Raw genomic sequence first — 144,179 nt, forward strand, 5'->3', positions numbered from 1 at the left:
AAGAGTGCTACATCTAAGTATATCCCCAAATATTTAACCTTACTTGTATTTTGAATCTGCAACGTTTTTGACAGCTCTTCCTTTTGTGTTGCTGGGATATTCTTCGTCATGATCTTTGTTTTATCTTTGTTTATTTTCAAGCCTGCTACTTCTCCGTATTCCTCTATTCTTTCCAGCAATTTGGATGCTGTTTCTAATGAATAAAAACTAAGTCATCTGCAAACACTTGTAATTTATACTCTTCTCTCTTAATTTTCATTCCTCTTATTTCTTCTTCTTCTCTGATCTTTCTGTTTAAGACCTCTAGTGTTAGGACAAAGAGTAGTGATAGTGGGCAGCCTTGTCTCGTACCTCTCTTTATTTCAATCGGATCTCTTAGTTCTCCATTTACCATTATCTTTGCTGCTTGTTTCTGGTATATCATTCGTATAGTTTGAGTGAATTTCTTGCCAAAATTCATCTGCTCCAGTTGCAAAAACATAAATTGCCAATTCACATTGTCAAAGGCCTTCTGCGCATCGAGGAACATCAGTGCCATTTGTTTTTCAGGATGGGCCTCATAGTATTCCAAGGTATTCAAAATCATTCTCATATTGTCTTTAATTTGTCTTTTAGGTAGAAAGCCATTTTGATCTGAGTGGATGAAGCCATTTAAATATTTTTTAAGTCTCTCAGCTAGTATAGATGCAAATAGCTTGTAATCTGAATTTAATAAAGAGATTAGTCTATAATTCTTGATTTGTGTTAGATCAGTCTCTTCCTTGGGTAGTAGTGTGATATACGCTTCTGACCATGACTTCGGTATTTTGCTCTCAGACATCACTTCATTCATGACTTGTAGGAGTGGGAGGGTCAATGTTTCTTCAAATGTTCTGTAGAATTCCACAGGTAGTCCATCTGGTCCTGAAGCTTTCCCATTGTTTTGTTTTTTAAGTGCCTCTGTTAGCTCCATCATTGTTATTTTACTTTCTAACATTGTTCTAGTTTCGTCTGGTACCTGGGGGAGATTGGCATCTTGTAGGTACTTTTTAACTCGTCCCTCCTCCACCTTCTCTTGTTCATAGAGTTAAGCATAATAGTCTTGTATAATATTTTTTTCTCAGTGTTTCCATACTGAATTTCTCTTTGTTTATCTCTTAGTTGAAGTATTTTCTTTGTTTCTCTCTCTTTTTTCATCTTATATGCCAACCACCTGCCTGGCTTATTCGCATTTTCAAAATAATTCTGTTTGGCACCTCTAATTTTTTGTGCCAGTTCTTCCTTTTCTAATAGGTCCATTTTGTGTTTAATTATGTCCATTTTTATTTTGACATCTTTTTTTTGTGGTGCTCTCTGTAGTTCTCTTTCAAGTATTTTATAGTCGTTATCTAGAGCTTTATGAATTTGTCTTTTCTTTAAGTTTCTCTTCCTTGTGTAGTCTATTGTCAAACCTCTGATAACAGCCTTCATTGTATCCCAAAGATTCTGCAACGACGTATCTTCTTTCCTATTTTCTTTATGGAAAAGGACTAGCTCTTTTTCCATTTTTTGTACAAACTCTTTTTCTTTCAATATAGTGTTATTTAGTGTCCATCTAGGTCTTGCCCTTTGGCCTTTCCATTTAGTTAAAATTGGATTGTGGTCCGCCCAGGTACTTGCTCCAATCTCAATTTCTTATATGTTGGAGCTCAACTCCGCTGAGACCCATATCATATCTATTCTAGAGAATGAAGAATGTCTGTTTGAGTAGAAAGTGTATTGTTCTTTTTTAGCATTTCTTTCTCTCCATATATCTTTTAGATTTACTTCATCTGTCATCCTAAAAAAGGATTTCGGCAGAGGCTTCCTATTTAATTTTTTTGTTTTATGTGTTTTATAGTCCATATTTTGATTCACAATGCCATTAAAGTCTCCCATCATACAAATATCAGCATAGTCTAGTTCCAAAACTTTTTTGTGTAGTTTTTTGTAAAATTCATCTTGTTTTTCATTGGGGGCGTAGATTCCAATTAGGAGTGTCTTTTTGGTATCCATAATTTCCACCATCAAAATTCTTCCCTCTTCCTCTGCATAGACTACTTTTGCTGGGATGTTGCCTTTAATATAAAAGACCACTCCTCTTTTCTTGCAATTCGCCAATGATGAAAACATTTTCCCAAGCTTTGGTTGAGTTAATAAATGTTCATATTTCTTTTGGATATGTACTTCTTGCAGGCAAATTATGTCAAGTTGTAATTTCTCTAGTTTATAAAATATTTTTTTTCTTTTAATTACCGAATTAAGTCCATTAATATTAATTGTAATCATTTTTCTTTCTTCCATGTTTATACTTTATATACAGGATTTATCGTTCTAGTAGATCTAGGTTCTCGTTTTTCTTTACGGCTTCCATTCCCTGTCACCCCTTCTTTCTCACTTCCACCTACTGCTCCTTCTATTTTTTCGGTCGTGGTTGCAGATGATTCCAGTATTTGTACCGCTGAGTTGTCTTTCCCAGCTTTCTCAGCCATTTCTCTAAAGTATTCTTCGTAGAAAGCTTCTGCCTTCTCAATTGTATCTATCCTGTGTCTTTGTCCTTGCCATGTACATAGTAAACCTTCCGGTATGAGCCATCTGTAATTAACACCTTTTTTAATCAATATTTTAGTCAGAAATTGATATTCTCTTTTCCTCTCTCTCACCTCTCTTGGAATTTGTTTGAGAACTACAATCTCCTTACCTTTATATTCTAATTTTCTATCTCTCAATTTCTGTAAAATTTGTGATTTAATTGTTTTCTTAGTAAATCTTACATGCACTTCCCTTGGGAGAGCATTTCTCATTGCATATCTTGTGTATACTCTAAAACTCTCGTCTATATTTTCTATTATTTTGTCCTGGGACATCTCCAGAACCTCTATCAAAATATTTGAAATTATCTGAACTAAGTCCTCTCCTTTTTCTTCTTCTATGTTTTGAAAGCTTAAGAAGAATTCAGACCTATCCATCTTCCATCTTAATATTCCACTGCTCTGTCTTTCTACATCACTTAGTCTAGTCTCTAGCTTCTCGGTTTTCTTCTCTCCTTCTTGGATTTTGTTTTCAATTTTTTGAATCCTGTCTTCGTATTTCAGCATCCAGTTGTGCATGCTTTCAACTTTCCCTTCCATTTTATCAACTTTTTGCACTATGCTTTGATTTTGTTGTTCCATTACCTCCATTTTTTTTATAAGGGTGTCTAACTTGCTATCTTTACTGTCAATTCCTGCTTGCATTTTCTGCATCATTTGCATAAGTGTTTCAAAATTTGCTTCCTTCTCTTTTTCATGCTGGGACATTGTCTGTGTTGTCCTCTGGCCTCCCGCAGGTGAGGAGGCGGAGGTTGATGTAGAGCCAAAAGCAACTGCTTTTCTACTCATAGCCAATTAGTATTAGAGGGTGGAAGGTTATAAGTACAATGGATGAAGTACGTAGAGTACACAGGGGAGAGGAGGGAGAGATGGGGAAAAGGGGGGAGAGAGAAAGGAAAAGAAAGAAGGTAGAGAAAAGGAAAGTAAAAAAAGGAGTTCTTCCAACTATTTTGTTCAAAATTTGAATTGGATCATCTGTTGATGTCCCAATTTCTTCAGAAAAGAAAGAAATACAGTGAGAATACAAAAGAAGATATATATATATATGTATATATATATATATATATATATATATATATATATATATATATATATATATATATATATATATATATATATATATATAGAGAGAGAGAGAGAGAGAGAGAGAGAGAGAGAGAGAAACACCCCCCCCTCCAAAAAGAAAAGGAGAGGTGCTTCGGCTACAAGTGGGAAAAGAAAAAAAAGTAAATAGTCAAAGGGTCAAAAAGAATGATCCAAAGGTTAAAAAGAATAATCAAAACAGAAAAAAAGTGTAAAAGATCAAAAAGTCAGTAAGGATGGTCAAAACAGAAAAAATCAATGTCAATATCTCCGCAGCAGATGGTGTGAGAATGGTATTGAGAGATGAAAGAATGCCAACAAGCTAAAACAGATGGTTTTTTCGGACTCTTTCCCCCCCCCCTAAGATAAAAGTCTTTCCAAGGTCACTCTCAGCTCTGCTGTTTTGTCTAGCAAGATTCCAGCTGCGTAAATACGTAAATCAAATGCATTACAGGAGGGATTTTAATAACAAAGTTCAAGTCCACTAGATGGCAGTGTTAGCTTGTGATTTGTAGTTTATAGCTTGCTTTAGCTTGTTGTTCCATAGTGTTTGTTAATTACTAATTGTTAAAATACAACCAAAAGGCTAAAAGAAAAACAAAAAGCAGATCTTCAAAGCACTTTAGGTTTAAATTCAATGTCCCCATTAGGTTCAAAGTTAAAAATATCGACAACAAAAAGGAGGAACACAAGAGGCCGATTTAAATTACAAAAGAGTCCAGCCCGACTTCCAAAGATTAAAAAAAGGAACAGAAAAATAAACTTTCAAACGGCAACATTTATCCCCGCCGCTTTTCTCACTAGTCAGCCTTATTTTAAACTAAGTTTCCAAATTTAGAGTGTTCTCTTTCCAACAAGAAAAAAAGATTTAAAACTCACACCAAACGACATGCTTATATCCACTCTCTCTCTGGGCTTTTGCAGTTATAGTCAGCATCGGCTGATCCGGAAATCACTGGATTAGGAGGGCTTTCCTTAGGTTCCCAGAGATTTTGCGAACATCTCTGGGACCACTGGAGTTCCCTCTACCTTCACTGTCTCTCTGGGACAGCTTAGATCCGAAACGAATTGTCCAGATGACCCGGTTTAGATGGTCTCTCAGGAACTGCCTGAAAGTCCGTCTTCTCACTGCTAAGCCCCAAAACTTTCTTTATCATAACCCTTGCAACAGGGTTTGTTGCATTCTGGTGGCAGGGGTCTTGTGTCAGAGCATTTGATGCTGGCTTTTGCTGTTGTTTTAAAAACATCTTTGGAATCACAGGTTGCCATCTTCAAGAGACTGCTGAAGGCAAACTAACCAGCTCTTGTAATGACAAGTACGCCTTGCGCATGCCCAGAATCACAGGGGAGGGGGGTGGATGGAGCGGGTATGGCATGTCCGGACATGCCCCACACATGTCTCTTGCGCATGCTCAGAATTACAGGGGAGTGGGGTGGGTGGGCAAGTAAGGCTTGTCCGGACATATCCCAGGCATGCATGAACAGGCTTATCCACTGCATGCAACCTGGCGGGGTTGCCTATTATGAACATTTTAATTCCTGTTAGTATCCCTTGTCTTTTCCTGTTGGTGGGCTTCAATCTACCAAGAAATAAATACCTTTTAGAGAAAAAATGGTTAAATGCAGACCCCATGTCTCAACAAAAATTAAAACCAACATTGCCTAGAAATAAATACCTTCTAGGGAAAAAAGTTTAAGTTTAAGTTAAGTTTTATTTTATTTATATGCCGCCCTATTCCCTAAAAGGGACTCAGGGCGGCGAACAACTTAAACGGGAAGGGGAAACATACAAGTACAAAATAGACATTTAAAATGACCAACAACCACACCTGTCGAGAGGGGAAGGGAGCTCATCAACCCCAGGCCTGCCGACACAGCCAGGTTTTAACGGCTTTTCGGAAAGCAGGGAGAGAGGTGAGGGTCTGAATCTCCGCGGGGAGTTCGTTCCAAAGGGCCGGAGCTGCAACAGAGAAGGCCCTCCCCCGGGTCGTAGCCAGATGGCATTGGCTGGTGGATGGAACCCGGAGGAGGTCAACCCTGTGTGATCTAATGGGTCTTTGGGAGGTAATTGGCAGCAGGCGGTCTCTCAAGTACCCAGGTCCAATACCATGAAGGGCTTTATAAGTAATAACTAGCACCTTGAAGCGTATCCGGAGACCGATTGGAAGCCAGTGCAGCTCGCGGAGGATAGGTGTAACGTGGGTGTATCAAGGTACACCCACGATCGCTCGTGCGGCCGCATTCTGGACCAGTTGAAGTCTTCGAATGCTCTTCAAGGGCTGCCCCATGTAGAGCGCATTGCAGTAGCCCAGTCTTGAGGTAACGAGGGCATGAGTGACTGTTGCGAATGCCTCCCGGTTCAAGTAGGGACGCAACTGGTGCACCAGGCGAACCTGGGCAAATGCTCCCCTGGTGACAGCCAACAAATGATGTTCTAAAGTCAGCTGTGGGTCCAGGAGGACTCCCAAGTTGCGAGCCCTGTCTGAGGGGCGTAAAATTTCACCCCCTAGCCTGAGTGATGGAATACTAACCAAATTTTTGGGAGGGAAACACAACAGCCACTCGGTCTTGTCTGGATTGAGCACAAGCTTGTTAACCCCCATCCAGACCCTGATAGCCTCCAGGCACTGGCACATCACGTCGACCACTTCACTGAGTTGGCACGGGGCGGACAGATACAACTGAGTGTCGTCCGCATAATGATGGTATTTTATCCTGTGCCGTCGAATGATCTCACCCAGTGGCTTCATGTAGATGTTAAACAGGAGGGGGGAGAGGACAGAACCCTGAGGAACCCCATATTTCATGGGCCTAGGGGTCGACCTCTGCCCCCCGACCAACACCAACTGCGACCTGTCCGAGAGGTAGGAGAACCATCGAAAAACGGTGCCTCCCACCCCCACCTCTCACAACCGTCGCAGAAGGATACCATGGTCGATGGTATCGAAGGCCGCTGAGAGGTCAAGGAGCACTAGGATGGAGGGATGACCTCCATCCCTGGCTCTCCAGAGATCATCGGTCAGTGCGACCAAAGCAGTTTCCGTGCTGTAGCCAGGCCTGAACCAGACTGAAAGGAGTCCAGATAATCGGCTTCATCCATGGACTGTCGGAGTTGAGAGGCCACCACTTTCTCAACAACCTTCCCAATAAAGGGAAGGTTGAAGACTGGACAATAGTTGTTCAAAATGGTTGGATCCAGCGATGGCTTCTTCAGGAGGGGTCTCACCACTGCAGTCTTCAATGCCGGTGGGAAGAAGCCCTCCTGAAGAGAGGCATTCACCATCGCCTGGATCCAGCTCCGTGTCACTTCCTTGCTGTTCGCGACCAGCCAGGAGGGGCACGGGTCCAGTATACATGTGGCAGCACTCACCGCTCCCATGGCCTTGTCCACTTCATCAGGGGCAACAGGTTGAAAGTCAGTCCAGAGATGTCGTTCAAGACCTTCCCCTGGTACCCCGGCTGGCTCTGCGCAATTGGAGTCCAGGTCCATCTGAAGCCAAGCAACTTTGTCTGCGAGGAACTGGACATATTCCTCTGCTCTACCCTGTAAAGGGTTATCCACAACCCTTGTGTTTAGGAGGGAGTGGGATTAAACGCAGCCTTTAGAAGATTGATTACAAATAAAAAACATTTTTTATTTCACAACCCCTCTCCCACCACCCTTGAATGTCCATAGAATTAATCTAGGGTTAAACTAATCATGTACACAGTGTCTTGGCATCTTTTTTGATGGGGTAAGTTTCAACACGTTGTTGAAATAAATGTCCTTCTGGGTTCAGCTCCAAGTGGGGAAGAAGACACTGGAGACATGGAGGCTGCTTGGAAAGATGGTTTATTGTTGGACAGGGCCACATGGCTTGAGCCCTGACCAGAAAAGGTGATCACATGCTTTGATGTAGGTGGAGAAGAAGAGAAGGGCTGAGGAAGGGGCTTGCTAGGCTTTTTATACCCTGTTTAGTCCCACCGCTCTGTTTCCTGTTCCTGTGTAAGAAATGTATTCTGATTGGTTGTCAGACTCCCATGGGGCCATGCAGGGGCTACTCTCTAGGCTGTTTTGAATCCATAGATGAGTTCTCAGATGCCATGTGGAGAGTTGAGTAACATCCCTTCCCCCTACAGCTGCAGTGGGGAAGTCTTTATTATGTAAAGTGGGCTAGCCTGGCCTTCTCAATGGCCTATTGACAAAGTGTGGATGGGCAGGAAGCTACAGGCAACTATTCTGTCTTTTAAAGCATGTTTCTTTCTTTTCACATCCAGAGAAATATTCTGCCTTTTCAATATTTCCTAGGATATTTCATTTTTCTGGGAGAGGGCTGGATGATAACTTCCCACAACGTCTTATCTGAAAAAAAATAGGGCTAGGATATTGCACAACACCTTATCTGTTAGGGCTACTCATCATGATGGGCTTAGGCCATTACAACATATCCAGCTAGGGTTATGATCTTGTGAAACCTGTACCACGTGGGGTCAATTATGCACATCCCAGCCAGAGAGGAGGGGTATGCACGTCACATCCGGAGGGTGGGGGCTGTGCACGTCACTTCCGCTTTAGGTTCCACCACAAAACCACGTTCAACTAAAGGGCGCTCGACAAAACCGCGTAGCTGACGTCATCACAGCGCGACAACAGCGCGGAGAAAAAAGCACGCTGTAAACGCTAAACCTAAAATTAACACCTAAACCTAAACCTAACCCCCCTAAACCTAATCCTAAACCTAACCCTAACCCTTAACCTAACCCTAAACCTAACCCTAACCCTTAACCTAACACTAAACCTAATCCTAACCCTTAACCTAACCCTAACCCTTAACCTAACCCTAACCCTAACCCTTAACCTAACCCTAACCCTAACCCTTAACCTAACCCTAAACCTAACCCTAAACCTAACCCTTACCTTAACTTGAATCGGCTTGCTTTTAAAGCGCTATTTAAAGCGCCCTTCTTTCTCCGCGCTCACTGTTGTCGCCCTGTAGATGACGTCAGCGACGCGGTTTAATCGGGCGTGCTTTAGTCGAGCACGCTTTTGTCGTGCCACGCCACTTTAGGGGCATGATCTGGTGACGTAATCAGCACATGAATTTGTTTACTTTGATGACATCACTGATCAAAAGTACTGATAATTTTCATTAAAAAAAGGTATTTACTATGTCTACTGAGACCCAACAGTACTTGAACTTCAAAGTTTGTTCTTTATAGCCTACACACACATACACAAATGTTTGATTTTAGAAATGTAGAATTCAGAATTTGCAAGAAAGGCACTTGTAAAAACAGGGGAAAATAAATGAATTGGCATGTTTAAAAAGAGGAATATCCTTTCTTATTTACAGAAAGCAAAGCTATAGTCTTATGCTATACTCAGGTGGGAACCAATTACTACATCTAGAATATAAAAATCTGGGCAATCATTAGTTGACAGTGAAAAAAAATACAGGACACAAAATTTCTTAACTGCTAATTAGTGATTGTTTAGATTTTTGTATTTTACATCTGCTATCCCTATTTGATAAGATCTTCCTGTCAAAGCTCACCTGTCAAAACTCCTTGGCTTATTACATTGTGCAAACCTAGCTGTCTGTGTTTGAGAAACATGATTTATGCTTTAGAATTATAAATCCAGTTAATCCTAGTTCTTCAACATTACTCAAACTTCTTGTGCAATACTGGCCACCATAGCCTGTAGAAAAAGATTTTATTAGTAGACTCGTAGAGACAAGTTGATCATTCCTGAAACATTTCATTAATAGTCCTTGAATCATTTTGCAAAATCCACTTGCAATTCAAAGAGCAGAAATGGAAATTAAATGGACTCCTCCCGTCCCAGTGATGATATCAGGCTAGTGTTGCAAGAAGTTAGGCAATTTGGTTTTTAACTATACATTTTGGAGGGAGAAAGAAGCACAAAATGTGCCAGGTAGGAAAACTGGCATTAAGATTCAGGGCGATTTTCTGATAATACATTTGATAGGAGATCGAAGTCCTCGTGCTTTCTGCTAGGGAAGGAGAGAGTTACGGGAAGAAGAGATTTACGTCGTTACAGTGACCTAAAATTCGTTACGAATAAACAGGTTCCCTAGTTCTCATCGCTGCAGTCGTAGCACCCACAGCAACAACCCCCGAAATCGTTTGGACGACCTGCCTCGTCTCCCCTCCCGATTGTCTCCGGCTGAACCGTCCTGTCAGCCGCAACCCAGTTTCTATCACATGACGACGGCCGCCCTTTCAATCTAAGCGCTGTCGGATAACATAAGAGGTGGGCGGGGACCGGGGCAACAAATGAGAGCTTGGGTGCGCATCGCTGCCGGAATCTAAAGGAGGCGCGAGGCAGTTTGCACTGGGCAAGAACGCGGCTGCAAGAGCGACGGGATTTTCTGCCTCTTTGAAGCATCATGGATCGCGGGGACGAGGCCGTCGTTTTCGTTGCTGCTGCAAGGACCCCTGTCGGTGAGTAGAAGCTATTCCTGGGGCCTTTTCCTGCCTCGATCTGGTATTGCTCTGAAAGGGACGTTTTCATGGACTGACATCCCCGCTTTACTCCCAACCTTGAACGGTCCATTCATTCTGATGCCTGCGGGAAATTTGCCTTCGCCCGTTCCCCCCCCCCTCCTTTTATGCTGCCGGGTATGGGAGGAAATCCTGTACTTTTTCTGACAGAAAGGTAAGAAAATGAACCGAGCTGGATTGTGGTAGGCAAGCTTGGAATTGGTCTGCGAGAAGGGGGTGGAGAACTGTAGAACTGCGAGGGCGGGAGGATATAGGGCTTGTTAACTGCTTAGGTAATCATTAAGACTATTCGGATAACAGATTGGAAACGGTCTGTATTTCTGGGAGTCTGATGGAATTTAACAAGTTTTAATTTCAGCTTGCCGTGTGCAAAAGAGCAGGCTAAATCGTTCTTTTATCGTATTTTCTTACCCTTCCACACCACACCGACATACCTTCTTCAACCTGTCCTCCCCAAAGCTCAAGCCGACTTGGCACCTTCGCTCCCTTTGTCTTCAGAGCAACCATCGAGATACATTAGGAGAGCAGTTTGACACACGGGAAATTATTAGCAAAGAGGCTATCTAGACTTCGTCACTCTTAAGCTCCAGGTAAACGTTGGGTGAAATCCCTCCCGCCGCCCTGGTTCTTTTATTTATCAAATTCATTCACACACCCTACCCCACCTAAGTGCCTCAAGACGGCTTGCAATTAAAAAAAATGGGTTGATGCTAATACGGTAGAAGAAACGTATTTCTTCTACGGGGGGTGGGGGGTGGGGGGAATGGATCCCCGCTTTCTTCCCCGCCCATCTGTTGGCTTATTCACAGGAGTTGCTTTGTTTGTTTGTCTTTTTGCGTAATCCCCGAAGCTCCTCCCTCGCCTGTACTTTTCTCTCAATGATTGGCCAATGCGTTATAGAGCCACCGCCTGAAGATGCGCTGTGATTGCTTCGCGGCTCTTGCTGAGGAATCCCTCTTGCTCTGATTGGCGCTTGGCCGGTAGAACCAGAACGGTCTGGTCGCTGGCTCTTCTTTCCTCCCATGAGTAGAACCCAACTCCTAGTCTTCCATCTATCATTTATTTATTTATTTTGTCAAACACGTAGGAGATAACAGGTATAGCAAATCAAACATGTACAAGTATACATAGGACACAGTACAAGGACATAGCAAGTGTAAACATGGACATGAATGAAAGAAATGAATACAAATAAAAGGGGACAGTAGGACAGGGACGGTAGGCATACTGATGCGCTTATGCTTGCCCCCTTTATGGACCTCTTAGGAATGGGGTAGACAGTTTAAGGTTGAAGCTGTGGGGGTTTGAGGATATAACGACAGAGTCAGGTAGTGCATTCCAGGCGTTGACTATTATGTTGCTGAAGTCGTATTTTCTGCAAACTTCTGAGTTTGGGGCAGTTTACTTTGAGTTTGTATCTATTGTTTGCCTGAGTATTATTGAGATTGAAGCGGAAGTAGTCATTGACAGGTAGGACGTTGTAGCGACAATTTTGTGTACTGTGCTTAGGTCAGACTGTAGGCAACGTAGCTTCAGGTCGTCCAAGCCAATCTAGAAGAGAATCTAAACAACCTTGGAGACTTGGCTTCCAAACACAGTATTGCATCTTAGTTTGGGATGGTTGTTTCCCATCCTCTTTGATCCTTTCCCCTTCTGATTAGTTATTCCACATGGTTTTATGTATTTATTATATTTATTAATCCATCCATCCATCTCACTGTCAAGTGATCATGGATGACTTACACTATCAAAACGATAATACAAAACAATGAGAATGTTAAAAAAAATTAAGGGTTAAAAATGAGCACGTTGCAAGTTAACAAAACTGGATAAAAGGGATGGCTATGTAAATGGCATGGGGTGGGATCTACTCTTAATTTACTAAACAATTCCAGAGTGGGATGTCCCCATTGGGGCCCCCAGCCAGTTGGCAGGGCCAGGTTTCCAGGACCTTTCAGAAGGCCAAGATGGAGGGGCAGACTGCACCTTGAGTGGCACAATATTTCAAAGGCTGAAAGTCACAGCAAAATAAAACACTTTTCCTGGACTCCGCCAGGTAGAATTCCTCATCTGATGGGGTTTACAGCTTGCCTTCCTGAAGGAGCAAGTACAGTTGATCAGTCCCATTTTTCCTAGAGTTTTGTATGATAAGATTTTTTTTAAAAACTTCTTAAATCAGTTTCTTAAACATCCATGTAAGACATTATAGTTAGAGACATGAATAATTCGTGAGTATATTTAACAAGAAATTAATGGAGACTCTTGTACATATAATCAAAAATTAGATTATCCAGGTTTTTCTAATTAAAAGAACTGTAAATAAAATGTATTTGTTCAAATAGTTCTATTTAGCATAAGGAGGAAAAAATAGATACACAAAATTGTTTGTTGAGGTTTACTAGGTATAACAAATTGAATATTGCTTTCCCTTATAAAATCTTGTACTGTACTATAGGATGTTATCTGATTCATAAATGAATCTAGTGATTGTTTAATTTTGGTAATACAGAGAACTGACCAAGAAAATGCTACTATATTTGAAGAATCAGATCTCAAATTGTTTGACCAGATAATAAAACAAAATGCCAGACTTTCAATGAATAATATACATATATCTTAATTCCCAAGTATACCCATGATAATATATTTGTTTATTTTCCTAGAATTGTAATCTTTATATGTTACCTAGAATGCTTAAAAGAAGAATAGAATGAAAGGAAAGAGGGAATAGAGTAGAAATAAAACACACCTATTTCTTATTTTTATATTTTATCTAGGATCCTTCAATGGTGCCTTGTCAACCCTGCATGCCCATGAATTGGCTTCAGTAGTCATTAAAGAATTGTTGGAGAGGACAAAAATTGATCCTAAAGAAGTATCTGAAGTTATACTTGGACAAGTATTGACTGCAGGTAAGAACTTGATCAAGCATTTATCCAGAATTTTGAGCTGGATTCCATTTATGGTCTCTTTTCTTGCGTTTATGTAATGCGGAAACTGCACACACATAGAGAGAAAGAGAATGAATTATAGTTCTTTAGTTTTACTTATTTTGAAATTGTACTTTCTTTCTTCCCATATGTTTAAGGTTTCAATCTCCCAAACTAGCAATTTGTGTAGAAATGTCTAATGTTCCTGGAAATAGCAAATGAAACAACTTTGACATCTCCTTCTTATTCTTGCATAGATTTTCCTTCTGCCATTCCTTTACTTGTTGCAACAGAAGGGCTTCCAAGTATGAACGCATAAATCAGAGAGAAGAGTGGGTGGTGGCAAACAAGGACAGGAATGTCATGAAGAAGTCATGGTCCTTTTTTTTCCTACAATTCCGGGTGTGTTAAATCACCCACGTGACAGTCTGTTCTAACTTCCTGCACTGTTGCCCATACTTTACTGCTTCAGATCTCCTTCTAGTATTTTCCCCTTCTAATTTAGCCTTCTCCAGTTTCATGACCTGCATATGTGTTTCTCTATGAAAGTCAGTATGGTGTAGTGATTAAGGTATTGCACTAAGAGTGAGGAGATTCACCTGACCTATTTCTCAGTTAGAAACAGAAACTATTTGGGTTATTTTGATCCTATAAATGCAGACCAACCTTAAAACAAACATTTACATTATGATGGTTAAAAACAAAAATAGAACCATACACTGCCTTCGCCTATCCACAGCAGTGTTGAATATAGCCCAAAGACCATGAAGGTCATCCTAAGAAAATTGAGAATTAAATAACTTGAACAATTAAGACATGGGCATTGAAATTAAGAGTGAAACATTCATTTTTACAAAGCAGCACCTGGAAACAAGAGGTGGGCTATCAATTTGAAACTAAAACTGGTTATGAGTAATTTACAGGCAAATAACATGGGCACCCATCTGTCTGTCACTAAGAAGTGATGTAGGAGAATGAACTTTTATATTCATTTTAGTATAGTCGTTCCTGTGTGTTTATTTCTGTAGGTGCTGGCCAGAATCCTGCTCGACAAGCCAGTGTTGGGGCAGGGATTCCATATGAGATACCAGCTTGGAGTTGTCAAATGATATGCGGATCAGGCCTGAAAGCCGTATGGCTCGGGGCTCAGTCTATTATGACAGGAGATTCCAGTATTGTGGTGGCTGGTGGTATGGAAAACATGAGCAAGGTAAGGCTGCTTGATGTTCAGAGGGGTAAGGCTTGCTGCTCCTAAGACGCTTATGCTGAAAAGGCATGGAAGTGTGATTCCCATAGGAGAATTAATTGTATTCAAGAGTACACAAGCTGTACATTGAGCCTTTAGAAAGAGTGACTTCTTTCTCACAAGTTACATCTGCAACCCTAACAGCTTGGGCTTCAGTGGGCTGAGGCTTGACATAACTTCAAAGTCCCTTCCAATCCCATTATTCTATACTTGCACCGTGTCCAGCCCAATTTGAGATGCTTATTGGCACACAAGCTTAAGCAGAGTTATTAAACCACAGTTTGTTAAACAAGACATGACTCGATGCCATAACAAATCATATATGAACACCAATATCTAAAACTTTGAGTGATTGAATTGAGTGGCTCCATACAACACTAGGAGATCAAGTAATCATGCTTTCCTAGATTACTTCCTGATTCATGCAAAGTACAAAACCAAATAAATCAGGAATTTTTTGCATTAAGATAGAATGGCATATTTTTGTGGGTATATAAAGTTTCTTGAAGTTTAAAAAGTTTATAAAGCATGGTTCAGTTTTTTAAAAATACCCTCACACACAACCATGTCATTTCTTCAGAAGAATTAGCACTTTGTGCTAAGAAATTGCTTAACACTTTATGCTCAGCCAAACCCAAGTAAGAACTCCTAGGGCTTTGGGTTAGCAGCTACTAATGCAAGAATGTCCCCAAAAAACCTGTAGGACAGGAGTAACAATTTTACAGGAAAAATGGGTTATTGCTATTCTCTTGAAGAGAAACGAAGTTGAAATAGAACCAAGTAGTCATTTCTGGGGGAGTAAGGGCGATTGTACAGCTGTGGTTTAAATGACCCTGGATAACTAATATGTAGCTTTTTTTCTAGGGTTTTTCTGTTTCTTTTTTTAAACCTGAGTTATTCCAACCATGATTTATCATGAATTAAACTTACTCACTCTTTCCTTTGAATCTCTAGTATATATGAGTAGAAGTAGTAAGGAATTAGTTGGGCAAAGAGAAATATAGCTAGAAAGAATTTGTTTATTGTAAGTGTGTGAGAGTACATAGGGTTAGATTTGTTACATATTTATCATTGCATGTGTCTATACATACATACATACATACATACATACATACATACAGGGAGAGAGAGAGAGAGAGAGACTTACATGATGGACATATACACAATCAAGAAAGAAAAAATGCCATTGTTGAAGTTTCCTTCATGCTGATGGCATTTGGACATTGGCCTGACATGTCATATTTGAATGACACAATTTCTTCTGAAACTTCCATGGCAGAGGCCAAACAGTTCTTCTGATCCTTTTGTCTTACTGTTGATTCTGATAAAAAATACCAAGGAGATTATTGTGCATATAGTGGATGTCTATACTTCTTTGAGCTACATATGCCTCTAGTCTTAAAGTGAAATATTCTTTAGCTTATTTCAAGCCTTCACCTTCCTCCCAACTAGAATTCAGGAGGAAACAATATGGAAACTTCTTTTTTCTTACAGTCTTTCTCAGTCGTACATACCATGTGATTCTTCTAATGGGAAATATCAGGAATTGAAGCTGAGACCTAATGCATACAAAGCATGTACTCTACAACTGAGTTGGGATACCTTCTATATATTAGATTTACATATGACCAATGAATGGAAGGATCATTCAGTGAGAGTGGGCGCCTCAGAGGTTATTTACATTCACTTCTAAAGAAAGTTGCTTTCTATGTCCTAAATGTGCTAAAATATTTTTCCCCAGGCTCCTCATGTCATTCATTTGCGTAATGGGGTGAAGATGGGGGAAGCCTCTTTGCAAGACACTATTATCGTAGATGGCTTGACAGATGCCTTCTACTGTTATCACATGGGTATTACAGGTAAGCCACATGAAAATAGCATTGACAAGAAGATTGGATGAAAGTATGTCCTGGCTTTATTTGACAGAAAAAGGAAGAGTGGAGAGAAAGCAAGAATTATAAGGATGGGAAGAAAAATATTGAGCAATGTCCAACTTCAATGTAGGCTTGCCAGGTGTAATTGCAATGAATCCCTGTCCCCACACACTACAAAGGAATAGAAATACCTACTTAAGATCCGTGGTGGCACAGTGCTGCAGACTACTTCTGCTGATTGCCAGATTCCAACAGGTCAGCAGTTCGATTCTTATGGGCTCAAGGTTGACTTAGCCTTCCATTCTTCCGAGCTCGGTAAAATGAAGAGCCAGATTGTTGTGGGCAAGATGCTGACTCTGTAAACTGCTTAGAGAGAAGGTTGTAAAGCACTGTGAAGCGGTATATGGTGTCTAAGTGCTATTGCATGTATGATCTAGGAAGAAAAGGTAAAGATAAAGAAACCCTATTTAGGGTTACATTCCCCAAGCAAAGAGCCTCTCCCAGGTCATCATTGTACACACTGAAAGCCAAATTGGCATAATGGTTACTATGTTGCACTAGATGTAGAAGGCCCAGGTTCTAATCTATCCTCTGCCAGGAAAATTCACTGTACTTCAGGCCAGTCTCTCTCTCTCTCTCTCTCTCTCAGTCCCACCTATCAAAATAGGAGGAAGGAGTGCTATATGTAATATCTGGAGCTCTTGCCAAAAGGTGTGATATAAATAATAAAATAGTAATAAATAGCTACAGTTTATTCTATAATCAGTATAATTGCATTTATTGTATATTTCTACTTATGTTTAATGTATATTACATATGCAATAAATATAATAAGTATATAGTAGCTAAATTCTGATGATTGTGATTAGAGTGTCTACTGTATTTTTTAATTGTTTCAGCTGAAAATGTGGCCAAACAGTGGAAGGTTACTCGAAAAGAACAAGACCAACAGGCTGTAATGTCACAGAACAAGGCTGAAAATGCCCAGAAGGGTGGATATTTTGATAAAGAGATTGTACCTGTGGTTGTCCCTTCTAGAAGAGGTCAGTGAGCAGTTTGACATACTGGACAAGGGGCCAGGACCTGTTTCTTACTATAATGATTCATCTTTGTATTCATTTTTATTTGCTTCGATTCTTCCTCCCTCATGTGTTAGAATAGTTGGTGTATTGGGAAGGCAGAGACAGTTAGTAACCTCAGGCATAATTAGTTAGTTTTTACTGCTAGATGAAAATAAAATTGTGAATTTAACCCTTGTGTGCTGCCAGTTATAAACATCTAGACTTGGAAAAGAGAAGAATAATTACAGATCTAGAAAGAATGTCACCTATCATTACTGTTTCCACAATGTCAGTTTGAACTGGTTCATAGGTTAAACCAAAGTTTCTTCCCGTTTCAGTAACATGTATTTTTTTTAAAAAAATTGTATTAATTTAATAGTAATTTAAAGAATATCCCAATTTTAAAATTTCTCATGAGTTAATTTCAAGAGTTACTAAATCAATTTTTGGCACCTTATTAGGAGTTTAATATATTTATCTCTGCTATAGTTTGGTTAATAGTGATCTATTGAATAAATCACAGCAGGTGGGCTTTACTTCTTACGTTAATACAAAATCAACCAAGCAACATAGATTGGGTTCATACTGTACCTAAACCCCAATGTAGAATTCTATGGGTTAATATATGAACTCAGTTTATCACTCCTATGCTTGAATACATATAATTAAAGAGTGTAGGAAATCATAAAACAGTTGTGATTGTCAAATGTCAAAATCAAAGTTTCATTTGTCTTGGTTTCAAGGAAAAAATACAAAAGTGGTTTCAAAGTAGAAACAAAGTCCTTTCTTTGATCAAAATGTTTATTCATCTCTGCCAACTCCATTCATTTCACCATCAGTTCTTCCTTTGCCGGTATCCATATGTCCTTCCATCCCTGTGGCATAAACAAAAGTCTTGCTATGTTATCATAAATAAAAGCAGGCCAATTTTTTTCAAGAAATGTATCCATCAAGCCTAAAAGAGAAATATCTGGTTTCAATTCTGCATTCCAAGAATTCTCTGAATCAAGGTACATATCTGATCCCAGTATTTCTTAGCCTTTATCCAACATATGTTTGACATATTCGTATACATTTTTGACAGGTAAAATACCATCAGTAAGGGGAGTGTGTATCTTTAATGAAAAAGAATGAGAAGTAGAATTACTAATAGGAAAATTCCCGCCTTTCCTTTTTTGTAGCAAGTATAAAACGGCTGCTACTGAAATACTTGTTTTTGACAGGCCCCACGGAAGTGAAAGCTGATGAACATCCTCGCCATGGGTGCAACCTAGAAACAGTGGCAAAGTTGAAACCTTGCTTCATAACCGATGGGACAGGCACCGTGACTGCAGCAAATGCCTCAGGTTGGTTTGTTGAGCAATTTAAAGATAAGCTATAAAATTGGATCTTTTCCAGTTGCAGCAATCTGATTTGATTAAGGATGAAGAATAAAGGAAGGGGGGACATTTTTCTAATTCAACTGGTACAATTTGGATTTAGTGAAAAAAAAAATGAATTATTGGAGTGTAGCCTGTGAGTAAGGTCTTGGATGAAGAATGCAAAGGACCAGATAGAAAGTACATTAAATTAAAGAAAAACAAACAAAAAATTCAAAATTGTACCTAATGCTAAGTCTGGCTCCCTCAAAATGGCAAAAAGAAGAAGAAACCATGCTACTGCTCATTAACTACAACTGCAAACGTTTTGATTTTGGTACTACAGGTAATCCTCGAGTCGTGAATGTAATGGACCTTGCCCATTCCATTCGTACCTCGAGAATTCGTGAGAGTGAATCTCGTAACTTGAATGAGATGACTCCATGCTTTTGCCAAGGCATTCGCTAATTTGGGATTTGCTCAGTTTTTAAAGGCCTCCTAGACATCTATGGGGCATTTCAAAATGAAGCAAATCCCTCTGATTTCAAAGGCCTCATACCAGGGGTGGGTTCCTGCCAGTTCTAATCTCTTCTATAGAAGAGGTTCCACAAATCTACAGTGCCGTTTAGAACCGGTTCCAGCTCCCTCCCCCCACCCGTCCGCACATCATCAAGATAAAGAGAGGAGGATTTTTGGAGTTGACGTCCACAAGCCTTAAAGCTGTCAAGTTTGAACACCCCTGGGTTTTTGTTCTAATGGGTTAGGGGTGCAAGGGTCTTGTAACTTGACAGCTTTAAGACTTGCGTGCTTCAAATGCCAGAGTTTCTGAGCCAACATTTTGGTTGCTAAGCAAGAGCATTGTTAAGTTAGTTTCACCACATTTTACAAGTTGGCCACGCCCACCCAGTCACATGGCTGGCAAGCCACTCCTACCCAGTCACATGGCCGGCAAGCCACTCCCACAAAGCAGACCACACCTACAGAAAGGTTCTAAAAAATTTTGAAACCTACCACTGCCTCATAGGTGCCTATGGGATGTTTCAAAATGCAGGGATTTGCTACATTTTCCCTGGCCTCATAGCCATCTATGGGGCATTTCAAAACAAAGCAAATCCCTCTGATTTCAAATCCCTCTGATATTGTGTGATATCAGGCACCCAGGAACTTCCATCAATTCTCCTTTTGCTCAAAAGCAAAGTAACCGCAGCAGAGAGGAGACAGATCTTGTAAAGTAAGTTATTCCTTGCTCGTAAACACTAGGGGGTGCTAATCTTGTAACTTCAAATGGGCTTTAAATGAACGCTTGTACCCTGAGATTACTGTAATTTTCAGAGTATAAGACGCAGCAAGGTTTTGAGGAGGAAAATTTTAAAAAAAGTTTTTGCACTATGCAAACCTCCCAAAAACAGCCCGTTTTTTTCAAACAAAGGCACAAATAGCCCTTAGGGGGCTTGTATGGCGCTCCTGTGTGGTGGGGCCAAAAACAAGGAAAAAAGACATGGATAGCCTTTAGGAAGCTTCTAAGAGTGCTTCGGGGAGCGGGGGAACGGCCCATTTTTCGCTCATTTCTGCCCTCCCCAGCCAGCTCTCTGAAAGCCTTCTAAAAGCTATTTTGGTGAAGGGATGAAGTTTTGGGAGGCAAAAAAATGCTGTAATCAATGTGTAAGACGCACCTAGATTTTCAGCCTCATTTTTGAGAGAAAAAGGTGCGTCTTATACTCCGAAAAATACGGTAGGTGTATGTACTCTTCAATTAAATATGAACTTTCCTTTTTTTAAAAAAGCATCTATATATGTAACCTAAAAAGTTAAGAGTTGTTTCAGAGATAAAAACCATGTCAGCTTAAGAGAGCAGATCTTAGATTTTTTCCAGGAGAAATTTCTTTTTCTTTCATTTCTCATCCTGGCCAAATTGAAAAAAATCCACTGGAAATTACTGCTTTATGACGGAAATATCCATGAAGATAAAACTGGGCAAAACTGCTGTATCTATCAAGCTTTGTTAGATACTTTAAAGCTAGGTTTAGTTGTTTTTCTCTTCAGGTATAAATGATGGTGCCGCTGCTGTTATTCTTATGAAAAAATCAGAAGCAATTAAACGAAATCTCATTCCTTTGGCACGGATCGTGTCTTCGGCTCAAGTTGGTATTGATCCTTCAGTTATGGGAATAGCACCCATCACAGCAATAAGAAAAGCTGTAAGTAGGGAACGGGGTCCATTACATTGAATTAATATTCTGAAAAACCCAACTGTTTTTTAAGCATAGTATATTCATATCGTAATACGTATAGCCCATCTGTATCCTAATGAATTATGGTAGCTTTGTTAATAAATGTTTCATTTATTCTCAGTATTAGTGAATTTTTCCAGGTATTTTTTCTGGGTATTAAATGTGTGTTTGTTTATGCACTTGTGCATGTGGACACATGTTTTTGTGGAAAGAAAACAAGTGCATTGGTCATTAGTGAAGATTGAAGAGTTAATTGAATTTTGCATTTTTATCATAGCTATTGGAGGGGATAAGTCCAGTATCAGTGCCAACATTGGAGTTGTATGCATTTGTGGCCCTTATTTGTTTAAATTCCAGATTAGAGTTTATTAAGATACAAATCAGTATTTTAAATATTTTAAATTTAAATTTAATATTTTAAATTTAAATTTAATATTTTAAATTTAAATTTAATATTTTAAATTTAAATATTTTAAATTTAAATTTAAGTATTTTAAATGATTTGAGCATTGAACAGTATTTGAAACCAGTCTCATTTATCTCAAATTATTACAAATTTGGGGAAAAAATAGAACACATGGTTTTTAACAGAATTCAGCCACGATTTTTAACCATGTTAACTGAATGAGCTTGTTGATCTTTTGCAGGTGGAAAAAGCTGGTTGGACATTGGATCAAGTGGATCTATATGAAATTAATGAAGCTTTTGCTGCATTAGGTGTTGCAATAACAAAAGAACTAAAACTCAAGCCAGAAAAGGTATGTTTAAAATTGCGAAAAAAAACAATACCTCAAATATTGCAGATTAGTTATAGCATGGAATGCATATGCTGCTCCAGATAAATAGAGTAATGAAATATATTTTTGTCTGATGCAAACATGCAATAATGCTAGGTGGGATGGAAAGGGTAACATTCAAACTAGTTTTGTCATCTGAAATAATTTGCAGGACATCAATTTGGGGAAACTTGATAAAACTATATAGATGGGGGATTCCTTCTAATGTAAATTGGTATTCAGTGATTAAAAGCTTACGGTATCTTTCTCTGTGTTGTGATCCTGAACCTTTCAGAATCTTGTTCACTTTTTAAAAATCTGCTTGATAAATGTAAAGACATATTAGAATTCCTTTTTGGCCAAGAGCAATTAGATTGACAGACAAGAAATTTGTTTGGACACACAAGGAATTATTGAACATCAGATAGAATTTGGCATTCCGTGATGCTAGTATTCAAATAAAATGTCATTGATTTTTGGAAAGAAAGCTTATGTTGAACTGTAGAGTTCTAGTAGCACTTCCAAAGGAACATATCTAGGCAATGCAATGCAAAGCAAAAAGAACGACCATTGACTTACCTGAACGGTCCTTCTATGTGTGCTGCGAGGGGAATCCAAGCATGGGTTAACTTTGTCCATTAGCCTAGAGACTGAGTTATGTAAATGTTGATCACGCCCCCTCTGACTGGATGGGTCAGTTTTGTACGAAGTCAGCCAGTTAACAACGTGTAGCAATGTCAATGATGGCCGTAGCCAAACAAGTCTCAATAGTCACGTCCAGAGTAAAGTCAAGTCAGTAAACAGGTAAGTCATCGAGTCAGAGTCATGCGCTAGCCCTGGCCAGCCGAAGCTGCGGGCAGGTTTGGATTCCCCTCGCAGCACACATAGAAGGACCGTTCAGGTAAGTCAATGGTCGTTCTCCTGTGTGCTGCTTGGGGAATCCAAGCATGGGACATGCCAAAGCAATTAAGAGTCAGGGTGGGAGCTAGGCTGGTCAGGGTGCCTCAGTCGAGGCAAACACGTCAACCTTGTAATGTTGAATAAATGGTGATGGCGACGACCAGGTAGCCGCCCTGCAAATCTCCTCCACCGAGGCTTGCGTAGCCCAGGCCGCTGTGGTATCTGCACTTCTGGTAGAATGAGGCGTAATGCGCCTAGGGACTGGTCGGGATTGGCTGTCATAAGCAAGAGCGATGCACACCTTTAACCATCGGCTGATGGTATGGAAAGACACCTTCTGCCCCATGGATGATGGTTGAAAGGATACAAAAAGTTCTTCTGACCGTCTGAGGGACGCAGTGTGTTTCACATAGCGACGAAGAGTTCTGAGCACATCCAGGTGGTGTCACTGGCGTTCCTGCGGATGGGAAGGGTGGGGGCAGAAATCCGGGAGGATGAGTTCCTGAGCTCTGTGGAACAACGTGTTGATTTTTGGTAGGAAGGCTGGGTCCAAACGAAGAACGACTCTGTTGGGCTGGAATATGCAGAGGTCCACTAGAACTGACAGCGCTGCCAATTCGGACACCCTCCTGGCCGATGTAATAGCTACCAAAAACACAGTCAGTAACCGAAGGCTGATGGATGTAATAGGCTCGAATGGAGAGGCCATAAGAGCCCTGAGTACTAATGTCAAGTGCCAGGTAGGGTAACGGTGCACGGTCTGAGGTCTGAGATTGGCTGCACCTTTCAAAAAGGATTTGACCTGTGAGTGTTGAGATAATGAACGGCCCTGGCCGCCCCCAATTACTATGGCTAAGGCCACGACCTGCCTACGAAGCGTGTTGGGTGCTAAACCCTTGTCAAGTCCTGTTTGCAAAAAGTCCAATACTTGGGGCACCGAAGCCTTGAGGGGGTCAGAAGGCCTGCCAGGTGGCCTCGTATATACGAGTAGTAGATGGACGACGGGCCGCTTGAATAGTATCAATGACCTTCCTTGAGTAGTGTAGCCCGTTAGAATAGCCCGCTCACGTGCCACACGGCTAACTGTAACAGCTGGGGGTTCGGGTGGATGAGAGCCACCCGAACCCCCAGCTGGTTGAGCTGGATCTGGTCATCTGGAATCCTCCATGGGCGTGAGATCGATAGGTGTACGAGGTCTGCGTACCAGGGATGCCGGGACCACATCGGAGCACCAACAAGACCTCCGCTTGCTCTGTCAACATCTTTTGTATGACCAGCGGAAGGATCGGCAGAGGCGGGAAGGCGTAGAGGAGGCCGGCCGGCATGGGCTGTGCAGGGGATCCACTCTCTCCGCCCTGGGTGTCGCGTAACTGGTGTAAAATCGCGGCAGTTGCGTGTTGGAAGGTTGCGCGAACAGGTCCACCTCTGGATGACTGAACCGGCGAGAGAGCTCCTGGAAGAGATCGGGGTGGAGTTGCCACTCCGCTTGTTCCCAGTGGCTCTGCTCAGCCAATCCGCCTGTGTGTTGCAATTGCCCGATATGTGTTCTGCCCGAAGGGACAGCAGTCTGGTCTCCGCCCAGTGATGTAATTTCTCCGCCTCCAGCATCAGGGCCTTGGAGTGGGTGCCCCCTTGGCGATCGACATGAGCCTTGGAGGCCACATTGTCAGTCAAGACCAATATGTGGTTGTGAGATACAATGTCCTGGAACTCTCGGAGGGCTAGCGGGATGGCCCAGAGCTCCAGCCAATTGATACTGTTGTTCAGCTCTTGACTCGACCAGCAGCCCTGTGCAACTCAGTCCAGGGCATGCCCCCCCCCCCAAATAGACTGGCATCCGTCGTAACTTGGATGCGGTCCGGCTCCTTGAACGGGCACCCTTTGAGGAGTTTGGAGGACGTCCACCACCGAAGGGACCTGAGAGGTTTGGGTGGGAGTCGAACCTTGAGCTGGGAATGGTTGGTGTGTGCCCTCTGAAAGGGAAGCAGGAACCATTGCAGTGGGCGTGCATGGAACCTGGCCCAGGGGACAATGTTGATGCAGGAAATCATTTTCCCAAGTAGTTGGGAAAGAGTAGCCAAAGGTAAGAGTCTCTGAGACAACACCTGGGCTGCCAGGTGTGGGATGCTCTGTCGCCCCTCCAGGGACAGGGAGACCTCGCATGTGATGGAATTGATGATGGTCCCCAGGTGGAGCAATGACGTGGTTGCCTGCAGGTGACTCTTGGGGAGGTTCAGGACGAACCCATATCTCCGCAGTGAGTCCATTGTTACCTGTAGATCCCATAGGGCCTGGTCCCGAGATGGCAGGTAACAATTCACTCTCACCGGGACTGAACGAAGCGACGCTGCCACAACTACCAAGAGTTTGGTAAAAGTTCGAGGGGCCGATGACAGGCCGAAAGGCAAGGCCCAGTATTGAAAATGTCGGCCCGCGAAGTGAAAGCGCAGAAATCTCCGACGTGCGGGATGGATGGGCACGTGGCAGTACGCCTCTTTGATGTCGACTGATATCATGTCGCCCTGGCGGATGGATGCCAAGATGCTTTTTAGGGATTGCAACTTGAACCTATGATACTTGATGTACAGGTTGAGTCTTTTCAAATCTGGAATGGCCCGCCATCCCCCCCCCCCCCGAGTTCTTGGGTACTAGGAACAAGATTGAATAAAATCCTAACCCTTCCTGGCCTTTTGGAACCTGTTCTATGGCATTGATGGAGATGAGATGTTGTATTTCGGCGTCCATGAGATGCCGTTTTATCGAACACCTGGGCATAGGACACCTGATGAACCGCCTCAGAGGGATGGAGAGAAATTTTAGAGTGAGGCCCAGCCTCACAACCTGAAGAGCCCAGGCATCGGACGTGGTCTCCGCCCACTGATGAGCGAAGGCCAGGAGACGCCCGCCCACGGGATCTTCCCTTCGGAAGTCACCGGTACCTCCAAAAGGACTGGTTGTCAGCCCCACGAAATGGCCTTCTGTTCTGGGATTACGCCTGGTTCTGCTGGCGGCCCCTATCCCTGGCCCCTGCACGGTCCTGACCGCGGTCCTGTGGTTGGGTAAAGGCCCTGTTGTAGTGGGGAACGTAGGGGGCAGCAGTGAATCCAGAATCACCGGCCCAAAATGGCTGGCGTCTACTGTAATGCTGCTGTCTTCTATTGGCGCGCCACCCAGTGGAGGGGAGGACCTTGCGTTTATCCCTCGTCTCTATGAGAAGTGGGTCGAGCACAGAACCAAACAATGCCCCACCTTTGAAAGGTGTGGAAGCCAGGCGCCACTTGGATTTAACATCGGCCTGCCAATGGCGGAGCCACAGCAGACGCCGGGATGCCACATTCGACACCACAGATCAGGAGGCAAATTTTGCAGCATTAAGTGTGGCATCTGCCAAAAATTCCAGGGCTGCCATGATTTTGGTAACGTCTTGGTGTAGACGCACGTCATCAGGAGCAAGTCTATCCTGCAACTGCTTGAGCCAGAGCATGGAGGTTCTATTAAAGAAGGACGCTGCAGTGGCAGCGCTCAGGGCCCAGGCCGCAACCTATGGGTCTTACTAATGACTGTTTCGGCCTTACGGTCCTCAGCCTTCAGGCCTTCAGAAATTTCTGATGGGGGATTAGGGCTGGGGAAGCAAGAGCAGCCACGGGCGGATCCACAGTTGGGAATTGCAGGATGCCCTCCAGGTCAGGAGTGGAAGTGTATAATTTCCTGTCCCCATTGCTGGGTGGGGCAACCACAGTCGGTTGGTCCCATTGCTTTTGGACAAGGTCTAGAAAAAGCTTGGGAGAAGGAATAACCTCCTGCTCAGCAAAAAGCCATTCAGTTGCATCCAGGCCAACAGCAGTGCTATCCTTAGAGGCCGTCTCACCCATGTGAGTAGTAGTCTTAACTTTATATAATAAGGACTTAAACAGTGTGGGGCGAAATAATCCAGAGGAATTAGGTTGATCGAAAATCAAACCTTCATCATCCGAGAAATCCCTGTCTATCACCTCCCCTTCTTCCACCAAGGCCGAATCCTCGCTATAGAGTGAGGGGAGAGGTGAGGAAGGGCCTGCCTGGAGATCTGGGAGATCCACTTGTGGGGCCTGGGGAATAGGCCCACCATGGGCGCTGGTAACCCTAGGAGCCTGATTTCTACGATGCATTTCAGCATCCACACCCCTGGATATTGCTGCAGAAATCATCTGGTAGAGGTCTGGCGGAAGGCCCAGGTGCTGGCTTCAGGCCTGCAGCAGTAGGGGTAAAGTGGCAGAAGGCCCAGCACGCGATATTGCATGGGCTGAGACCGCATGGGCCTCCCAAAGGAGCGGAGGAAACTGGGTCCCCAAAACCCCCTCCCCAGGATCAGAAGCTTCGGGCAAGGGACGATCTGGTGACCAGCCTTGATTCCCTGCTGGCTGCAGTACTGGGGCCGGTGAAGCACGTTGAGGCAGCAATATGGGGGGGGGATTGCTACCCTCCCCAGCAGCCTTACTTGCTGCCTTGGCCTTTTCCTTCTGCCTGTGGGCCTATCCGGAGCTCTGGATGTGTCCCTAGGCCTTTGGCTGGGAGCTCTGCCGGGCCTCAAGTTAACCCCCATCTGGGCAGGGGGTTGGGAATCGGTAGAGGGCTCTACAATACCTCCTGAGGTGGATTGATCAGCCATTCTACAGAAAGAATTGAAAAAACTCAACCACACTGTATCAGAAGTTTTTTGTAGCAACTGAAACGGGCCACGTGGCAAGCAGGAGCTGCAAGGGCGATCCTTTCACTAAGGTAGCCAAGCTGAAGTGAGGGAAGTGGGAGGCCCGATGACGCAGTCGCTCCCTTTGGGCGTGAAGACTCGCAACGCCCTCTTTCGGCTGCTCTAATCGCACCCATGAACGGTCCCAAAATGGCGACCGCAATTGAGGCGCTAAAATTTGAATATGGCTGCAGCCGACGTCGCTTACAGGCTCTCCGCTCTGCCGATGCCTTCAGCGGAACCCATACTCCGCACAAGAGAGCGGTGGACAGTCAAATATCCAGAAAACGGCACTCTGCTCAGGGCGAGTCATTTTAAAGGCAGGCAGCGCGGGCGGAGAAACGAGCCCAAGGCACGAACGGCAGGGACAGCAAATGGCGGCAAAGCGAACTCGCATCGGCAACAGCGGTCACTGAGCTCTGATTGCAACAGCCCCCAAGGCAGTAAATACCTAGCCCGGGTGTTGTAAGAGCTCCGGAAGGTCTGGGCAGGCAGCGAACTGCTGCCTGTCCCTTTAATCCTGCAATAACCTGTTTTGAATCGTTCCCAGCAACTTGTTGAATCCAAGAATAGGTAGAATTTTGTCAATTAGTCTGGAGAAAATTGGAATACGTCTCTTCTGGCTGGACTGAGTTAAAAAACTGACCCATCCAGTCAGAGGAGGCATGGTCAACATTTACATAACTCAGTCTCTAGGCTAATGGACAAAGTGAACCCATGCTTGGATTCCCCACGCAGCACACAGGAGAACAAAAAAACTAAAGTCCAGAGATCAAAGTTCTACATGGAACGATTGAAGGAATTGGATATATTTAGGCTGTGGAAGAGAAGCTTAAAGCGGTGTATGGTAAAAATCTTACCTAAAGGGTTGTCCTACCAAGGATTGGATTTTTTCTCCATTTCCGCAGGGGGTGGAATCAGAATGAATGGGTTTTAATTGCTGGTTAACATTCGGGCTGGCTATCAAGAGTAATTTTTTTGACAATAAAAACTTATAGAAGTTATGATCACCATTTTATGCTAGCTCCAGGACTACATAGGTGAGCAGTAACATTGGTGGTCATTGCAGAACATTCCTTCCACAAATTTAGTGGTTGGGAATAAAAATTGAATAGCCAAATATCAGGCATTAGTTTAAAAAATATTAAGAAAATTAAGAGATAGGTTTGAATAAAAACAGGCAAGTGTGTTGTGTAAGTAATGGCTCAGAGACACTTTCCTCTGATCTCAGCATGAAAATGAGTCTTGCCCACTTCACTATAAAATCTATTGTCAGAGGTTTCAATTCTTGTTCTAAATATTAGGTTCCAAGTAGGAAAGGAAAACTTCTACATTTGATTTAACATGTTTCTGATGTTTTCTTTTTCTTTCTTTTGCAGGTAAACATTGAAGGTGGGGCTGTTGCTCTTGGCCACGCCCTTGGAGCATCTGGTTGTCGAATCCTAGTTACACTTCTGCACTCACTAGAACGAACAGGTGGAAAACGAGGAGTTGCAGCTTTATGTATAGGAGGAGGAATGGGCATAGCTATGTGTATAGAAAGATAAAGGAAACTTTTCTTTGATTTTATATCAATTTGTAACACAACTTATCTTTATTAGTAAGTAATAAACAATATTAGCCAATACCTATATATTGATACTAGGTAAGATCTAAGCATCCTGCTGTCAGTTTAAGTAGAACTTTCTTCAACAATCTACTTGGTGTCTTGCCTCAGATTTCTAATGAAGACAAGGGATCACTGAATCTTTTAGAAGGCGGCAGCCTATACACCTACTATTCACACCCACCCCAATAACCTCTAGCGATAACTTCATCCTACCTTTGAGAAAAATAGCCATTACATTATAACTTTTCCCCCTTTCTCCAATACTAGCATAAGCTACGACCAGTTTATGTGTACACAAGGGAGGGGTTTTTATATTCAGCTGCATTATTCCCAGTAGCAAAATACTTACAAGAAATGCACCAAAAGCTATGTGTTTGGCTGTAACTTGACTTTATTAGTGCTGAAGCCCTCAGGTTTTCTCCAACATCTTCCCCTTTACAATCTGCATTATACTACTGATACAAATACAAAATATGGCCATATTTCATTTATTTGCTAGTTATGCAGAAGTCTGACAGCTTGCTTTCATCAACATACTAGTTAATACAGACTTGAGAAAATTTCACAGGAATAGGCAAATAAAAATTCATTTAGTCTTCAATTGCTCCAGATTGAACTGCATCTTCATAGCATCCTCCTTTTTCACCTTTACTTTCAGGGTGCAACTTAATAAGATCATCAATTCGAAGAATAGTAATTGCTGCTTCTGTTGCAAACTTTAAACTCTTTGTTTTGACTACAGTAGGCTCATATACACCAGCTTGTTTATTGTCACGTGGTTTCCCATTGATTAAATCAAGACCGATCCTTAAAAAAAGAAAAAGAAATAGTGTTTTAAACTGGAATGTACATTTCAAATGTCTTCAGTATTCTCAAAACCTGAACCTGAAACAACTTCAAATTTTTCAGCATCAAATGCAACATAAATCAAATAGTACTTAATAAAGGTAAAGGTTCCCCTCACACATATATGCTAGTCATTCGAATCTAGGGGGTGGTGCTCATCTGTTTCAAAGCTAAAGAGCCAGTGCTGTTTGAAAACATCTCCAGGGTCATGTGGCTGACATGACTAAATGCCAAAGGTGCACGGAACACTTACCTTCCCACCAAAGTGGTCCCTACTTTTCTACTTGCATTTTTACATGCTTTTGAACTGCTAGGTTGGCAGAAGCTGGGACAAGTAATAGGGGGCTCACTGTTATGCAGTGCTAGGGATTCAAACTGCCAACCTTTCTGATCAACAAGTTCACATTGCATTTTGGGGATACAGGTGCGCACTTTGGGCACTCGGTACCAAAAAGGTTAACCATCACTGATATAGGGTAAATAGATAATGTGTAGCATAAAAAAATCCAAATATTCCAAATAACAATGGCAATTTCCGGTCAGGGCATGCTGATTCTGCTAAGGTTCATACGTTTTCCAGAAGTTAATACTCCAAATTAAAACGTTTGTGAAGTCCCAAGGAAAGTTTGTTTCAAGCTCACAGCCCGGAGCCTCCTCTCTAACTGTCCAGCGGTGCGGGACTCCTGTTAGTGCAGCAAGACCAGCTTGTGCAAAGGTAAAAAGTTAAAAAGGCAGCAGTACAGAGACTCGAGGGAGAGAGGTGGGAGGAATCACAAGTAGGAAAAAACACGAACTAAAACCTTAAGGCAAAAACCTCTGAAGCCAAGCCGAGAGTCAGAAAAGTACTCTTTCTGGGCCAAAGACTGAGGTTAATCTGCGGGGAGTCAGGCGGAGGAGTGGCCTCAAATTCTACCTCAATCTCTAGATTTTGCACACCCAAATACACATACCACTCCATTTCTTCTGATAAATATCAAGAACACTCCACATTATATAAGACCAAACACCAACACTTTCTTTAAACTGTATGCTAGCATCTTAAAACTAGAAATCATTTTGACCTTGGATGCCCAATTCGGATTCAACAAGATTAAGCAAACATGCATAAAGCAAATCAATATTCTCATGTCGCCATCAATTCTATGCACACTTACCACTTCAAATTTTTGCGATCTGGATTCACTTGTGCTTCATTGTGAAATGCTCTGAGCTTTGCAACAAGATCTATAGCATCTTGAGCAGCATTAACTGCTAACGTATTTGGAATAACTAGAAGAGATCTTGCAAATTCTGCTATAGCAAGCTGTTCCCGTGACCCCTAATTTGAAGAAAAATTCTATTAATATTTAAGTTAATATATGATGAAATAATACAGAGAGGTAATGAAGCTATACTTGCTGGATGTGCTGAAATGAAGACTGGATAGCCACTATAAATAAAGCTTTAATATGGTCTGCACCAAGCAGGATATAGGACTTGATAGTTAAATGGCCCCCTCCAGTCCCAGTTCTATAAACTTTTCAGATATAGATAGGACTGAATATTAATAGAAGTCTGATTTCCTAAGAAAAACTTAATTTAAACTTTAACTAAATACTTACCATGCTGGTTGCATAATTTTCTAGATAAATGGAAAGTGCTGCTTCAACTGCACCCCCTCCTGGTACAACAGACTTTGACTCTAATATTCTTTTGACTACACAAAGAGCATCATGCAAAGACCTCTCCATTTCATCACACATGAAGTCATTTGCTCCTCGTAATATAATAGCAGCTGAGGTCCGTGCTTTAGTACTGTTTCAGAAAGAGAAAAAAATTCCTTGTGAAATAATTATCTAACCTTGAGGGTAGGGAAATGGTAGAATTGAGTGTGTCCAAGTCCATCAACGAAGTCAAGACATTTACTGTCTCAACATTATAGGGGGACTAAAATCAATCTATCCCACGCGTATAACTGCTCATACAATTTGAAAATAGCATGGCAGCAATTAAATGGGAAATATTTTCAAGGGTTACAACAAAATGCATTCATTACAAATTATATAAGGTAGGTATTTCCTTACTTTTTAATTAAAATCAATTCGTCATCACAAATTCGTTCTTGAACCACCTCTTCTGCTTGTCCCAGCATTGATACTTCAAAAGTTTCTTCACCTTCCAGATTTGCCAGAGTAGAACAAACAGTGGCTAACACAAAGTAAAAAAGATTTGATAAAATCACAATTGTATTTATCTACTAGTCTGAAGGAACATTAGTAATCTTCTACATCAGCAATCCTAACCTTTCTGGTTCTATGAACAGACAGCAGCAGGGTGGGCTTTGATTTGTTTTGCACATGTGCACCTGTTGCACAAATGTAGCTTTATACGCTTGTGCACCCATCCATTGCTTGTGCAACCCATTTCCCAACAGGCTATGGACTTAGGGGTTGGGTCCCCCTGTTCTACATAATTAAGCTCTGTATTGACAAGACATGTAAACTGTGATCATATTTAGAGATGCCTGTAATTACCTCCAGAAGCCTTAGCAATGTGTTTAAGGTCTCTTTTTAGAACTCTGCGCACTGCCATAGCACCAGCATCCCCAAAGTATTTCAGACACATATCATCAATGCCTCCAGTGGTCAAAATAACATTTGCTCCTGTAACCAAGATCTTCTGAATTTTTTCTTTAGTGATGTCAGCCTCTCTGCATAAGAAAGTGCACACCGATTAAACTATGAACTTAAATTCAAGAGAATCACAAAAGTTTTTAAATAAAATTGTTGGAAGTGTGTCAAAATAATACTTTAACTATGCCTCCCTCAAAAATCAAGTATAGATGAAATCTATTTCTCCATTATTACATTGGATCTTTTGGTTAATTTTTAACACTAATTCAAGGGAGATATTTCAGGATACTATCAATAAATAAAAGGCATTACTAACTTTTAAAAAACTAGGTACAGGAATGATAAATTAAACTTAACCAGATCTTGCAAATTACAGATTAATGTAGCTATTGGATATAGAAAGAATGTTTGACAGAATACTGTCACATTCTTAGTCAAACTTTGGATTTAAGATGCCATTCTCTTACTAAGTGGGACAAATGATAGAAATATACAGATTGATTTATTTTTCCTATTTCAAAGCTGCCAATCAGCATCATTTCAGTTTAAAAAGCTGTGTCTATAGAATACCTCTGTCTAATCTGTTCCAGTTTTTCTGGGTCTGTGATTAGCACCTGAACACCAAGCTTCATTTTAGTTTTCTGTAGGCTGAAATCAAGGCATGCAATTTTGGCATTAACTATTCTCTTAGGCATACCTAAAAGAAAAAGAAAAATGCTCTTAAGATTCTATATAAAACTTTAATGCATCTAAAACACAGTGATAACTTCTTTTCACAGTTATCCCTCAGTTTACATCTATTCACTTTTATAAGCATTATAAAAATTGACTTGTATATGCTTTCCGAAACGGAAAAGGTCCCACTTCATTATAAATAGTGAGGTTAGATCAGTGATGAACATTTTTTGGCTCTCGTGCCATGGGGGGGAAGAGCGCAGGGAGGTCGTGTGTGGATGTGCCGCACCCATAATGCAACGTTCGACTCCCCCCAGTGTGCATGCGCTCATGAGAGACCGCCCCATTTTTCCATGCTTTTTTCGCCCTCCCCAGGCTTCAGAGGCTTTATAGGAGCCTGGGGAGGGTGAAAACAGCCTTCCCTGCCCCCCCCCCCTCCGGAGGCTTCAGAGACCTTCAGGAGGCTTCCCTGAAGCCTCCAGAGGACTACAAAGGACCCTACGAGCAAACTGGAAGTCACTTCCGGTTTGCTTGGAGGGTTGGTTTAAGCCCCCCCCGAGGCTTCAGGAACCTTCAGGTGGTTTCCTTGAAGCCTCCGTAGGACTAAAAAGGACCCTACCAGCAAACAGGAAGTGAGGCTTCAGGGACCTTCAGGAGCCTCTGGAAGGCTTAAGCTGACCCTCCGAGCAAACCGGAAGTCTGTTTCCAAACTTCCTGTTTGCCCATAAGGCCAGTTTTTTTGCGCTCTGGAGGCTTCAGGGAAGCTCCTGAAGCCTCCGGGGGGGCTCTTTTCGCCCTGCCCGGGCTCCTATAAAGCCTCTGGAGCCTGGGCAAAAAATGGCTTTAAAAAAGGCTGAACTCAGACTTCCTGGGCGGGACTTACTGATGGAAGCAGCTAAACATAGCTGCTCCCGAATTACCAGTCGTGTTATCTGTTTAGATGATCATCTATCAGACATCTGACAGACACCTTACTCTTCGGGCAAGAAGGGAAGGAGAGAAGTTTTGTCGAGCAAATGCCTTTCTGATCTTTGCAGCTTCGGTGTCTGCGAAGAGAGGGGGGCCAGCTGAAGGCAGAACTGTTCCGTGCTGGAAATCTCCAGCTGCTTTGCAGCACAAAGTAAGCGTCCCTCCCACTCAGAACAAAGACTGAATTACTGTATATACTCGAGTATAAGCCTAGTTTTTCAGCCCACTTTTTGGGCTGAAAAAAGCCGCCTCGGCTTATACTCGAGTCAGTGAAAAATTTGCCCGAAATGGAGGAGAAAAAGGGGCGGGGCCATGCCGCTGGGTGACACTCGTGAATGGCCCAGTGCCCCTGTGAGTTTCCCCTCCCTCTGTCAGTTTGCCGCGCAGCGCGCACCGCACCATCCCCCCTCCTCACGTTCTAATGTAATGCAGGGCTGTCTTACGATTCCCCTTCCTCCCCCTCCTGCCGCTCTGCAACGATGTCCCACCTCCTCCTTGTTATGGCAAGCAGCCACATAGCGATGTCCCACCTCCTCTGGTACAGTGATCCAATGATAGGAATCACTGTGCCGTGTGTCATAGGAGGTGGGACATCGCTCCCGCGGCTGCACGGGACATCATCATCACAGCGGGACATCAGCATCATGAGGTGAGTGAAGTATTTCATTGAATACACCGCTAGTTTACTGTTTTTCTTTGAAATAAATATTCAAAAACATTATTGGTATCTATTTTTATTTTTGAAATTTACCGGTAGCTGCTGTATTTCCCACCCTAGGCTTATACTCGAGTCAATAACTTTTCCAGTTTTTTGTGGTAAAATTAGGTGCCTCGGCTTATATTCGGGTCGGCCTATACTCGAGTATATACGGTACTTGATTTCAAAACGAGCGGAACTCGTATGCGAGAGCATTAATTGTTTATTTAAATCCTAGCTTCTTTTTTACAAGATCCTCGTCCGTTATTTTATCTATTTAAAGAGGCACTTAAAATGGCGACGAGCCAGTTGAATTGCTGAGTAACAATGTTTATCTAGTTATACGGAGTTTCAAAACTTCAAAGGAAGGGAGTGATTTATTATTTTGCGTCACAGCCGGCCAACAGATCTTTACTAATTAGTTTCACTTTTAAAAGACTCTTTGCTAATATAGAGACATTCAAAACGGTGATGAATATGCTGAACTGTTTCGTTACAATGCTTATTTTTTGAAACCTTCTGCAAAGTCCTACGAAGTTTTTTTTAAAAAAAAAACCTCAAAATAAAGGGGTGATTTAGTACCTCTTTCCACAACTGTATAGCGGGCCAGTAGAGTTTTCCTAATTGCTTGAAGATAAAACTTGGAATGGTCTCAAAACCAAATCCTAATCTGAAACCCCTTCCTTCAGCCCCCAGAAGCACATTGCCAATACTTGGTACAAAGTCGCAGCCACCGCCCTCTATGCCCCCTACTGGAGAGTTACTAACGACAGAACTCTTCCTGAGAGAACTGAGTGAAGCTCATAACATGCTGACAATTAAAGTGGAAAACAAACTGAAAGATTTTAAAGAGGAGATAAAAGAGGAGATAAAAGAACTTAAGGAGGACTTGTATGATAAAATTGATGCCAGGGTTGCTAAAATTAAAGATGATATGCTGGGGTTTGTAACTGTACTGACAGAACATGTTTCAGGAGTTGAAGATAGTTTAGAGGATCTTAATCAAGCTAATACTAATTTGACATCGAAAACAGAGGCGGTGCAACAAAAAGTTGAAAATGCTGAAAAAGAAATTATTATGATACAGTACAGACAAATGGAACTCGCATTAAGAGTAAGGGGGTTGCGTGAAGAAAAACAGGAAAACCGGAAACAGATTCTTTCAGAAGCTTTTGATAATCTGGTGGGAAGACCGGGGGCTCAGTTTGACTGGCAAATCGACAAAGTTTATCGCGTTAACTCTTGGGTGGCAAAGCAGAAGCAGCTTCCTCGAGACATTGTTATATATTTCACTACAAGAGAGCTCAGAAACACGATATTACAAGAGTCTTATAAAACTAAGCTCCAGATTGGGGGTCAAGATCTGACAGTTCTGAAAAAGATACCACCTCAAATGCTAAGAGCCAGGAGAGATTATGCCTTTTTAGTTGAAGAACTTAGAAATCGTCAGATACAGTACAGATGGGACGCGCCATTTGGCATCATACTTACACTGGACAGGCAAAGATATCGTCTCAACTCCGTATGGAAAGCCTGAGATTTCTACCATAATATTTTGAAGGTTGGACATTCTGCACCTTCTGGACCCAGAGAAAGATCACAAGAAAGACAAGACAGACAGCAAATCAAACAACTACCAGATAAGATGGATCATCTCTCTCCTCTAGAAGCGCAAGGTGTTAAGGAACAGAGACCTAGCCGTATGATTACCAGACGAATGGAGCAACAACCTCAGAAGCCGTGGGAGGAGCTAGGCCAAAGGTTAAACAGGCCATGCAGGAGGCTCTAAAAAAGCTTCAGCTAACCAAAGATGACAACTAAGATTTTAACATGGAATGTCAACAGATTTAATTCTCCACAGAAGAGAAGGAAAATATTTCACTATCTTAAACAGTTCAAGAATGATATAATTTGTTTACAAGAAACTCATATTAAATCAACCGATCAAAAATATCTGGGTAACCCAAGATTCGGTGAACATTTTGTAGCTTCTGCTATGGAAAAGAAAAATGGTATAGTTGTATACTTAAGAAAAAATATGAAAGCTGAATTAATTGAAGCAGATCCCTATGGAAGGTACATTGCATTAGATCTAATCCTAGAATGGAAAAAGACATTGTTTTGGGGAATTTATTCTCCTAATCAACAGCAAGACAGTTTCTATAGAAATCTTCACGCTAAATTAGTACAGTGGGATTATAGGTCTTGTATATTAGTGGGTGACTGGAATGGTGTTATAGATACCAAGAGAGATAAGAAGATTTCTCGCCCAAACACTAAGATACAAGCAAAACTACCTAAATCCTTTTTTGACATGATGGATGACTTTGAACTGAGAGATATCTGGCGAGAAAGAAATGCAGAGGAATATGATTTTACCTTTTTTTCTGATAGGCATCAATCCTTTTCCAGGATTGATTTCATATTAACCACTAATGATTTGCTTTCTAGGGTGAAGAAGACAAAGATTGCGGCTAGGGTCCTTTCGGATCATAACCCAGTCTGGATGGAATTGGGAGGGGTGGTACAAGCAAGAAGGTCTTGGAGATTGAATGAAAACTTATTTAGATATGAAAAGTATATCAATGATTGTAAAAAATTGCTAACTGAATACTTTGTTTTTAACATGAATAAGGATACACCTATGGAATTTGTATGGGATGCAAGCAAAGAGTATATGAGGAGTATTGATAAATATAAATAAATCACAGACATAAACAAGGGGTAAAACGAACAGAGTTAAGAGGAGGAAATTAAGAGGAAAGAGTTGGAGTTAACAATGAATCCAGCCGATACAAAGGTCAAGGAAGCAATCACCATATTAAAATCCCAATTTGATATGTTGATCTCCGACCAGGTAGCCACCAGTTTATTATACGCAAAACACAATACTTTTTGTAATGCAAATAAACCTGGCAGGTGGTTAGCTTATCAGATTAGGAAAAAAAAGAAAATTCAAAATATATCTAAATTGACCTACAAAGGGAAGGAGGTATTTCAACAGGATGAGATTCAAAAGGCATTCCGGGAATTTTTTACAAAGTTGTATAAGGGGGATAAAATTAATGGTTTAGATATAGACAAATACTTAGATAAAGAAAAAATACCCTTAGTTAAAGAACAACACAGGCAAAAATCGAATCAACCAATAACCTCGGGGGAAATTTTACAGGTAATTAAACAGTTAAAGTCAGGGAAGGCTCCAGGCACAGATGGCTTGACAGCGGCTTATTATAAAAACTTACAGTTGGAAATGGTAGAACCTCTTAGAGAATTATTTAATAAGATTCAAATGGAAGGTAAGGTACCTCCTTCATGGAAGACAGCCTTTATATCTTTGATACGGAAAGATCAAGATACTACTCAACCAAAAAACTACAGACCTATTTCATTACTTAATGTATACAAAAATTTTACTAAAATACTAGCAAATAGGTTGATGCTGGTTATCCAACAATTGATACACGCTGATCAAACAGGTTTTATGCAAGGGAGACAGATGAAAAGTAATGTTAGATTAATTATTAATGCATTAGAATACTTGGGAAAGAACAATCAAATCCCTGCTGCGTTCATATTTCATATCTTGGAGTTAATATTGCAATCTCAAATGGGAAATTATACAAGTATAATTATGAACCACTCTGGCATAGTATAAAGATAGAGATGAAAAAATGGGAGAAGTTATCCTTATCTTTGCTGGGAAGAATCGCGGCAGTGAAAATGAATATCTTACCAAAATTTTTATTTCTTTTCCAAATGTTACCTATACTTAAAAAAGATGCGAATCTTTTAGAATGGCAGAAGGGTATCAATAAATTTGTATGGGCAGGAAAGAAGCCGAGAGTAAAGCTGAAAATAATGCAAGATATACGCGAGAGGGGAGGCTTGAAACTACCCAATTTAAAACTATATTATGATGCAGTGTTGTTGTCCGTAATTAGTGATTGGATCAATTTAACTAATGATAGGATACTGAACCTTGAGGGATATGATCTGGTATATGGTTGGCATGCTTACTTGTTATTTAATAAAAAACTGGACAAAAACTTTAAAAGTCATATCTTAAGAAATGCTTTACTGCGGGTTTGGAAAAAATTAAATGATAAGATACCTAATTCCTAGACATGCAATTGAAAATATAAATATGGCACAAAAACAGGATAGAATTACTTATAGACAGCTTCTTATTTTGGAAGGAGGGGCACTACAATTAAAATCCTTAGAGGTATTAAAAGAGGAGAAGGCAGTTCAAACATGGTTCCAGTATGGGCAATTACAGGCCAGGTGGAAAATAGATCAAAAAATTGGTTTTGTCCAAATTGAGGACAACTTATTTAAACAAATAAGAGATCAAAGTTTAATGCATATAGAGGATATACAATGTATTAGTACAGATAGATTCGGAAACAGAGTTAGTTAAAGATTGTGTGGTAAGGTCGGCTCAAAATATTGAAGAACCAATAACGTTGGATACATGGGAAAAAATTTGGGTAAGAAATGTGAAATTTACACAAGCTCAAAACCTGAGAGAAAATTTTTATAAGATGTTCTATAAATGGCATTTAGATCCTAAAAAGCTGGCTTCTATGTATCCGAATTTACAACCCAAATGTTGGAGATGTGGTTCTCTCAATGCTACCTATTTCCATATATGGTGGACTTGCCAAACGGTTAAGGCATTTTGGATAAAAATATGGTGGATTATGCAAAATATCTTTAAAAGGATAAATTTACTCCTCAGTTATTTTTGCTAGGTATAAGTACTGACTTTACAGCGGTAGAGACTAACTTGATCCTGCATTTAATAACGGCAGCAAGACTGTTGGTGGCGCAATAGTGGAAGAAGGAAGACCTGCCTACAACTCAAGAATGGACATTGAAAGTTACAAATTTAGCCGAGATGGCTAAAATATCGGCATATCTTAAAGATCACTCAAATGAGAGATATAAACGAGACTGGAAAAAATGGATTGACTATATACAAAATAAATACAGGACCAAGAAATTCCAATTAGCCTATGCTTAAGATCAGGAATGATTTAAATTGTTTAAAGTTAGCTTAACAAGAAGAAGCTAAGATCAATGTAGAGATGTTATTAATTTCTTTATTTCTTTTTTCTCAATAGATTTTAGACTGTGTTTGTTAAAAATCTATACCGTGTACGGGTTCTGGGAATTCAGGGGGGGGGAGGAGGAGGGAGGGATACATATTAGGCTAGACACGATGTGTTAGATCTCAATGCAATGTGACTTCACATGTATGCTGTTTTTCTATATTTTTTTCTTTAAAAATAGGATAAGCCAAGTACATTAACATATAGTGGAAATACATACACCAAGGGAAGGAGGAGTAGGAAAGAAGAAAGATGGGTAGAGAGGGATGGGAGAGAGGGTGGGGAGGAAGGCAAAAAGGAAGGGGGGGAGCGGATCTGGAGAGAGGAGTGGTAGAGGGCGAGGGGAAGTAGGGTAGAGGGAGATGATGGAGGGAAGATAGAAAGTTGGAGGGTGGTGGAAGAAAGAGGTGTATGGAGAATGGAAGAGGTATATTGGGCTTTTATTTTGGGGGGCATTGTTGACAAGAGAAATTGATGCAATTATTGTTTAATACTGTATGGTGTATACATGTGAGTGTATGAAAATGAAAATAAAATGTACTAAAAAAAAAAAGGCTGAACTCAGCTGACAGGGCAATGCCTCGTGTGCCCTGACAAATGGTTCCGCGTGCCACCTTTGCTTCCAAGATTTTGAAGGCATATCATTGCATACATCAAGTGAATTATATTTCTGCTTAATTACTACTGAAATACAAAGCTAAATGTTCGGAGATCACCTTGCACAATCATCAATTTATCAGAAAATTTTCTTCCCTAAGAGATGTATAAAAACAATTACTTTTCTTGTGGAAACAAAAAGTTTCCCGATGTCTTCTGTTCACCATAGGAGAATATATTTATAACGAAGAATTTCTGTGTTCCATTATGAATCCTATCACTTTTCTCAGTCTTTGAACTATCACTTTCTGCCCTGGTCAAATGCTTTCAGACAATTTATGGGGGGAAAGTTAAACTGAGTATTAAATTTAAACTTATAATCATACCTAACTAATACCTTACCCTGATAGGGAAAGTACAAACCTGATTTAGAAAAGTCATCTCCATTCAACCAAAGTGGATGATCATATATCTGAAAATACTTGCCTCAACTCTATTACAAATGTGTAAAATAATTTCAACCTCTATGTTGTTATATTATTTCTTCTAGCTAGCCAACATCAGTCAAAAATACCATTTCTAAAAACTTGTTTATATGCAAATATAAAACTGTGATTACTTTTAAAATTATGTCTATTTACTGCTTTATAGGGTGGGATGATCTTACCTTGGGAGCCCACAACACAATTTAATGCATACCCATTTACAAGAATACTCTCTTTCTGACTGCGACCATGTGCCTTCAAAACATTGATAGAGCTGATAGGATAATGTGGTTGTCCCTTTTGATCTGTATATTTTACTGCAAGTACAGCATCTACTACCATGTTGGCAAAGAAGTCACTGTCACTACAAGAATACTGTTAAGGTTAACATAATCTAATACATGAAATGTAAATCCTATATGTCTCACAACACTGAGAATTACAAATGCTAATAAAAATGCCATTTTTCTTCAGAAGTTAAATACTTCAGTCAGTATTTGATTTCTACACAATACCCGTTCCTAAGTTTTCTCTGTGAAAGGATACACTCCTATGATTTTGGATGACATTGATGTTTTTGCTGCATTAATAAGACAGTCTTTGCCCAACTCATCTGAATTAATAACCAAATTTTCATTGATGTAGCGAACTGCCTCTCTGTTGGGGAAAAGAAACTCAGAAACTCAGTATTTTCACAGAATCATCAGAATTCAAACTGAAAGCTTTCAATTTAAAAATGTTGATTAAAATACATATAATAGGAGTGTGCAAAACTTACTACTTCAGGGATCATTGTAAGTTCTATTTTCTTCCAGACTATACAATTGTGGCCATTCTGGTGAGTGGACCAACTATTTACTTCTGGAGTTTTCCAGAAGAAAAGAGAACCAGAATGTTCTGTCCCCCAAACAGTAAATTGGCCCTGCATTTTCTTGCTTTCTAATATTTTAAAACGTATCATTAAACATTTAAAAATGCATATCTAGTTTTTAAACAAAGCATATCATATCTATAGTGCACTTAATCATTAAACATAAAAGCTTCAAACAATTTAAAGATTTCATGGGAAATATAGGTCAATTCTATATTCTAGCAAAATCCCTATTATGCTATCAAGATTGAGATATGCTGCCATCATGACAGATACATTAGCAGAACAGCTAGATCAGTTTTATTAAATTTATATGCCACCCATCTAATTGACAAATGACTCTGGGCACTTTATAAATATCATAAACACAGGTATAAAATATTAAAACATTAAATACGAAGTGAACCAACTTAAAAGCCAGGACCAAAATACTATGGGGTAGAGTTATAGACTGATTTATATAAAGATAAATATACATTTGGCCAAAGACCAAAGGATAAAATGGGAACAAAGTGTTCCCTGTCAATGAAAGTCAGACTATTGTTGACCAACTTGCCCCTAAACCCTTATGCTTTATTACAACTTGGTATAGGTAGCACAATGAATTCTAACAAATCTAAAATTGTACTATAACCCTCAAACATTAAGACAGTAACAACAATCCTTTCTTTCCATTGGTGAAATCCGTTCTGACAAAGTTTATCTTTTACATGCTCACTCATAAACACCTGCTTGCATCTATGTTCAAAACTAGCTTTCCAGTTGATTGTTATTGCGGGCAGATAACAGCACTCCAGCATCATAGAACCCTCAGTGAAAGGGCTCTATCTATTTGTCAGTTACCTCATCATTGATAGGAAGTCATCAATATTTGAAAAAGAGTTATGTGGACCATCGATATTTGAAAAATGCTATATTGATATTAAAAAATGCATTAGCTGAAACTTTGAAACTTAATTGTAAAATTTTCCCATTATATTTTATACAATTTCTCATTTAAGTGTATTAGTAGGTCTTACTTGCAAGCAAGACGATAGCCACTAATGACAGAAGTCGGATGAATTTTCTGTTTCACCAATTCATCTGCATTTTTCAAAAGTTCTGCAGCAACAATTACCTATGAAAGAGAACATTTTATTTAAAACTACTGTGAAAAAGTTATGCCCTTGATGCAAAGAAATCAAAAATAAAAAACGCACATAAATTTTATTTCATCTTGAAAAACTCATAAGGTGTATTTGTTTCGGGAAGCAGAGCTATTCAATTTACTCTAACACACGGTCCAAGTTACAGGTGTATAGAACTTTTTCTTTTGAATACTATTGAGCCTGAAGTTGTGCAGAACATCTAATTTTCTTGGAAATTTTCAACATTGAAAGAGCTATATTATATTCCCTACGATCATGGAATATAATCACAAATTAATGAGAAGCCATGGAGGTAGAATGAACCAGCCAGGACAAAAAATAATCTGAAAATAATTTTGCCACATTGAAGGCAAGGAAGTGCACAGGCCTTTAGCTGACATTTTAGATGCTGTTGACCGTAACTAAAAGACTGACCTAGAATAGTCAAGATCATTGGCATGTACTTGTAAAAATATCCCAAGGGAAGGCTACCCTAGAGTTATCTTGGGAGCCTAAGAACGTTTTCTGGATTTAAATTCTTGTATTACAAACTATTTAATCCATCATTAGAGTTTAAAATGATTAGTTGTCCTCAAGTTTTTGCATTTCTTTTAGTAGGTTGGCAAGATAATAAGCAAGCTCTGGCTATAGACAAGAAATTAAAATCTGTTAGTTGCTCACATTTGTCACAATTAAATTGTGATGTTGATCACATCACAATTAAATACATGCCTTCTTTTTCTGAAAGTAGCCCTTCATTAGCTATATAATTGGGACCAGCAACACCGTCACTAAGTGATGTGGTCATAAAAGCACATTTGCACATCAATTTACAAAGCCATTTCCAGCTGCAGTTGTTAGTAATCTCATGCAATTGTAGCATCATAGTCCCATGATTACCATTTACGATCTCCTGCTGACTTCTCCATTGACTGTGCTTGTTGGAAGCCAGTAGTGAGGACCATAAATGGTAATCATGTAACCCCAGAACCCTGTGATCATTGTAATTGTGGATCGGTTTCCAAGGACACAAATTGTGATCACATGATCGCAGAGGACACTGTGACCATCACAACTTGAAAAACTGTCCATAACTCTCCTTGTTCAGCATAATTGTATCTTCAACAGTCACTGAACAAATATTTGAGGACTACCTGCATAGAATTAAAATTATTCTATAATATGTTCTGCCACTTCATATAGGAAAAAGATATCGTTAGTCTTCTCCTTCAGACTTTGGCAGTTATTCCTTTATCCCATAAGCATAGCCATTTATTATGTAGAGGAAATAAATGGTAGTTAAATGGGAATGTTTTTGTTTCATCTTTTAGAGGCAAATTTAACTAGCCCTAAAAATGGATTTAGAATTGTAGCGTCTGTGAAGACACATCATGCTAATTCTTCATATCCATGTGAAACTGTATTTTAACTGAAGACAGTGCCAGAGCTAGTGCTGTTTTGGTGCTATAAATTATTAAAAGGGACAGAGGTTAATTTCACATACTTGCATTAAAAAATGTAAGTTTTAAATATGATTAATGCTACTTCAATGTTGATATGGTCATGAGAGAATATAATATAACCATACATACCACAGAAGTAGTCCCATCTCCAACTTCTCTGTCTTGCAATTCTGCTAGTTCACACAATACTTTTGCAGCAGGATGTTCTACCTCCAACAATTTCAGGATAGTTGCACCATCATTAGTAATGGTCACATCCTAATATTCCAAATACACAAAAATCATTCATGAAGCTTAATATCGATTGGATCACAGAATATAATAAATAGTTGCCTTTCAATTAGTGATGTATTCAGTTATGTAACCATCATATAGCTAACAATCCAACAGTAGGTACTGCTAAATAATAGCTGCTTTCTTTGCATAATCTATCCTCTAAAAATCATGATTTTGTCAATGAGCCTGGTGACTATAAATGGAAACAGACCCAATCAAGTGGCTGATTTGATTGTGTTGTTGATGCCATGGGGAATGGCAGTGGAGAGGGTTATATGGTGGGTTTTTTAAATTTTGTAAGCCACCCAGATCCACCTATGTGTGAGGTGTGGCTATATAAATGTATTAAATGTGTAAGAATATGCTACTGTCCTTATTAAGTTCTAGAATTACTATTTAGTTTCATCCCACCCGTATTTTTTTACAACCTAATTGTCCTTCCTCTTCCTATTTTCCATACAACCACTACCTCATGAAGTGGGTTGGGCTGACTGTGAGTGATTCAAAATATATTCCTGATATGGAAAATATTTTCCTGATATGGAAACATCAGTGTGAAAGTACCTCTATCAAATTAAAGCTAAAGAAGCAAAGAAAAAGAAACAGAGGAGCTTGAATGCCATCGTTGGCTAATGCCAGGAATACTATTGGCCATTTTTTAAATTCTATTTATCCTGTTTTTGTTTATTCTGTTTCTATTTCTTTTTTATTTTAGAAATATAGTACAAAGTTAAAAATAAATGTTGACTTAGTGAGGCAGTCCAAAAACTGCTACCAAGGTGTTTTTGTGTTTTTTTTGGCTATTCCAGAGCAAAAGAAGAAGCGATTAGTTTGGCTATTTATGATAGATTTCTGAGTATTCTAGACGTTTTTGACACCTGTGGGAAAACTACATACATACAGAGGTAGAGGTAAAGGATTTTTTTCTTCTTTTTCAGATCAGGGAGACGGAAAGAATGCTGGGGTGGAGGAAAAACCCTCCCACCATATTAATGGCTACCTTGAATAAAATGATTACTCAGCTTCCTACTTTTAAAATTAAGACACATTATTTTCTACTGGTAGTTTCAAAAAAGGAAGATCTACTTACACCAATGTCATCCACCAGCATTTTATCCAAGCCAACTGGACCCAGTGAACTCTTTACAATATTAGCAATTGAAGCAGCAGCTGTAACTGTTTCAACAAAAGATTGTTTTTTTCATAAGCAGAATTGTTTCCTAAAAATTTAACTGATGCAATGCAAGTGCTAAATACATGCTTTTAAATATTTTAAAAATAGCAAATAGATTTGGGCAATAAAACTGGCAATTACTATTTTGTTTAGGATTTAACTACTGTCTCATTTACACACAAACGTATTTTGTAGTTGAATTTGAAAACAGACTCTGCTGTAACTTATACAAAGCAGGAGCTTTATACACAGGGCATAGTTTGTGATCCAACCATTCAGCTTATCATAAGCAAAATTTAAGACATGAAGACTTTTATGCATAATTATCTTCAGGATTTTTGCATCTACCAACAAAGGAACAACATGATTCAGTCTTAGAAATACTGTACTTGTCTTTGTAATGCTTTGTTCTGCCATTTCATATATATAAAGAAGCTAATATTCATTCTTCTCCATCAGACTATGACAGACATTTATTTATCCCATAAGGATTATCTCTTATTTTGTAGTGCAAATAAGAGGCAGTACAATGGGACATTGTCTAACACCTAGCAATTTCTTCTGGAATTATTTTAACAAGGAAAATTAATGTATGACAATCCAGACCAGTGTTTTTCAACCTTTTTTGTGCAAAGGCACACTTTTTTCATGAAAAAAATCACGAGGCACACCACCATTAGAAAATGTTAAAAAAATTTAACTCTGTGCCTATATTGACTATATATAAAGTAATTTTCCCACGGCACACCTTACACTATGTCACGGCACACTAGTGTGCCGCGGCACAGTGGTTGAAAAACACTGATCCAGACAATCCAAATATAAGAGCATCCCTTTTTTTAAAAAAAATCTCATATATACTTGGATAATCAAACACTATTTTTACATTGTCTCCTAACACTGAAACAAGAGATGCATAAATGCATAATGCCACAGGATCCAGAGTAAAAGAGACAGCATTTACAGAAGTTTTCTTCTCTAACATGTAAATAATTAAAGTAGTCCCATAGTTCAGCTGGGCTTCTGGTAACCACATGGAAACATGCTGTTTACTTAACAACACAAAAGTGGTTTGTCACTGTCTTTGTCCTCCTAAACTTTGGAACTTTAACTGTAACACAATACTGATATTTAATAATCAAAATGAACCCAGTCCAGTTATTTTCTACAATAGCCTGCTTTGCACATTATTTCTTGCAGGAGCAGAAAGCTAGATACTGGTATTTAAATAGAAACTGTGGCAAACCACTTTACAAGACTGTATGTCTCTGAAATGAGACATTTAATTTAAACACCTCTAACTTCAACAGAAGTAATGACATAGAACTTCAACAGAAGTTCATGACATATTTTAATAGGACATAAAGGAGTATTTGACTCTGAAAAAAATATGGTGTAAAAAGGACTAAAATGCTTCGACTATCAAGCTTACTTTTAAACTGCTGAATATATTCACTATGGTTTTAAAACTCTTACAGCCCACTGATAATTTATCTTCCCTCCCAAAGAGATTCTGCATCCAAGTGGGATTAACAAACTTTTTCTCAACTGCCAGTGTATTACAGGCAGTCCTCCACTTACCACAATTGACCCCCAAATTTGTTGCTAAGTGAGAAATTTGTCAACTGAGCTCTGCCCCATTTTATGACTTTTCCTGCCACACTAGTTAAATGTTAAAAACTGCAGTTGTTAAATTAGTAACTTGGTTGTTAAGTGAATCTGGCTCCCCACCCTTGGCTTTGCTTGTCAGAAGATCGCAAATAGGGATCACATAATCCCAGGACACTGCAACTGTCACAAATCTTGAGTCACTTTGCCAAGCATCCAAATGCAAACCTCGTGAACATTCGGGTGCTGCAACGTTTCATAGATGTGAAAAATGGTCACAAGTCACTTTTTTCAGTGCCGTTGCAACTAAACCCTAATACTCATTCATACGGGGCGTGACTCAAATTCTCCCACGTGGGAATCAGGGATAACTGTATGTCAGTTGCAGAGCGGGCAGATCTAAATGGAGCCCAGGCAGAACTGAACCGGGGGGGGGGGGAGGACCGTAAGGTTACTGTAATGCGGCCCCTTCTTCCTAATCCTTTCCGGACACTTAACGAGACGCCGCCAATCTTTCTTCCCTTTCGGGTTAATCAAGTACACGTGCTTCAGTGGGGCCGACTTCGCACCCAGAGCCTACGCCATCCTGCTCGAGACCACGAGTTCAGACAGCCCGGCCGGCCTCGTTGGATGCCCGCGCCCACGCCCAACTTTCCACGCGCCAGAGACGAACGGCGAAGGAACCGTTAACTCTCCGGTGGCCCGAGCCTGTAGCGGCTTAAGGCCCGAGAGCTTTCGAGAATTTTACCGTTTTGTGTCCTGACGTTGTCGCCGGTGCTCCGCTCCCCAAAAACCGCCAAAGCCCCCTCCAGCGCCATTTTCCCGGACAAAGAGACAGAGGCAGCAACAGCGCACAAGCCTGCAGGGATTGAGGACGGCTAGGCGAGGCCTTATGGGAAGCTCCGCCCCCACGATCGCGACCTATAAGCCTATCGGTGGATGAGACGCGAATCGGCCGCCCGGGAGTGTCGTAAAACTAGCATGAGTTGAAGCGAACTCCCCTGCTCGGCCTTTTGGGTCCTGGAAGACGATTGGTGAATCGGGCAAAAATGTCCCGCCCCTTTGTTCCGCGGAACAACCAATGGGAACAGACGGGTGGGATCAATGTGTTCTAGAAGATTCTAGCGAAGGTCAGAGTAGTCGCGAGGTTGAGCGCTGCTTCTACCTGGCGGGCTCGCTAAATGAAAACGAATGGTCAATAAAAAAGAACGGTCCATGTCTTCTTTGTTTCTTATAAGAGCTGATCAAACTTTCCGCAAAGGCATCTTAAAACGGAAATTAAACACGGTACATAACGTGTTAAAAATGCGCAATCACGTGGTCTGTCTCCAAATCAAGGTTGCACCGGATATGACTTGTTTCCTTTCAACGGAGATAGGAGAAAAAAAGGAAAAGCGGCATTCCAAATGTTACATGCAGTACTCAGAAATCCGCAAGAATTTATTTAGTCTGATATTTGGATGCTTGTAATTTCAGCTGTAAAGGTTCTCCTGGCATATATGTGCTAGTCATTCCTGACTCTAGGGGGTGGCGCTCATCTATTTCAAAGCTGAAGAGCCAGCGCTGTCCTAAAATGTCTCTGGTCAGCATGACTAAACACCAAAGGCGCAGTGCTGTTACCTTCCCACCAAAGTGGTCCCTATTTTTCTACTTGCATTTTTACATGCTTTCGAACTGCTAGGTTTGCAGAAGCTGGGACAAGTACCGGGAGCTTACCGTTATGGGGTGCTAGGGATTCCAACTGCAGAACTGCTGACCTTTCTGATCGACAAGCTCAGTATCTTAGCCACTGAGCCACCACAACCCTTCAAATCCCTAGCGTCAAGTAACAGAGTGAGCTCCGGTTACTTGTCTCAGCTTCGAAAGCATATAAAAATGCAAATAGAAAAATAGGGACCACTTTGGTGGGGAGGTAACAGTATTCCCTGCACCTTCGGCATTTAGTCATGTCAGCCACATGACCACAGAGATATCTTAGGACAGCGCTGGCTCTTTGGCTTTGAAACAGAGATGAGCACCGCCCCCTAGAGTTGGGAACGACTAGCACACATGTGTGAGGGGAACCTTTACCTTTAATTTCAGCTGACACGGTTATTCTTGGAGACCTTGCAAGATCATATAGACTATGTCTCTACCCTCCTATACAGGTGGTCTCACTCACCAGGACCACAGAGCCAGCCTTTTCTGACTCAGCATTTCTGCCCAATTAAGAGAACACTTGATGGCTTTCTTAAGATTGAGGGGAAAAAAGTAATGCTCACTATGTCTCAGCAGAATCAGTCCCTCAATATTGCAGATTAAGGGAGGTGAAATTGAAACATTTAAATGCTTTACATCTTCATTATGATTATTGAAAACCAGGTCTGTTTAGTAGTTTAAGGCATCAGGCTTAAAAAGCAATGAGTTGTGGTCCTGCCTTAGGCAGAAAGCCAGCAGGGAGAATTTGGGCCAATAAAACATACATATTCTGCAAGAGGTTATTATTACATTGGATCATCTCCATTGTACCTGAAGGCAGGACAAGATATAGCTAATAGACTTGATACTAACAAATTTATCCACATTTTGATGCAAGAGCTGTCTTGTTCTCACTTAATTTTACTTCTTTTAAGAAGCTTCTATATACCTATAAAACTTGCTGTTGAATAGCATCCATAAATCTAGCTATGTTCATGAGAATATGTCGATTTTAAAAATATTTCTTTAAACTACCACTTGCATAAAACAAAAGCATTAATTACAAACCCAAAGTTCTTTTTTTCAAGAGGCACCTGGACTTTCTTGTTTTTTCTTTGAAGATGTTTTAGATCTGAGGAAGCTTCTTGGATGAGAAGCGAAAGGTCTTCAAAGAAAATCCAGTAACTGGATGTTTCTCTTCTCATCCAAGAAGCTTCTTCAGCTCTGAAATGTCTTCAAAGAAAAACCAGAAACTCCAGTTGCCTCTTGAAAAAGTAAACATGAGACAACCATGACCTAGGTGACTGAGACACTAATTAGAAAAGAACATTTTAAAAGATATCTCCATTGATTTCCTAAGGCAAGGAATTTTGGTGCACAGAACAGAGGCAATAGGATAGTAAAACATTGTTATAGAGGAATGGAAAAGTTACCGATTTAAAAAACAGAATTTTTTCCATTCCTCTATAGCAATGTTTTTCAAACATGCCGGCTGAGCAATTCTAAGAATTAAAGTCCTCGTATCTTAAAAATCACCAAATTTGAAAAACGTTGCTCTACAGTTACAAATCTATAGACACGTTCATCCGCATGTCATTGGCTTATACAACAATTCTGGAGGAAATGAAGGGATTAATATGAGGTTGACCAATCAGGCTTTCAATTTCTTTCTCTCTCTTTGTTTTTAGGAGAACGGAAAGAGACCATGGGAAAAACACGTTAGTTCAACAGAGGAAAAGGTGGCGCCCCCCAGCTTCTTGTAGGTCCGGCTAGGTCCCTTCCTGTTAGTTTTCTTAGGCGTGATGGCGTTCCGGAGGTTGGCTCCGACGCTGAATAGGGCGGCCAGGACATTCGGGGAACCAGACCACGGTAAGGGAGTCGTCGAGATTCAGATTTTTGATGGAGAGCCATCGGTGTCTTTAATATGACATTCAGAAAGACGCGGAAGGAGACTGAACGGTTAAGCCCGCGAGAGTTTTCTCTTTTCTAACTCTTTTTTGCATGGGTCTTTTTGATACAGTAATGTTTGGGTTTCTTCGAGGTTAAATAAACCTTCCCTTTTGGAAGTCTGCATAAGAAGTCTGCGATTTTCAAAATATTTTGACAGACGGCCATCCTTAGCTGCTTACTCTCCAGATGGTTTTAACTTGAATTGCAGGCAAAACACTGATTAAAATTATGATACTTGCACTTCGGGGAGAATTAAGGAATACGGATTTGTTTTGCTGTAGATGATGGGGATTATACTCTATAGCCAATCTCGAAATAAACATTTTGCAGTTAAATAAACATTTAAAGGGCATCTCTGCAACCTGTCTAAACCACAGATTAGAAATAATGATGTGCCAAGTATTTTTTTAATAAATGGAAATACAAAATATATTATTACTTTAATGAGATTCAGCTTGCTTAAATTAGCAATATCAAGCATTTTTACCTGTTTTCCTTATTCCCATTTCACAATCAGCTGATGACTCTAGTACATTTTCATTTATACATTATACTGATGATCTTTTTTGTATTCTTAGTTGTTTTCTAAGACCTTTAAGCATACATTTGTTTTTCTTTATTTTCTTGTAGGAGTTAAATTTAATTCTTCTGTTCCCAATCCCATATCTCTTCCTGATGAAGTGGATACAAGAGAAAATGAGATTGTTGCTCCTGAGTTCACAAATAGGAACCCACTTAATTTGGAAAGATTGGCTATAGCAAGAAAGGATCTAGGTTGGAAAACCTCATGGCCAAAACGGGATTATTGGTACAGGTAAATTAGAAAAAATGCAAAATGGCCTATATTCAATAATATAGAACTTAACTTAATTTTGAAGAATACTTTTTATCAAATATTTATTCTATTCTGCAGAGGGCAAATATGTGGTCAGTGATAGTGATGTTGTCAGCCTCTCGATCTTTTCTATCTTACTGTTCATATGAATCTGCAGCAATTCCAGTTTGCTTTTTGATTGATTCCAAATTCCCAATATTGATACTTGAGATTTTTTGACTACTAGTTATAGATCCCTTTTCATTATTATTATCTACATTTATATTGGGCCCAATGCCCAGTGATCATGGATGGTTTACAATTGATTTAAAACATGAAGAGGATGACAATAAAAACAACAAAAATGAGAAAAGAGTAGAGATGGCAGAATAACAAACAAGCTGGAAACAAAACCAAAAGTAAACAGCCTAGGATAACAGGAGATTACCAAAGACTGCGATAAAGAGCCTGGTCCCTTGGAAACACCAGCAGGATGGGGAACATTCCAATCTCGGAGGTAATCTCAGGGTAAAGGTGCTGTGACAAAGAAAGTGCACTTCCAGAGTATTAATGGATGGCATTGTTTAATTGAAGGAATTGGAGCATGCAAACCATGCCAGATCGAATAAGCTGTCTAGATGTTATGGGAGACAGATGAACCTTCAAATAACCAGGTCCTATGCTATGTAGGGCTTTATAGGTAACAAATTGCACTTGGATAGCACCTGGAAGCAAACTGGCCCCCAACACAGCTGATGAAGCAGAGTTATTATATGGGCATGCTGAGATATGCTCACCATTGTTTGTGTTACTGCATTCCATTAGTTGAAGCTTCTAAATGGTCTTCAAGGACACCCCCATATAGAGCATATTGCAGTAGTCAAGCCATGAAATGACCAGAGCACAAGTGACTGTCTGAAGAGCTATTGTATTCTGTTCCTCTATCAGTTTAAACAGTTCCCTAATCTTTTCTGCCTATTGACGGCAATGCCTTGTCTGAATATAGCAAGTTATAGAGAAACTCACATAGGAAACCAATATACTGAATTCTTGCCATATTTGTTAAGTGAAACGTTGCAGCAGTTATGTTGGTAACACAGTTGTTAAGTGAATCTGGCTTCCTCGTTGACTTTGCTTGCCAGAAGGTCGCAAAAGGCGATTGCATAACTCTGGCACACTACAACAGTCATAAATAAGCACCAGTTGCCAAGCATTCAAATTTAGATCACATGACCATGGGGATGCTGCAATGGTCATACGTATGAAAAATAGGCATGTCACTTTTTTCAGTGCCATGGTCATGGTCTGAATAGTCATTAAACAAACACGTAAGTTGAGGACTACCTGTATTCTTGTTTCATTATAGTGTACATTTGTAAACAAAATTCAAGACTGTACATAGTTTGTTTAAAGTCAATTTGTTGGTTCTTGAGATTTCTGTCAGGAGACAGAACATACAGCCTGTAATAGTCCATATGTTATTTCAGCCACAATGTTTCAAAGTTATATTTACAGGTATTTTCTTGAATCTTTCTTTTGAGTTCTCTTTCTGATTATGCCCTCTTTGTAGATGCGCTAATGGGATATCTATGGTTGGAAAATATAGTTTAGGGCAGGGGTCACCAACCTTTTGGATCTCAGGGACCACTAAATCCATAATTTTAAATCCCATGGACCACTAATATGATTTTTAAAAAATAAATAAATATTACTTAGTGCAATTTAAAAATGCAAATAATTTTTCTGTGGACCACCAACATTTTCTCGGGGACCACCAGTTGGTGACCGCTGGTTTAGGGGAAAGATTATTGCACTAAAAATGGAGTTTAAAAATAAAGGTTTGTTGTTGGGGGGGGATCTACAAGAGCAAAGAGACTTAGAGCTCACTTGAGGATTTACCATCACAGAAGTTTCCGCAGGAAATCCTATACTTAGCGGGGAATGATCCTATACTTTCCAGAGGAATAATTCTGTTTTCATCAGTGTAGCATGTGTGCATGTTAATTCATTTGTAAAGGCTTTTGTGCCACTTAGATGCTAAACCTTTTAAGTAGCTTACATCCATCAATACATAGAATTAAAATCAATAAAGCAAAATGAGCAAGTATTACAGAAATAAACATTTGATATGCTATCAGCAAGGGATACATTAGTATTCAAATTCCTCAAATGTTATGTGGAAAAGCCATATATGTTTTACCCTATGAAAGCCCAACAGAGGGATTGTGGTCCAGGTATCCAGAGACAGGCTGTTCCACAGAATGGGGGCCATCATTGAGAAAATTCAAGTATGGGGATTATGCAGATTGTATTTTCTCAGAGACAAACCTTTCACTCAGGATAACATCGTTCACCTCCTATTACAAACTTTTCCTGTTTATAATTAATGTTTGAAAAGGGAGAGAGAAAGAAGTTAGTATACAAATAATCTGAGATATGTAGAATTTCAAATATGAGACATAAAATTTACAAGTACAGAACTATAGGAATTTTTGTTATCGCAAATGTATTCCTCTGATAATAAAAGAAAACAGTAACATTTTGTTTTTCATATTTAACAATCCAGGTTACGATTTGAAAAAACCCAAAAACATGTGGAAGGCTACATTGAACATTGCAGCGGTCATATTGTAGTCTCTGCTTCCACTCGCGAGTGGGCTATTAAGAAGCATCTTTATAAAACAACTGGTGTGGCAGCCTGTGAGAATGTGGGGCGTGTATTAGCACAACGTTGTCTCGAAGCTGGAATCAACTTTGTGGATGACAAGGTTATAATTCCATGTGAAAAACACGGCGAAGGGGCAAGTTGATTTTGTTTTTCTTACTTTGGTTGCTACTTACCGTATTTTTCAGAGTGTAAGATGCACTCCCCCCGCCCCCCCAAAAAAGAGGGTGAAAATTTTGGTGCGTCTTATACACAGAATACTTGCCGGCCCCCACCTGCCGGCCTCTGCCTCCCAGCAATTTTATTCCTTGCAGCAGCCTGTTTCAGTTTCAGTTTCAGCACAGTCTGATTAGCACAAGCAGTTGATTGTCGGTTGGATCGGCCTGACCATCAGCTGTTTCAGGCTGCAGGAATTGCCATTGCTTATTCCCGCCTCCACGCACATCCCATTTTCCGCCCATTCCGATCCCTGCCGCCCGGAACGGGTGGAAAATGTAGTGTGTGCAGAAGCTCAAAATGAGATGCGGAAGCCAAAAACGGGGACGCAGGGGCGGCAATAGGCTATGGCAATCCCTGTAGCTTGAAACGGCTGATCCTTGGGAGGCAGATCCAACCAACAATCAGCTGCTTGTGCTAATCAGGCTAAATTAAAACTGAAGCAGGCTGTTTGCTGCAAGGAGGTAAATTGCTGGAAGGCAAAGGCAGATTTTTTTTCTTGTGCTAATTAGGCTAAACTGAAACTGAACCTGGCTGTTTGCTGCAAGGAGGTAAATTGCTGAGAGGCAGAGGCAGATTTATTTGTGCTAATCAGGCTAAATTGAAATAGACTTTTGTTGTTTTCTGTAAGGAGGTAAATTGCTGGAAGGCAGATTTTTTTCCCCTCCCCAAAAGCTAGGTGCGTCTTATACTTTGGAGCGTCTTATACTCTGAAAAGTACAGTATCCTACATTTTATATTCTTGACCACAATATTGTACAGTTTACTTATAGCATGGCTTTATGACCAAAGCATTAAAATGTGTAAATATCAACGAAGGCTTAGTGCAGAGTTGGCATATACTCTTAACATGAGAATTGCATTGTTTGGGGAGAGAAAGGAATTGAAAGAACTGTAATTCACTGTGTATGCTGAAAGTACTAATGGAACTGACAAAATTAATAGTTGTGTCTTTCTTTTTAAATGCAAATAGCTGAAACGTTTCAAACAGGCTGTGACGGAAGGTGGTGTTGAACTGAAAGAACTTGAAAGAATTTATGATAAATATGGTAATAAGAAGCTGCCAAAGGAAGTACAGACTTAGAAGCCTGCAATTCCATCCTTGGAAAACATTTGATCACACACTGCTCTTAATACCTATCTTTTTATATTAAATAAAAATCCAACAGGTGTACAAATGCTGGTGACAGTTTTTTGTTTGCTTATTAACTGTTTTCATAAAATATTACAACAGCATAAAACAATAACCTGCTACAGGTGGTTCCCTAGCCAATGTATCTATATCTCTTTTTAAAAAATAAATTAAAAAACCAGCCAATATTATTTCTCTTTAAAAATAATTGGTAGGTCTGGTGTGCACTCACCTGCAGTAACAAAAGGCTCTTTTATTTCCTTTTGCTTTTTAAAATAAACCACTTGACTGTGATGTGTGATTTCTAATGGTGGAAACAATCATTTTGTTTCAAATATGCATATATCAGATTTCTTTTGACAGTGTTTAAACTTTTGTTAGTCAACAAAAGTGATTAATATATTATGATTTACTTAATGGGAAATGCTGGAAGTTGATATTCCAATATTCATTCTGGACCTTGAGCCATGTGGGATTAATTAAATTCTAGCAGAGTTTGGCACATTTTCAGCTGAGTCTGGAAGTATAATAGGTTTCATCTCTGTAACAGAAATTTGATTAGGACTATCAATGGGCCTGCTTTGCAGTATCTTCATTTGTCTCTTTTTGAACAAATATTTCCCTTATAAAACAAAGGATAAGAGATACTTAGCATAAAGAATAGAGATTTTATTTGCATTATACCACCATATCAAACTACTCTTATCTTGCTCTTTAGGGGAAAAAAATCTCAACTATTTGCCTAGATTGGTCATCATTATTACTATGGCTTTCTGTTCTACTCAGAAGATACCATTTAAGAGGCCTTCTTGACCATTGATGCAACTAGAGAAATTGGTTAAAGAAAAGTCTGTAGAGGACTTTTGACCCTGAGGACACAGATAAACTTCGAAGTGCTTCAAGGACCCTCTAAAACAGGGGTGTCAAATTCACAACATTGTCACATGACATATTGCAACTCCCCCCCCTTTGCTAAAACGGATGGGCGTGGCCACATCTAGCCCACAGACTGCGAGTTTCAACACCCCTGCTCTAAAAGGAAGCAAATGACCAGCTGTCTGCAAGGAGTATAAATCCTTCCATTCCCCACTATCCTGTCGGAGCTGAAGAAGCTTCTTGGATGAGAAGCAAAATGTCTTCAGAGAAAAAGCAGGAAAGTCCAGTTGATTCCTGAAAAAGCACCTTTGCTTAAAGAAAACAAAATACATATGACTACCCCATTTTCAATGACTGCGTGGACACTATATTCAGCAAGATATATTAAGGCAGTGCAGTTTTTATTTTCAGTAAGGTAATTAAGCAGCCCATAATTGATCTTACAGTACCATTTAAATCCATACCTATTATGAGCACAAAAGGAGAAAAAACCCTGCAAGAACACAGGTAGTCCTTGACTTACGACTGCAATTGAGCCCACAATTTATGTTGCTAAGTGAGAAGTGTGTTGTGAGCTTTGCCCCGTTTTATGACTTTCCTTGCACCAGTTAAGTGAATCATTGCGGTTGTTAAATTAGTAACAGAAATAGTGAAACAGAAACAGAATAACAGTTGGAAGGGACCTTGGAGGTCTTCTAGTGATCTAGTCCAACCCTGTTTAGGCAGGAAACCCTACACCACTTCAGACAAATGGTTATCCAATAACTTCTTAAAAACTTCCAGTGTTGGAGCATTCACAACTTCGGGAGGCAAGTTGTTCAATCTGATTTTTGAATCTGGCTTCCCTATTGACTTTGCTTGTCAAGTGGTTGCAAAAGAGGATCACATGACCCCAAGACACTGTAATGGGCATAAGTATGAAACAGTTGCCAGGTATCTGAATTTTGATCATATGATCATGCAAAGGTTGTAATTGTGAAAAATAGCTATAACTCACTTTTTTCAGTGCCGTTGTAACTTCAAATGGTCACTAAGTGAACTGTTGTAAGTTTGGGACTACCTGTATACAAATATATATTAACGATCCAGAGTCGCTGAGAGTCATGTGGCATAGAAATTCAATCAATGTTAACCTTAGTCTTAATCCACACTTAAATGCTACTTCCAAGGCAAAAACAACCTTTATCGATTTATACAAGTGGGTTAATTTCTAAATAGCCAATCTGAATTTTAGCCAATAAACGTTTGTTCAAGTCGTTCCTCAGCCCCTTATACCATCGACCGAGCCTAGGCGTTCTAATCCTTCCCCATTAGGGTTGCTTTCCCAGACGGACAACGAAAAGGACCAATGACCTGATTCGGACCATCGTTTCCAGCGATCGGGGAACGCGGGTGCTTAGGAGAAGAGTGTTTAAATGCGGAGGGAGGGCGGAGTAGCAAATGAGGCTAGTCCCGCCCCTTTCAGCCTCCGAGGAGAAGCGGGAAGTTCACCGAACCGCAAAGGCAGGAGTTGGCGGGCGCCGCGGAGAGAAAGCAGCCGGGGCGGGATGGATGTGGGGGCCGCGCAGTTTCCAGAAATGTTGCCTCGGTTAGAGGAGCTTGTCCTGGGCTGCGACTTCGTTGGTGAGGCAGGGGTGTGATATGGAGGGCGAAATCTTCCCCATCTTTTTTAATAAGCTAACTACGAAAGAGTTCTGTGGTTCACACACCTCCACCCTCATTTATGCGTGCAAACTTTGGTCTCGGCTGGCGCGTTCCTCCTTAAACTTTGGGATATATCTTAAACGGAGAAAGCTTAAATGGAGAATGTTATTGATCCCAAGGAAATCGTTGGATCTACTTCAGGGGCTTACCAGGATCTGCTTACTGTAGATGGGGGACTGGATCATTGATTGGATTCCCATTTGGCCCTTTGGATGACTCACCGACTGGGTTAGGGAGCCAAAAGATGATATATAGAAAATAAATAGAACACAAAACACTCACCCATCCAGTGTAATTGATACACCATGGTTATGTAAAATCATACAACTATGGCTGGTTAAATAGCTGATGGAGCAAACCATGGTTTAGTGATCTATCACAATCATTATCTCAACTTTACAGAGTTGTTGTAAGAAGGATATAAGGAGAATCGTACTCGTAGGCAAATTTTATGAAAATAGGTATCCATATGTTGCTATATAGATTATGCCTTCTGATTTTGGAAATAATTTGTAATTCTCAAGAAATTGCATAGCTCTTTTATTTCCATCCTAGCCAACATGGGATTTTGAGAGTTGTAGCAAGATCAGTACAGTGTTTCCTTAACAGACCTTTAAGTATTTAATTCTAAGAACGCTTCCAGGGTTATGCTAAGTGAGTACAGTGATACTTTGTGCAAGAGGAGCAAAAATACCTTGTTTTGTGATTTAAAAATAAGTTATTTGCCAGGGCAAATGTATTCCTCCATATTTGTAAAATCTGCAGTTCCTATTCCCCAGTAAAATAAATCCTTTAGTCATATTTTTCTATAGTGTGATTATTTGAAGAGCTTGAATCTGGTATCCTTCCTCCTTTATGGTATTCCATATCTGAATCTTATAGTTTATAGTAGAAATGTTGCTAATGTTTAAAATTGATAAAGACAAGAATTTTGCTCCAACTGATAAAAAAATATAAAGCACATTGAAGAGTGTAATAAATGCATTAGTAGAATATGATAAGGTGAGAAGATACTGTTAATGATGGACAAAAATCTGTGTGGTGCATTAAAATATAACTGAAACCACTTTATTGAACAATCATAAATGTTTACATCTCAAGTTTGTAAAAATCAGATCTATTTCATAATTTGGAACAAGTGAGAAGGCTGCTATGGATAGTCTTGGCTTTTCACTTTCTTTTAGAACCTCTTTCAACTTTACTTAGATTTTATACTCACAGGGTAATGAGAAAATTATTGAAATGGGGGAAGCTAAAAAAATCTTACTATCTCAAAAACTTTAGGATTACAGCTGTAAGCATCTTGAAATTCAAATTCAATGGTGAAAAAAGTAAGATTCTACATTTAGGCAAGAAAAACAAAACACACAGATACAGTATATGTGGTACCTTGTTCAATAGTAGTAACTATGAGTGGGATCTTTGAGTCCTAGTGGACAACCATTAGATATGAGCCAACACTGTGCAGCAGCTGCCAAAAAAGCCAACACAGTTTTAAGCTGCATAAACAGATAGAATCAAGATCACGTGAAGTGTTAATGCTACTTTATAATGCCTTGGAAAGGCCACACTTGGAATATTGCAAGTTTTGGTCCCCACAATGTAAAAAAGATATTGAGACTCCAGAAAGAGTGCAGAGAAGAGCAACAAAGATGATTAGGGGACGAGACTAAAACATATAAAGAATGATTGCTGGAACTGGATATGTCTAGTTTAATGGAAAGAAGGACTAGGAGTGACATGATAGCAGTGTTCCAATATCTCAGGGGCTGCCACAAAGAAGAGGGAGTCAAGCTATTCTCGAAGCACCTGAGAGCAGGACAAGAAGCAATGGGTGGAAACTCATTAGGAGAGAAGCAACAGAACTAAGGAAAAATTTCCTGGCAGTTTGAACAATTAATCAGTGGAACAACTTACCTCCAGATGTTGTAAATGCTCCAACACTGGATATCCATTTGTCTGAAGTGGTGTAGGGTTTCCTGCCTAAGGGGGTTGGACTAGAAGACCTCCAAGGTCCCTTCCAACTCTGTTATCCTATTCTCTTCTAGTACAATAGATCATGAAGAAATCTCAATCCTTATTTTAAAATTTAGGAGCATGTTACTACTACATACATATTTTATATTAATACATAACTCATTAATATATTCAATATGAATTATTATGAATCCTACATATGTAAGATTGTGATATACGAATTAAATAAAGCTTTGTATCCATCCTTTAATAATAGTGGAAGGGACATGTTCTGTCTTTTGCAGGCCTTGATTTGGAATTCACAGGTTTGCATTCTGACAGTCAGCCTAGGTAAGCATGTTGAAATAAATATATTTCTAGTGGTGTCCCCATAGAAATTAGAAACATGATGAACAACATGGAAATCCTTCATATCTTTCTTTTCCCCAGTCTCTTTGATTTACCTGATGAGTGGTATCGGAAAGGCAGACTGAGTGTTCAGCGGTTTACAGTGAATCAACTTGGTGAGGTCTTCTAGTTTCTAAAAGATAGTTTAAAAAGTGGCAATCAAAAGTTAGAAATAGTATCTGAATAGTATCTCGGTCATATTAATTTCTCCCCCCCCCCCAAAAAAAAATTGTTTTTATCTTAAAAGAATACATGCTCTCCTCTTTCCCAAATGTATTTTGAGATATATCTATTAAGGAACTGGGGTGGGTGGATTTTGCTACATACAGTATTAGACTGTAGTGAATGAGCGATCCCTGTGAAGGCTCATGGTAGAAACACTACCCCCACATTTACCCAAGATGTTGATTCACAAGTCTCTTACACATAAGACTCAACACATTACCTCCCAAATAGGACATATCTGATGATAGAGCCGAGGTAGCACAGTGGTTAGAGTGTAGTACTGCAGGCTACTTCATCTGACTGCTAGCTGCAGTTCAGCAGTTCAAAACTCACCAGGCTCAAGGTTGACTCAGCCTTCCATCCTTCCAAGGTCGGTAAAATTGTTGGGAGCAATATGCTGACTCTGTAAACCTCTTACAGAAGGCTGTAAAAAGCACTATGAAGCGGTATACAAGTGCTATTGCTATTGCTGTAACAAAGGAAATTGATCCACAATGCATCCCTGAAGATGTTAGTTAACACAGAAGTTGAAAAAAAAACCCAAAGGAGACCCTGTAGTCAGCATATTGCTGTGTAATGAATTGCATTTTTTTTTCTTTTAGGTTTGTCCATATTTTATAAGGGGGTGTCAAATGAGTAAGTAAATTGTTTTATTGTCAATTATATTTACCTGATGATAATTTTTGGGTCTTCCCTGCCAGTTAGCTAACCTTAATTATTTTTGTTAATTTTTATAGTTATATCGCACATTCATACAACTTCTTCCTATTCCCTGCCACATTTGGCCAAATGGATTCCGAGTTCTCCTGCCAAACATCTAGTATTCAATTCCTGTCTCATTATGACTTTGACTATAATAAGGTATATTTTATGTTATTTAATGGAGTAGAAAGAATTTAAGTAAGGAAGAAACTAGATTTGGACTTTGCCTTTCAAATGCTGTTGAAATTCAGTATAATGAAATATATTTTCAATATTTAATTTCCAGTTGAATGATATAGAGAGTTAATTTTTATCACTGTCAATATTCCAGGGCCCCTTGAATTGCTCCATTCTTTCTCTGAGGTCAGAACAGGGCTCTTGTCTCAGGAGGGAGAAGATCCGATATTTGATCAAGACTCCTCAGTAGGTTTGTTAACTCACCAGTTCTGGAAGTTGAGTTGTGGCAACTGAACTTTTTTTTTTTGTTTGTTTGAAATGTGTCACTGCTTATCCAAGTGGCTTCTTCTTCAAACTGATGAAGCTATTTGGATAAGCAATGAAACATTTCAAACTAAAAAAGGAAAGTCCATTTGCCATGACTTAACTTCCAGAAACTACCTGGATGACTGAGAATCTTCATCGACATTTCCCCCCAAAAGACTATAGTGAATGTAGAGTGTGGGATGAAAAGGTTACTATGAAAAGTAAGAGATTTTAAGGTTTCTAATCATACTAATTCTCGATCATTCTATCTAAGTAGAATAATTTAGACCAGCGTTATATATATTCAATTTTATGCCATTGTGAGCTATAGGAGTAAATGGTTCCTCCATCCTTTTTGTCAACAGCTTGCAATTTTTTAGAGTTTATCAGATTACTTGAAGATAGGATGAATTGTCCTTATCACCAGAGTAGAAGTGGTTGATAAATATTTCAATGTTTTGTTTTTTGTTTTAATCTTGAATTTGTAACGAATACCTTATGGTTTAATATATGAATATGTCCATGTCATTATTAGAAGCCAAGCTGAGAGAACCTTTACTTTTTTTTTTACTTACTCCAGTACTGTAGATGATTTTATCTTAAGTCAGGAGAAAATGATCTTGATGCCTGAATTCTATACTATGTAGCATTATCTATTTGTCTTTAGTTTCTTAAAGATGGAATTCCTTATATGAATGAAACACAAGAGAAGAAGCTTCAGCATCTGTTATCTGGTAATTGGATGGTCCAAAGGTAACCCTCTTCCACACTATTGTTTCTATACTAATGTGGGGTTTTTTTCTCCTGTGTTTGTTTATGCACTTAAGTAACTGGAGTGACAGGATCCTGTTCTTAGAACAATGGCTGTCAACCAATGGCACTCTATAAGAACTGAAATTCAGAAATCGTCTAAGTGAGACTTCAGTTGTCATTTAAAGTCTTTAAAACTTTGTGGATAATTAACATAACAAAAGGCCTCTAAACATACAGAAATCCTTTGTTTAAAAAGTTTTGTTAATATTGTATGATATTCAGATTCTTTGATAGGTTTATTGGTAGGCCTTAGGATAAATTAAAAAGCAATTCCCTGATAGCCTTAATTTCAGACACTCTCTCCTCGCAGTCTTTCTCTAACTGTCCGCCATTCTTCCTGAATATTTATCTGTGCTCCTTCTCACATCTCTGTAGCCATTTTGCTTTTCTAGTCTTGTGAGCTACTATCCTTTATTTAACTTCAAATTCACAGCATCTGTTCTTTCTCATCGTCAGTATATATTTTATTCTGCATTAGGCAGCTTACTATTCATATATTTTCCACTTCTATCTATAGGCTACCTGCTCTGTCCTTCTCCTTTTTGTTACAATTTTTCTAGGAATGGATTCAGTCTTATTCATTACAGATGCATAACATTTTTTTTAATTGTTTACATCAAGAAAAGTAATAGAACTACTAATAAAAATTGTGAAGCATTGTAAAGGCATCGTGTTGTATTTGTATTTACTCACAATTCTATCCAGAGGTGGTATTCAACAGATTCTGACCAGTTTGGGAGAACCGGTAAAAGAAATTTTGAGTAGTTTGGAGAACTGGTAAATACCACCTCTGACTGGCCTCGCACTCATCTATTCTCTGCCTCCCGAGTCCCAGCTGATGGAAATTTAGCAACCTTCCCCTGGAGTGGGGAGGAAATGTGGTTCTGGAGAACTGGTAGCAGAAATTTTGAGTAGTTCAGAGAACCGGTAAATACCACCTCTGACTGACCTCGCACCCATCTATTCTCTGCCTCCCGAGTCCCAGCTGATGGGAATTTAGCAATCTTCCCCTGGAGTGGGGAGGGAATGCAGATTTTACAGTGTCCCTCCTCTGCCCACCAAACCACACCCACCAAGCCAGGCCACACCCACCAACCATGCCCACAAAGCCAGTAGTAAATTTTTTTGAATCCCACCACTGATTCAATCCGACCACTAAAGGCTTCTGTGGGGAAAATGGGAGGCAGGAGAATGAGATATGTTTGCTGCCGAATACATCGACAGAGACAGATATGAAACTTTTGGGATGATACAAAAATCATTGAGCATCTAAGTTATTATTTGCTTTGTCCTTTGGAAGGCATTTTCTTGAAAAGCTAGGTCTTTTTAGAGATTTATTATTGAGAAATAGTGTTAATTTTCTGAGACCCTGAAGGTACTGGAAAGGTTGGGTTGGACAATAGTGTCATTCAATTGTCTTACTCTGCTTACTGTAGTTTTGATAAAGACAAGTTGAAAGAAGTGATTGATCAAGTAACTTGCTGGATATTCTCAGCAGAAGAGGAAGATTCTATGGTTCTGCATGAGATATATGGTATGGATTAATTAAGCTTCTTTCATTTTTAAAATTCTTGTTTATTGGTGCCTTGAAAATATTTTTATATTGTTCTTGGGTTTAGGGAGCAGTATTCATTATAAAGGGGATAATTATAGTTTCAAATCATTTGAACAACATGTAATAAAGACTTTTGCAGATTTGCTTGCTTTATGGTACGTGTTGCAAAGATAATAATCTTGTCATAAGCATCCTCCCAATCAAAAGTGTGTCATTATAATTCTTGATAGCATCTTTATAATTCTTCTGCCACTTTTCAGGAGCTGCCTTGGCTTCCGACCCAACTTTGGACGGTGAAACAGATGTATTTCAGAGATAAAAATTAAAAAGTTTAATTTATATCTTTAAAACCACTTTGTGGTCATAGAGCATACCAATGTGCTAAAGGATTCAGTCTTTTCCCATATCCCGCATTAGGAATTAGACCATAAGAGGGAAACAAAATCTATATTTTTTTACATGAAGGAAAGATAAAATGTAAACATAATTTAAAGTTATTTTTTTTAAATAGAAATTTATGGAAACAAAAAAGTTCCCTAAAAGAAATACAATATTCTGGGTAGTCCCACTAGTTTACTTGGGTCTGGAATAAGCAAAGAGAGTATTGTAGTTCCCAAGGATAGTCTACAGGCAAACAATTTGGTCTCTAGACCCCTTTGCATTCTTAAAAATGATTGAGGAGTCCAGAGAGTTTTGGTTTATTTATGTTAGATCTATCTATATTTACTGTGTTAAAAATTAAGTCTGAGAATTTTAACAGGGACGTGCAGTCACTGGAGGCAGGGGAGGCGGAGCCTCACCAGTCCCATGAGGAAAAGGAAAGAATTTTTAAAATAATTAAAAAGGCCAAGGTAGTTGCTGCCAGACTCCAAGTCACAGTGACTTTGAGTCTGCTTAGTGTTAACTGTAGGGGGAGGCGAAAGAACTATGGGTCTCCTTTGCATAAGGAATTTTTCGCCTTTTAAGAGTTAAGCAAGGGTTAAAAGGCAAAAAATTCCATATGCAAAGGAGGCACATGATTCTCCCTCCTCCTGATCTGGGAGCAGCAAATCATGCCTTGCAGTTGAGCGACTGTGGAAAAAGAAATCGTTTGTTGGTCAAGAGGAGCCATGAGGAAAGCACGCTTACATTGGGTGGGTTATTTCGGAGGGCGCAGAAGGAGCACCTCAATGGTAACAGCCTCCGTACGGAGTGCCCAAGTGAGCCTGCTGGCTCTCCCCAAATTTAGTCCTCCGGCTGAGGATCTCATAGGAGCAGTCATCCCACGGCAGCCAGACATGCTCAGTGAGGAAGAATTATTTGGCAGGCAGCAGCAGAAAGGAGGAGAAGGGATCCTATTCACAGCCTCAATCCCCCTCTCCATTTCTGAGCTGGGGGGGGGGGGCTCGGAGCAGCTCTGACCCGGGCTGGGAGGCGTGTGGGGTGGGAAGTAAGGAGGCTGGAAGTTTGAGGTCGGTGTGTGGCACAGAGGGGGAGCTGAGGAGTATGCCATCGCCTGGTTGAGGGATGAGAGCTGGGGGAGGCGGTCGCCGGCGGAGGTCCCGTTCAGCCCATCCGATCAGTCCTGGTGGGGGACATCAAAGGGCGGGAAAGGTCACCACGCAGCCAACCGCGCTTGGGGTGCAAGGCACCGGATTTCCCTTGCTCTAAGCAGCACGCCGCTAGCTCCCCTGGTGGCGGGGGCTCCCTGAGGCCCCGGCTCGCAACATCTGAGCCTCAAGGCAAGGCACAGCTTTCTCTACTACCCAGCCGAGCCCCGCTCCTCTCCTTCTCCCCCCACCCTGCTGGACAAGCAAGCCAGCCAGCCGAAGAGCGCAACGCGCTTCGGGGCTCGGCACGGCTCAACTTTCCTAAGGGCGAGCCTTTCGCTTCCTGACCTCTTCTGTCTACCCTGGAGCCGGAGCAGGCAAAGCTGCCGCTGAAAAAGAGCCCAAAGCACAGCCGAGGAAAACAAAACGAGACACCCTTTGCCTGCAATCAAAGGCTCGGATCGGAAGGCAGCAGGGGAATGGGAGAGGGGGGTATGGCAGAGGAGCTGCTTTCAAGCCATTGGAAAATATATCCAATCCAACTTCTGTGTTTGTGTTTGTTTGAGAGTGAGTGAGAGAGGGATCCAACTTCTCTGTGCGCATGTGTCTGTTTGAGAGAGGGGGGAGGGAGGAAGGGGGGGAGGGAGAAGAAAAAGAATGGCAAAATTTATTTTGCAAGGGGGAAAAATGCTGTTGCTTTAAATCGGAACTGAGCATGCCTGGCTGTGGAATTCTGGAAGTTGAAATCCACAAGTCTAAAAAAATTGCTGCCTCACCAGCCGTAAAGCTCACCACACGTCACTGAATTTTAAATTATTTATTTAATTATTTGACTTTGCAGACCACCTGAAAGGTCTTGTAAAAGGGTCTTAGAAAGGGTCTTAGGGAATCCCCAGTGATCTTCAGACCACACTTTGAGAAGTATTAGCCTGGAGAAAGCAAGGTTTTATTTTGAACATGCCTTCAGAATGCATAAATATAGGCATTATTTTAAGAGAAGTATAGAGAAATAAAAATGACTTTAGCACAACAAAGGAATCAGTGGTGGGTTCCTACTGGTTCGGACCTGTTCAACTGAACTGGTAGTGGTTTGGTGACCTGGGTCACTGGAACTGGCCTGCCACGCCCCTAAACAGGTTCTCCTACTGTGGCGCCATCTTGATTTTTGGTTCTGCACATGCGCAGAAAAATTTTCATTGCGCAAATTTAATTTTCATTTTTAAAGTTTTGCGCATGCACTGACCTATATATGAGCAAGTGCGTTTGGCGTGTGTGCAAGTGAAGTGAGACAGTGCGGACAAAATTTTTGCATGCACCGAACCGGCAATAATGCCTGGAGCAACCCACCTCTGAAAGGAACATAAGTCAAGAATGTGGTATAGATTCCTGGCTAAAGCATATTAACAGTTTCTCCAGAAACAAAATCCCCTTTTATCTTGAATTCTGCTTTTCTTTGCTTCCAAATTTGAAACAGGCTCTGGGGGAATTGCAAACTTTCTCGTCTTTCCCAGCCTTGCTTCAGTCATATTTTTTGATATTTTGTCCCATTTCTCTTTCAAAACTTCAAAACTTTTTTTCTTCTCCAGGTTGTAGGGGGGCAGGATTGTCTTAATATGCATAATTTTTCTCCTTCATGGGTGTGGGTATTGATAGTATGGTATGAGTGACTCTATTTCAGGAAGCTGTAGGTATTAATATGTGTGTAAGGTGGCTCAGTGGCTAAGACGCTGAGCCGCATAACGGAGTGAGCTCCCGTTGTTTGTCCCAGCTTCTGCCAACCTAGCAGTTCGAAAGCATGTAAAATGCAAGTAGAAAAATAGAGACCACTGGTGGGATGGTAACAGCGTTCCGTGCGCCTTCGCTGTTTAGTCATGCTGGCCACATGACCACGGAGACATCTTCGGACAGCCCTGGCTCTTCAGCTTGTAAACAGAGATGAGCATACCCCTCCCCAGAGTCAGGAACGACTAGCACATATGTGCGAGGAGAACCTTTACTTAGTATACATAGCTATATGAAGTAGTTCATAAACTGTATAACTCCATTCATGAGTACAATCTTTTAACAAAAGGGTCAGTGTTATTGATATGGAAATTTCCCCTCAAACTCTGTTTTGAAATGGTGCAGGGTTTTTGCATTGGGGAGAGGCTATAGTTTTTAAAGTATATTTGTTTGCTATATATAGTTTCTTTTAGTGATTAAAAGTGTTGGACTAGCAACTAGGAGCTGATAAGTTCTAGTCTTGCCTTAGGCATGAAAGCCAACTGGTTAACTTTGGGCCATTTACTCTGTTGAACCTACCTCACAGGGTTGTTGGGAAAATAGGAGGCAGGAGAATTAGATATGTTTGCTACCTAGTACTGCCATAGGGATAGATAGATATGAAACTTTTGGGATGATAGAAATATATAAATACATACATAAAAAGGTGGGATAACAATATAATAAGACTGGATTTGACATTTTTATCCACCTCTTGAGTCCTTCCCTGTCCCAGATCCTTGGGAAGGACTTGATAGGTAGTTAAAAATGCCAACTTTAAACATCTGGCTAGCTATGCAACCAACCATAAAAATTACAGAGCATAAAGATCTGCAAATAGAAATAGAGCAACTATGGCAAAAGCAAAAATATTCAATAGTAATAGACACCTTGGGTGCAATCCAAACATCTGGAGCTCCACTTAAATAATCTCCACCAGTCAATTGCAAAAGGAAGCTTTATTTGGAACGGTTTATGACAGTATCTGTGATGATATCTTTAGCCCCATCAAAACATTGATTGTTGTTGATTGTGCGACCAACCATAATAATAATAATATATTGAATAAAGGATAAGAAAATGTGTATGAATCTCATTTCTATTGGTGTGTGTGTTTCTTATCGTCTTACTTGTGTTTCTTATGTTCTGTTAACATTTTTATTTGGTGTGTTCACATCTCTCAATTGCATAACAGTGTGATGAATTTCTCACTTAAATGCTTTAATGCAAGGCTGAAGAAGCTTTTTAGTCACAGAAAAATATGTTGAGATTATGCTATTTTCAACTGTTCATTATGGTATTTACACTTTGTCTTACAGGCTTTCAAGTGATTGAACTACAACTCATTCTAAGAAAAGCTTTTCCAGATATTTGGACTATTCCTTTGGAAGATGAAAAAGTGAGTTTAATATTGTAGAATATTAGATAAGATTGGTATCCTCAAAGTCAATCTATCCCTGCCATTGAACAGGTTCCCAAGTTTGTAACAAAGATTTCTGACAAAGGTAGTTGTTAAATTAGGCTTTCCATATCACTAGGCACAGAACAAAATTGGCTTATGATATAGCCTTGCGAATTTCTTCTCTATTAGCAGCTTACTTCTTGCTACATTAACGGTTTATGCTATATTTCTCTATTAGCAGTTTATGCTATATGTAAGGCATGGGCATACAGGGAGCTTCATTTAGATCCCGCCTAATTATTAAGGAATAATACTTTTAAGGAAATGTCTGCTTATGAATAATTCTAGAAATTGTATTAGGAGGTTTTTTTTAAAATAAATACAGTATTATGGAATGTTAAATTAATATGTGTTGGAAAATTACTGTATTTTTCGGAGTATAAGACACACCTTTTTTCCTCAGAAAAGAGGCTGAAAATCTGGGTGCGTCTTATACACTGAATACAGCATTTTTTGCCTTCCGAAGCGCCGCCACTTCACCAAAATGGCCGTGCATACCCTTATGCAGGCTTTCAGAGAGCTCCTGGGGGCTGGGGAGGGCAGAAATGAGCAAAAATGGACCTTTTATGCTCCCCCCATTTCCCAGCAGCACTTTATAAGCATTCATAAGGCTATGCATGCAATTTTTTTGACAAAAAACGAGCCCGTTTTTGTGAAAAACTGGCCATTTTTTGCTCATTTTTAGGCCTCTAAAGCACTCTGCAAGCTATTCATGCCTTTTTTTTAACAAAATGGGCCCATTTTTGTGAAAAACAGGCCATTTTGGGGAGGTTTGCAGAGTGCAAAAACTTTTTTTTTCTCTTTGGAAAGCTCTTTAACTGATTGATGAGAATTACATTGATTAAGTGCTGTGTCAGCAGAAACACCTACTTATCTATTGTATGTCTCTCTATCTCTATTTCTCTCTTTCTATCCCTCTACCTACCTACCTACACACACTTTCTCTCCCTACCTACCTACTGTATTTCTCTCTCTCTATCCCTCTACCTACCTACCTATCTCTCTCCCTACCTATCTACTGTATTTCTCTTTCTTTCTATCCCTCTCCATCCCTCTATCTGCCTATCTACTTTTTTTTTATTTGCCTCTTCAAAACCTTGGTGCGTCTTATACTCTGGTGTGTCTTATACTCCAAAAAATAGAGTAAGTGAAAACACTGAATTCTGAAATAATCAACTCTTTGAAATATACTAGAATAATAAAGGTAGTGATTGTCTTAAGGAAAAATTCACAGTATAATTTTAGGAAGAATTTTTGGGACTCATGTCATTGGGCAACTAGAACTTGATTAAACCGTGAAACCAGCTAGCATGAAATGAAAACATAATTAGAACAGGGGGAAAAGTATTGAAGAAGAGTAGAAAGTAATAAAATTTGGCACAGAGATATTCTTTTCACTGAACAGGCAACAATAACAGTTGAATTATTTTGTGACTGATTCCGTAGAAACTCTAGAGTCCATCTATATATGCTCTGATACTCTGTTTCTTGAGAGTTATAATAAAAATACAGAAGACTAAGCATTTGTGTGCTACAAATTTTATTAATGCATTTCTAAATGGAACGAAATTATATAGATATAACTATGCATATACATTTGGTTAAATAGTCTTTCATTTTTCTTTAGAAATCTTCCTTTTTATCTTTATTTTGCCCAAAGGAAACGCACATACCTGTAGATGATGCAGGGGGAAAAACTGATGCAGTTGAAACAGAAAATGCTTATGTCTAGAACAAAAAATCTTTCCCTGCCCCCACCTCCGCAAATCAGTGGTTTATTGCCTAGATTTTTCTGCAGTCACTGTAGACTGAAAAATTCTCTCTGTTAAATATTATATAATAAATGTACCATCAGTTTGAACAGACAAATATGTTTTGACAGTTAAAAAGGCTGAGTATATTAAACATTTACCCAAGCAGATGTAACAAAAGAGAATCAGTTACTGACAACTACTGTTCTTATCTCTTAGTTGATGGTGAAAAAGGTGAATCCACAATACCGCTGGGTCCTGGAGAACACTGCTTTTGATCCATGTCAAAGAGAACAAATTCTTTATTCCGCAAGGGGCTTCACCAATATTTTCCAGACACTTGTGAAAGCTAAGAAGGTGAAGCCCAATTTTCTGTTAGAAAGTTCATTCATGATATAAACCTGAGCTACAAAATGCTTATTTATTATTAAATTTATTTTTCATCTATTTTGCCCTGGGGATACTCTAGGTCAGGGCGTATCAAACTGGTGGATCGTGGGCTAGATGTGTCATATGCAGGCCACAAATAGGAAAAATGTCATAAAATGTCACGTGACGTTTGATACACGTGCTTTAGGTGGCTTACAACAATGAAAAGAAAAAAATTAAGAGTGACAACAACACCGAAATAATAGAACAATATGTGTGGGGAACAGAGAGCAAGGGGGCGGGAGGTGGAGTCTGCTATCAATCCAGCAGTTACCTGCAGCCTGGAACTCTCCCATTGGGACTCCAGGCCATCTGGCAGAGCCAGGTCTTCAAGCTCTTGCAGAAGGATAGGAGAGAGAGGGGCAGAATTTACCCTAAAACAGCAGCCCCTGCCCTTTTGAGCACTAGGGGCCAGTTTTGTGGAGAGAGGTTTTTCTCGTAGACCAGAGGGGGCGTGGTTTCCCATGCTGCTTGCATCCCACAGATGGGGTTTTGCTTGTTTGAGTGGTCTGGTTTCTGGTTGACTGCGGCCTGGAGCTGGACCAAAGACCGGGAGTTGGGGACCCCTGCCCTAGAAAGTAGCATGTTTCAAAGAGTGGGTTCTGCGGCAGCGAAGGTTGTTCTTCTGGATCCTGATAGTCAAAGAGTTTTTTAACCAATGGGATCCGTAGTAAGCCTTCTCTGCCAGCATGAATAGGATGGGTTTGTCCTAGCAGGAACTACATTCACATACTTTATGTAGGAGATATACATTCTACATGATTTAGAATAATCTTGAAATCTTGTTTGTGAAATCGCGGGATCCCATGTTCTGATTGTGGAAATTAATTTTCACTTTGGATATATTGTTAAATATTTTATTCTCTAGTGACAATGTTTCCACGATGTTCAAAAATATTGCTTTTATGTAAAACTATAACAGGAGTGGACAAGCTTTCATGGCTAAGACCTACAGTTGACCTTTAAATAGTATTCCAAAGGTCACATTCTACAAAGGGTGGACAAAAGTTAAAGTTCATTTTATTTGCATTTAAAATCCATTTAAATTCTGTGTGCCTATAAATCTGTTTTTGTAGAATTGTTTTCCCTTCTATCAGATTAAAATTTGGTAGTAACTTTTAAAGTCATTCCAAAAGACAAGTGTAAGGCTTAAGATAGGAGTCTACCTGATTTGAAATGCAAATTCCAAGGTCAAAGCTGCTTGCAAAAGGAAAACTAAACTAGGAGCTTTTTGTATCCAGTAGAATTGTACATAGGATGTCTCCTACAAACTTGCTAAGTATTCCAAGGGAAAGGAATGCTTTCCTATAATGTATTCTGTTGCATTTGAATTGGTGCTTTTTTTTTGTTTTTAGAAAAAAAAAATAAAGTTAACACTAACATATAATCAATCACTCTGTCCCTGGGTTTGGAAGGTTCCCTTCTGCAAAGCATAGCCCTAGCAAGCAAATTGCACTTAGTGATTTTAAAGGAGCAATGCAGGACCACAATGATATGCCTACAATCTTACCAAGTTTTGTTTTGTTTTGTTTTTATTTCCATACTCTGTAGCCCCTGGTGGGACACAATATGCTGATGGATCTTCTGTATCTGCACGAGAAATTTTACAAACCCCTTCCTGGTAAAGTCATTTCGAATAGCAGTTGTATAGAACGTATCCCTCTTTCAGCTCTTAAGCAATTGCTCTTGATCTTTGCTATTAGAAAAGAACTGGCAGTTTTGGTCTCTTGCAAGTTTAATGGCATTAGGTTAATAAATTTACAAGCAAGCATTATGGGTAGTCCTCAACTTGCAACCATAATGGTCCTAAGTCTTGATGGTCATAAAGCAGGTCACCCACATGACCAATCCAATTTTACAATCCTTTTTTATGGTGGTCACTAAACAAATCACAGTTGTTAAGTCAACCCATTGTTCTCTATGGCAGTATTCTGACCTAGGCTTCCTGAGACAGTAAAAAGCACACGCTTAGTTCCAAAAACCCTCTTTTTATTTCAATTTAGTTCATTCACAGCCCATAATGAGTCACAAATAGTTTGTAAAGAGTCCGACAGGCTTTCAAAATAAGGCTGATAAGCACCCACCTTTATCTCCCTTGAAATGCTGCCAAAGACCTAATTTCCAATTAGCTTTGCAAGGCCAAACGGAGCACAGATTCAAAACTGAGTTTCAGAGTTTAAACTGACCAGAATGAACAAAGTTAGTTCCTGTAAAGGCTCACGTGCCTTTGCTCCTCCTTTATGTCTTATGGGAGGAGCCAATCATCTCCAAGCCTTACTCCCTTTCGTTTTAACTGTTCTTGCCTTCTGGCAGCTCTGTGCATGTGTGCACTGGGAACAGGCTCCCCCTGTTCCTCTGCCTTGCTGATGTCAGGCTACGGAGGCAGCACATAACTCCCAGATGGCCCTGGCCCCTCTCTGCTCTTGTCCGAGCCTTCCCCAGACTCCAGGACTGGCCAATGTTCCTCCCTAACCTCCTCACTCCACAGGACACTGGCAGACCACAACAGGCAGCAGCACCCAATGTTTTGGGCGCCAGGGATGGTTCCATGGAGGGCAGTTTTTCCATGACTGGCCGGGGGGGGAGGGGGCATTGTTTTGCTTGCTGATTGGATCTTGCATGTGGGTGGATGGCCCTTTGTTCACTTATGTAGACCAGTTCCTGGAGGGCCATGCACTAGTGCTGGTCACCAACCTGGGGGTTGGGTAGCCTTGTCCTACGGGACATTTTTACTGAAAACTAGGAGTAAATTCAGGCTGATTGCTGATCATGTGACTATTTGACTATGGAGAGGGCAGCCTATGGAACTTCAGAAGCAAGTCATAAGTACTTTTAGCGGGAGCTCCTTTGTAACTATGAACAGTCATTAATAAACCGGTTGTAAGTCAGTAATTTGTTCTCACTCCTTTTCCCTTTTTTTTACTTACAATTTTCAGAAAAGTATGAGGAATTCAAAGATAACATTCACTTCCTGTTTCCTGTTCTTTTGGATACGAAGAACATCGCCAAAGCCACGTGGAAGGTCATTTTCATTCTCTACCACAATTAAAAATGTCCCAGCTTGTTTTCATCTGCAATTCTTTCTTCCTCACAAAGTGAGGGACTGTAGTTCAGTTCTTACTTTAAAAAAAAAAGTATGCTTGATGTCCCAGACTAAATAGCTGAAGTATCTCAGTTTGTGACTGAAAGAAAAAACACTTGCGTGAGGCAATAAAGTGCCATTGACGTAAAGTGATTGGTTCTGGACTGTTAGACTTATCAAGCTCTGTCACTTTTATACTTCATTTTCTTTCAAATTAACTATTTTAATTCATTCAAATAAATGAGCACATAGTCATTTTCCGCTTTTAGTAAAGATTAAGAAAGCCTACTATTTGCTTTTCATTGTTCAATACTTCTTAGAAGAGCAGTGATCCCAGAGTTAAGTAGAAGTGACTTGCCAACTTCTGATCTACTTTATCATACGTCCCAGGCTTATGAAGCCAGTGCTGCAAGAACTGGAAGAAAGTGTTGATAGGTTCCTGGGGAACCTGAGTATTGCATTTATTAAAAGTTTTACACTTTAAGGCTGAGCAAATAGGAACTTCTATTTTTGAACTTACAAAAAAAATGATTTGGAAGCATGTAACAACTGGTTCAGCTCAGTGCTGATATCCTTGTTTGAGGGCTGCATTGTAAGTTCTACACACTGATCTCAACAGTGCAGGCTGCTAAGAACATTGCTAATACTTATCCTCATTTAAGGAACGGGCTGGCCTTCCTTGAGTTTCAGCATAGGATCCTATTCCCCAGGCTTCCTGTTTTTGGGAGGGATAGCTGATGAAGTTGAGATGTGTTTTCAGAGGAGCTAGAATAAAAATACGTTTAATCAGTTCTGGTGCATGTAAATTCCAGGCTTATTTAAGGGTGTTTTGTTTATAGCATAGAAAATTTAATAGTGAAATGGATAATAATCTCATTTTCCTCATAGGAAAACAAAGGTGAGAGTGGAAGACCCAGAGGCCAGTGTTATAAAAAAACATTCAGAAGCACAATGGGTTTCACACTTTCCTTGTGACTTCCATGCTCTTACTGTCTTTTTATGGTTTGCCAATTGATTCATGTCCATGGCACCTAAAAACATTTGGTTTCTTTTTTTTTCTCCATCTTCAATACAGGAATTCCAGTTTCCTCAGGTTTCTTATCTATTGGAGTTGTATGAAATGCTGTGCAGGTCAGCCACATGTCTCTTCACTCTTCTCTGTTCAATCACTAAATATCTGATTAGTAATCTTAATAACTATTTCATTTCACTGACTGTTTATTCCATTAAAAACTCTCAGAAATTGAATGGTGTTTTAGTTCTGTATTCTGTCTTCAATATTTCCTTTATTTAAACGGCACGTTTCTCAGTTTCACATTTGAAAGAGGAATAAGCAACCAATGTTTTGCACAAAAGTTTTGTCGTTCTCAGTACAGTAGTCTTCTCAAGCAACAGATTTTAAGATACCATATTTTTCAGAGTATGAGATGCACCTTTTTCCCTCAAAAAAGAGGCTGAAAATCTGGGTGCATCTTATACACTGAATACAGCATTTTTTGCCTCCCAAAACTCTGCCCCCTTCACTAAAATGGCCGTGCATAGCTTGTAGGAAGCTTTTAGAGAGCTCCTGGGGGATGGAGAGGGCAAAAATAAGTAAAAAACAGTCCGCTTTGTGCGCAATTTTACCCCACCCCCCCCCCCCAGGAGCACTCTGCAAGCCCCCTAAAGGCTATTTATGCCTGTTTTGGGGAGAAAAGCAGGCCCATTTTTGCGAAAGACGGACCATTTTTGGGAGGTTTGCGGAGTGCAAAAACTTTTTTTAAAATTTGCCTCTTCAAAACCTTGCTGCATCTTATACTCTGGTGTGTCTTATACTCTGAAAAATACAGTAACATTAGTCAATCCATCTGCAGAATTTGCTGATGTCATGGTCATAAATTTGCAATTCTGTAGACAGTCAATAGGATGACCTTGATAGAGATAAAGGTTGCAAAATCCCAGATTTGGGGGCTAGGAGCAAAAATGTCTCAGATAGGCATACACACACACCAAAATAGGATTGAGTAGAATATGTTCATACTTGCAAGATTGTGTTACTATAGCCAATTTTACTAAAAGTAGTTTTAGGATGTGCATTGTGCTTGTTTCTTGTTCTGGTCTGCTTTAAAGGATTGTCATATGCATAGTTTCTGATAAATTAGGGAGTTTATATAAATGGTGTGGTTGAGAAGTTACAAGAAAGTATATATAAAACAGCGGTATGAGGCCTTTGCAGCTGACCTCTGGAGGCCTATTCAAGAAATTCTAGTCCCACTCAATTTCTCTGTTTCAAAGGAGCCAAATGAGTGAATAGGAAGGGTAAGGGAGAGAAGGGATACAACCCCTTCATGAAAAGAAAAGCAGCAGCAATAGAATTTCACTGGGGGGAGAGATGACTTCCCCAAAGCCCTACTTAAAATTTTGTCCCAACTACTGGTAGTTGGAGTTAGGAGGTGGAATCATTAGGTCTGATTCTGTTTCTTACCCCTACAATAAAATGCTAGCAGAATGGATACGCCTATACTATACATTCACTCATTCAACTGGCTTTTCTTGCTTTATTTTTTAAAAGTCCTAGTTTTTTCAAGAAGGGCCAGACAATGAAGATTATTAGTACTATCAAAAAGAAACATGCAAGGACTAAAAAGGATTTCTGCCTCTTAACAGTGTTGTGAATCCAACAGACCAGCTTTGTCCAGAGATTTTTCACTCGGATGATTGTCTCAGATATGGTACGTCTGGTTCGGAATGAAACTCTTACCATGAAACCATTATCACTGGTAAATCTAAAAAATGTCTTTTGTTTAGTTTGAAGAGATTTTTCATACTTGAAGAAAAAAATCACATTAATATGCATACTTTTGAGAACTATCACACAGTTCAGTTGCCTTCATTGCAGGAAACACTCAGCTTTGCTTTGAAAGGGAGTATCAGCTACCCCACTGCTCTTCACAGAGTTACCTGTTCTATTGCTGTCTTATTCCTTATCTACAAGAGAAAGGTCAACTTAATAGAATATGACTATTATCTACCTTCTCTTTTTTAAATAATAATTTTATTAAAGATTAAAATTATAAAAGTAAAATAACTAAAGAAAGTAGAAGAATGAAAACTGGAGTTCACAGAAAAGAAAGGAAAATGAAAAATAGAAAAGAAAGAAGTAAAAATATAGTAAAGAAAAAGCTCATAAAGAAGTGACTTTCACCTTCATTACAACAAATATAAATACTTTTAGTAGTTTATCACCTTTTAATTACAATAAATGATCTCTTCTTTCCTTTATTGTTTATAGATTTGTTTATTAACATATCTATTTTAATCTTTTAAGCATTTTTACATCATATAATACATTTATAACTTTATTTTAATAAAATAAACCAACTTTATATTCCTTACTTTCAATTCTAACAATCTTACTCTTCAGTGCATTCAAAAAGTGTTGCAAAACTTTATATCCTTTCAGTTTTTCTTTCCCCCTTGTCACAAGATTTTTTTGTGTAAATCCAATGTAGAGGAATTATTTTGGTTACTCTCTTAATTATTGGTTCATATATCACTTTTAATTTTTATAACGTCAGCCATCTTCTTTTATATGTCTACTGTAATATCTTTTTCCATGATTTATCTTTTCTCTACATTTGAAAACTTTCAGCTATAAATAAGTATCCTCATGAGGCCGCCTATGATGCATTCCTCTGTGGAGCAGGTATGTGCTTTATCTTTAAGAATCTAATGTATTTCTTTTTTAGGCTTTGTCCGATTTCAGACATGGACTTCCCAAGGGGTGAGAAACAGGTAGCTTTACAGTTATAGCAATAGCACTTAGATTTATATACCACTTAACAGTTGTTTACAGACCTCCCTAAGTGATTTAGAGAGTCCGCATTTGCTCCCAACAGTCTGGGTCCTCGTTTTACTGACCTTGGAAGGATGGAAGACTGAGTCAGTGAGAATCAAACTGCTGGCAGTCGGTAGAATTAGCCTGCAAAACTGGATTCTAACCATTGCATCACCACAGCTCTTTATAGAATTATGCTGTCCACTTGTTCGGATGCAACCAAGTAGCTTCTGTCCTATTTTCTCCTATAATGTACAAAGGAAAACTTCAGCATAGTTAGATCTTTCACTTTGCAGCTTTTGTTCTCTGTATCCTGACCTTCACAGCTCATGAATATATAACATTTGTAAATGTTCATTTGTTGCTAGTGAAATTCCATGGATAACTCATTTTTTAAAAATATATTTGTATGCGTTTCCTCTGAAAGTAAATTCCCAGCTGGAAATCTCCCGATTTCCATTTACAGACAGTCCTCATTTAATTATCCTACTTGGGACCAGAATTTCTGATGCTAATTGAAGCAGTTTCTTAGTTAAATCATCTCACGACTGCATCACTTGGCAATGGTAGTTCCAGGAGTTTTTTTTCCCTGGTTAAGTGAAGACTGTACCGTTGTTAGGAAAAGACCTCACACCTCTCCCAACTGAGGCAGCTGCTTCCCTTTGCAATGCTTTATGTGCCTCAATAGCAGAAGTAAGAAGGTGGCAAAGGTCAGCGAGGGGCAGCAGGGGTAGGTTTCAGTGAAGTGGAGGGTAGCCAAAAGGCTAGACATGGTGTGGGATAGGGAAGTAGGAGGAATTGAAGTGCATGCTGCAGTCAGAAATAAGGTGGACTGCCCAAATTTTGGAGCCATGGCGGCACAGTGGTTAAAATGTAGTATTCAGACTAATTTTGCTGACTGCCAGCAGATCCTGAACTAATCAAGATTGATTCCGCTTTCCAGCTAATCTTCTTTACTAACTTCTTTCCATGGTTACTAAAATGAGGACCCAGATTGTTGGGGGCAATATGCTGACTCTATAAACTACTTAGAGATGGCTGTAAAGCACTATGAAGCAGTAAATAAGTCTTAAGTGTTATTGCTATGTAATGACATAGCTGCAGAGGTATTGCAACGGCCATAACTTTGAGGTCCAGTCATAACTAACTTTGAATGGCTGCTGAATTAATGCTTGCTTATCAGGGACTACTTTTATAATTCCCTCATTAGTGTATTTTAAAAAAGCAAATGAAAAGGTAACATTTGTGCCTCCTGCATGAGTACATATTCCAGTCCTTTTGGGAATGGTTGTAAATTCTTAGCTAAGGAACCAGCCATAATGTTACTACTGTAGCTTTTGCAATTAGGCAAATGTAGGAGTACTTGAAGGGTTAGTTAGTTGGGTGCCCTCAAGACAGACTCAAGGCTGTTTAAAGTTTAAAGTAGTGGAAATTTTGAGTAGTTCAGAGAACCGGTAAATGCCACCTCTGACTGGCCCCACCCCCATCTATTCTCTGCCTCCCAAGTCCTAGTTGATTGGGAGGAAATGGGGATTTTGCAGTAACCTTCCCCTGAAGTGGGAAGGGAATGGAGATTTTAAAGTATCCTTCCCCACCACGCCCACCAAGTTATGCCATGCCTACCAAGCCACGCTCACAGAACTACGTCCTTGTGGGATTCTCTTTTCATTTAATAGTTTTCCCATTTCTTTTTCCAGTCATATCACTAATAGTAACTAACAATGGATATATAACTGTATATATATCCTTTCTTCTAGTTCTTCTTAAAATAGCTCACTTGCTCCTTTGCAGAAAAACTGGGTAAGTTACAGTTTGACCTTTCATTGATAAGTGTGAATGGCAGTGAGTGATTAATTTTTTTATTGATTGCTCTTTCATGTAAGAAGTTGAGAAATATCTACATAACTGATAAATAGTCTGAAAGAGTTATCAGAGATGTGAATAAATTTGATAACCCCACCAAATTACTTAGAATAGTTTAAAAAATTCACAATTCTAAATGTTATATTCTTCACTTAAAGAAGTTTAAAGGAATTTCTTTTATGTTAGGAGACAAAAATCCTAAGTAGCATCCCCTTTTTAGGATTTGAATTAATTAATGGTAACTAATCAGGAGGCCTTGGAATTCTTGTTGAATCAATATGTTCGGTTTTTGTGGATAAAGTTAGATATCACATCTTAGAGACTGAGATAAATTTCTCCATATTTATTACTACACACAAAATGATACATGTATTTCTGGTAAAATCGGTAGGTGTTGTAGATTTAGAAAAAGGATATGAATAAATCAACTGAGGTTACAGAAGAAAGAGCATTTTTTATATAAGGGGAAGGTTAAATGTTAGGCATTTTTGTTTGAAAAAGAAGCATTAAGCTTGGATTTGATAGCTCAAAAACTAAAAAAAAAAAAAAAGAAACTGAAGAAGGCATACTGAGATATTGTATATGATGATTATTGGGCTAAAAGGTGCAAATTGTCTAATTACATTTTCTTTTTTTCAAAGAACAAACATTTTAAGCTGGACAAAAAGCCTTAAATGGGAATTTGGCATTTATACATTGCAGTCATGGTATCTGTCTCCAATCCAACTTTGTTAAATGATTAAAAACTCACTTTATTTCCTTTCATTTAGTCATCAAACAGAAGCACCCACTTTTTCTCAGTACCTTGATGTATTAGCTGCATATGTGAATCAGGTGAACTTGATTCGAGGCGGAATTCAGAAAATTGTGAGTATGAAATACAAAAGGATTCTATCAGCCAGTTATGAGAAGAGATAAGCTAGCAAGTTGGGGTAAGCAGCTTCAGATTTCCGTTGAAATGGCAGGGCTAACTATTTGAACCCTGTTTTGTTCTGTCTTGTAATGGATGTAGTAAATCTTTCATTAAGGCACTTATTGTATTCCTTCAATTCCCCCACCTCCCATTCCCAAATTGGATTGGTTGCTATTGCACATTTGTCCCTTAAAGCCATACCAAAATCGAAAAAGTAAGAACAAAAAAGCCCTGAATTTTAGATTGGCTGCCCTAATGATACCATAACATCACAAGCAATGTCCTCTGTGAGTCTTTAATCAGAGCACAAAAGCTGAGTTATGGCCACTACTCCTCCCTCATCTGCTTAAATTCTACAAGATTGATCTCTAACAGGGCTGGAGAACTATGGCTCTTTTATGATCTGTGAACTTCACCTCCCATAATTCCTGAGCCAGCCATGTTGGCTCAGTTGTAAAAGGGCCCTAGTTTCCCAGCCCTGCCCTATGTAGTGGGCCTCAGGAAGAAGGCGTTTGGGGGCAGGAGGCTTGTAATAGCTGCACAGTAAAAGACTGGGATGTTTGAGTGCAGAATTTGGGGGGAAAAGAGGGATTATTACTTCATCGTATGAATTGCTTATACCAGATTTCTGTCCCACTTACCACTTTTTCTGTTGGGTAATGAAAAAACATGATTTTTGCAGCCAGAGGAGCCTACCTTTTCTCTTACAGAACTTGTATTTGTTATGGGAGGAACTGTGAAATTAAGGATCTCTTTCTTTCTTCTCCTTTCTCCCTATATAGGCAAGGAAGCAAAACAGGATCATTTATTAAGATACTGTTAATGGCAGCATATGTGTTATTCATATCATAGGAAGAAAGTAAATGTCCAATTTTTCTGATTAATAATCAGCAGCACTATAATAAAGGCAGCTGACTATATGCCCTAGTTTACCACATTTGACTAAACGTTTTGCCCTAGTTCATATGAATAGAGAAATGTTTCAAATTTAGTGTGAGTCTCCAGGATCTTTTGAGTAAATATGTTTCCAGGGACCCACTTAAAATAGGCTATCAGGAACTTTGGGAACATCATTAATTCCCAATGTTGACAGCATTCTGTTTTCTCTAAATATGGGCATCTGAACAGCATGCAGTTTCTTTGACCTTCTCACTGCTTTCTTTAACATTTTTGGGTATGTCAGGGAGGTTGGTTTGTTTGTTTTTCTCCATACTCTGTTTTTGAGTTTTAATGTAGCTGGATAGAAATTCAGCAATATACCATTCCCTTTGATATGATATGATATGATATGATATGATATAAGGAAAAGAGGGTAGTGATGATCAGAGGTAGTATTCAGCAAGTTCTGATTAGTTCTGGAGAACTAATTTTGAGTAGTTCGGACAGCCAGTAAATACCACCACTGACTGACCCCACATCTATTCTCTGCTTCCCGAGTCCCAGCTGATCAGGAGGAAATGGAGATTTTGCAGCAACCTTCCCCTGAATTTGGGGAGGGAATGGAGATTTTACAGTATTCTTCCCCTGCCATGCCCACCAGGTCATGCCACACCCACCAAGCAACACCCACAGAACCGGTAGTAAAAAAAATTGAACCCCACCACTGGTGGTGATAGAACACTCCTGTCTTGCTTTGAGGTCTCAATATTTAAATCTTTTCACCAACTTCATTATGTAATTTTTTTTAATGGAAAGGGTTAGATGATGGCCTGGAATTCAGTGGGAAATATATATGGATGCTACATTGCCATCCTTAATTACAGACTCATGTGATTAGTCATTATTTAATTTCCAAAAGCAGATTTCCTTTATAAACATTCATGTTGTAGCCCCATAGTGAAGTTATATTCCAAAAGCATAGATTCTTAGTAGATTTAATTGTTTCAAATTTACATTTCATGTTTTCAGGACTACAGTCTGTCAAGTGTGTTTTTATCCCCAATATCAAATCCAGGATTCCCAACCATGTAACATTATTGAAGAGAGTAAAGATTCTGCTGTAGTAGGAGAATATAGCAATAGCAGTAGACTTATATACCGCTTCATAGGCCTTTCAGGCCTCTCTAAGCAGTTTACAGAGAGTCAGCATATTGCCCCCAACAATCTGGGTCCTCATTTTACCCACCTCGGAAGGATGGAAGGCTGAGTCAACCCTGAGCCGGTGAGATTTGAACCGCTGACCTGCTGATCTAGCAGTAGCCTGCAGTGCTGCATTTAACCACTGCGCCACCTTGGCTCACCCCAGCAGGAAGGAGGGAGTTGGAGTACTTATCTCCAAGATCTTTTCCAACCGTTGCAGTTTGTGATTGTATGATGGTTTTGAATTGTACTCAATTTTTTGTGGTTTTTTGCATCAGGCCATAAAATTTGTTCTGAGGCAATATTGCCAATCCCTCTGAAGCTGCCAAATTTAGAAAGCAAGTATCACTTGGATTTCTGGATAATGTCTTTAATGCCAGTAGGATAATGTAACAGAACCTAGAAAGCTTGCCAAAATAATTCTTCAGATCAACTTAATACCTAGTTTAAAACTTAGTTGCATTGATGGAGAATGGCTAAGATGCCAGGTTTTTCCTACCGATTTAATTTTTTAAAATTTCTTTTTACTGTTGTTGTGAGCTTGCCCAGAGTTGTGTCTCTAAAGATGGGCAAAAAAGAAAGCTAGTTACTTTTGAGTTTGTTTCTCACAATTCTGCCCTTCTCCTGGATTCCAGAATCTCTTCCCTAATGATTCTGCTTCCTCCTTTTATTGACTTGATGGTTCCTCTGTTCCCAGGTTAAGTCCAAACAACGTTAAAAATGGTTCATTTTTACCTTCTTCCTGAATGGTTTTTTTTAAAATGTCCCTTTCTAACCTGTAGCTCTGGGATTTCCTGCTTGTTTTCCACGCAAGTATTGGCCAACTTTTCCTTTAGATCAGCTAAAATCAACTGGACTTGGACTTTGCCATTAATATGTTATCAATATATTTAATAAGCAAGACAGCCTTTAAAGGATATGATCATAGAAGTTTTTAAAAAATATTTACATTAATTCTAAGTTCCCATCAATGTACAGCAGAAGTGGTATTCAGCAGGTTCTGACCAGTTCTAGAAAACCGATAGCGGAAATTCTGAGTAGTTTGGAGAACTGGTAAATACCACTTCTATTCTCTGCCTCCTGAGTCCCAGCTGATTGAGAGGGAATGGGGATTTTGCAGTATCTTTCCCCTGGAGTGGGAAGGGAATGGAGATTTTACAGTATCCTTCTCCTGCCATGCACACCAAGCCATGGCACACCCACCAAGCCATGCCCACAGAACTGGTAGTAAAAATTTTTTGAATCTTGCGACTGCCATACAAGCATGTATCTGTTTTGTATAGAATGCCATAATATTTCAGTTAATAGTCTGAAACATATTTGGTTCTCTCAGTAACTGAAAATTTATTATTTCCTCAGAATTTTTCTGGCGCGGATGACCTAACATCACGTCCACCCCTCCTACTAGCCACTGTGAAGGGGTGGCATGGGGTAACTGAAGAGCAGATTCATCAAGAGTTGAGGAGTTTCTGCAGGTTTAATGTCCGTCAGCTAAGAATGAACCAGTTTCTCCTGCTCTCCAATTATTTTAAAGAGTAGGTGATTAAAATCGCAATTGTGCCTGAATCTGCAATTTTCTGACTGTATGGGCTCTCAGTCTATGGACCAGGTTGCCACTGTATGGTCACTTTTGTTAGGGATTTTCAGAGTTGGATGATCATCTGTCTGTGATGTTCTAGTGGATCATGCACTGAGCAGGAGGTTGGACTAGATAACCTCTAAGAACCTTTCCAACTCTCTGATTTTATCAGTGATACTGTCTTTCTTCCCAAATAATATGACAATGAATCTTTCAAACATATTTAAAAGATGGATAAATCTTAAAATTATCTTTACATGCTCAAACGTCTTGTGATCTGTTGTCTTGGTTTTCTTTAAAATGGTCTCACTTTCTAATTATGTACTATCTGGAACTTATCTAGAGATTTAAATAGTTCAAATTCCATTAGTATTTCAACATTTTGTTTTCTCTCAACCTCTGCCCCTGCTTACATTTCCCTTTTCCCATCTGAAAACAAAACTACTTATAGCTTCAAAGAATAGGAACAAATTATTGGTAATTTCTCAACAATTCTGAGTCCCTCTTCTGCAGCTATTTCCTCATTCGTCAGTGGTTTAAAGATTTGTTGATGAAACCATGGCTTATGTGCCAGAATGGATAAGTTCATAAGGCAAATGCATATTTGCATATTAAGGCAAAACTAAACCAAGTATATTATATACTAGTGTTGTGATTGAGCTTTTAATTATCAGTCCTAAAAACAAAATAAGGAAATGAAACTTGACTTAAATGAAATGTGATGTTGTGTAGGAGAAGTAAGACCAGAGGTTGCTGTGAAATAGTTCCTCTTGGTATTTTGCTTTGGCCAAGAAAGTACAATTAAAAAGAAAAAGGTGGAAACTTGAGGGAAAACAAGGTGGCATCTTCTTTTCCTTAGGAGAAAGGGCTAACACATAAAACCTTTGCACTGTGAGAATATGAGTAAGCATGCTTTAGTAAGGTTGACATGGAGGTAAGTTACTGTAAGCGGCTGTAGATTGGCCAGAGGCAGAAAAAACTCAGTCCCTTCATCCTCTGACTGCCTTCCTGTTCTCCTGTGCATTGCTTGGGGAATCCAAGCATGGGTTAACTTTGTCCATTAGCCTAGAGACTGAGTTTCATAATTGTTGACCATGTCTCCTCTGACTGGGATAGTTCAGTTTTTTAACTCAATCTAGCCTTAAAGAGACGCAAAAGTTTTCTCCTCAAGGATAATAGACAAAATTAGCTCATTTGACTTGGATTTTTCCTCTTTTTCCTCTACCTGTTTGATTACGGATGGTTGGTGTTCGTTTCCTTAAAATTATAGAACTCGCAGTTCCTTTGTTACTCTAGCGGCCGCAGGAAAGTTCGCCAGGAGGATTATTTGCCGGGTGACCGGAACAGGTCTCATCAGTAGAGGGTCGGTTCGCCACTCTCTTCCCTGATAAGTGGCTGTGGTGAGAGTTGGTTCAGTGCTCTCATGTCGGCGCGGGACTCAGCAACCCGCTGGTACCACTTCCCATTCTCTTCGCTTGCCGTGATAAAGGTAGCGCGACCTTGCCTCCAGTGGGCGTGGGCGCAATTGTCAGGCGTGGATCGCCGTTTCCAGCGCTTTGGGAGCCTTGCTGCCGTTGCACAGTTCCAGGTGAGTCAGCCGCACCATTTCAGCTGCTGGCATTCCGCCCCCCTCCCTCCGGACAGTGAACGACGGCGGCCATTTTTTGGAAGCACTTTTGAATTTCACACCGACACAGTAGCTGACGCCAGCCAATTGAGCCGTTAGTGCCTTTGTGCCAAATCTGCAACAGGAAGGGGTGGAGTTTGCTTTTCATGCTCAACTGTGATTGAGTATAGAGAGAGTCATTGTGCTGCAGAGGTCAGTTCACCGCCATTATTTAGCACCGTAACGAGTCAGCTCGCCAATTTATCAGAGGTTTGCCCTGGTTTCAGAAGTGAGCTTGAGCCTTTCAACTCTCTCCCGCTTCCCCATGCATTACCATGGCCAATCATTCTGTTTCTAGAGGCTCCTTCCCGCTGCATTCTGAGACCGCTGGGCCCAGCACCGGGGGGCGTAGGTCCACCACTAGGGCCTCTAAACATAAATAACGTGCGCCATCTGCAGCCCCGGATAGGGCTGCCAAGTGCAAAGAGAAGGCCAAGTCTTAGGCCTCGGCTCCTGGGCCCACCACTAGGTCCCCTCCTACTTTAGTGGCCGAACGTCATTCTCCTGTTCCCTCGATTCCTCCAGCGGAAATCCAGGGCTGGTCCCCCAATCTTCCCACACCACTGGGGAGGATGCAGATGAGGGGGATTTGGGGCCCCGATCTACCCCAGATCTGTCTGCGGTGGGCCCGACCACAAATCAGGCATCCCCGCAATCAGAGCCCGCGGCCACGTTCACACCCATGGCTGCAGGCCTCAGGGCCAGGGATGGACCCGAATTTAATTTGCCCCCAGAACTTCATAGCATGATTTCTGCAGCCATTTCCCGCTCCCCCATGCATTACCAGAGCTGCAGCGCAGGGCCCAGTGCCCTGTTCTTGTCAGCATTGCCAGGAATTATCTATTTCTCAGGCTGATCCTCCTTCACCACCACCTTCAGCTTACAGCGAAGACTCTATCCTAGGTGAGGAGGAGGATGTTGCTGCCCTAGAATTGTCGGATGATGATGGTCCAGTGCAAGATACACCGGCCTTCTCTGGCCTATTCTGGCCTGCCTTATTTAAATCACTTTTGTACAAAGCTAAGACAACTACCAAGATGGGTGATGCTACCACTCAAGCCAGTACGGCTGTGGGCCTTGATTCCACTGACGGCTATTTTGCAGAACAGATGCAGGAGCAGGAAGTCATACCTCTCCCGAAGCTATTTCTGAACATTGTTCAGAAACAGTGGTCCCAACTGACGGCTGTTCCCCCCCCCCCCCCAGTAAGGTCTTAAGGCCGAGGATACAAAGGCCGAACTATTCGTCCGCAAAATGCACCAGGAGGCTGCCTGGATTTTCCTTACAGCCATAGCAGCTTCTTTTCTTAATAGAACTTTGTTGGTTTGGTTGCAACAGCTGCAGTCTAGGCTTCCACCTGAGGACTTCCGACTACAACAGGATGTAAATAAACTGGTGGCAGTGCTGGAGTTCTCTTCGGATGCTACACTCAATGGGGCCAAGTTTGCATCCCACGCAGTAGCGTCCAACGTGGCATCCCGCCGGCTCCTCAGGCTTCACCATTAGCAAGGTGATTTACACTCAAGGGAGGTCCTCTGTTTGGGGCTGTGTTGGATCCTATTTTAATTGAAAATAGGGACAAATGCAAAGTGCTTCCTTCAACCACCAGGTGTGGGGACAGGAGACAACAACCATATCATAGAAGACAGCCCTTTTGGGCCGGGGACTCCGGGTACAACACTGCCCCATACGTTCCTCCCTATTCCAGGCCATTCACCCAGCCACAGGACAGGAATCAGGACTGCTCCGGTATCAGGGACAGGGGTCGCTAACAGGGCCAACAACAGCAGGCCCTGCGGCCATTTCGTGGGAACAGTAACCGGTCCTTTCGCAGGTTATGGTGACTCACACAAGGTGGGCCCATTGGTGGGCATCTCACATCTTTTGCCTCCCATTGGGCAGAAACCACCTCGGATGCGTGGACACTTCAGACCATGAGTCTGGGCCTCACTCCGGAATTTCTCGCTATCTCCCCGAGGCGTTTCATCAGTGTCCCATACCAAGGTACCAGATAAAGAGATGCCTGATAGACTCTGAAATCAACCATCTGATTTCCATAAATTCTATAGAAAGTGTACCTCAGGGGCAGGAAAGGCTAGGGTTCTACTCTATCCTCTTTTTGGTCCCCAAAAGCTCGGGGGGATGGTGAGCCATCCTAGACTTGAAACGGCTCAATCTCTACCTGAAATACCAGAGGTTCAAAATGCAATCACTCAAGAGCATTCTGACCTGCATCCGGCAGGGCAACCTTCTGACCTCTGTGGATATCAAGGAGGCATATCTCCACGTGCCAATACACCATCACATCGAAGGTTCTTGCGATTCCAGTTTGCAGGACACCATTTCCAATACCGTACCCTGCCATTCGGCCTTTCAGCGGCCCCGCAGACCTTCACGAAGTTGTTGGCGGTGATAGCGGCATCTCTCCAGTCAATTCCGATAAGGGTCAACTGTTATTTAGACGACACCTTGATACTATCGTCTTCCCCAGATATGGCAAGGCAGAATTTGCAGACCACGATCGAAGCATTGCAACTCCACGGCTTTGTCTTGAATCTTCCAAAAAGCCACTTGCACCCGACCATGTTCCTCCTCCATCTCGGGACCATCATCGACTCCGAACGGTGCATGGTGTCGCTTTTCCAGGAAAGACGCTGAAGCCTTCAGACCCTGGTGAGTCAAGTGCAAATGCAGCAATCTCTTCCCCTCACGGTCCTCTCCCAACTGCTGGGGAAGATGATCTCCTGTATAGATATTGTTCCGTGAGCGAGGTTTCACGCACGTCTTCTCCAGTGGTTCTTGCTCCCATTTCAGAGGGCTCACACCAGTCACTCACAGACCCAGGTCCGTTTGTCTCCCAAGGTATTGCTTTCGCTCCGCTGGTGGACTTGTTCCAAAATCCTTGAAGGGTGCCTCTTCAAGGAGCCGGACCATGTTGTAGTAACAACAGATGGGAGTCTATTCAGATGGGGAGCCCATGCCTTGGGCCGAGTGACACAGGGTCACTGGAGTGCCCAGGAATTGCAGAACAGCATTAACTGGCTAGAGCTTCAGGCGATCTGCCTAATTCTCTGTGACTTTCGAGACCTGGTGACGACCAACCACGTGTTGGTTCTCACAGACAATGTAGCTTCCAAGGTGCATGTCAACCGCCAGGGAAGCCCCAGGTCCCGGGCCTTGATGCTGGAAGCAGAATATCTTCACCATTGGGCGGAGACTCACCTGTTATCACTTCAGGCGGAGCACATTTCAGGCACAGCCAATGTACAGGCGGATTGGCTGAGCAGAACCACAGTAGACCAGACGGAGTGGCAGTTCCATCCAACTCTATTCCAGGAACTGTCTCACCGCTTCGGCCGGCCCCAGGTGGCCCTCTTTGCTCAACCGTACAATGCACACTGTCAAGGTTCTTCACCAGGTATTACATTCAGGAAGCAGAAGGCACCGACACCCTTCGCAGCCCCTGGCTGGAGGGTCTCCTATACGCCTTCCCACCTCTCCCACTCGTACCGCTGGTCATCCAGAAGATTCTGTTGGAGCAGGCGGACTTTCTCCTGGTCGTGCCAATGTGGCCCAGATGCCCTTGGTATGCCGACCTGGTCCATCTTTCAACTTCCTGATCTTGGAGAATCCCAGACGACTGGATAACTCTCTTGCAGGGGATTCTCATCCATCCGAACCCTCAGCTACTACAATTAGCCATGTGGCACATGAGCGGACAATCCTGATGTATCAGCACTTCTCTGACCAGGTCATTGCCGCCACGATCCAAGCTGCTTGCCATCTGTCCACAACACGGATTTATGAGGCTACCTGGCAGGCCTTCTGCAAATGGTGCCAGGCAGTATCCATGGACCCACTTAAGGCTTCCGTTCCATGGGTTTTAGACTTTTTACAATCAGGTTTGGACAAAGGGCTAATGCCCAGCAGTCTACGTAGACAGATTGCGGCATTATTGACTGTGGTTGGAGGCGCCCAGGGCCATTCCCTCGCTCGCCATCCGAGGGTCCGATCCTTCCTGAAGGGCGCATCTAACCTCAAACCACCGGTAGTCCACCGTTACCCTACATGGGACTTGCCCCTAGTACTTGGAGCTCTCAGGGCTGAGCCTTTCGAGCCCATTTGTACCATCAGTCTTAGATTGTTGACCCTTAAAACCATCTTTTTAGTGGCGATTACATCTGCTACAAGAGTCTCAGAACTGGCGGCACTTTCAGTACGGGAGGATCTCTGTATATTCCATCAAGACAAAGTCATCTTGTGATTGGATCCGGCATTCCTGCCAAAAGTTAACTCCTTGTTTCACAGGGCGCAAGAACTTATTCTTCCTGACTTTTGTCCCAATCAGTCACACCCTCAGGAACGGAAGTGGCACCATCTCAACATTCTCAGGGTGCTCCATCAACATGTGAAGCGCACGGTGTCATTCAGGAGATCAGAGGCACTTTTTGTGTCTTTCCAGCCGGCATCCATGGGACAGAAGGTGTCCTCAAACACCATTGGGAGCTGGTTGAAAGCGTGTATTGCCCTTGCATACAAATCCCAATCTCGGCTGGCACCCAGGCGCATCACTCCCCATTCCACCAGGAGTGCGGCCACCACGGCAGCATGGGCAATGCAGGCCTCAGTAGAAGACATATGTAGGGCGTCGACCTGGTCATCACCGTCGCCCTTCATCCGTCATTACAAAGTGGACATGTATGCCTCGGCAGAGGCTTCCTTTGGGCGACATGTCTTACAGAGAGTTGTAGCATCGGTTCCACCACAAAACCGTGTTCGACTAAAGCGCGCTCGACAAAACCGCGTAGCTGACGTCATCACAGCGTGACAAAAAAAGCATGCTGAGAACGCTAAAGCTAAAATTAACCCCTAAACCTAACCCCCCTAAACCTAACCCTTAACCTAACCCTTAACCTAACCCTTAACCTAATGCTAAAGCTAACGCTAACCCTTAACCTAACCCTAAACCTAACGCTTAACCTAACCCTAACCCTTAACCTAACCCTAAACCTAACCCTTACCTTAACGTGAATCGGCTTGCTTTCAAAGCGCTATTTAAAGCGCCCTTTTTTCTCCGTGGTCGCTGTTGTCACCCTGCTGATGACATCAGCGACGCGGTTTAATCGGGCGCGCTTTAGTGGAGCGCGGTTTTGTCGTGCCATGGTAGCATCATCCACGGCCCCTGACCAGGCTATGTCCCGCCCTTGAAACTCATTGCTTTGGCATGTCACATGCTTGGATTCCCCAAGCAGCGCACAGGAGAATGACCGTTGACTTACCTGAACTGTCCTTCTATGTGCACTGTGAGGGGAATCCAATCCCACCCTCGGCTTCAGCTGGTCCAGGCACTGACACTGTTTCAATCTCACACGCATGCATTGTGTTTACTTCATGGTTGTTGCTTTTTCAAGAGGCAACTGGACTTTTTTGTTTTTCTTTAAAGATGTTTCACTTTCCACTTCAGTTCTGAGCTGAAGAAGCTTCTTGGATGAGAAGCGAAATGTCTTCAAAGAAAAACCAGGAAGTCCAGTCTCTTCTTGAAAAAAAGTACCTTTGGGACTATAGTTGAGCAGCAGTTTGCCACCATTGATTAGTGCCTGCTTCTTCTGGTAGCAAAGCTGTTATTTGGTTGTATAAGCATTCTTCTTTACTGTATTAGCCAGCAAACTGAGTTTTCTCTTCAAATTATTCTTACAGCATCAGGATAGTTATGAAAGTATATAAAGCCCATCCCAACCTGCAGATTTCCATGTATCACCGTTGGAAGCATTCCCCACGAGTGACTAGTTTCTTACAGTAAGTAAGATTTTCTTTATGCTACCTTTTGGAATGGTAGTTTACATATCTGAATTCAGTCTGGGTGTTGATGCTGAAATCTACTCCTGCTTAAGTGCTTGAGTTGTTGCATTCTACATCTGCTGCAACTGCTCAATTAAAAGTACATTCTTTAAGAGAAGTGTGCTACATTTGTTTGCCATGATTTCTTGCCACTCATCTATTGTCCAAGCATCAATTTTCAAAGTATTAATGATTAAAAGCTTATTGAGTATCGTCCAGATTGACATTCTCAGATGTTCATGCCATTAGAGACAGAACAGCTACATACACTAATATGACATACACTAACCCAATTGCCTTTTCTACCAGCAGGAACTTATGAGATACCAGTGGTGGATTAAGGCTCACAGTGTCCTAAGCACTGACAAATCTTGATGCCCCCCTCCTTTGTACATACTTTACAAATCTTCATTGTTTTTTTTTTTCTTTCTCAACTTTGTGGTGCCCTCTTGGGCCTGGTGCCCTAAGCACGTGCTTAGTCTTAATGGTTAATACACCATTGGAGATAATTCTCAAACTATATGTACCGTATCTTTTGGAGTATAAGACACACCTTTTTCCCTCAAAAAAGAGGCTGAAAAACTGGGTGCCTGTTATACACTGAATACGTGCACTTGCCTCCCGAAACCCTGCCTCCTTCATCAAAATGCCTGTGCATAGCCTTTAGGAGCCTTGCAGAGTGCTCCTGGGGGCTGGGGAGTGCAGAAATGAGCAAAAAATGGGTTGTTTTTTGCTCAATTTTACCCCCAGCCCCCAGGAGCATACTATAAGCCTCCTAAAGGCTATGCATGCCCTTTTTTGATTAAAAAAAACTGTCCTGTTTTCATGAAAAATGGGCCATTTTTTGTTCATTTTGGGGGGCCTCACCTCCTAGGAGCACTCTACAAGCCTCCTAAAGGCTATGCATGCCCTTTTTTGATTTAAAAAAAAACTGTCCTGTTTTCGTGAAAAACGGGCCATTTTTGGGAGATCTGCAGAGTGCAAAACCCTTTTTTTTAATTTGCCTCTTCAAAATCTTGGTGCATCTTATACTCTGGTGCATCTTATACTCCAAAAATACAGTAATTGCTAAGTTTTCATCCTGGATAGCATCATTTAGGGACTTAATTATTCAAGATGTTGAATTGATGTATCAAAAACACTTCCATCTCCAAATTGCATTGTTTGTAGAATACAGTAGTGATCTTACCAGTATAAAACCTGTCAGTCCTTCACCTCAATAATATACAGTGCTTAAAGCCACAGGAAGATAGAACAGAACCAGGGTTGAAAGAGTGCAGGATTTATTTTAAGCTTTATTGATATTGCACTCTTAAGCACGGTTCCTCCCACTTTCTAATGGTCATTGAATATACAGACATATTTGCTCTGGACTGAGAAATGCAGTTCCCATCATCTCTAGCCTCCATAGCTGCATAGGCTGAGGCTGAAGTGAGCAGTATTCCAACATACTTGGAAGAATCTGCTCAGGGAAGGCAGATGTAGGTCATGAAATCTTTTTATATATATTGTATATTCATTTTGTTGTGCTACTTCAAGTAGTGAAGACAAAGACTAAGCAAGTAGAGAATCTAAGAAGGATTCTCAGGATTAATAGGATTGTGTTAACAGGGAACTGTATTTCGTTATGAGTGGGTTTATTTAAAATTGCTTATTGAATATGGCTTAATATATTTGAAAGATTTTTATGCTATAAGCTGCTTATGTGGTTTTACACAATAAGTAAAGCATGGAGTATCTAAACCATTGTGTAATGCCCTTGTAATTAAATTGCCTATTTTTAATGATGAATTCAGTTGAAACCGAATCTAAGGCAGGTAGAACTAAACTTGATATTAAACTCTTGATGTTGTTTGGCTTTGGAACAATTGCATTTATGTTTATTTGTTTGTGCCCTTTCAGAATATGTGGCATTGTGGCTTCTTGGTCTCTGCTGGCTTTCTTGCTTGGAGGCTCTTATAGTTGTCGTGGGCAACAGCTCATCCACTAGAAATGCTTGGTTTCTTTTCCCCTCAATGTAAGCTGCACAATTATAGATTAAAACACATTGCAATGATCCCCAAGTTGTGTGGTTCCTGATATGGGAAGAAGAATAGGGTGAGAAATTGGTTCAATAGAATGCAGCGAAAAGCAAACTTCTTTATTATGGAAAAATATATAGAAGAATGGAAAGGAGTAATGGAACAAATATTGCGGATTTTCTTAAAGCGTAAGTATTGCACCAAATATTTTGTGCTTGCTGCTTGTACATAATCTGCCCAGCACTGAGCAACTTTCCTTCCTTTATTTTCAAGAGAGATATGAAGCTTCCAGGGCAGTTCATTTGGAGAACCCAAAATAATTTGTGTACAAACTACACAAATTGTGGAAGAAGTGGAATAACTATTTGATATTAAAAAGCTAATTGCAGTAGTAGGCAGTTCTTGCAGAGACTTGTAACATACAAGACACTCCAGTCACCATGTAGCTCACTTTTCATAGTAAGGTCCCTAAAAGTTTAGCTCTGTATATAGGAAAGTTGGCATAGGAGAAAAAATAGCATTATGTATCGGGCTATTAGGCTGTTAAATGCCCTTGAACAGTGATAGTGAACCTTTTCAGCACCGAGTGCTGAAAAGGGAGCACATGCGCATGGGTGGCACCAAGTGCCGAAAAGGGAACACTTTGTGCGTGCGCTTGTCAGGGACACAACCCAGAAGAGGAGCTGCCCAGTGAACAATGATGGCGAATGAGAGCACATGCGTGTAAGTGGCACCAAATGCCAAAAAGAGAGAGCTTCATGCAAGCGCTTGTCTGGGATGTGGCCCAGAAGAAGAGCTGCCCATGTGCATACCCCCAAAATGAACTATTGGTTTTCAGCACACGCATGTGTGCTGGCCAGCAAGTCTTCTGGTTACTGCTGCACATGCGCCAATCAGCTGGCCAGACTGCACGCTCACGCTGGAAAATGGAAGACCAGCACTTCCAGTTTCCGGTATTGCTGCACACACAAAGGCCAGCTGATCATCGTGTGCGCATGCACAACAGTAACCCAAAGAGGAATGGGTGGCGCTGCGTGCGCCAGGCGATATGGCTCTGCATGCCACTTCGGGCATTAGGTTCACCATCACAGCCCTAGAAAACCCAAAATATATCCAAATGTAGAACAGCTATCATCACTGCCCTATTTTTTTTACTTCCTAATTTTTTCTCCACGAACAAACAGATTCACTAACAGCCTATTTCAACCCTTCTTTCGGTAATTCAGAGAATGTGAAGAGATAACTCTTGAAAAAGCTTATGCTGCTTGAATGTATTTTCTTTCTATTTATAGTTGAGAAAAAGTAAAAATTCCTCTAATGATTTTAAGCTCCAATATATGGCCCTGAACTCAGTTTCCAATGTTCAGGACAAGCAATCTTAAACCACCGGTCATCATTGCTGCTGCAAAAAGCTTTAAATAAGTTTACATCTGTTTTTGGTAAATAGATATCTCCTAGTTTCATCCAATATAAACACTGTGATATTTATGAGAGCTGTTGATTTTTCAAAACAAAGCAATTTGATATTGATACTCATAGCACATTCTCAACTCATTATTTATTCCAATCTTCATTTATTTTTCTTCAGAAATGGTCTTTCTCTAACCGCAAGGAGGGATAAAAACCTTCATAGAAAACTGGAAAAAGGTTGTTTGATTGGCATTGAATGCCCCTTTTCAAGTTTCTGTCAGTGATCTCTCCACACTAAGAATAATCTTCAGAACAGCACTATCATTGTATCCCAAACTAAAGAACAGTCTCTAATTTGCCACGAGTGAAAGGATGAAAATAGAGCATTTCTAGGTGTTGATTATGTAGGTTGAATGGATTTTTCAAACCCCAAAGTTAACATGGCACCGGTTATTTTTTTGCAGAAGGATGTGCCCAATCCAGTTGCTTTTTCAAAAATTAGACCAGCCACCTTGCTTAAACAGAAATTCAAGATTATAATTTAATTTAGAAATATAATATTTAGTTTTTTTCCCTTCTACGTATATGGTAAAACCTTAAGTCCCTCCTTTGAATTTTTTTAAAAAATTGACTATGAATATAATTGTAACAGTGCATTTCAACTATACAAAAAGAAACATGGAAAAAAGGCAATAATTCAGAATATAAAGTGTGTGTAATTTAACAGTCTTATTAACTCAAGACTGGCTATAAGGGCAGTACGTCAAATTGGATTACAATGCACTTATGTAATCAGTTCTCTTTGATAGCCACAGAAGCTGCCTTCTTCCCATTGTTCCTTCTGGTCTCTGAGCTGAATGGGATTCAGGACCCAAGGAATTGCAAGTCAGGTTTCAATCGTTTTTAATTCCTATGTAGAAAAAAATGGAAAATTTAATTTAAGTTGCACCTAAGTGGAAAGATTAAAAATGGATAAAGGTTATAATTTGTGTAGTTCACATGCAACCCCAGACACATATTACTCACATTTACTGGGAACTGCTCGTTCATGGAACTTTCAATGAGGACATGGTGACCTAGGCATCTGTCAATGAGGCGTGATGGCATTCAGCAGAGATTGGCAGTCAGAGGATAAATCTTGGCCACCAAATTCACTCTGGAGAAAGTAGAGATTGTGAGATCATCCACATGGTCCCTGGACAGCACCTTCTCCTAAGAAGACTGTAGGAACTAAGGTTTTTTTGCAGTTAGCTGATGCCATCTATTTATCTACTCACATTTGCATGGTTTTGAACTGCTAGGTAGGTAGGAGCCGGGGACGTGCAGTCAGGGGAGGCAGAGCCTCACCACTGTCATCATGAAAAGAAAAAAAAAATGTAAAAGGAAAAAGGCAAGAACTGAGGTCAGGCTGAGCTAGTTGCTGCCAGAGTCACCATGGATGACTCTGCTTAGTGTTTAACTGTTTAAAAAAGCCCCAAAAAGCGCCCTCTACAGGAGGAGGCAGGAGAACGACGTGCCTCATCTAGTCTGACTTTTTATGATGACTCGAGTAGAGTTAAGCAAGAGTTAAAAACTAAAAATTCCTGATGTAGATGAGGCACGTCGTTCTCCTGCATCCTCCTGTAGAGGGCACTTTTTTAGAGGCTTTTTTAAACAATTAAGCAGAGTCATCCACGGTGACTCTGGCAGCAACTAGCTTAGCCTGACCTCAACTCTTGCCTTTTTCCTCTTACATTTTTTTTTCTTTTCATGATGCCAGGCAAGAGCAAAGTTGAAATCCTCTCTGAAACAGCTGGAAAAGATACATGTGGGTCGGAGGGAAGGGGAGGAATTCAAACTTCATCCTCCTGGTGCAACTTTGTGTGTCTGTGTGTGTGTTTGAGAGAGGGGGGAGGGGAAGGGAAGAGAAGAAAAAAAGAAGGAAACTTATTTAGCAAAGGAGAAAAACAAATGCTGTCGCTTTAAATCGGAACTGAGCATGCCTGGCTGTGGAATTCTGGGAGTTGAAGTCCACAAGTGTAAAAAAATTGCTGCCTCACCAGCCATAAACCTCACCGCACGTCACTGGTAGGAGCTGAGGTAAGTAACAGGAGCTCATCCCGTTGTTGGTACTCTGGTCTCAAACCCCAGTTATTAGCTTCTGGGTAAGGATTGAAATAACTTTCTCTTTTTGACTTTAAAACAAAATAACTTATGTGAAGCTGTTTGGTATCGTCATAAGCATTCACAAGTGGCATACTGGATCAGTTGGCTCTATAAACCCATCAAATAAATAATGTCACAGTATCTAATTTCATGATAATTGAACATGGGATCTGAGGAACACCTTTTTTAGAAAGAAGTGCAGCAAGTTCTCCAAATTGTTTTACCTTCACCCAGCCAGAGGTGTCTGTAAGTGACAGTCAAAAAAAATCAATATAGCAACTACAACCATGTAATCAAATTCTACTTTATGATTATTACAACACATGTCATGAAGGGGTGGGGCTTCAGATACATGATCACAACTGCCATTTTGACTTCATTAATTACCACAATCCCTTGCAAACATCCCGGCTCCTGTTTCTTTCTCCTTTATGATGGTATCTCCCCTGCTTGCTTTAGTAAAATGGCAGAGATGAAAGGCCCTGCCTTCATTTGGGTTAAAGCATTAAACTGTTTAGTGAAGTGTTTTATTCTGTCTTTCCAGAAATGGTTACCCAATACCAGATTTTGTTTTCTTTAGATTTTTTTTCCCTGTCAGGTGAAGAACTGTTTTCAATTCTTCCAGTTAATTTAGAACTGTTTTATGCTGCTGCTTTTTTTAAAATCTATTTTTGCTTCTGATTTTGAGTTTGATTTTTTTTTAAAAAAAAATAGGCACTGCATTGCTTTTCATTTATTTGGCAAATTTTTACTATTTTTCTTTAAGAGTAAATCAGCAGGAACCTTTCAATACATTAGAGGTATAAAATTTCAAATAAAAAGTGTATTACATTAACATACAAAATCCAAAAAGTTTGGTGATTCCTCCCCGTTTGTGTTCTAATTATATTAAAGTCCTTTAAAGCAGTACATTATACTCTAAAGATAAACAGTTTTGCTTTTTCAATGTATATAACTCAGAGTCAAGATGCATCACTTTGTACTATCAAAACCTTCCTGATGGAGATGTGGGATGAATACTGTTTGGGTGAACATAAAGCTGCTCTGTCAGTCGTAAGGGATATATAAATGCCAGTATATTTCCATCTGTAGATTTTTCTTTGCATTCCTTCCAGCTTCCTTTGACTCCACAGCTTTCTCTTCTTCTTCCTATGCTACCTTCCAATCTTCCATGTGTAAAGGCAGTCTACAGTTTCTCCTTCCCTCTTCCTGCCTTAGGAGTTCTTGGTCTCATAACTCATAATCACAACAAAGTCTTTGCAGAATTAAAATTCTCTCCTCAGAGGAACCTTTCTTTTCTGGACACCGACTTCTTTATTCTGCTTTTTTGTATGGCAGGAATAGACAGGGAGTTGTGAGCCAAATAAAGCATTTGGCTGATTTAATTAATGGACCTGGATGATATAAGTAATGAATAAATTATTTTGGAATTGTATGCCAATTGTGTATTTTTCAAAGATATTTTTTAGAATCATGAGATTCCTTTTTCAAAGATATTTCTTAGAATCAAAAATGATTCTTAGAATCATTCGGAAAGCTGTTCTTGCTGCATTTGTGTTCCCTCCACTATTGTTTCTTCATCTTGCAAAGCTCTCTCAAGAAAAACATCAAAAGGATCATAAGTCCTTTTCAGAAAACCTCCAATAATAAAATACATATATGGACTGACACTGCTGCTTATGGTGTCAAATAATACCGCCACTGAAAACGTTGGTACATGTACTGCATCAAACCAAAATTCAAGAATATTAAAAAATTTAACCGATACATCAAATACAAGAAAAAGAACAACAGTAGCAATAATAGAGATATCAAGTGTTGGTGGAGTTTGCTGTGTTTTTTTCTGCATTCTGATAAAAATAGCCAAAGTGTAAAAGACCATGATGGGAATGAAAATCAGGAACTCAAGAAATATTTGGAATAGATTTGTGATTCTGCACTTTAAAGTATTTTCATCCAAGTATATGTAGAACCTTGGATAGCAAGCAAAGTATTCCAAAAGCGATACCAGGCCAGAAAATGTCCACAATGTGATGACAAAAAAGAAAGAAAGATGTTCTGGCCGATGACATTGATACCAGGTAAAGTGAAAAACCAATAGATACCTTTCAAAGCAGAGAGCTGTTAACATATAGAAGCTGGAATTGCATCCAATTGCATATATCAGTTCTATTACATAGGATACAGATGCACTGACAATACTTGGTTTTAAAAATAGCATAAAATAAGTATATAGATAGATTAGAATACCAAGATCAGCAATAGTTATATTTAGGATATATACAGTAAACCTGGTCTTCTTAATCGCAAAAGAAAGAAAAAAAATAACCAGCGAGTTTCCAAATATTCCCAAAATGCTGATCGGAATAGCAATGAGGATCATTGCTTATGTCAGTGTGGTATGCTTTCTGCACCACTTTAATCTCATTTTCATTCGCTGGGTCAGCATAGATGGAATATTGCTAATTTGTTCTGGCACAACGCTTATTCACATGTTTTGAAATTCTTCTCAACCTGTCAAAAGAAACACAATTTCTTGTTATTACAGTATTATGCTCTGTTCATGCAGATAAGGGATTTTATATTGCAAAAAAGAAACTCGGCAAACCATAATTTTTTCACAGGTGACCCAAAGCAACAGGTAGTCCTTGCTAAATGTCCCCAAATGGGATTGGCAATTTGGTCATTGAGCTGAAAGAAAATGAAACTGTTCTTATGATCTTATGTCAGCTTTGCTTTGCTTGACTGACCTGCAAAGGTCATAAATGTGAGGATTGGCTGCAACTTTTTCATTGCTGTTGTAAATACAAATGGTCACACTCTGAGGCAGGGGTATTAAACTGGTGGCCCACAGGCCAGATGTGTCATGTGCAGGCCACACTCACCCCAGCTCTGCGAATGGGAAAAATGACATGAAATGTCACGTAACGGCAATGTGACAAGGCGAATTTGACACCCGTGCTCTGAAGCAATCGCTAAACAAGTACTACCTGAATCATGTTACATTCACAACTTCTGGAGGCAAGTTGTTCCACTGATAAATTGTTCTAACGTTTAGGAAATTTCTCCTTAGTTCTAAGTTTCTTCTCTCCTTGATTAGTTTCCACCCATTGCTTCTTGTTCTGCCCTCAGGTGGTTTGGAGAATAGCTTGACTCCCTCTTCCCTGAGATATTGGAAGACTGCTATCATGTCTCCCCTAGTCCGTCTTTTCATTAAACTAGACATACCCAATACATGGTTATTATGGTTTGTTCATTCATCTAAGAAGAGGTAGGAAAGGGAATTTAAACTGATTATTTATCCAGACAAATTTCTACATAATCTTCCAAATAGTTTCCTTGGTGATAACATGGCTGTTCAAATATAGAAATCACGTTTATATAATAAGGAGCAAAGGGACCAAATCTACTTGTTTTAATACATTTTATCTAAATCAACAAATGCGTTATAAAGCTCCTTTCTTACATTTTTTTAGTTAAATGGCTTTTCTAGAACAAAATTGCAACATGCAAGGACTCCTTTTTAGAACTGGCCACTTACTATGTGAACCAGTATTGCATTCTAAATATAATATCTAGGTTTATGCTTAAATGTTAAATGTTCCATTTCATGCCCAATGACTCCCCCATGAACCAGGGCAACCAGCAAACAACAGAAATGCTGCAGGTTCTAGAGATCAGATTGTTTATAGCAATTTCTATATTGGACTGGAGCCCAATAATTGAAATGATTCTAGATACCTCTTTTAATACTGCTAAGGTAAGTATCAGTAATCCTTTAGATATTATTAACTGGCAAAGGGAAGGGATGCTGGGAGTTGTAGTTTGGCAATGTTGGGAAGACTACAGGATCTCCATTCTTACACTACCTTTACTGGAACTGTCAACAACCACCTATTAAGACACTATGTAAAATAAGTTGCCTATCAATGTCTACTTAAAGATCACCTGCAGATCAAACTCTTAACTCTGCCTTTCTGAAGCCAATACAAAACACTGAAGAGAAAAGATGATTTTCATTTCCCTCTTAAATAGACACTTGTGGCTAATCTATTTATCAAATTAGATAGAAAAATAAATGCTACCATGGTTACTGCACCATATTTTTTCAACTGTCTGATCAGGTTTCTGGTTCATTATAAAATATCTAATTCTATGACCAGGCATCTGTGATGGACCAACAGAATGAGAATCATGTGACCTCACAGCAACTGTTAACCACACTTTAACTGCTCAAAAGGGTATCCTCCTGAATCAGTTTCATTGTGAATTTTTTCTTAGTTTGAGCACAGAGGGCGTTAATTTCCCAACAGGAATAGATGATGTATAATGTAAAAGAGGCAGGGTCACCAGATTCAATTTTTATTTTTTTTACGGGGCTCTGGTTTATCAATATGCAGCTCAGAAACCAGTGATGACTTAGAAATCAAAAATATATTAATAACTAGTACTTACAAAAGAACCTTAAATTACAACATGGAATATGTGGAGTATTCTTGTTTTAATTTGTCTTGTTAGTATTGTTGGATTGTATATATTCTTTTTTTCTAATTAGAATTCATTTTAAACTACATTGTTTTATATGCAATTTCTCCTAATACATGAAGCATTCTGTGTTAACGTTTCTACATTTGCACCTTTCAATGAGAAATTGTAATGGTTTATATACAGTACGGTTTATCTGCCCCACAGGCGAATCATTTTCTCCCATTTTGACCCAGTTGAAAATCTTGGCAGATTTTTTTCATGTCCCAAAGCACAGTAGTTAATTGCTGTGCCATCATCCATTTGGCTACCTAATGAATTGTATTCCATTTGAATTGGTAAATAGCATCATCATAGATTGCAAATAAGCTTATGCTCCTTTATTTGTTCCTGTCTAATTAGAACAAATATTCCATCCCAAGCCTGAGAAAAATAAACATATTGTAAACAAATATGTGAGTAAAACTTCTTCCTCATTCTCTTCTGCCTCTCAAATTTTTTTATCACTAGCTCTTCATGGTTTACTGTGGTTTGTTGACAAAGCATAATTGACTAGGTTCTCATAGACTAAACACATTATGTATACATCATGTAGATCTACTGTAATGTGTCTGTCAGACAGACTGTAAAAGGGCTTTGTATTGCTGGGATCCTCAGTATTGTGCAGTTAGGCCTTTGGACATGTTCTCTAGACAGCTGTTAGTTTTTCCGTTTGCTTTTTATTTTTTAATTTTTCCATTTGTTACTCAGAGATAGATAATACTGAAAAAATGGAATATCGCCTCAAGTATCCTTATTTCCAAGAATGCTTTTTTAGGCTCCATATGCTAGAGCATTTGAAAATAAAAATGTCAGCTTGCCTTACCTCTCAAACCCATTGGAGAATGCTTTTTTTGTGATTTCTTCACAAGGAGTGCCTGTAAGGGGTCAAGTGTGGGTGATCTTTACCTTCTTGACCTGGAGAGCCATTCCCTTCATTGGTTCCTAATTTGGCCGTGCTTGCTGGTTTTGGAAAAAGCACAGTTGAGCTCAATCTGCCATGCTGCCCTGGAAGCCAATCATTATCAGTTTTCTAATAAATGTTATGTATTTTTTCAAGGAAACATGTTTTTTGAATGGGCAAGTCCAGTTTTCCGAGTAAACCTACAACAAAGTAAGATTCCAGATGATGGCTATTGCCACTAGCCTCAAATTATTGGGAATCCCAGAGACCCAAAGTGTTGCTTTCAATTGATCATCATTCAAATTGTACTTTTACAGGAGATTACTTAGCTATATTTCTTTCTTTTTTTGATGAGAATCTCTAAATCCTCACTTTTATGTGCTTCTAATACAGGAAGTCTTCAACTTATGATCACAATTGAGTCCAAAATTTCTATTGAGTGAGATAGTCATTAAGTGAATTTTGCCTAATTTTATGACATTTCTTGCCACAGTTAAGTTAGTAACAGGATTGTTAAATGAATTTGGCTTTCCCATTGACTTTGCTTGTCAAAAGATCACAAAAGATGGTCACATGACCCTGGGACACTGCAACCCTCACAAACATGAACCAGTTGCCCAGCATCCACAGTTCAATCACTTTTTTCAGAGACGTAACAGAATGGTCACTAAGTGAACTGTTGTAAGTAGAGGACTCCCTGAATTTTGGCCCTGGGGGACTGCTTGCCTTTCTCAATGGTCTCATTATATTGCCTATACTTCTTGCTCTTTAGAGTTTTCATTGAATGATCCCTCTAAGGCACGGGTGTCAAACAGACGTATTGTTTTTTTCCCTTGCGGAGTCGGTGTGGACGTGGCCTGCGTGTGATGCATCTGGCCTAAGGGCCGTCAGTTTGACACCCCTGATCCAAGGGATCACTGATTTATTCTGTGGTGGCTCAGTTGATGACTGCATAAGCATTGTCCCCTCCATTAACAAATGATATAAATTTGCATGTAGTATTTTATATACGTATATATCTTATATGCATGCACAATATAATTTTCATACTGGGAATATCATGCCAATGTGATTTGTTCACCTGCTCCATTTACTGCTCTTGTTAAGGAGCAATTTATGAGGGTTGGTATATTATGAGGCATAGCACAGAATAGCACTAGCACTTAAACTAATATATCACTTCACAGAGCTTTTACAGCCCTCTTGAAAAGGTTTACAGAGTCAGCATATTGCCCCCCTCCAACAATCTGGGTCCTCATTTTACCCACCTCGGAAAAATGGAAGGCTGATTCCACCTTGAGCCGGTGAGAATTGAACCACCGAACTACAGACAGCAGTCAGCAGAAGTAACTTGCAGTACTGCATTCTAACCACTGGGCCACCATGACTCAGAATACACAGGATGTACTAGAAGTAAGTAACAGCGCATACAATATTTGTAAAGAAATTTATTTTGCAGCAGAGAATGCACATCAGTTTTCTTCTATGCATACAGTTGTTGATTTTTAAGTCTCTGTTTGTGTTTTTATAAGCATGGTTGTTTTGTCTGACAAAGCTATTTCAAGAAACACAAAGGGTGTCTCCATTTTCGGCTTCTTCCAACATCCAACAATGAGATATATAAAAGGACTGATAGAACTGCTGACAGACTCCAATAGTGTGTTAAGGCTACCCAGAATATATCCATCAATGCTGTCGACCCAGTATAACAAGATCCTAGCTATGTGAAATGGTACAGTCAACATCAGAAAGAGAAGAACTGTGGCTACAATGGTAACATCTAGTCTCATTGGAGAAACTTCTTCTTGTCTCATATGAATTCTAATCATTATGCCCAAAGAAAAAAATATCATACTTGGAATAAAAATTAATTGAGTGATGATTAGTATTATGGTTGAACTTGTACACTTCTCAATGTCCTTGAAGTGTACTTCAATTGTTGGAGAGCAAAGATAATGGTTCACAATTGATACCAGAGAGGTGAATCCCCACAAAGAAAAGGACACCATGGCTGAAAAATTTATGGGCCGAAACCTTCTATACCAAACAGGGAAAAAGTGAATGCACCATCTTTCGGCAGCAATCGCTGTAAAAATAAAAAAGCTGGCTTGATCAGTGCTTAAATGCAAAACATGCAATACTCGGTGATACATTAAACTGAAGGACACTGGTCTAAAAAACATAACATACTTAGCAATGATGCTAAAGTCTACAATGTTATTAGCAGCTGCCACACACACAAAATACAGATTTAATTTAATCCTGATCCTGCAGCAGAGGATCCATAAAATAACCGAATTTCCTATGCATCCCAAAACGCTGATCGGAAGAGAGATGATTAGTATTTTTTCTTCTAAATTGTATTTCTCTGCATCAAGAAAGTAGAAAGACAAGAAACTTTTCTCCGAGTCCATGTTGATAAAAAATGTTGCATACTTTTTCTCAGCCTGTCAAATCAAACACAATTATTAAGATATGTAGGAAACTGAACAAAATCACCTGTAAGTTAAAAGATGCTTTGCCTGGGAAGAGCCAACCTAGAGACTCTGCTTAATACCAGAGATTTGTTAGCCCTCCTTGAGAAGACACAGGTTGACTGCCTTATCTACTTTACCATTTACTTTCTTCCATTCCAAGGCACAAATATTCCCATATGCCATGATACTCCTCAGGAGAATCCCTAAATACTGACCTCTACATTTTGTAATTACTTGAGTTACCGTAATTCTGGATTCACTTCAGTTTTCAGCAAAAGAAAGACAGGTTAGATTATCAGCCATGGTTGTAGGATTAATACGCTACATGCTAACAGCACAATTTCAGCCAGTGTAGCACACATCGTCAATGTAGTAAAGGTAAAGGTTCCCCTCGCGCATATGTGCTAGTCGTTCCCAACTCTAGGGGGCAGTGCTCATCTCCATTTCAAAGCTGAAGAGCCAGCATTGTCCGAAGATGTCTGTGGTCATATGGCCAGCATTATTAAACGGCAAAGGCACACGGAACACTGTTACCTTCCCACCAAAGGTGTTTTCAATTTTTCTACTTGCATTTTTACCTGCTTTTGAACTGCTAGGTTGGCAGAAGCTGGGACAAGTAACAGGATTCGAACTGCTGAACTGCTAACCTTCTGATCGATAAGCTCAGCATCTTAGCCACTGAGCCACCATGTCTCTTATGTAGCATAGGTGCCATCAAAGTCCAATTTCACTCCCAAGTTTGTCCAAACTAGAAACTACCTTGCAGACCAGTATGATGTTACCTGCATCCCACTAACTAAATACTGTATCCTGATACAGTACACACTCAGAATATGACTTTAACTGACTATATTTTTAAAGCCAGCATTGAGGGATATTGTACAATCTCATAAGTTGCAAAGGTAATTCTCAGTTAACAATGGCAATGGGGACTGGAATTGCCATCACTAAGTGACACAGGTCTAAAGCGCAACAACACGTGCCTGTGCGACTTAGTGACAGCAATTCCAGCAGTCCCAGTTGGCATCAATAAGTGAGGACTTTGTGACTGCGACTTCCCATCTCTTGTTGGCTTCCCAGTTGACTTTGCTTGTGGGAAGCCCGCTGGGAATATTGCAAATTGCTATCACATGACTGGGATGCTGTGATGGGCAAAATCCTGAGAAACAGGTCATAACTTGTTTGTTCAGTGCCATCCTAATTTTCAATGGTTGCTTGAACAGGTGATCATTAAACAAGGACTGTCTGTGGGTCCTTGCTGCCATATGAGCTTGGTTGTTTTCTTGACAATCTAGCACTGATGATGTTACCCAGTTTGGTAATAAAACATCTGCAAAAAAGCAAAAAGAGCTCAGAGCACCAAGGATCCCTTATTTCAACCCTGATCTACAAATATTCTCTTCCAAAGAGGACCATTTGTGTTTTCATCACATTCTTTTGAAGTGAATTCTTTGATCGATGGTATGGGAAAAGAAATGCCTCTTTTCCTTTGCTTTATTTTGGATGATGGGCAAGAGGTCTAATGGACAATGGACAAGTCTCATTTCACCAAGTAGCAAGATATATTCCAAATTATTACCTGAGGATTGCAGCCTAATTTGTAATAAATATTGTTCTAACTAAGGATGCATTATCTTAATTTTCAGCGCTTATTTTTTTTCCAAAGCAGATCGGCAGGAAGAGCAAAAGCATAATGTTAAATGGCATTGGATTAGTTATAGGCAGCTCTCTGCCAGTTTCTCTGACTGCCAGACAAGGAAAATAAATAATTAAATATATATAAAAAGTGAAAACTTTTTCTCTGTCCTAAAACCTGCTTCCTCGAATGAATAAGCAATACATTTACAATATTATATAACTATATTACAGCCTATATATACTATCAATTACTTCTAGATTTAAAAAAAAATGCTTTAAGTGTTAAAAGTATCAATAGGCAAGAAACATTTTCCAGAATTAAATGGTAGGTGAAATAAAGATTGGAGAAATAGATTGACTGTAAGATTGGCAGAGTATCTGATGAAATGTAGCAAGGGGAAATAGGATTGATCACAATTTATAGGTCACAGATGAATGGTCTGGAGATAGGAAGGATTGAAATTAGAAAGAGAGTGGGATGCTTTCTTCCATTGAGTTGGCAAGTATGAGGAACATCATCCTGTTGCCCTTATGAATGGCATGGCTGATCTTCAAACAGCACTATTTTCCAAAGCCATAAGAAACTGGCCAAACCTCTGCTTCATTTTCTCATTTGAACATCAATCTCAGTTAACACTTAAAGGAGAAAGTTCTGGCTAATCCATAGTGCTTGGGTCTAAACCTTTGGCACAGTTATTACACTTCTTTCCAGAAGAGTGCCATTAAAATCCTTGGGCTTTATCTTTGTTTTCTATAACTCAGTTGTAATATATTCATTTCTGGTAGATCAATGAACAATCTATCCACTGACTAGATGTTATTAAGAAGGAGATATTACAAATCATATACTACAGTGTATTTTTGGCCAGTTCCTATAAACATCTTAATCAGGCACCTAATGATGATGTGGCAAGAAATGTAGGTTTTTGGAGATTAAACTAAGTATCTGTTAAACAAAAGAATCAATACTAACATCAGATTCCAGTTCTCCTTTTAGGCTTCATTGATCAAACTTCTGTTTTTCACATTACTGTAATATAATTCTGCCAAGATAGAGCTGGCTCCCCAATTATGATGTGTTCCTTGCGTAACAAATAGAATACTAGAATCTCGTGACCTCAGAGCAGTTGTTATTTATAGTATGGTAAGGTTCACAATAGAATCACTTGAGACCTATTTTAATCTATCTCCAGTTTTAGAGTCTTTCTTGTAGATGAATTGTGGAGAAAAGAGAGGAAATATATGTCCTTTTAAAAAAGTGTTTAGAATACATTTTGATTTTATCAATCGAAACATCTTTCAGTCAGCCTGATCAGAATAGTGGTCAAAAACAAAACTTCCACTTTTGGCTGTGTTCTAGAGAATGACACAAAACACTAATTCTTGTTTGTTTACAAATAAGCAAACAATTTTGAGTAGTTCAGAGAACCGGTAAATACCACCACTGACTGCCCCCGCCCCCATCTATTCTCTGCCTCCTGAGTCCCAGCTGAATGGGGAATGGGAATGTCGATTTTGCAGTATCTCTCCCCTGGAGTGGGGTGGGAGTAGAGATTTTACAGTATCTTTCCCCTGCCACACCCACCAAACCACACCCACAGAACCGATAGTAAAAACTTGAATCCCACCACTGATATCTACTTTCCTTCTGAACATATCCAACACAATTTCCTCCTTCTATTTTCTCCATAACAACAACCCTGTTGTACTGAGAGAATGATTAGCCCAAGGTCACCCAGCTGGCTTTCATGGCCAAGGCAGGACTTGAACTCATGGCCTCCCACTTTCTAACCTGTTGCCTTAATCACTAGACCAAACTGAGTCTTTCTTCTGTAAGAACTTTACCTTGTTTTGGAGGCTGCTGTTTTCTCCCACAGCTCTTAAGTATCAAATCAAATTCCTTATTATAGTTGATGACCAGAGCTTTAAATATCTACATTAAATTTTCATGTAGAAATACCATGCCTTCCTCTTCGACTAGATGGAAAAAACCAAGTCTTAACTGGTCTCCTGAAATTCAGGAGGAGAAGATAGATCAGATATCTGCAGCAAAGGAATCCCACAGCATAAGGACAGCTGACTATCCAGGTATCAGTCATGGCTGATCATCTTAGTGTGTTTCTTGTGGGTCACTACTATGTAAGCAAAGACAACATTTCAAATTGATAATTATGGTTGCGCTTAAAATAATAATAGCATTCCCAACATTTTCCCCCTCTGTGGTGGTCTCTCATGAGGAATAAGACACTCAGGCAAGATGTCTCGGGATGAGAGCTCAGAACAGAGTCCGAAAACTCCCTTTTATTCTTATTACACTCATTAGCATACAATGTTATCACTTAGGGCCAGAACTGCCTATGGCCAGTTATTTTTAGGATTCATTCATCCTGTTTTCCACATTCCCATGCGCTTTCATTGTTTCGTGTACACATCCTGTGGGAGCAGGTCTCTGCGCTTATTCCCACATCTCCTTTTTTATATTATCAATGGAGACCTCCTCTAAGTTCAAACGGACCTTGGTTTCCATGGCCAGAGCGTCCGCCCTATTAGAGGGAAGAAGGGTTTTGCACACTTGTAGCAGGGATGGGAGGCATTGAATACAACAACAGAGTAACACCAGCATTACAATGATGGTTATTATCACAGGAATCAGTGACCTCAGCCAGGAGCCATTAGGTAGCCAGGACCACAAAGCCCCCCATAAGTCGATGGTACCAGAGCCATCACTATGCAGGGGGTTGTTACGTACCAAGGACTCCATTTTTTCCATTGTGGCAGAAATATTAGGTTGATTATCATGAATGTACACGCAACAATGTGAATGAATCAAAGCACAAACACCACCTTTTGCAGCCAAAATAATATCCAAAGCAAAACAATTCTGCAATGTTAACACTACATATTTCCCCCAGTTCTTGATTAATTAATTTTAGAGCAGTAATAGTTTCATTAAACATAACAACAGTCCAATTATTTAACAAATGCAAATCTCTATAATTCATTGCAATACCTAGTGGAGGGAGAACACCTCTAGAAAATTGAGTCCAGGATGATCCTCCCAATGTCAGGGGGGATTCGGAGAAGGTGTCTCGTTTATTTCGAATTCTTCCACTAGGTAATTCTTTCATAGTATATATAGCCAGGGCCAACAATCCCAACGTACATACGCCTTGCCAATTTCATGGAGTCTGTCGGTAAGCCCTTCTACCACATATGAGCCACATATTAGGTATGTCATAAGTTCCTTTTTTCGAGGAGTTGGCAAACTGTACCATGATCTGCATTTGACTGCAAGCCCAGTATTTATTGACTCCATCTGCGCTGTTGTATTAATGGCATCACAACAAGTAGACAATCCATTCCACGGAATCAGAGTCTTACAATTAGTGTAGGTGCCAAGATATGTTGCATTCGTCCATTGGCCTATGCTTGAAAAACAGTAATGAGCAGGTTCCTGCACACGGGTGGCTACAGCATGTGATGCCGAGCAAACTTTGCATTCTAGGCCAGGTAGCTTGTTTCCATCCTGTCTCATTAAAGGGAATAGCGTGTAACACCATGCCACCTTTGCTATCAGCTGGGATATGTAAGCAAATCCAACAATTAGTTAAATTAAAAAGGTGTGAAACCTTCTTCAAGTCCTGTAAATAAGAATTGGGACCCCAAGCCCCCAAGTCATGTGTTCTACACCGAGGGAACATCAGCAGGCACCATGTAAGGCTGAACACAGCGAGCAGGTGTCCAGATAATTTCACCATGGTCTTCAACTGCGGTGTAACCACGTCCCCAGGTAATGAGGCAGGCAGGACCTTTCCAGGACGGGTCCGGCAGACATCGGTAGTACACTTGTGGACGTGGAGTGTCTGCGGGAGAAGCAGAAAAATGCCTGCTGGCAGCCGTGAGACCCAGAGTGCCGGTAACATTAAGAAAGTTGAGAGTGTAAAGAGTAAGATTTAAAACATTTTGTATTCCAGGTAAGCCAGGGTTATTCTCCCCTTTATTTTTGGAGTGTGCAGCAAGAGCAGTTTTCAAAGTTTGATTAGCTCGTTCCACAATGGCTCGACCAGTGGAATTATAAGGAATACCAAATTTATGGATAATGGACCAGTGATGGTAAAACGCCGCAAAGGCGGAACTAGTGTAAGCCGTTCAGTTTTCAACTCTGTTGGGTTACCCAAAATCTGAATACAATGATTAATAACATGTTTGGTGGCCTCACCCCATTGGGGGGTGGCCATAATAAAGCCTGAATGGGTGTCAATGGAAACATGTAAATATTTCCAAGGGGCAAATGGCAAATATTGAGTCACGTCCATTTGCCACAATTGACAACTTTGCGTTCCCCGAGGGTTGACACCTTGGAGAACTGCATGTGCTTGAAGGCTACAGGTAGGACATTGTTGAATAATAGCTGATGCCTCCTGAGCTGAAAGAGAAAATTGTTTCATAAGAGCTTTTTTATTCTGATGAAAATATGCATGACTATCCCATGGAGTAACCGGGGAAAGGACTAAAATGGAGGAGGCTGCAGAAGCAGCTCCATCCGCCCGGGCATTGCCCTCTTGAAGCATGCCTGGAAAAGGCAAGTGGCTACGAATATGGGCGGGGAAGAAGGGACAAACACGACGTTGCAAAAGAAGTTGAAGGGTAAGAAAAAGGCTCAGGAGAGAGTCGTCCAAAGAGGGAGAAACATAGGAATTAGGCAAAGAAATAAGAACATGATACACATAAAGGCTATCCAAAATCAAATTAAAGGGTAAATGGGGAAAAGTCTGAAAAGCCAAAATCATAGCGGCAAGTTCAGCACGTTGAGCAGAGGATTGAGGCGGGGTGATTTTTGTGTGCCAGGATCCATCCTGTTGCCACACACAAGAACCATATGTTTTACCCCCATCCACAAAAAGTGTCAACATATCCAAGAGAGGGGAGGTTACCAAGGAAGTAGACAAGGAAAGGGGAATGTTGAGAAAAAGTTGAAAACGGGGATCAGAAGGTAAATGACAAGACACAAAACCTGACCAATCGACCAAGGAAAGTTGTAAGACATCAGATGTAGCCAAGAGGGGTTCCCACACAGTAAGAGAAATGGGGACATACAAACCAGCAAGATCAAAACCAATAAGGCATTTAGCTCGAAATCGAGCCTTATTTATTAAAAGAGCCATCAAATGAGGCTGGGAACTGATGGACTTACGTAGGGTATGAGGGAGGTGTAACCATTCTACAATGTAAACTTTTTTGTCGTGGCATTGTATAAGCACCCCAGTGGGTAATGGAGGAGTAGCAAAGATTGCCAATGAGAGTGGGTGGTCTGGTAGAGCTCGATCCACCCAACGGGTGGTCATTTCCTCATTTATTAAACTAAACACTTGCTCCTGGGCCGGAGTAAGAATTACAATAGAAGAGGGGCCTAAAGGTCCCTTTAATGCCATAAATAATGGAGCTAATTGCATGGTGGTAAGAGCCAAAAAGGGTCTTACAAAATTTATGGTGCCTAAAATTTGCTGCAAGGCAACCAAAGTCAAAGGTGAGGGTATTTTGATGGAGGGTACTACTGGAGATGAGTACGAGGCCAAAACCTTATGGCCTAAGTAGGAAAAAGGTTCATGGGTCTGAATCTTGTCTGGGGCTACTTGAAGACCAAACGTGGCCAATAATGTAACAAGCTCCGATAGCACAAGTTGTACTGTACCCTTTGGGCCAGGAGCTGCAACCAAAATGCCATCCATATAATGGTAAACCAAAAAGGTAGGATGAGATTTACGGAAAGGTTGTAATGCAAAATCCACAAAAGCCTGACACATAGTAGGGCTATTAAGCGTTCCCTTTTGTACTCGGACTCAAACACCACATACTGGGTTCCATTAAGCAACATCAGAGCCAAATCTTTCCAATCCTGCGGTAGCAGTTGATAGGCACCCGCTAGAGAATTAAGAAGTCCTCTGGAGTAGTGACTGGTAATTCCATAACCCTTTACCACAGTTTTTAATTCTTTAATCATTACCAGAGGCACGGGTTCCCAGTCAAAAACAATACCTGCTTGTGTATTTTGGTATGTGACTGGAAACAACTCAGTATCCTGCAAATCGGAGGTGTCTAAATGTCCTTCTTTCATTGCTTTTTGATAAGCTCCTCTAATAATTCCTGGCTGTTGGGCGTGGCCAGAGTGGCTATCAGCAGTAATCTGACAGCACGCGGGTTGGGAAAGATCCTCAGGAGTCGTGGGTTGTCTGGAGCAGGAGTTGTTAACATAACAGACATTGTTGGATAAGGAGGTGGATTCAACAATGGCTGATGAGGGGATTCAGCATGAGTCTGAATCAATGTATAGGCAATTTTCCACAGACAAAGAACATCTGGGGGAGCCCTCGGAACTTGGTGGAGGACTGCGCCAATTTTCCTCCATGTGTCGGCTTTTAAGGAGCCATGTTCGGATAAGATGGACAGTTAGCCCAAACATAAGCAAGCAATTTGACAGCCTCTGATTTAGAGAGAGGCTTGGTAGTTTTTCTGTCTTGGGTGCTTAAATATTTCTTCCTGCCTAATTGCCTAAGCTTTTCAACATGAACTTTCTGAGCTGCAGACATTCCACCCTTCATACTTACGAATTAGAGTCAGTCGCCAGCGACATTGTTGGGTGCACCGAGCCTATTCCAGGCAGTAAGCAGAGGGTTAGCAGGGACGTATCCGTCGGCACAGGATCACGTCGGGGTCACCATGTGTGGTGGTCTCTCATGAGGAATAAGACACTCAGGCAAGATGTCTCGGGATGAGAGCTCAGAACAGAGTCTGAAAACTCCCTTTTATTCTTATTACACTCATTAGCATACAATGTTATCACTTAGGGCCAGAACTGCCTATGGCCAGTTATTTTTAGGATTCATTCATCCTGTTTTCCACATTCCCATGCGCTTTCATTGTTTCTTATTCATAAAGACTGTTTTATTTCATTTTCATTTTATACAATCACTTATATACTGTGCAATTAAGAAAACAATCTATTCCACTATAGAAAACCAACATAACACTTCATCCTCCATACACCCTTTCTTCTCCCCCTCCAACTTTCATTTCTCCCATCCAGCATTCCCCTCTTCTACTTCCCCTCCCCCTCAGACATTCCTTTCTCCCCTTCCCTCCATCTCACCCTCCTTACATTCCCCTCTCACTCCCTCTCAACTCCTCCCTCTTCTTTCCCTCTACTCCTCGCTTCGGTGTATTTCTACTATTCATTAATCTATTCGATTTGTATTTTATACTAAAATTGAAAGAAAAGGAAAATAAAAGGAAAATAAAAGGAAAAGAGAAAAAAAAGAAAAAAGAGCAGCAGTATACAAGTGCGTTCTTATTGTTTTGAAAATTGAAACTATATTTCCCCCCTCCCCCCTCCCTCCAGTAAACCCCACTCCCTAGCCCCCTTCCGACTTCCCAGATCCCATACCCGGCATAGCTTTTTATCAAGCACAGTCTAGAGTATATTAAAACCAAATAGATTAAAAATTAAAGGATAAAAGATAAAGGAAAAAAGAAAGGAATAAAAAAACACACACAAAAAAGGGAAAAATCAATATACTCTCTACATTGAGCTCAGCTTCCCATCATTATTAAAACTTAAACAATGTACATCATTCCTAATCTCAATTAATTTATTACTTGCAGGATTTCAAACTATATTGAAACCAAATAAGTTAATCAAATAGAATTCTACTCTAGCTAGGGACCTTATCTCTTTATCTAAATATCTGTCTATTTCCAAACCTTTAATTTGTCCCTTTTATACCTCCTTCTCTATAAAGCAATTTAAACACATCTCAAATACTTCTCTCGGTTTCCTTTTCCAACTCTTCTCATCCTGCCTCTACCCGTGTCTATATATATATTTTATTTTCATCCGTACTCCTCTCATATTTGCTCCGCCTTCCTGCAAACTCCCTGGGTATATCCTTCCGAACATTATATTCAAATAACAGTTTATATAAAAATCAACTTACTTTCTGGCTCAAAATAAGCTCTAATTGAACCTTCACTACCCTCCCATCTACACCACACTTCCCAACTCCATTCAACCTGAACCACAATCCAGGAACATCACGATCTCCGCCCTCCTCACCCTAGAAAATAGATCATAAACAATTTATATAAAAGTTCAGAGTTATCCATCAAGTCTTTTTTAAGTCCCATACAATATATTTTCCGAGGAAATCAGCATCACTTCTTTCAGCCTTAATGTCTCTTCATCGGTATACAACTATACCATTTTATACAGGACAGAAGTCACAAAGTATTATTCAAGTTAAGAATTAAGCAAATGTTTTGGAAGCATAACTAAATCCTTGTTCTCTGCTCTTCTGCCCTTCCGGAGGGGGAAAGCGATACCTCCTGCCTTGTCGTTGTGTGTTTTGTTGTTTCTCTTCTGCTTCACCTTGTCTTTCTCCAAGTCCAGGTAATTCAGGATGTCCTGCCTTTAGGATCTTATAATAAAAATCTCGGGCTTCCCAAACAGAGTTGAGGCGATGTCTTTGGTCATCAAATGTAACTATAATACCAAATGGCACATCCCATCTGTACTGTATCTGACAATTTCTGAGTTCTTTAGTTAGAAAAGCATAGTCTCTCCTGGCTCTTAACATTTGAGGTGGTATTTCTTTGAAAACGATCAAGTCCTGTCCATCAATTCGCAGCCTGTTATTATAAAACTCTTGTAATATCGCATTTCTGGATTCTCTTGTAGCAAAATATATAATTATATCTCTCAGAAGCTGTCTCTGTTTTGCTGCCCATGAATTATGGCGGTAAATTTTTGGATCTGCCAATCAAAGTTGAGTCCCGGACTTCCCACCAAACGACTGAAAGCCTCAGAAAAAGTCTGTTTCAAATCCTCCTGTTCATTTTCACGCAATCCCCTAACTCTTATTGCGAACACCGTCTTTTTATAATTTGTCATAACAAGTTGTTTTTCTGCGTTTTCAACTTCCTGTTGCAACATTTCAATTTTAGATGTCAGATTAGAATTAGCTTCCTCCAAGAGCTCCATTTTATCTTCCATTCCAGCAATATAATCTGTCATTACAGTTATGATCCCGATCATATCCTCCTTTGTTTGAGCAATCTTGGCATCAAGCTTGTCACATAAGTCCGAAATAAGTTGCTTCATTTCCTCTCTAAATTCTTTAAGAGTTTCAAAAAGAAATTCTTTCGTTAACAAATCTCCAGTAGAGGGCGTAGAAGGCAAGAGCTGTGGCTTTATAGCAATTGCATGGGATGTATTGTTAAAAAAATGTCTAGACTGCTTTGACTTCGGAGCCATTATAAAAAGGAAACAAACAAAGTCTCTGCTCACCTTGATTTAAGATAAGATACTTTCAATAAACTTTTGGCAATTAATAAAGAGAAGTCTTCCAAGAAACAGGGCTAATTAATTTATGAGAAGTTATTCCCTTGATTCTATACCAGGAAGGTGAAAATATATCATATATCAAATGCGGAAGCTATAAAATCGCCATTTTGAAAAGCAATTAAACAAAGGAGTTTTTTTATAAAATTGAAGCTGGTATTTTGAATAATAAAAAAAGGGTTCTCAGGAATGGTCACTGCTCGGATTGATTTTAAATAACTTAGTTTCAAAAATTTGCCCTATGGGGGGAGGGGCCTGCCGTCGCCGGTGGCTCAACGGAGCTGCCCTCAGAGTTCTGGTTCGTATATCTACAAGATCTATAGATATCTCTTCTTTCAGGCAAGAAAGAAGCAGGGAGGAACTCAGTCGTTAGAATCCTCTTTGTAGTTCACAGCTTTTTTTTTTTTGGCTGTGAATGGAGAAGAAGGTTCAACATCAAAGCTGAGTTTTTTTGTTTTTTTTTACTCCGGCCAGATCTTCTCAGCTGTATTTTTTCCCATGCGCTTTCATTGTTTCATGTACACTATGGGACATCCTGTGGGAGCAGGTCTCTGCACTTATTCCCACACCCTTCAGATTACAGAACAGAATACAAGTTCTCTAACTCTACTTTAGTAGCCATCTCAGACTCATTTAAAAACCAACAAGCTAAGTCCTCTCCTATCCCAGTCTACTGGGCAATTAGAATTAAAACCTGGGCAATTAGAATTACAACCACAGTTCTTACTTGCCCCCTTATCAGATTGAAAAGCATTGATGGCTGGAGACAAAATGGCAAACCCAAGGGAGGAATCAAGCAGATAATTATAGTCTAGAACAGAGTTCCCCAACACTTCTGGTTGTGTGGACCATCAGGGGTGTATGTGTGAAAGCAATAGCACTTAGACTTATATACCACTTCACAGTGCTTTATAGCCCACTCTAAGCAGTTTACAGAGTCAGCATATTGCCACCAACAATCTGGGTCCTCATTTTACCAACCTCGAGAGGATGGAAGGCTGAGTCAACTTTGAGCCTGGTGAGATTTGAACTGCCAGTTTGCAGCCGGCAGGAAGCAGAAGTAGCTTGCAGTACTGCATTCTAACCATTGAGCTACTGTGGCATGTGATGGTTCCATGCGAGCAGTGGGCAAGAGCATGTGTGCGTGCAGTCTTGTTTTCGCAAGTTGGGGGCATGCACACTCCCTAGTGTAAAGGGAGCACACACACACTTGCTCACCTGCTACTTGCACAAGTGGGGATGTGCGCGTTCGTCCGCCATTTCCACAGCCTGGTTCCTAACTTCTCAAGGCCCGATAGTGGGCTGGGGCTTGGGGATCCCTGATCTAGAGTCCTTGCACGGGCACAAGAGGGTGAAGTCCAACTTATCTAGACTTACCCAGATGCAAACAATCAGTTGGAGGAGATTCCCACACATAGGCCTAAGTAATAAGTTTGAACTTGACATTGATAGTTGTAATTGTATATGTGGCTATCATTGAAGATGAGGTAAAGAAATGTTGCATAGGAAATGATCTAACAAGAGAGGGTGAACCCCAATGGATTAATGGTCAGAGGAAGAAGCAAATAAGACCGGGCCTAATTGATCAGGGGGTTAAAAGTGGCAGGGGTAATTTTGTACCTTCAGACTTGCAAGATTCTGTTAATGTAGCCTTTACAGTCGCCCAGCCAGCTGGGGGATTCTGGGAATTGAAGTCCACAGGACTTAAAGTCGCCAAGGATGAGAAACACTGCTTTACAATAAAAGCAGATTTAGATGATCTAGTTATTTCTTGTCTTGTTTGTCTGAGTAGGCAGACAATAGCTCAATTTACAACATTTTAGAATTAAAATTTTAAGTCACATATTTCATAAAGGAGATTCTATGGCAGCGGTTCCCAACCTTTTCAGCAACAGGCATCGGTTGCATGGATGAAGATTTTTCTGCAGAGAGAGGGGGCCAGGGTTTTGTATGCTGCCTGTATACCACAATGGGGCTTCACTTGTTTGTGTAGCCTGGTTGCCAGCATGCCATGGACCTGGGCTGTTCCATGGACCAGGGGTTGGGGGCCCCTATTCTATGGGATCACCTTGACAAACTTCTAGTTTATTACCATCTTGTATAAAGATCATTGTTTTATCATTTAAAGCTTCAGTTACCCTAATCCCTGCCAGGCACAGCTGTACCAGAGATGGTATTCAGCAGGTTCTAACCAGTTCTGGAGAACCAATAGCAGAAATTTTGAGTAGTACTGAGAACCGGTAAATGCCACCTCTGACAGAAGTGGGTTCCTACCAGTTGGATCAGTTTGGCCGAGTAGATATAACTCGATTGGGCATGCCCATGAACCGGTTCTATCAGTGGCACCATAGGCACTATCTTTTTTTTTCTGTGCATGCGCAGCAGCATTTTTATAGTACTGTGCATCCATGCATTGCATGCATCAAGTGCGCATTGCGCACATGAAGCACGCATGCCTGCAGCGCATCCCTGAGGAAACTGGCAGTAGCGGCAGCGGGAACCCATCCTTGACCTCCGACTAGCCCCGTCCCCATCTATTCTCACCTCCCAAGTCCCAGGTGATCAGGAGGGAATGGAAATTTTACAGTATCCTTCCCCTGCCACTCCCATCAAGCCAGGCCCTCCAAGCCATGCCATGTTCACCCAGGCCACGCCCACAGGATCGGAATCCCATCACTGAACTGTACTATAATTTCCCCCCACTATTCATTATAACATAGAGCCTTAAATATTTACTGCAAGTCCATCCATCTAAAATATAAGTGCTTTTAAGTGCTTTTTGATGTGTGGTCCCCGTGTTGTGAAATTGTCTAAGGAATTCTGTATTCATAAAACATTTCCTATACTACAAGAGTATATGCTGTTTTATCTCAATCCACTCTTGAGGAGCAATGACTTTCTACCAGATTGTGTATTGATTAATGCCTTATCAACCGTATAATAGACAGAACAAAGAGCATTAAAGTGTTGCAGATTCAAGTGTGTTTTAGTGTACTCAATAAATAATTCTTAACTGAATTAATGAAGAAATTGAATTTACTGAATAAGGATTCTCCTCTCTTCTCTTCCGTTCCATTCCCTGGCATTACCATGCACAGTAGTATTCTTAGTGTTTCTATGTTTTCAGAAAGACTTGATAGAGGTAGAATCTTCTTTGTGTTCTCTTTGTCATTCTTTTTCTTGTACCATAGATATAGAAAACACACACTTATTTGTATAGCCATTTCCTATTCGTAGGAGAAACTAATCCAACTTCAGAGGCCACACATGATAAAATGGTTCAGGTAAAGAGTGCTAGTTTTTTCCCCAGCAAAACAATATGAATAGTCCATGTTATATGTAGTTTTCATTTTTATGTGTACTTTTTGATCGTGCTTTTTGAAGGCTTTTGCCCCCTAATAGAGCGGCCCTTACAAATATAAAATCTTAAAATCCCATTTTTAAAAAAATATGAGCTGATTCCCCTAAAGGCCTTAGGTAGTAAATAAGTTAGAACTAGCAAACAGTAAATGTATCTGTAATATGCATTTTTGGGGAAAAAAAAGTTCCATAGATATGTCTTTATATTATTTTTTCATTTTGGATGTGCAAATTCCTTTGTGACCAGCTGTAGCTAACTGGTGTTGCCGTGTCTGTGCTTTCTTTCTCGCTCAAAGCTCTCTCAAGCAACTTATACATGGGTTCTGTGCCTTTCTCTTTTTGCCGATTTCCAACGAAGAAATAGACCAAAGGGCTGATACAGGTCTTGATGGCTTCAAACAGCATAGTGAGTTGATATATATACGTTCCATGAAATAAGATAACCCAATAGCTTAAAAAATTAAGAATTTGAAATGTAAAAATACAAATAAGAGAAAGGACAACCATAATTATGAGGGTGATATCAAGTCTTGATTCAATCCTTTGCTTTGCTCTTCTGATAAAAAGGTTCAAAGCAGAAAAGGACATGATGGGAAACAAAAACACAAGCCGAACAATAGCTTCAAATATAAATACCCCGTTACATAAAGGGCCTGAGTTGATTGAAAAGAATTGTGTGTAGCAGGAAACATATGTTATCAAGGCCACTAGGAAGGACCAGAACCATATTATGCCGCACACATTCCTGGTGGAAACCTTTGGACGGTGCTGTTGATAATAGAGTGGGAAAGAGACCATGAAATACCTTTCAAAGCATATAACAGTTAATAAAAAAATGCTGGCATTGCTTGAAAATGAATACATAAGCTCCATTGAACGTGAAAAATGATAATTGAGAATAAGTGGAGTCAGAAATAAAGAAAACACTATAACATAGTAAGCAGCCACAATAAAATCGGCTACAATCATATTGAGAAAATAAGTTATGAATGTTGTCTTCTTCACCTTGCTGCAGAGAAGCCAAAGGAAAGTTGCATTCCCAACCAATCCACAGAAACAGATTGGAATGGATAAGGCTGCCATCATTTCTAGGAAAAAACTTTTGCTTCCAATCTGTAGCCAATTATTTAGCCCTGTGCGATTTGTTTTCATTGTAATAGTGTGGAAAGATAAGGTCATTGCTTCCTTCATCTTGCCAATGTCAGTGTTCAATAATTATTCTCAATCTGTCAAAATTAAACACAATTCTCATTATTAAGCCTTCCACATATATTACAGAAGTAAGAAACACTAAAATGTATCCCTTGTCTGGCAATAATACTAGTGTTATCATTGTGTTTCTTTCACACAGATTTATTGTAAGCCAAGAAGTGCTAACTGGAATATATACTGACATACAGTCTGTTTTCTGGGAATCAGAAAATATGTTTATATTGATATTTTAATAGGACCTAGGGGTGTCAAGCTCAATTTCATTGAGGACTGCATCAGTATTGTTTTTCACCTTGGGGGGTGTGGGGGCATGGCCGGGGTATGGGGATGGCCAACTTGACGTCACTTGTGTCTGGGGTACCTGTGGTGGCCCAGGCGGTGTTGAAGGGATTCATTTTCATTGGCAGAGGGCTGCAGGAGGATGTTGTGGCTGAAAATGAGGTGGAGAGGGTATGTATGCCCCCACGAGCTCTGTTTTCACTGGCAGAGGACTAGAGGAGACTTGTACTGTATCTTGTGTTAAGCTGGAAGGAATTGTAAGGCCCTGATGGGAACAAGGATCCAAGACAGGGAGAAGGAAACAGTGGCCACCAGATTCAAACTGTGAGGCCAGAAAAAGGCAGAATGATTCTGGAAATTTTTCCTGGCGCAGGAGTTTCTGGAGGAGAGACTATTCTAGAGGGAATGTACTTCCTTTGCCATCTCTTCTGTCAAGTTACGCATTTATTTCTGTGCCTTGGAGACCCCCAACTCCAACATTGCAAACCAGACTTGCTTTTGGAAAGAGGTTGGAAGGGACAGATATATGCATATTATAGTTATTGATTTGGTGTTCTCAGGAGAAAAGTAAAACATAAAAAAATAAAACAACATCTTACTGCAACTGGTCTACATGGTGTGACCCTTGTATTCTGAGTATTCAGAAGCTACAACTGTACAGAATACAGCGGCACAGACAGTTCTGGATGTCGTTAAAGTGGTAAATGTAACACCCACTATTATGTGAGCTGCACTGCTTTATTTCCAAGTCCAATTCAAGGTGTTGATTATCATGTTTAAAGCCCTTCATGGTACAGGGCCAGGTTATTTAAGGAACTGTGGGATTGGTTTGCCCTACTCACTACATCAGATGAGCCCTTCACTGTACTCCTATTGGCCAGGGAATTTCAGCTAGCAGGGTCAAGGAGAAAAGCCATCTCTGCTGTAACCCATGATCTCTGGAACATCTTCCCACTGGAGGTGAGATCCGCCTCCACCCTTTTGGCCTTCTGGAAGGTCCTTAAACATGGCTTTGCAGGTTAGCCTGAGGCCCCAGTGGGGTTGCAATATACCTGAGCTTGATGGTTGAGTGAGAGTCAAAAGGTCTGCGCTGTACCATTCATGCTGTTGGTCTTCAACCTTTATTTAACTGTTGTTAATTTTAATGCTTTTAATGTATTTATGCTTTTATGCCATTGTAAGCTGCCTAGAGCAGCAGTCCCCAAACTTCCCAGCAACATAGACTTGTAGTGACTGTGGGGTGGAGCACAGGTGGTATTCAGCAGGTTCTGACCGGTTCTGGAGAACCGGTAGTGGAAATTTTGAGTAGTTTGGAGAACCGGTAAATACCACCTCTGACTGGCCCTGCCCCCCATCTATTCTCTGCCTCCCGAGTCCCAGTTGATCAGGAGGGAATGGAGATTTTGTATTATCCTTCCCCTGGACTGAGGAGGGAATAGAGATTTTACAGTATCCTTCCCTGCCATGCCCACCAGCCATGTCAAACCCACCAAGCCACACCATGCCCACTAAACCACGCCCATAGAACCTATGGTAAAAAAAATTGAATCCCACCACTGGGGTGGAGGGGAGGGGATGGTTTCGCACAGACAATCTATTCCCATGGATAAATGAAGCATTATTCGCTTGCCTGCTGCTTGCCCGTACCGGTTCCCAATGTGCTACAGACTGGTACGGGGTTGGGTACCTCTGGCCTAGAGTCACTTTGGTTAGTGAGGCAGGGTGGCATAAATATTTAATAAATAAATAAATAAATAAATAAAATGACTAATTCTCCAGAAGAATGAACTTGGCAGCATCCCAGGATGCCTACTAAAGAGAAAAAGTCATTCTTTGAATTACCTCCATGAATTGTCTCCTTTCTTCTTTTTCTTTTCAACTTTGTTTCTACCTTCCTTATATTTTTCTCAGAAGCTTGTCACCCAACAAGGTCTGGACAGTTTTGGTTCCAGTACAGCCGAGGAATATGAGAACCTTATGACCTCACAGTGGTTCTTACTTCCGCTATGATGACATTCTCAAAGTTATCACTAATCTATTGGCTGGGGTCTTGGAGGTCAATAGATTTCAGCGGTTGGCAGATGAGCTGGGCCTAAAAGACAAAATTTTAGCTTTCTGGGCAGTCCCCCCCTCCCATTATTTCATTAAAGTGTAGAATTTTTTTTAACCAATGATGAGAGTGCAAAATAGAAGTGCCTCTGTATAATGTCTCGGTATTTTTGTATGTTGGTCTGATTGATTATAGACCACTATAAAAACAAAGTTAAACTTTGTCCTGGTTTCAGAAAATGTTCAGAAATTAATAATGAGATGGGATGAAAATTCCATGCTGGGACTTTCTTGTCTGATTCTACAGTATACAGTCACCTTATTTAGTCTAAATTGTACTATTACATTAATATCCTACCTTTCCTCCTGGAGTTTGAGCTCTAGATCAGAGGTGGGCAGCTATGGCCTTTTATGACCTGCTGATTTCAACTCCCATGGGTCAGGAATTCTGGGAATTGAAGTCCACAGATCATATAGGGTTCCAGGTTGCCTACCTCTGCTCTAAATAATACTCTTGCCTCTTATTAATCTCCAAAACAACCCTGTAGAGTAAATTGGCTGAAAGATACCAGGTGAAAGATACCAAACTCACTAGTGAGTTTCCAAGGTAGAGTGGATTTGAACTAAATGTCTCAAATCCTACTGCATTTTGTGGTCCAACTTCAGTAGGGTGACCAAATGTCCTGCATCTGGCGGGACAGGCACGCCTTTTCATAATTTTTCCCGCGTCCCAGGCCGTTCTCAAAAAGCCCTGCTTTATTTTGGTGCTCACTGGCTCCCCCGCCCATTAGCTGCCGCTAGCTTGCTCGTTCCGTTCCCCCATCTATTATATCTACACTAAAAATCTAAGCCAGCCCAGCCTGCCGCTCACTGATTGGCCTGGACTCCAGCCAATCAGTGAGCTGGCTGGGATGGAAAACTTTAAGCACGCCGCGCGAGTCGTGACTCTCACGAGTCTCCATTTCATTTCGCCTTCGCTGTTTGCTTTTGCTGCACTGCCCTGGTGAGTAACTCCGGCAGTGCCGGTGGGAATCGGGAGGCTTCGCCGCTTCGGGTGGGCGGCAGTGGCCTTTAGCAAGGGAAGGGAAGGCCTTCCCTTGCGAGCTACTCATGAGAGGAACTCGGGGGGGGGGAGATCGGATTTTGGAAGCTGGGTGTGTGTGGAAGGCAGGGGTGCGGGGGGAGGAAGGAAAATGCAGAGAAACATTGCTCTAGCGAAAACCCAGTCGCCAGCTCTGTTTGCTAGAGTAATGTTGTTTCTCCGCTGCTGGTCTCTGCATTTTCCTTCCTCCCCCCGCATCCCCGCCTTCCACACACACCCAGCTTCCAAAATCTGGGGAGTTGCAGGGAGGGACAGGAGGTCATGGGAAGTGCCGTTTTTGAGGAAAGCGCTTGGCCGCCCCATTAGCCAAAGCCCCAGAAGGAGAAGTGGAGCCCAAGCTTTCATTGCCGTCCCCGCCAGTCACAGCGGGGTGCACCGAGTGACTTGGCAGCTCATGCTGCAATGCCGGCAACCCCTGCTGCCCCCTCCCAGTTCTGCTGCCCGGCCCAGTGCATAGCCGCCAGCTCCACCTCTGCGGCTGCCCAGGCAAAGCAAATTCCACATGTGGACGTGGAGACGGACCTCTCGCCTAGGGAGGCCATGGGCTGGCAGTAGCCACTGTGGGCTGGCTTCCCCCCCCACCCCGCCTCCTCCACTAGCCTTTGTTCCTCCACAGTAGGGCGGCTGGGGGGAGGAGACGGCCCTCCTCTCCTTCTCCCCCTTTGCGGAGTTGGGCGGGCCGTCCTGAGAAGGACTACCACTTTCTGAACTGTCTGCATCAGATTTAAATCAATTTTACCATCTTCTGCTCCCAAGCCTCTCAGAAATGTAATTTTAAAGTGGACAATGCAAGGAGCTCCCACTGCATGCTGGGAGATGTAGTTCTGCAAACGTCAAAGTCTCTGGATGGACGTCGTTTCCCAGCAGCCTTTTCGGCGCGCCCCATTCAAAACGGCAGCAGTTGGTTGAGTGCTCTTGTACGGTAGCGGGCTAGTTTGCAGGCATCTTGAGATTTCTCTGGCAGTTTACTATGGATTCCAACATTTACAAGTGCCTTCAGCCTGGCTTATCGATTAATATTGAGCACAGCAATGGTGAGTGCCGAGAGGAGAAAGGCGATTTGCTTCGGGGCGTCTTTTGCCTCCTTCCGTAGCACTGGTGTTCTCTGGAGGCTCCACGAGATTAATGCTCAGTGCGTTATTATCGCTTTCCTGCGGATTCGTATGTCTGTAATGCAGAAGGATGGTGGCCGGGCTAAATTCCAGTCTCTTTTCTCCTGTTCTTCGGGACAGAAGAGTTGTCAAAGAAGCAAGTTAAAGTCGGGCTATTCTGCCCTTTTGCCTAATGTTACTCACTGGGACTAGCTAGCGGGGCTGAGCGTGTGCTGAGCAGTACCTCCATGTGGTCGCGCTCCTTGATGCTTTTTTAGAACCGGAATGGGACTTCTTTTGATGAGCACGGAGTGACTGATGGTAGTTTGTGCCGGCCGCGGCTGCTCAAACTAGTGTCAGTCGCCCCCATGTTCAGCAAAGCAAGCCCGCTGGTGGCGCCTGTGCTGTGGTGGGAAGCGAGCTGCGGGTCCCCTGCCGCCGCCTTCTTTACATCCGCCTCTTCCAGAGCCCAGGGTGGCTGTCAGGGTGCTGGCGGCGGAGCAGACGCATCCAGTTTGTTACTGCTCCTAGGGATCAAGATGGACAAGCAGGCTGGCCCCAACAACAACAACGCGCTGCTCTTGCCGCCACCTCCGGGTGGGAAGCAACCACGCCTGTGCTGCGTCTGTGCTGCAGTGGGAAGTGAGTCCGCGATGCGTGGTTGCTTTCCACCTGGAGGTGGCGGCAAGAGCAGCGTGTTGTTGTTGTTGTTGTTGTTGAAGAAGATGCCGGGGCAGCCTGCTCGTCCATGGCTGGAGCCGTTGTCACAGGCGGAAGGGACCTTCCGTTCTTCCTCCGCACCTCACCCAAGCGGTTGTTACAGTCGCTGCCGACGTCCGACGTCCACCACCGCCGCTTCCCTCGTCCGTCTCGATCCCTGGAAGCAGTAACAAACTGGGCGCATCTGCTCCGCCGTCAGCGCCCTGACAGCCACCCCTGCTGGCGGCTACCAGGCCTCGCTGGAGTCAATTGCAAAACGGCGTTCAGTGCTTTGAGGACCTGAGGCATCTTGGGAAATGCAGTTCCTTATCGGAAAGAATGGAGTAGCTGCGAATTTGTAACAACAACAGAAGATAATAACTTGGTGCTTCGCAGGTTACGAAAATCTCAAGTTTGATTTGCACACTGTTTTTTAAAAGTTAGATAAAGAAATTATGCTGTGAAAGCGACTAGAAAGCCGCCCCCTCCCCTTCCTGTGTGCGAGAAAGGGAAGGAGAAGAAAGGAGGGAGGGGGGAAGGAAAAGAAGAAGGGGGGGAGAAGATGGAAGGAGAAAAGATGGATGGAAGGAGAAAGAATGGAAGAGAAGGAGGAAGATGGAAGAAAGGAAGAAAAAGAAGGGAGGCAGAAAAGAGGGAAGGAGGTAGGAAGAAAAGGGGTAGAGAGGGAAAGAGCAGAAAGACAAAGAGGATGAAGTTGATAGGCAAGAGGAAAGAGGAAGGAAGGAAGAAAGAAAAAGGGAGAGAGGAAAGAAGAAAAGATGGAACTAGAAAGGAAAGAAGGGAGGGAGGGAGGAAAGGGGAAGACAAGGAAAGAGCAGAAAGACAGAGAAGGTGAAGGTAGATAGGCAGAAGGAAGGAAGAAGGAAGAAATAGGAAAGGATGGAAGGAGGAAGGAACAGAAGCAAAGAGGAAGAGAGAAATGGAAAGAGCAGAAAGACAGAGAAGGTAGATAGGCAAAAGAAATGAAGCTGAAAGAATGGAAGGAGGAAGGAAGAGAAAAGGAGGAAGGGAGTGAGTGAGGAAAGAGGAGAGGATAGAAGGAGAAAGGAAGGAAGAGAGGGAAAGAGCAGAAGACGGATAAGGTGAAGGTAGATAAGCAAGAAGAATGAAGGAAGAAGTGAGGTGTCTCGAGGAGGGGGGAAAACATTTAGTGACCAAAGTTACAATGGCATTGATAAAAGTGACTGATGACCATTTTTCACACTTAGCGACCGTTGCGACCATTTTTCATACTTAGCGATCGTTGCAGCATCCTCATGGTCACGTGATCAAAATTTTGTTTGGCAACAGATTCGTATTTATGCTGGTTTCAGTGTCCTGGGGTGACCTTTTGACAAAATATAAATTTTTTAATCAAGCCCCCCCCCCCCCCATCAATGGTGTCCCTCTTTACCAATCTGAAAATCTGGTCACCTTAAACTTCAGGAACAAGGATGAATGCCAGAGCATTTGACACATGTGTTTACAGATGTGCTGAATGCAACCGCATGCCAAAATTTGAAGATCCTGAATGAAGCCCTCACTAGCTTAGTTGTTAATAATTGCTATTTTAACTCTTGCCTTTCCATCATATTTTCCAGAACAAATTATTCCTCTTTGCTGCAATATTTAGACATTTTATAGGATAGTGATGATAATTTCAGATAAATGAAATAAAGTCTTCTATAATATGGACTTAAAATCAGATGTGATATTCAGCAGGTTCTGACCAGTTCTGGAGAACCAGAACTGTGGAATTTTTGAGTAGTTCAGAGTAGATACCACCTCTGACTGGCCCCGCCAACATCTGTTCTCTGCCTCCCGAATCCCAGCTGATCAGGAGGGAATGGAGATTTTGAAGTAACCTTCCCCTGGACTGGGGAGGGAATGGAGATTATACAGTATCCTTCCCCTGCCACATCCACAAGGCCAGGCCCACCAAGCCATGCCATGTCCACCCAAGCCACACCCACAGGATCAGTAGTAAAAAAAATTGAATCCCACCACTGAACTGAAGCATAATTCCCCCCCCCAAACACACACTACTCATTCTAACATGCGATAGAGCCTAAAATGTTTACTGCAGGTCCATCCATCTAAGATATAATTGAAGCCTTTTTGATGTGTGGTCCCCGTGTTGCAGTGACGTGCAGTGAGGTTTATACCTGGTGAGGCTCAGCTGGACATCCTTTTGCTAAGCAGCTCAGCAAGGCAGCGGTCGGCCTCGGCGGGGGGGGATTTGCATCGCGGGAGCAGCCAAGCGCCCAGGTCTGCAGCAAAGGCGCTTGGCGGCTCCCGCGATGCAAAGTGCCCCAATGCCCCTGATGCCACTGTCCACATACTGCCCCAGCCTGCAGGCACTGCTTCTCCAAGCTCCGCCGCTGGAAGTCCCGGATCGCCTCTGGGGAAGGCTGGGTGAGAAGCAGAGCGAAGCTTCTCCGCGGCCTCCCGGCGCTGCGCAGAGGCTCTCGCAGGAGTGCGTGCCAGCAGCCGGTGGCCCGGAGCAGCCCTGGCTGCGAGACAAGGCAGCGCTTAAAGCAGCCGCTGCCGCTTGTCTCGCAGCCAGGGCCGCTCCGAGCCGCCGGCCGCTGGCACGCGCTCCTGCGAGAGCCTCTGCGCAGCGCCGGGAGGCCGCGGAGAAGCTTTGCTCCGCTTCTCACCCAGCCTTCCCCCAGAGGCGATCCAGGACTTCCAGCGGCGGAGCCTGGAGAAGCAGACCGGGGCAGTGGGCGGGCGGCAGTGGCGGGTCACTTTGCATCGCGCGAGCCGCCAAGCGCCCAGGTCTGCAGCAAAGAGCGAGCCTCCTCCTTCTCCCCCACTCCTCTCTCCTCTGAAGCACGCTCTCCGAAATAACCCGCCCAACGTAAGCGTGCTCAAGAAGACATGATTGGCTGCTTCCAGATCAGGAGGCGGGAGAATTAGTGCCTCTTTTCCATCTGAACTTTTTTGCCTTTTAACTCTTTCTTAACTTTTAGAAGGTGAAAAATTCCTTATGGAAAAGAGGCCCCGAGTTCTCTCGCCTCCTGCTTTGGTTAACACTAAGCAGACACCAAGCCACTGTGACCTGGAATCTGGTAGCAACTATCTTGGCTTTAATTATTTAAAAAAATATTTAAATTCTTTCTTTTTCCTGAGGAGACTGGTGAGGCTCCACCTCCCTTGCCCCTAGTGACTGCACGTCCCTGCCGTGTTGTGAAATTGTCTAAGGAATTCTGTATTCATAAAACATTTCCTATACTACAAGAGTATATGCTGTTTTATGTGAATCCACTCTTGAGGAGCAATGACTTTCTACCAGATGGTGTATAGATTAATGCCTTATCAACAGTGTAATAGATAGAACAAAGAGCATTTAAGTGTTGCAGATTCAAGTGTGTTTTCATGTACTCAATAAATAATTCTTAACTGAATTAATGAAGAAACTGAATTTATTGAATAAGGATTCTCCTCTCTTCTCTTCTATTCCATTCACTGGCATTACCATGCACAGTAGTATTCTTAGTCTTTCTATGTTTTCAGAAAGACCTGATAGAGGTAGAATCTTCTTTGTGTTCTCTTTGTCATTCTTTTTCTTGTACCATAGATATAGAAAACACACACTTATTTGTATAGCCATTTCCTATTCGTAGGAGAAATTAATCCAGCTTCAGAGGCCACACATGATGAAATGGTTCAGGTAAAGAGTGCTTGTTTTTTTTCCAGCAAAACAATATGAATCGTCCATGTTATATGTAGTTTTCATTTTTATGTGTACTTTTTGATCATGCTTTTTGAAGGCTTTTGCCCCCTAATAGAGTTCCTCTTACAAATATAAAATCTTAAAATCCAATTTTTAAAAAAGTATGAGCTGATTCCCCTAAGGGCCTTAGGTAATAAATAAGTTAGAGATAGCAAACGGTAAATGTATCTGTAATATACATTTTTGGGGAAGAAAAAGTTCCATATACCGGTATATGTCTTTATATATTCTTTTCATTTCGGAAGTCCAAATTCCTTTGTGACCAGCTGTAGCTTACTGGTGTTTACCGTGTCTGTGCTTTCTTTCTCGCTCAAAGCTCTCTCAAGCAACTTATACATGGGTTCTGTGTCTTTCTCTTTTTGCCGATTTCCAACGAAGAAATAGATCAAAGGGCTGATACAGATCATGATGGATTCAAACAGCATAGTGAGTTGATATATATATGTTCCATGAAATAAGATAACCCAATAGCTTAAAAAATCAAGAATTCGAAATGTAATAATACAAATAAGAGAAAGGGCAACCATAATTATGAGGGTGATATCAAGTCTTGATTCGATCCTTTGCTTTGCTCTTCTGATAAAAAGGTTGAAAGCAGAAAAGGACATGATGGGAACCAAAAACACGAGCTGAACAATACTTTTAAATATTAATGCCCCATTACATAAAGAGCCTGAAAGGTTGATTGAAAACAATAGTAGGTAGCAGGAAACATATATTATCAGGGCCACTAGGAAAGACCAGAACCATATTATGCCGCACACCTTCATGGTGGAAACCTTTGGACGGTACCTTTGATAATAGAGTGGGAAAGAGACCTTGAAATACCTTTCAAAGCATATAACAGTTAATAAAAAAATGCTGGCATGGCTTGACAATAAATACATATTCTCCAGTGCACGTGAAAAATGATAATTGAGATTATATGATGTCACAAATACAGAAAACACTATAACATAGTAAACAGCCACAATAAAATCGGCTACAATCATATTGAGAAAATAAGTTATGAATGTTGTCTTCTTCACTTTGCTGCAGAGAAGCCAAAAGACAGTTGCATTCCCAACCAATCCACAGAAACAGATTGGAATGGATAAGGCTGCCATCATTTCTAGGAAAAAACTTTTGCTTCCAATCTGTAGCCAATTATTTAGCCCTGTGCGATTTGTATTCATTGTAATAGTGTGGAAAGATAAGGTCATTGCTTCCTTCATCTTGCCAATGTCAGTGTCAAATAATTATTCTCAATCTGTCAAAATTAAACAAATTCTCATTATTAAGCCTTCCACATATTTTACAGAAGTAAGAAACACTAAAAAGTATCCCTTGTCTGACAACGATACTAGTGTTATCATTGTGTTTCTTTCACACAAATTTTTTTCTAAGGCAAGAACTTCTAAACTGGAATATATGCTGACATACAGTCTATTTTCTGGGAGTCAGAAAATATGTTTATATTGATATTTTAATAGGACCTAGGGCAGGGGTGTCAAGCTCGATTTCATTGAGGACCACATCAGAGTCGTTTTTCACCTTGGGAAGTGTGGGGGCATGGCTGGGGGATGGGCATGGCCAGCTTGACATCGCTTGTGTCTGGGGTACCTGTGGTGGCCCAGGTGGGGCTGAAGGGATTAATTTTTATTGGCAGAGCACTGCAGGAGGATGTTGTGGCTAAAAATGAGGCCTGGGTGGGGTATGTATGCCCCCCATCCCAAGCTCTGTTTTCACTGGCAGAGGACTGCAGGAGACTGTCACAGCCAAACATGGAGCCTGGGGGTGGGGTACGTGCAGCCCGCCCGAGCTCCATTTTTGCTGGAAGAGGCACTGTGTGCCAGTCCTTCGCTGTTTCAGTCCTGTGGGCCAGATCTAAGCACCTGACATCCCAGACCTAGGGTGTTATTCTCTCTTCTGGAAATGTCCTTCGGCTTATCCATGGCAATACTGTTAATAGCATAATGGTTTCCCTGGAAACACTACACTGGTATTGTCCTTTATCAAACCTATTTGCCAAAAACCTACTTCCAACTATGTGCAGAATGATACAAGAATACATTTTTATGCATTTTGGTCACCATCCCATTCTGAAACAAATTTAGTGATAACTGGATCGATATGGTCCATTGTCCATTTATTGTTAATTTCTTCTTAAAGACAGGAGATGCTAACATCTTTAAAGTATTGCCTCATTTATTTCTGTTATTCCCAACTAACATTTTGAGATGTGAGACCCAATTAATATTTAGTTAAAGGGAACCTTGCACAAAAACCAGCCCTTTGGGACATCCCATTACCAGGGCAAGCATTTATGTTGAAAAAACAGCCATCCTCAGGAAACAAATGGCTTTATGAGAATGTTTACATTTAGGCACAGCAACCCCTACTTCAGGAGAACAGAGCCAGAATTCAATAGGACCTTGCACTGTATCTTGTGTTAAGCTGGAAGGAATTATAAGGCCCTGATGGGAACAAGGATCCAAGACAGGGAGGAGGAAACAGTGTTTCAAAGTTTCAAAGTTTAATAACATTTGTATGCTACCCAATCCCATAGGACTCCAGGCAGCTAACAACTCAAATAAATCAAAAGGAATAGAAGGAAAGAAAAAATAGATTTAAAAACACACCATGCACTCCATTCCAACTGGAGCTGGACCATATTTTGGGGTCAACAGCCCCAGGCCTGCTGGAACAGTCAGGTTTTACTGGCCTTACGGAAGGCCGAGAGAGTGGGAAGGGTCCAGATCTCTGCGGGGAGATCATTCCACAAGGCCGGATCAGCTACAGAGAAAGACCTCCCCCGAGTAGTCGCCAACCGGCATTGCCCGGTCGACGGTACCCGAAGGAGGCCCAATCTTATAGGTCATTGGGAGGTATGTGGCAGGAGGCGGTCCCGTAGGTATCCAGGTCCTAAGCCATGTAGGGCTTTAAAGGTAACGACCAGCACCTTGAAGTGCATTCGGAGACTGATGGGAAGCCAATGCAGCTCCTGGAGGCTAGGTGTAACATGGGTGTACCTAGGTACACCTGATATCGCTCACGTGGCTGCATTCTGGACCAATTATAGTCTCCGAACACTCTTCAGGGCCAGCCCCAAGTAAAGCGCATTACAGTAATCAAGCCTAGAGGTGACGAGAGCATGAGTGATCCATCAGGCGCCTGGGGCGGAACCATTTAATCGGTTCCCCCTCCCTGCTTTGGGAGAGTAGTTTCAGAAAATGAAGCCTCAGTAGGAAGTGATCTGACCATGACAAGGGCAAGATCTTTATGCCCTTCAATTCCAGATCACCTCTCCACTGCCCCGAGAGAAACACAAGGTCAAGAGTGTGTCCCGCTGTATGAGTCGGACCCTGAATTACCTGGGTCAAGTCCATGGCTGTCATGGAAGCCATGAACTCCTGCACCCCATCAGAGCGTTCGCCGAGAGATGGCAGGTTAAAGTCCCCCAGTACTAAAAGTCTGGGGAACTCAACCGCCAAACCAGCTACTGACTCCAGGAGCGAAGGCAGGGCTGTTCCAACGCAGCTGGGAGGTAGGTACATTAACAACAAGGCCACTTGACCCCTAAGGTCCAGCTTCACCAGCAGGGACTCACACCCGACAGTCTCTAGAGCAGGGATCCTATGAGGTGCCAATGATTTTTGGATGACAACAGCCACTCCCCCACCCCTTCCCTGGCCTCCAGATTCAGGAGGAGAGACTATTCTAGAGGGAATGTACTTCCTTTGCCATCTCTTCTGTCAAGTTAGCCATTTGTTTCTGCACCTTGGAGACCCCCCAACTCCATCATTGCAAACCAGACTTGCTTTTGGAAAGAGGTAGAAAGGGACAGATGTATGCATATTATAGTTACTGATTTGGTGTTCTCAGGAGAAAAGTAAAACATAAAAAGAAACATATTACTGCAACTGGTCTACATGGTGTGACCCTTGTATTCTGAGTATTCAGAAGCTACAACTGTACAGAATACAGCGGCACAGACAGTTCTGGATGTCGTTAAAGTGGTAAATGTAACACCCACTATTATGTGAGCTGCACTGCTTTATTTCCAAGTCCAATTCAAGGTGTTGATTATCATGTTTAAAGCCCTTCATGGTACGGGGCCAGGTTATTTAAGGAACTGTGGGATTCGTTTGCCCTACACACTCCATCAGACGAGCCCTTCAATGGACTCCTATTGGCCGGGGAATTTCAGCTAGCAGCGTCAAGGAGAAAAGCCATCTCTGCTGTAACCCATGACCTCTGGAACATCTTCCCACTGGAGGTGAGATCCGCCTCCACCCTTTTGGCCTTCTGGAAGGTCCTTAAACATGGCTTTGCAGGTTAGCTTGAGGCCCTAGTGGGATTGCGGTATACCTAAGGTTTTTGGTTGAGTGAGAGTCAAAAGGTCTGCCCTGTACCATTCATGCTGTTAGTCTTCAACCTTTATTTAACTGTTGTTAATTTTAATGCTTTGAATGCTTTTTTATTTATACTTTTATGACATTGTAAGCTGCCTAGAGCAGCAGTCCCCAACCTTCCCAGCAACATAGACTTGTAGTGACTGTGGGGTGGAGCACAGGTGGTATTCAGCAGGTTCTGACCAGTTCTGGAGAACCGGTAGTGGAAATTTTGAGTAGTTCAGAGAACCAGTAAATACCACCTCTGACTGGCCCTGCCCCCCATCTATTCTCTGCCTCCCGAGTCCCAGCTGATCAGGAGGGAATGGAGATTTTGCATTATCCTTCCCCTGCACTGAGGAGGGAATGGAAATTTTATAGTATCCTTCTCCTGCCATGCCCACGAAGCCACACCATGCCCACCAAACCACGCCCACAGAACCGGTAGTAAAAAAAATTGAATCCCACCACTGGGGGGGAGGGGAGGGGATGGTTTCGCACACACAATCTATTCCCATGGACAAATGGAGCATTATTTGCTCGTCCGCTGTTTCAACGTACCGGTTCCCAATGTGCTACAGACCAGTACCAGATAGCAGACACGGGGTTGGGTACCAGTGGTCTAGAGTCACTTTGGTTAGTGAGGCAGGTTGCCATAAAATTTTATATATATATATATATATATATATATATATATATATATATATATATATATATATATATATATATATATATATATATATATATATATATAAAATAAATAAATAAAATGACTAATTCTCCAGAAGGATGAACTTGGCAACATCCCTGGATGCCTGCTGAAGAGAAAAAGTCATTGTTGGAATTACCTCCATGAATCCTCTCCTTTCTTCTTCTTCTTTTCAACTTTGCTTCTATCGTCTTTATATTCTTCTCAAAAGATTGATACCCAACAAGGTGTGGACAACTTTGGTTCCAGTACAGCCAAGGAATATGAGAACCTTATGACCTCACAGTGGTTCTTACTTCCACTATGATGACCTTCTCAAAGTTATCACTAATCTATTGGCTGAGGTCTTGGAGGTCAATAGATTTCAGCGGTTGGCAGATGAGCTGGGCCTAAAAGACAAAATTTTAGCTTTCTGGGCAGTCCCCCCCTCCCATTATTTCATTAAAGTGTAGAATTTTTTTAAACTGATGATGAGGGTGCAAAATAGAAGTGCCTCTGTATAATGTCTCGGTATTTTTGTATGTTGGTCTGATTGATTATAGACCACTATAAAAATAAAGTTAAACTTTGTCCTGGTTTCAGAAAATGTTCAGAAATTAATAATGAGATGGGGTAAAAATTGCTTGCTGGGACTTTCTTGTCTGATTCTACAGTATACAGTCACCTTATTCATTCTAAAATGTACTATTACATTAATATCCTACCTTTCCTCCTGGAATTTCAGCTCTAGATCAGAGGTGGGCAGCTATGGCCTTTTATGACCTGCTGATTTCAACTCCCATGTTGGCTCAGGAATTCTGGGAATTGAAGTCCACAGATCATAAAGGGTTCCGGGTTGCCTACCTCTGCTCTAAATAATACTCTTGCCTCTTATTAATCTCCAAAACAACCCTGTAGAGTAAATTGGTTGAAAGATACCAGGTGAAAGATACCAAACTCACTAGTGAGTTTCCAAGGTAGAGTGGATTTGAACTAAATGTCTCAAATCCTATTGCATTTTGTGGTCCAACTTCAGGAACAAGGATGAATGCCAGAGCATTTGACACATGTGTTTACAGATGTGCTGAATGCAACCGCATGCCAAAATTTGAAGATCCTGAATGAAGCCCTCACTAGCTTAGTTGTTAATAATTGCTATTTTAACTCTTGCCTTTCCATCATATTTTCCAGAACAAATTATTCCTCTTTGTTGCAATATTTAGACATTTTATAGGATAGTGATGATAATTTCAGATAAACGAAATAAAGTCTTCTATAGTATGGACTTAAAATCAGATGTGATATTCAGCAGGTTCTGACCAGTTCTGGAGAACCAGAACTGGGGAATTTTTGAATAGTTCAGAGTAGATACCACCTCTGACTGGCCCCGCCCCCATCTATTTTCTGCCTCCCGAGTCCCAGCTGATCAGGAGGGAATGGAGATTTTGAAGTAACCTTCCCCTGGACTGGGGAGGGAATGGAGATTTTACAGTATCCTTCCCCTGCCACATCCACAAGTATAGGCCCACCAAGCCATGCCATGTTCACCCAAGCCACACCCACAGGATCAGTAGTAAAAAAAATTGAATCCCACCACTGAACTGAAGCATAATTCCCCCCCCCAAACACACACTACTCATTCTAACATGCGATAGAGCCTAAAATGTTTACTGCAGGTCCATCCATCTAAGATATAATTGAAGCCTTTTTGATGTGTGGTCCCCATGTTGCAGTGACGTGCGGTGATGTTTATACCTGGTGAGGCTCAGCTGGGCATCCTTTTGCTAAGCAGCTCAGCAAGGCAGCAGTCGGCCTCGGCGGGGGGGGGGGGGGATTTGCATCGCAGGAGCAGCCAAGCGCCCAGGTCTGCAGCAAAGGCGCTTGGTGGCTCCCGCGATGCAAAGTGCCCCAACGCCCCTGATGCCGCCGTCCACGTGCTGCCCCAGCCTGCAGCCACTGCTTCTCCAAGCTCCACTGCTGGAAGTCCCGGATCGCCTCAGGGGAAAGGCTGGGTGAGAAGCAGAGCGAAGCTTCTCCGCGGCCTCCCGGTGCTGCGCAGAGGCTCTTGCAGGAGCACGTGCCAGCGGCCGGTGGCCCGGAGCGGCCCTGGCTGCGAGACAAGGCAGCGCTTAAAGCAGCCGCTGCCGCTTGTCTCGCAGCCAGGGCCGCTCCGGGCCGCCGGCCGCTGGCACGCGCTCCTGCGAGAGCCTCTGCGCAGCGACAGGAGGCCGCGGAGAAGCTTCGCTCCGCTTCTCACCCAGCCTTCCCCCAGAGGCGATCCAGGACTTCCAGTGGCGGAGCCTGGAGAAGCAGACTGGGGCAGTGGGCTGGCGGCAGTGGCGGGTCACTTTGCATCGTGGGAACTGCCAAGCGCCCAGGTCTGCAGCAAAGAGCGAGCCTCCTCCTTCTCCCCCACTCCTCTCTCCTCTGAAGCACGCTCTCCGAAATAACCCACCCAACGTAAGCCTGCTCAAGAAGTCATGATTGGCTGCTTCCAGATCAGGAGGCAGGAGAATTAGTGCCTCTTTTCCATCTGAACTTTTTTGCCTTTTAACTCTTTCTTAACTTTTAGAAGGTGAAAAATTCCTTATGTAAATGAGGCCCCGAGTTCTCTCACCTCCTGCTTTGGTTAACACTAAGCAGACACCAAGCCACTGTGACCTGGAATCTGGTAGCAACTATCTTGGCTTTAATTATTTAAAAAAAATATTTAAATTTCTTTCTTTTTCCTGAGGAGACTGGTGAGGCTCCACCTCCCTTGCCTCTAGTGACTGCACGTCCCTGCCGTGTTGTGAAATTGTCTAAGGAATTCTGTATTCATAAAACATTTCCTATACTACAAGAGTATATGCTGTTTTATGTGAATCCACTCTTGAGGAGCAATGACTTTCTACCAGATGGTGTATAGATTAATGCCTTATCAACAGTGTAATAGATAGAACAAAGAGCATTTAAGTGTTGCAGATTCAAGTGTGTTTTCATGTACTCAATAAATAATTCTTAACTGAATTAATGAAGAAACTGAATTTATTGAATAAGGATTCTCCTCTCTTCTCTTCTGTTCCATTCCCTGGCATTACCATGCACAGTAGTATTCTTAGTCTTTCTATGTTTTCAGAAAGACCTGATAGAGGTAGAATCTTCTTTGTGTTCTCTTTGTCATTCTTTTTCTTGTACCATAGATATAGAAAACACGCACTTATTTGTATAGCCATTTCCTATTCGTAGGAGAAATTAATCCAACTTCAGAGGCCACACATGATGAAATAGTTCAGGTAAAGAGTGCTAGTTTTTTTCCCAGCAAAACAATATGAATCGTCCATGTTATATGTAGTTTTCATTTTTATGTGTACTTTTTGATCATGCTTTTTGAAGGCTTTTGCCCCCTAATAGAGTTCCTCTTACAAATATAAAATCTTAAAATTCAATTTTTAAAAAAGTATCAGCTGATTCCCCTAAAGGCCTTAGGTAGTAAATAAGTTAGAAATAGCAAACGGTAAATGTATCTGTAATATGCATTTTTGGGGAAGAAAAAGTTCCATAGATATGTTTTTATATATTATTTTCATTTCGGAAGTCCAAATTCCTTTGTGACCAGCTGTAGCTAACTGGTGTTTGCCGTGTCTGTGCTTTCTTTCTCGCTCAAAGCTCTCTCAAGCAACTTATACATGGGTTCTGTGTCTTTCTCTTTTTGCCGATTTCCAACGAAGAAATAGACCAAAGGGCTGATACAGGTCTTGATGGCTACAAACAGCATAGTGAGTTCATATATAATTGTGCTACGAAATATGCTAATCCAAAAGCTTAAGAAATTAAGAATTTGAAATGTAAAAATACAAATAAGAGAAAGGAAAACCATAATTATGAGGGTGATATCAAGTCTTGATTCCATCCTTTGCTTTGCTCTTCTGATAAAAAGTTTCAAAGCAGAAAAGGACATGATGGGAACCAAAAACACAAGGTGAACAATACCTTCAAATATTAGTGCGTCGTAACATAAAGAGTTGATTGAAAACAATTTTTGGAAGCAGGAAATATATATTATCAAGGCCACTAGGAAAGACCAGAACCATATTATGCCGCACACATTCATGGTGGAAACCTTTGGACGGTACCTTTGATAATAGAGTGGGAAAGAGACCATGAAATACCTTTCAAAGCACATAACAGTTAATAAAAAAATGCTGGCATTGTTTGAAAATGAATACATATTCTCCACTGCATGTGAAAAATGATAATTGGGATTATATGATGTCACAAAAATAAAAAACATTATAAAATAGTAAGCAGCCACAATAAAATCGGCTACAATCATATTGAGAAAATAAGTTCTGAATGTTGTCTTCTCCACCTTGCTGCAGAGAAGCCAAAGGACAGTTGCATTCCCAATCAATCCCCAGAAACAGATTGGAATGAATAAGGTTGCCATTGTATCTAGGACAATTTCTTTGCTGCCTCTCTGTAGCCAATTATTTAGCCCTGTGCGATTTATTTTCATTGTAATAGTCATTGCTTCCTTCATCTTGCCAATGTCAGTGTTCAATAATTATTCTCAATCTGTCAAAATTAAACACAATTCTCATTATTAAGCCTTCCACATATTTTACAGAAGTAAGAAACGCTAAAAAGTATCCCTTGTCTGGCAATAATACTAGTGTTATCATTGTGTTTCTTTCACACAAATTTTTTTCTAAGGCAAGAACTTCTAAACTGGAATGCTGACATACAGTCTATTTTCTGGGAGTCAGAAAATATATTTATATGGATATTTTAATAGGACCTACGGCAGGGGTGTCAAGCTCAATTTCATTGAGGACCGCATCAGAGTCATTTTTCACCTTGGGGGTGGGCCCGGCCAGCTTGACGTCACTTGTGTCTGGAATACCTGGCCCGGGTGGGGCTGGAGGGATTCATTTTCATTGGCAGAGGGCTGCAGGAGGATGTTGTGGCTGAAAATGAGGCCTGGGGGGGATATGTGTGCCCCCCCAAGCTCTGTTTTCACTGGCAGAGGACTGCAGGAGACTGTCACGGCCAAACATGGAGCCTGGTGGGGGGGCACGTGCAGCCCGCCTGAGCTCCATTTTTGCTGGAAGAGGCACTGCGTGCCAGTCCTTCGCTGTTTCCAGTCTGGTGGGCCAGTTCTAAGCACTTGAGTTTGACATCCCTGACCTAGGGTGTTATTTTCTCTTCTGGAAATGTCCTTCGGTTTACCCATTGCAACACTGTTAATAGCATAATGGTTTCACTGGAATTGTCCTTTGTCAAACCTATTTGCCAAAAACCTACTTCCAACTATGTGCAGAATGATACAAGAATCAGATTTAGTGATAACTGGATTGATATGGTCCATTGTCCATTTATTGTTAATTTCTCCTTAAAGAGTGGAGATGCTAACATCTTTAAAGTATTGCCTCATTTATTTATGTTATTCCCAACTAACATTTCGAGATGTGAGACCCACTTAATATTTAGTTAAAGGGAACCTTGCACAAAAACCAGCCCTTTGGGGCATCACATTACCCAGGGCAAGCATTTATGTTGAAAAAACAGCCGTCCTCAGGAAACAAATGGCTATATGAGAATGTTTACATTTAGGCACAGCAACCCCTACTTCAGGAGAACAGAGCCAGAATTCAATAGGACCTTGCACTGTATCTTGTGTTAAGCTGGAAGGAATTATAAGGCCCTGATGGGAACAAGGATCCAAGACATGGAAGAGGAAACAGTGGCCTCCAGATTCAAAATGTGAGGCGAGAAAAAGGCAGAATGATTCTGGAAATTCTGGAGTTTCTGGAGGAGAGACTATTCTACAGGGAATGTACTTCCTTTGCCATCTCTTCTGTCAAGTTAGCCATTTGTTTCTGCACCTTGGAGACCCTCACCTCCGTCATTGCAAACCAGACTTGCTTTTGGAAAGAGGTCGGAAGGGACAGATATATGCATATTATAGTTACTGATTTGGTGTTCTCAGGAGAAAAGTAAAACATAAAAAAATAAAACAGCATATTACTGCAACTGGTCTACATGGTGTGACCCTTGTATTCTGAGTATTCAGAAGCTACAACTGTACAGAATACAGTGGCACAGGCAGTTCTGGATGTCGTTAAAGTGGTACATGTAACACCTGCTATTATGTGAGCTACACTGCTTTATTTCCAAGTCCAATTCAAGGTGTTGATTATCATGTTTAAAGCCCTTCATGGTACGGGGCCAGATTATTTAAGGAATTGTGGGATTGGTTTGCCCTACTCATTCCATCAGATGAGCCCTTCACTGGACTCCTATTGGCCAGGGAATTTCAGCTAGCAGGGTCAAGGAGAAAAGCCATCTCTGCTGTAACCCATGACCTCTGGAACATCTTCCCACTGGAGGTGAGATCCGCCTCCACCCTTTTGGCCTTCTGGAAGGTCCTTAAACATGGCTTTGCAGGTTAGCTTGAAGCCCTAGTGGGATTGCGGTATACCTGAGGTTTTTGGTTGAGTGAGAGTCAAAAGGTCTGCCCTGTACCATTCATGCTGTTAGTCTTCAACCTTTATTTAACTGTTGTTAATTTTAATGCTTTGAATGCTTTTTTATTTATACTTTTATGACATTGTAAGCTGCCTAGAACAGCAGTCCCCAACCTTCCCAGCAACATAGACTTGTAGTGACTGTGGGGTGGAGCACAGGTGGTATTCAGCAGGTTCTGACCAGTTCTGGAGAACCGGTAGTGGAAATTTTGAGTAGTTCGGAGAACCAGTAAATACCACCTCTGACTGGCCCTGCCCCCCCATCTATTCTCTGCCTCCCGAGTCCCAGTTGATCAGGAGGGAATGGAGATTTTGCATTATCCTTCCTCTGGACTGAGGAGGGAATGGAGATTTTACAGTATCCTTCTCCTGCCATGCCAACCAAGCCACACCATGCCCACTAAACGCGCCCATAGAACCGGTAGTAAAAAAAATTGAATCCCACCACTGGGTTGGAGGGGAGGGGATGGTTTCTCACACACAATCTATTCCCATGGACAAATGGAGCATTATTTGCTCGCCTGCTGCTTGCGCTTACCGGTTCCCAATGTGCTACAGACCGGTAGCACATTTGCGGACACAGGGTTGGGTACCTCTGGCCTATAGTCATTTGGTTAGTGAGGCAGGTTGGCATAAAAATTTAATAAATAAATAAATAAATATATTAAATAAATAAATAAATAAATAAAACGACTAATTCTCCAAAAGGATGAACTTGGCAACATCCCAGGTTGCCTGCTGAAGAGAAAAAGTCATTGTTGGAATTACCTCCATGAATCCTCTCCTTCCTTCTTCTTTTTTTCAACTTTGCTTCTATCGTCTTTATATTCTTCTCAAAAGATTGATACCCAACAAGGTCTGGACAGCTTTGGTTCCAGTACAGCCAAGGAATATGAGAACCTTATGACCTCACAGTGGTTCTTACTTCCGCTATGATGACATTCTCAAAGTTATCACTAATCTATTGGCTGGGGGCTTGGAGGTCAATAGATTTCAGCGGTTGGCAGATGAGCTGGGCCTAAAAGACAAAATTTTAGCTTTCTGGGCAGTCCCCCCCTCCCATTATTTCATTAAAGTATAGAATTTTTTTAAACTGATGATGAGGGTGCAAAATAGAAGTGCCTCTGTATAATGTCTCGGTATTTTTGTATGTTGGTCTGATTGATTATAGACCACTATAAAAATAAAGTTAAACTTTGTCCTGGTTTCAGAAAATGTTCAGAAATTAATAATGAGATGGGGTAAAAATTGCTTGCTGGGACTTTCTTGTCTGATTCTACAGTATACAGTCACCTTATTTAGTCTAAATTGTACTATTACATTAATATCCTAACTTTCCTCCTGGAGTTCGAGCTCTAGATCAGAGGTGGGCAGCTATGGCCTTTTATGACCTGCTGATTTCAACTCCCATGGCTCAGGAATTCTGGGAATTGAAGTCCACAGATCATAAAGTGTTCCGGGTTGTCTACCTCTGCTCTAAATAATATTCTTGCCTCTTATTAATCTCCAAAACAACCCTGTAGAGTACATTGGCTGAAAGATACCAGGTGAAAGATACCAAACTCACTAGTGAGTTTCCAAGGTAGAGTGGATTTGAACTAAATGTCTCAAATCCTACTGCATTTTGTGGTCCAACTTCAGGAACAAGGAGGAATGCCAGAGCATTTGACACATGTGTTTACAGGTGTTCTGAATGCAACTGCATGCCAAAATTTGAAGATCCTGAATGAAACCCTCACTATGTCAGCATTCCAAATACCATGTAGAATCAAATCAGAATCGAAGGCAAAACTATGCTTAAAGTTCCAATTTAATAAAGCAGGCATGTTGGCACATCTGTGTTAATCCCAATACTGGAAATGACATCAGAATTCCACCCAGTTAAAAGTTCATGATCTTGTCCCCACACCCACAATCCATCACATGGTCCAATCGTCTTCTTCCACGCTGGCATCCATGCCCAGCTTTTTCCGGTCAGATGTGAAAGTGTGGAGACAAAGAATGACCTTGACTTCTAGCAAAGAATGAAAACAATACATTCCACAATTCTACTCCTTCTAATCCCCCCTCCCATTGACTATACTTAAAGAAACAGCATAATGAAATAAGAGAAAGTGTGCCAGGCCAAAATTCTAAAAGGAATATAAATGCAGGCCTGACACACTAGCTTAGTTGTTAATAATTGCTATTTTAACCCTTGCCTTCCCATCATAT

At 41.0% G+C, this 144,179-nt stretch overlaps 6 protein-coding genes and 2 non-coding genes across 9 annotated transcripts; 3 read left to right on the top strand and 5 right to left on the bottom strand.

Annotated features, from left to right (window-relative positions):
* The first annotated feature begins 9,915 nt into the window (after positions 1–9,915).
* LOC116508286 (acetyl-CoA acetyltransferase, cytosolic-like) lies at positions 9,916–29,437 on the top strand. The gene is made up of 9 exons (XM_032216837.1): positions 9,916–10,118; positions 12,956–13,090; positions 14,137–14,318; positions 16,096–16,213; positions 17,128–17,271; positions 18,513–18,635; positions 20,691–20,845; positions 21,526–21,636; positions 28,660–29,437. The coding sequence occupies exons 1-9, from the start codon at positions 10,064–10,066 to the stop codon at positions 28,825–28,827; spliced, it is 1,191 nt and encodes a 396-aa protein (XP_032072728.1). The 5' UTR covers positions 9,916–10,063; the 3' UTR covers positions 28,828–29,437.
* TCP1 (t-complex 1) lies at positions 29,263–48,304 on the bottom strand. The gene is made up of 12 exons (XM_032216836.1): positions 48,155–48,304; positions 45,715–45,800; positions 44,478–44,606; positions 42,778–42,875; positions 41,434–41,544; positions 41,070–41,251; positions 32,918–33,044; positions 32,249–32,424; positions 31,799–31,922; positions 31,337–31,529; positions 30,890–31,053; positions 29,263–29,696 (listed from the first exon to the last, which is right to left on the bottom strand). The coding sequence occupies exons 1-12, from the start codon at positions 48,222–48,224 to the stop codon at positions 29,480–29,482; spliced, it is 1,677 nt and encodes a 558-aa protein (XP_032072727.1). The 5' UTR covers positions 48,225–48,304; the 3' UTR covers positions 29,263–29,479.
* On the bottom strand, positions 44,062–44,196 carry LOC116508566. The gene has a single exon (XR_004255381.1). It is a non-coding gene; the product is annotated as a small nucleolar RNA SNORA29 (small nucleolar RNA).
* LOC116508567 lies at positions 46,198–46,335 on the bottom strand. The gene has a single exon (XR_004255382.1). It is a non-coding gene; the product is annotated as a small nucleolar RNA SNORA29 (small nucleolar RNA).
* Positions 48,305–50,785: 2,481 nt separating the features above from the next.
* MRPL18 (mitochondrial ribosomal protein L18) lies at positions 50,786–55,907 on the top strand. The gene is made up of 4 exons (XM_032216895.1): positions 50,786–50,952; positions 51,664–51,847; positions 54,414–54,648; positions 55,702–55,907. Exons 1-4 carry the CDS (start codon positions 50,886–50,888, stop codon positions 55,810–55,812), a joined length of 597 nt encoding a protein of 198 aa, XP_032072786.1. The 5' UTR covers positions 50,786–50,885; the 3' UTR covers positions 55,813–55,907.
* Positions 55,908–58,100: 2,193 nt separating this feature from the next.
* PNLDC1 (PARN like, ribonuclease domain containing 1) lies at positions 58,101–94,597 on the top strand. Of its 2 annotated transcripts, XM_032214926.1 has the most exons (19): positions 58,101–58,359; positions 60,702–60,747; positions 60,847–60,920; positions 61,632–61,665; positions 61,767–61,890; positions 62,882–62,967; positions 64,464–64,561; positions 69,192–69,271; positions 71,305–71,442; positions 73,066–73,135; positions 74,451–74,536; positions 75,672–75,727; positions 77,243–77,307; positions 78,228–78,281; positions 80,171–80,213; positions 81,047–81,143; positions 84,628–84,803; positions 92,211–92,309; positions 94,254–94,597. In XM_032214926.1, exons 1-19 carry the CDS (start codon positions 58,152–58,154, stop codon positions 94,339–94,341), a joined length of 1,722 nt encoding a protein of 573 aa, XP_032070817.1. In that variant the 5' UTR covers positions 58,101–58,151; the 3' UTR covers positions 94,342–94,597. The 2 variants fall into 2 exon arrangements, with proteins under 2 accessions (XP_032070817.1, XP_032070818.1); XM_032214927.1 differs by lacking the exons at positions 60,702–60,747; positions 60,847–60,920.
* A 4,855-nt stretch (positions 94,598–99,452) lies between these two features.
* On the bottom strand, positions 99,453–100,310 carry LOC116507698 (proto-oncogene Mas-like). The gene has a single exon (XM_032216022.1). The coding sequence runs from the start codon at positions 100,308–100,310 to the stop codon at positions 99,453–99,455; it is 858 nt and encodes a 285-aa protein (XP_032071913.1).
* A 4,550-nt stretch (positions 100,311–104,860) lies between these two features.
* On the bottom strand, positions 104,861–105,769 carry LOC116507699 (mas-related G-protein coupled receptor member H-like). Its single transcript, XM_032216023.1, has one exon. It carries the CDS (start codon positions 105,767–105,769, stop codon positions 104,861–104,863), a length of 909 nt encoding a protein of 302 aa, XP_032071914.1.
* Positions 105,770–144,179: the final 38,410 nt, after the last annotated feature.

This window comes from Thamnophis elegans, chromosome 4 (genome assembly GCF_009769535.1).
Source record: "Thamnophis elegans isolate rThaEle1 chromosome 4, rThaEle1.pri, whole genome shotgun sequence".
Lineage (NCBI taxonomy): Eukaryota > Metazoa > Chordata > Lepidosauria > Squamata > Colubridae > Thamnophis > Thamnophis elegans.

Bases quoted from the DNA above. Each gene is read 5' to 3' on its own strand.
- LOC116508286 (XM_032216837.1), top strand. From the start codon at position 10,064: ATGGATCGCGGGGACGAGGCCGTCGTTTTCGTTGCTGCTGCAAGGACC. The intron at 10,119-12,955 runs GTGAGTAGAAGC...TATTTTATCTAG, and splicing joins TGCTGCAAGGACCCCTGTCG to GATCCTTCAATGGTGCCTTG. The intron at 13,091-14,136 runs GTAAGAACTTGA...TTATTTCTGTAG, and splicing joins TGGACAAGTATTGACTGCAG to GTGCTGGCCAGAATCCTGCT.
- TCP1 (XM_032216836.1), bottom strand. From the start codon at position 48,224: ATGGCGCTGGAGGGGGCTTTGGCGGTTTTTGGGGAGCGGAGCACCGGC. The intron at 31,054-31,336 runs GTAAGTATTTAG...TCTTCAAATTAG, and splicing joins AAAATTATGCAACCAGCATG to GGGTCACGGGAACAGCTTGC. The intron at 29,697-30,889 runs GTAAGTGTGCAT...TCTTTTTTTAAG, and splicing joins GATCGCAAAAATTTGAAGTG to GATCGGTCTTGATTTAATCA.
- MRPL18 (XM_032216895.1), top strand. From the start codon at position 50,886: ATGGCGTTCCGGAGGTTGGCTCCGACGCTGAATAGGGCGGCCAGGACA. The intron at 50,953-51,663 runs GTAAGGGAGTCG...ATTTTCTTGTAG, and splicing joins ATTCGGGGAACCAGACCACG to GAGTTAAATTTAATTCTTCT. The intron at 54,649-55,701 runs GCAAGTTGATTT...AAATGCAAATAG, and splicing joins GTGAAAAACACGGCGAAGGG to CTGAAACGTTTCAAACAGGC.
- PNLDC1 (XM_032214926.1), top strand. From the start codon at position 58,152: ATGCGGAGGGAGGGCGGAGTAGCAAATGAGGCTAGTCCCGCCCCTTTC. The intron at 71,443-73,065 runs GTGAAGCCCAAT...CATACTCTGTAG, and splicing joins CACTTGTGAAAGCTAAGAAG to CCCCTGGTGGGACACAATAT. The intron at 81,144-84,627 runs GTGAGTATGAAA...TTATTTCCTCAG, and splicing joins GAGGCGGAATTCAGAAAATT to AATTTTTCTGGCGCGGATGA.
- LOC116507698 (XM_032216022.1), bottom strand. From the start codon at position 100,310: ATGATCCTCATTGCTATTCCGATCAGCATTTTGGGAATATTTGGAAAC.
- LOC116507699 (XM_032216023.1), bottom strand. From the start codon at position 105,769: ATGGACTCGGAGAAAAGTTTCTTGTCTTTCTACTTTCTTGATGCAGAG.